We start from the raw sequence: 144,179 nt of genomic DNA, 5'->3' as shown, positions 1-144,179 counted from the left end.
GGATTACCGTCTTGCAGCTGGAATGGCAGCTGCGGCAGGGGGCTGTTTATGACATTAGTGGGAAGGAAGCAGCGTGGGCCCCCTGGCACGCACTATCCGTGTGTCTCTGCGTGTGAGGTCTCCGTGCCCTGAAGGGAAGGGGCAGTGCAAGAGGAAGATACATATGGGCATCTCAAAGTACTGCAGGAGGTCGTGGGCAATGGCAACCTAGCCCAGGGCACCCACAGGGTATGACTGACCATGTTAGTGAGGTGTCATGCCCATTCAGTCTTTGGTCACTCTGTGGGGCTCACTTGAAGAGACCAGAGAGAGAGGGGTGCATTACCAGGCCCTCTCTCTCCCGCCACCCTCTGCTTTGGAAGGGTGGGGTCTGGTGCCCTGGGGCTGTCCTCCAGACACCGAGGGACAGGGTGTTAGAATCCTCTTTCTCTGGACCTTCGTGTGCCGTAGACGTATTCAATCCTCAGGGAAACACTGAAATGTATCCCCTCTGTTGGAGGCTCATTGAGGACGTCTTCTCTACCTTTAGATTTCTTGGATGGCGTCTTCACGTTTCAGTTGTCCTTTTCTTCTTCTTGGGGGTTGCTGGGAACCCCCTCTTAAAGCCAAGAATACTAAGGGTGGTGGACTGCTGTATAAAACAAGCATTAACAATGCAATAGGTCTCGCATTTACGCGAGTTTGAGCTATTGATATTGCAAATAACAACGCCTTTTATTTTTGTTTTCAAAACATAAATAAGAGGCATTGTCATTTACAATGCCAATAGCTTAAACTTGCGTAAATGCGAGACCTATTGCATTGCAAATGCTTGTTTTGAATTTGGTGTTGGGCATAAACGCTAAGGACGTACATTTTGCAAGTGCATTTAAAAAGTAGGCTACATTTGCTGTATTACAATGACAGACAGGAAAGCATAATGGCAATGTGTACTTGAGAAGTGTCTTATACTTCTTTGAGTTAGTATTATCTGCAAAGGGAGGGTCCAGTGCCAAAGATGACACACCCAAAAAAAACGTGCCTTGAAACTTCCACTGTGCCTTTGCTTTATGGCTGCATGTGGCCACATATTTTGTGTTACTGTATGTAATTAACAAATTAGCCAAAAGAGTACTTTCAATGAGTTCTGTTGCTGAACGTTTTATTTTTTTCACAAGTAAGCAGTAAAGTTTGTACATATGGGCACATTTTCTCCTGGTTTTTAGGACTTTTCTCCTTTCAGAACACGAACATAGTGAAAAGGTGACAAAGTACAAAGATGGAACATTTGTTACTCTGTCTCATTGCTTAGAAACCTGACTATCCTAATAGGTGCTGTGTTTTATTATTATTATTATTATTATGCGTTCTTATATGGCGCTCGATTACCCGTAGGCATCTCGGCGCTTGCCTTGGGAACCCGTCCTGGCTTCCCCAAGGTGAAAGCCAGGCATCCCGCCGCGGGGGGGCCATAGTGGAGATTAAGCAGGCTAATGCCCAGAGCTGCAGAGTGTGAACCCGTGATTCAAGTAGGCACCGAAACGAGAATTATCGAGTCTGTGGATATTTGGGCTCAAGACCCTGCCGCGTCAGGAATTGAACCCTGGTCCCAGGTCTGACCTCTGCTTCAGGGTCTGCCTCCTCTAACCAGTGAGCCACACTTCTCCACTAGCTAGCAAATGCTAGCATATCTTTGGATTGTATCTTTGGCAGTGCAAACACCAATGTCTATGGACCGGCATCACATTTTTAGGTCGAGCCAAGATGCAGCGCGCATGCGCTGCTCTGCGAGGAATGCTGCCTTCCCTCTGTGGAGATTGAACATGCTCACCACACACCCACCCCTTTTCATTGGTTGCTTAGCCTGGCTTTACAAATTCCATAGTTTTAGTTGGTGAATAGTGTACATTTGTCCTGCCTTGTGGTGGTTTTGTTCTCACCCTGCTACGCAGATCCTTTCACTATGGGCCATATGCTTTGTTTGAGTGCACTACTTTTTCTTTCATCCCTCTCCTGCCGCGAACTGGCACAAGGCGCTGCTTGCAGTACAGTTAGTCTCCCTGAGCCTTCCCCCAACAAAACCTCCCACACCTCAGAGCTTATTTCCAGTGTCATTGTTCTAATCAGATCACTTCTCTCCCGTCGCTGTTTCCATGGTGTTAGAAAGGCGATCTCAGGGGAGACAGAAGCTGTCTGACTGACCACCCCGAGACCCACCTCTCCGTATGGAATATGGTCGAGCGCCGTCGAGAGGCCTCCTTGGTGAGGCTCCTCTCCTACAATCGTAACAGCCGAGCAATCACACCACTACAAAGGGACACCACACGAGAGTAGATTCTTAAGAGTCTTTATAGAAAGAATAAAGGCAAGTTCTCGCAGCAATATGTACAGGGGGATTGAGGGATCCTTAAAGTCTCGGTATCAGGGGGGAGGGGGTAGCGGGACAGTCTTGGTACCAACTGGTACTAGGATACCCTGCGCACAGCTCTCAATCCTCGAGCTGGGGGGTGCAAGGAGCCGCGACGTTGTCAGCAGGGCTCTGAGAATGGTTCAGCGTGGTCGGGCCGCGACAGCGTCAGCAGGGCTCCGAGGATGGTTCAGCGTGGTCGGGCCGCGACAGCGTCAGCAGGGCTCCGAGGATGGTTCAGCGTGGTCGGGCTGCGACAGCGTCAGCAGGGCTCCGAGGATGGTTCAGCGCGGTCGGGCCGCGACAGCGTCAGCAGGGCTGAGAGGATGGTTCAGCGTGGTCGGGCCGCGACAGTGTCAGCAGGGCTCCGAGGATGGTTCAGCATGGTTGGGCCGCGACAGCGTCAGCAGGGCTCCGAGGTTCCAGGTTCCAAGTACAAGAGTTCTTATCAGGATCAGCCGCGACGAGGTCAGCAGGGCTTCGACTCCAAGATACAACTGGAGTCCCAATCCAGGGCTGGCCCAGATATAGGTCTGGAGTTCTTTGATGTCCGGACCCTCGCGCCTGGGGGTCAGAGGGGCCGGGATGAGAGTGTCCAGACACCCCGCAGGGGGGTGGAGCCAGCACCCAGGGAGGCCGGAGGGCAATCGATACCAGGCGTCCGGGGACGGCTGGAGGGCCATCGAAACTCCCCTCCTCCTGGATTCGTCAAGTGGCCACTCTACCACCTGGGCGGATCTTGGTGCCGAGATGTCGGGGCTTCGCTGGGGCCGCGGCCGGGGTCGGGCCGAGGCCACGTGCTCGGGACGTGATGGGCCCAAGATGGAGTCGGGCCTGAAATGGCGGCCCGGGGTGGTGGCCGGACCTGCAGGGTTGGGGCGAGCATGGTACGCCGGGTTCCAGGGGGGAGAGCGGTGGGTTGCCAGGGGGGCTGCTCTCGTCGAGAGTTCGTGGAGGGTAGTTTCAGGGGGGGCGACAGCGGGTCGATGGAGGACCGATGTCGTCCAGGGCCCGCCATGTGGGAGGGATAGGACCACGCCACGAGGCCGGGTCCAACACACGTCCCCTCCAGCTGAAGACAGGGAGAGCCACCCATCTTCTTGGGGGTTCTCCTCGCCGAGGCGGAAGAAGCGGGACAGGCCATCAGCATTGGCGTGGTCGTTGCCAGGGCGATGTTCCACAGTGAAGTCCATCCCTTGCAGGGAGATGGACCATCGCAGCAGCTTCGGGTTCTCGCCACGCATCTGCATCAGCCACCGCAGGGGCCGGTGGTCGGTCTGGACCCGGAAGTCGGTGCCGAAGAGGTAGGGCCGGAGTTTCTTTAGGGCCCACACGACGGCGAAGGCTTCTCTCTCGATGGTGCTCCACCGTTGTTCTCGAGCCAGCAGTCGCCGGCTGATGAAGGCCACAGGATGGTCAACACCCTCGGGGTCAACTTGCGATAGGACCGCCCCGATGCCGTGCTCCGAGGCGTCGGTTTGGACTACAAACTCTCGGCTGTAGTCGGGGGCTTGGAGCACAGGGGCGGTGCACATGGCAGTCTTCAGAGTCTCGAAGGCCGTCTGACACTCGGGGGTCCAGTGCACCTTCTGTGGCTGCTTTTTGGCGGTCAGTTCAGTGAGGGGCCCCACAATGCTCCCATAGTTTTTTACGAAGCGCCAGTAATACCCAGTGAGCCCCAGGAAGACTCTGACTGCTGTCTGGGTGACCGGAGGCTCCCAGGCCACGATGGCGTCAATCTTTGGTTGGAGGGGAGCCACATGGCCGCTCCCCACTTGGTGCCCCAGATAGGTCACAGACCCTTGGCCTATCTGGCACTTGCTTGCTTTCACAGTTAGTCCGGCCCATCGGAGGGCCGTCAGGACCTCCCAGAGGTGCTTCAGGTGCTCGGCCCAGTGGAGGCTGTACACCGCAATATCGTCCAGATATGCGGCACTGAACTCTTCTAGCCCCGCCAGCACCTTATTCACCAGTCTCTGGAAGGTGGCCGGGGCGTTTTTCATGCCGAAGGGCATCACCTTGAAATGGAAGTGGCCATCGGGGGTTGAGAAGGCAGATCGCTCTTGGGCACCAGGGGTGAGGCCGATCTGCCAATACCCGGCTGTGAGGTCGAAGGTGCTGAGGTACCTGGCGGCCCCCAGGCGATCGATCAGTTCATCGGCCCGGGGGATGGGATGGGCGTCGGTCCTGGTGACGGCATTCAGTCCCCGGTAGTCGACACAAAACCTGAGTTCCGGAGTGGCACCGGGGGCGGCGGCTTTAGGGACCAGGACAACTGGACTGGCCCAGGGACTATCTGAGGGCTCGACCACCCCCAGGGCTAGCATCTTGGCAACTTCGGACTGGATGCAGGCCCGAACTCGGTCGGGAACTCGGTAGGCCTGGTGTCGCACGGGCGGGCTGTCCCCGGTGTCGACATCGTGGACACACCACTGTTTGACCCCGGGAGTGAGCGAGAACAGGTCCTCAAACTGCCCCAACAGCTCTTGGCAGTGCTGGCGCTGTTCGGGGGTCAGGGCGGGGGAGAGGGTGACTCCCTCGACGGAGCCGTCTTTTTCAGAGCACTTCAGGAGGTCGGGCAGGGGCTCGGAGTCGTCTTCGGCTCCGTCATCCGTAGCTAGCAGCAGGCTCAGCTCCGTGCGGGCAAAGTGAGGCTTGAGCCGGTTGGCATGCAGAACCCGGAGGGGGTTCCTGGGGGACTCCATGTCTACCAGATAGGTGACGGGGCTCTTGCGCTCCACCACTTTGAAGGGCCCCGTCCATTTGTCCTGGAGGGCACAAGGTTCGACCGGGGACATGACCCAGACCTGCTGGCCTGGCTCGAACTCGATGGACGAGGCGTTCTGGTCATACCAGCACTTCATCTCCTCCTGACTGGCCTCGGCAAGTTCCCGGAACTTCCGATTCTGGTTTCGGAGGGTCAGGAGGTACCGGTAGACATCCGGCGGAGCATCTCGGACTGTAGTCTCCCAGCCTTCTTTGACCAGGCTGAGGGGACCTCGGACAGGGTGTCCGTACAATAGTTCAAAGGGGCTGAACCCCAGGGACTTCTGTGGCACCTCCCGATAGGCAAACAGGAGGCAGGGCAGCAGGACGTCCCATTTGCGGCGGAGGGGCGCTTCCAGGCCCTTGATCATCCCCTTGAGTGTTCGGTTAAACCGCTCCACAAGTCCATTCCCTTGGGGGTGATACGGCGTGGTGAACTTATATGTGACCCCGCACTGTTGCACAGGGACCGCATATATTTTGATATAAAGTTTGTGCCCCGATCACTCACGACCTCTCGGGGGAACCCCACTCTGGAGAAGATCCCCATTAGCGCTCGGCCCACCACGGGGGCCGTTATGGTCCGGAGGGGGATGGCTTCTGGGTAGCGGGTGGCATGGTCCACCAGGACGAGGATGAAGCGGTGCCCCTGAGAGGTTCGGGGGTCCAGGGGCCCCACGATGTCGATCCCCACTCGCTCGAAGGGGGTGTTTACCACGGTAAGGGTTGGAGCGGGGCCTTGGCTTTTCCCCCGCTCTTTCCGCTGGCTTGACAGGTCGACAGGTTCTGCAGTGATTGTTCACTTTGTTGCGCATTTTCGGCCAGAATAAATGGGTCACCAGGCGGCTGTAGGTTTTGTCCTGCCCCAGGTGCCCGGTGAGGGGCACGTCGTGTGCCAGGTTTAGGAGGAAGTCTCTGAATCGTAGGGGGACCACCAACACTCGGCTGGCCCCCAGTTCGGCAATTTTCTGTTAGCTGTATAGGAGGTCGTGGTCCCAGTAGACCCAGTGGGACCCCAACGTGTCCCCGGCGGCTTGAGCTGCGGCTTGCCCGGACTCAGGGTCGGTTTCTTCATCGACGGCGGGCGGCGGTGGCACAGGCCACTCCGGTTCTTCGGTCGGGGCGGCCTCGGTCGGCGCCGGGGCCCGGGCTGCCATGGATCGGGTGGTCGCGCAAACCCACTCGGGTAGTCCCAGCATCCCCAGATGCTCTCTCCGCTCGACTTGGGCCCAGGGGGAACTCTCGAGGTCGTTTCCGAGGAGGCAGTCCACGGGGGCGTCGTCCCGGACGGTCACCTTTAGCAGGCCCGACACCCCCCCCCCACTTGAAGGGGATTCGGGCCATCTGGCACAGGGTCTCGGAATTGTCGGCGGCCAGCACGGGGCACAGCACATTTGGTAGTATCTGTTCGGGAGTCACCAAGTGGCAGCGGACGGCCGTCACACTGGCCCCAGTGTCACGGAGTGCTTCGGCCCGGCGCCCATTAATGTTGACTCACTGGCGGTATTTTTGGGTGTTGCTCGGGAGTGGAGCCCGGGGGATCATGTCTCTTTCGCCCAGACAGACTAGGGCCATGGCGGCAGGCTCCCACTCGGTCTGGTCCTCGTTGTAGACCTCTTCTTCTTCTTCTCCTTCTCCCAGGGCTGCGGCAGTGATCTGGCGGGTCGGAGGCCCGGTGGCGCCGGGTCGTTGGTTCATCGGGCAGAGGGGATCATTGGCATAGTGACCTGGCCGCTGGCATCTGTGGCAGGTAACGTTTGGGCGGGGCCCCGGCCGTGCTGGGGGGCCCCTTTTCTGGTCGGGGATGGCGAAGTGTTGTTCTGGGGCGACCCCCGGGGCGGACTCCGGGGCGGCGCAGCCGGGAAGTCTCTGTTCCGGTTCTGGCCTCCTCTGCCGCCTCGCTGGCGGAGGTGCCCCTGGGGGTTCCGTCATGATTCTCCTGTCGGGGCCCGGGGGACCCGGGTGCTCACCCATCGATCAGCCTCGACGGCGAGTTTCCGTGGCTCGGTCAGTTTGCTGTCGAGTAGATGCTGTCTGAGCTTGACAAAGCAGTTGTTGGAGAGGTGCTCCCATACAATGAGGTTGAACAGCTGCTCGTAGGTGGTCACTTTTCTGCCCTTGATCCACCCTTCAGCGCCCTGCTATAAAAGTTCACGTACTCTACCCATGTAGTACCGGGGATCTTTTTACAGTCTCTGAATCTCTGCCGGTACATCTCAGGGGTGAGGCCATAACGAGTGAGCAGGGCGTCCTTCATGTGATCATAGGCGGACATCACATCGTCGGCCAGTTCCAGCAGGGTGTCTCTTCCTTCGCTGACGAATTTCCCCCATAAGCCGGCACCCCAATCTTTTCGGGGTATGCGGTGCGCGGTCATGGCGACTTCGTAGGCCTTAAACCACTGCTGGGTGTCGTCATTTTTATAGTATTCTTTGACGACGTCCTTGGGAATGTGGACCTTTGTGTCGGCAGGAGGCGGGGGGCTTCGGTTCACAGCGGCGCCAGCTTCTTCGCTCTTGGCCTTGATCTCCAGTTCTTTGAGGCCACGCTCGTGCTCGAACGTGATTTTGTTTTCTTCCAATTCTCTCTGCCTCCGTCTCTCCTCCAGGTCTCCTTGCAGCCATAGTTGCTCAAGGGCCATTTTCTTTTCCGCTAGCTGGAGTTCTCCGTCCAGCCGGAGTCGGGCGAGCTCTAACTCATGGAGCCGGCTTCTCTCTCGCTCTCGGGCGTCTTCGTGGGAGAGGCCCGTGTCTATGTTGCCGGTTTTTTTCTTCCGCTGGGGCTGTTATGGTTTCCTGGTTCAGTAAAGGGGGTGGTGATGAACAGATGTGAGTCCCTTGCTCACTGCACCATCAGGATTCAAGCAAGCCGGGCCGAAGACGGCTGTAATGCCAGAAACCGGTCCCCGGAAGCTTGTTTCCTTTCCAGTAAAGAATTGGCTTGGTAGTTTGGTCTGCCCTGTTCCCATGATGCACTGGGCCAGGGTCAGACTAATTTGCATGTAGCCAGGTTCTGAGCTGGGATGGTGCAGTGAGCTAAAAAACGGTGATGGATCAAGCCCTGATCTTTTGACTGGGTAGGAGTGTTCTGCTTAATTCAGATACTCTGTCCATCACCACCCCCTTTATGAATCGCTTTGGCCACCACAAGTGTGGAAGGGTATGCTCAGATGTGAGTCCCTTGCTCACTGCACCATCAGGATTCAAGGAAGCCGGGCCGAAGACGGCTGTAATGCCAGAAACCGGTCCCCGGAAGCTTGTTTCCTTTCCAGTAAAGAATTGGCTTTGTAGTTTTGTCTGCCCTGTTCCCATGATGCACTGGGCCAGGGTCAGACTAATTTGCATGTAGCCAGGTTCTGATCTGGGATGGTGCAGTGAGCTAAAAAACGGTGATGGATCAAGCCCTGATCTTTTGACTGGGTAGGAGTGTTCTGCTTAATTCAGATACTCTGTCCATCACCACCCCCTTTATGAATCGCTTTGGCCACCACAAGTGTGGAAGGGTTAGCTCAGATGTGAGTCCCTTGCTCACTGCACCATCAGGATTCAAGCAAGCCGGGCCGAAGACGGCTGTAATGCCAGAAACCGGTCCCCGGAAGCTTGTTTCCTTTCCAGTAAAGAATTGGCTTGGTAGTTTGGTCTGCCCTGTTCCCATGATGCACTGGGCCAGGGTCAGACTAATTTGCATGTAGCCAGGTTCTGAGCTGGGATGGTGCAGTGAGCTAAAAAAACGGTGATGGATCAAGCCCTGATCTTTTGACTGGGTAGGAGTGTTCTGCTTAATTCAGATACTCTGTCCATCACCACCCCCTTTATGAATCGCTTTGGCCACCACAAGTGTGGAAGGGTATGCTCAGATGTGAGTCCCTTGCTCACTGCACCATCAGGATTCAAGCAAGCCGGGCCGAAGACGGCTGTAATGCCAGAAACTGGTCCCCGGAAGCTTGTTTCCTTTCCAGTAAAGAATTGGCTTGGTAGTTTGGTCTGCCCTGTTCCCATGATGCACTGGGCCAGGGTCAGACTAATTTGCATGTAGCCAGGTTCTGAGCTGGGATGGTGCAGTGAGCTAAAAAACGGTGATGGATCAAGCCCTGATCTTTTGACTGGGTAGGAGTGTTCTGCTTAATTCAGATACTCTGTCCAACACCACCCCCTTTATGAATCGCTTTGGCCACCACAAGTGTGGAAGGGTATGCTTGGATTCAAGCAAGCCGGGCCGAAGACGGCTGTAATGCCAGAAACCGGTCCCCGGAAGCTTGTTTCCTTTCCAGTAAAGAATTGGCTTTGTAGTTTGGTCTGCCCTGTTCCCATGATGCACTGGGCCAGGGTCACATTTATTTGCATGTAGCCAGGTTCTGAGCTGGGATGGTGCAGTGAGCTAAAAAACGGTGATGGATCAAGCCCTGATCTTTTGACTGGGTAGGAGTGTTCTGCTTAATTCAGATACTCTGTCCATCACCACCCCCTTTATGAATCGTTATGATTTCCTGGGGCACGTCTGGGACCGTGTCACCTTCGGTTTGGGGTGGTGTCGCTTCGGCCTCCACCCATGTTTGCAGCGCTTCTATAAAATCCTCATTGGTGCTTAGTCCGGTGGTAGCGATACCTAAGTCTTTGTAAAATTGTTTGAGTTCTTTATGGGTGTACTCCTCCAACAGTTCCTTCTGGAAATCTGCGGTAGTTCCGGCTTCTTTAGTACTCATGGTTGCCGTGTGTCTCTGTTAGTAGTGGGCGAGTTACTCGCTGTACGATTTGCGTCTGCTCGGATCCCGTCGCCTGCCACCAATGTTAGAAAGGCGATCTCAGGGGAGACAGAAGCTGTCTGACTGACCACCCTGAGACCCACCTCTCCGTTTGGAATTTGGCCGAGCGCTGTCGAGAGGCCTCCTTGGTGAGGCTCCTCTCCTACAATCGTAACAGCTGAGCAATCACACCACTACAAAGGGACACCACACGAGAGTAGATTCTTAAGAGTCTTTATAGAAAGAATAAAGGCAAGTTCTCGCAGCAATATGTACAGGGGGATCGAAGGATCCTTAAAGTCTCGGTATCAGGGGGAAGGGGTAGCGGGACAGTCTTGGTACCAACTGGTACTAGGATACCCTGCGCACAGCTCTCAATCCTCGAGCTGGGGGGTGCAAGGAGCCGCGACGTCGTCAGCAGGGCTCTGAGAATGGTTCAGCGTGGTCAGGCCGCGACAGCGTCAGCAGGGCTCCGAGGATGGTTCAGCGTGGTCGGGCTGCGACAGCGTCAGCAGGGCTCCGAGGATGGTTCAGCGAGGATGGTTCAGCGTGGTCGGGCCGCGACAGCGTCAGCAGGGCTCCGAAGATGGTTCAGCGTGGTCGGGCCGCGACAGTGTCAGCAGGGCTCCGAGGTTCCAGGTTCCAAGTACAAGAGTTCTTATCAGGATCAGCCGCGACGAGGTCAGCAGGGCTTCGACTCCAAGATACAACTGGAGTCCCAATCCAGGGCTGGCCCAGATATAGGTCTGGAGTTCTTTGATGTCCGGACCCTCGCGCCTGGGGGTCAGAGGGGCCGGGATGAGAGTGTCCGGACACCCCGCAGGGGGGTGGAGCCAGCGCCCAGGGAGGCCGGAGGGCGATTGATACCAGGCGTCCGGGGAGGGCCATCGAAACTCCCCTCCTCCTGGATTCGTCAAGTGGCCACTCTACCACCTGGGCGGATCTTGGTGCCGAGATGTCGGTGCTTCGCTGGGGCCGCGGCCGGGGTCGGGCCGAGGCCACGTGCTCGGGACGTGATGGGCCCAAGATGGAGTCGGGCCTGAAATGGCGGCCTGGGGTGGTGGCCGGACCTGCAGGGTTGGGGCGAGCAGGGTTCGCCGGGTTCCAAGGGGGAGAGCCGTGGGTTGCCAGGGGGGCTGCTCTCGTCGAGAGTACGTGGAGGGTAGTTTCAGGGGGGGCGACAGCGGGTCGATGGAGGGCCGATGTCGTCCAGGGCCCGCCATGTGGGAGGGGTAGGACCACGCCACGAGGCCGGGTCCAACACATGGTCACACTCTCTTAGTCCTGTGTTTATGGTGTAAACAAAGGAGCCTCCGCCTATTTTGTGTGGTTGATGCTCTCTGTGCTGGCTCCGTAGCATAATCTGTAACAGACTGCCTCAGCTCGCAAACATTGGGTGCTGCTGCTGCCATCCAGGCACAGGGAGCATCATCATCGCAGAGAAAAGGCACCATGCACCAGTGAGCCTCGGCAGTCCAAGTGCGCCCACCCTGGTGTGCACCTTAATAAGCTGATACCTCTTGGTGTCTGGTACCCATCCAATAAAGTTGTTTCAGATCTACTTCACAAAACCACCTACAATAGTACCTTTAAAGAAATAGCCTTTTAAATGTTGTCTTTTCCTCGGTGGCTTGAACCTTTCATAGTGCCAATATCGGCAACATTCCCCATCCCTCCCACAGCAATACTTTAGAGAAATAGTCAGACACAACACATTTTTAGTGGAGAAAATTGCTACAGGTTTATTTGCATAACAAATATGCCAACATGGTGGGATCGCCCTGTAACTCCGCCTGCAACACAAAATAATACGTTAGTGAAACACCCCCCCGCCTGCCTGTATGCTGGGTACGCGGTGGGGAGGGAAACAGTGTCAGGGCAGCAGAGAAAGACCGGCAACCAAACGCCCCTATCAGTTCTGCCGCTCTACAGGCCTGTGAACTTGTATTGCCTGTCTGGCTTCTGGCTCCCTAACTCTTACTTGGCCATACCTGAGCTATAACCCCACATATAAAATGCCTGCCATCCGGCTGACCACTACAATGCCGATCCTAATGTTAGCTGACCAGCTCCCCAGGACACTTCGCCTAACTGAAGCGACTAGTAACATGCAATCCTTTCTGATCAGGGGACATTAAGAAAACATATGAGTAATGTCCCTGATCCTCTCAACTATGACTGCAAACTGTGCTCTGGAGTTGTCCGTATTAGCGCTCCATCCCCTCCATTTCAGCACTATTAACGCAAATCGCACCCTCCTGGGAATGGCTCCCTCACGCCCCCTGCTCACAGAAAGGCTTATTTATGTGGAGCCCATACCTTGCCTTTATTCCGGACAGTATACCCGGGTTCTGCTGAAACTTAGCTTGCTTGACTGTTGAATGCGCAGTGCAGCTTCACAGATATGATCTTTCCTATTCCGTTTCCGGCCGCTAAGCTGATGACATTGCCCGCCCCAACCCTGAGCGAACTAAAATAAGCTTTACTGCTAACCCATGAGGACAGCTGCTGTTTGCCAAAGATAGTCCCATGTCGAACCGGTAAACTAGATGCTGTACTATATCATTAGCGGGCCCATGCATCGCTTTATTTATGTTTGAGCTTCCCTGATCACTGATAGAAAAACGAGATGCTGTAAATTTGAAGTCAACTGAGATGATTGTTAGATAGACCAGACAGGGAGTGACCTGTGAAATGAAGAAGGGACCACCCCACCAGGCCCCGCATGTGAATCAATCCGGGTTCACTCCATAATGAACAATCCTCAGCACTTTGAGCTCACCATAAACCCCTGCATTGGCCACGCGGCAGGCACCCAGCGGTAACTTTCAGTCCTAATTTACACAAACTCCTCTGCGCCTGGCGGCACTCCCTGCTGCGGGAGTCTTGTGGCAACCCCTTCTCGCCCCTCTTGACCTGTAATGATGGACACCGCTGGCGAGGTATGGTTACCTCTCATCGGGGTCGGTGTGACGAATAACATGTTCCTGAATGTACCATAAATGTGGTGTTGAGCCGAAGTAGGGGAATCAGAACCTAATAGTAAATGTGCATAGGGCACGTGTTAATATCAAAACCTGTTAATCTTGATTATGCCCGACATGCACTAGGATTCAACTGTGACATCTGGTGTACGCATGGTGCAGCACCAGTTGGCCCCCACAACAACTTATACAAACCCAGGAGCAAGCCTGTGCTGGTTACCCCAGGACCGTGCCGCGCATGCCTTAACCTAAGGAGCTCTTACTAACGGAGCATTCGTCCAAACCTAACTGACCCACCTGTATACCCCTTCCAGATACCGCTATATGTGCTTCATCAATGCCTGATTTACTGCAGTGTCCCATGTCTTGCACTGCTATATTCAACCAATTATCTACTTTCCCTGGCCGCAAGTGGTAGGCTACTGCCCCTCTGCACTCTAAAGCGTACCTAGTCGAGCCGCCCGGTGGCCCCACAGACCCTGGCCTGGACAAAATATTAACCTGGCATTGGATAAACACATGTACGCTGCAATCATATCCTGGCCTCGTGAGCCCCAGCGTTCTGGCTTTACATCAGGTATCCCTGATTAAATGTTACTGCAGCCCTGGGCGCCGCCCATGAGAGTTCCTCCACATAGGGGACAAAAGCTCATGTGAAAAGGCCCGGATAAGTGACTTTCAAACTAGCTAGAAACCGACTAAAATGGCACCCAATCATCCCCCAGGAAGCTCACGTATTGCGAAAATTGGAATGCCTTCCACTCAACAGGGGACCAACCTCCAAAGCACAGACTAAAAGCCATAGCTGCGCTCATTTGTGCCGAAAACTAACTCACTGCACTCGCAAGTTACAATGGTAAAACTGTACAGTCCTGTCCTGTAAGGTTCTACTGTGGCGCCGCGGCCAGGGCGACTGACGCTGGAATCTGGGGACCACGGTTCGATCCCCGGCTCCGGCGGCAGGTTAGCCCAGCACCATGTGACTCTGGGCAATAGCTCGCTTAATCTTCCCGACGGCCCCCCAGCGCCTAGAGACCCTTACGGGTGATTGTGCGCTTTACAAATGTGGACTTTACTTTACTTACTTGACACTTAGAGACCTGTCTGCTAATTAGATCCAGCCCTGCACGTGACCGCATGGCGGCTACTGTCCCTTCGCCTGCATATCCTCCGCTCAAAATTGTGTGTACCTGCTCATAAACATGTGGGTTTGGGACAGGCCTAATCATAAACCCATAAGTAACTAAGGCACCACTTCGCTGCTAAAGTGATGTGACTCACAACAGCAAACAGACAATTCTACCCCACCCTGGTACCCCGAACAGGCAAGGATGGTTGGAACCTGCACAAGATACACTTTCACGCAAATGGCCAGATATGGAGCCATAAACATAGTAAGGCAAAAGCAGGCTGCTGCAGTGTCCAGCTTGCTCCCCGCTTCCTCTAACCCCCCCTGCCCTCCCATCCGGCATCCCAAACCAGGATGAAAGGGTACTCAGGGGAGTGAGCAGATGGCCATATGAGGAAGTATATTGCCAAAAGAAAGATGTGTTAATAATACTGGCGAGCCCCGACATGGCGAGCGCCCTTTGTTTCTTCCCTTGTGACCACCAGGTGTGTCACCCAAGGCCCAATAACTCTACCTGTCACCCTAAACATCCAAACAAAATGCATTTGTGCTGTGTCCCAATACATATAAACACTATATTCTGCCAGCCGGAGCTGTGTTGTGACTCCCCGAGGCGACAGTCACTCAAGAATATCGTAATGACAAACTGATGCACATTTATCATAAAATGCCCTGAATAGACATGATGGGTGATAGCTACATATGTCAATTTTCCTAACTATGCCTCCTCAGTTGAAAATTGGAGCTTTGCTCAGTGTGCCGCTGACTGGGAAATTGCGGCCTCTGTCATTGAGGTAAACCTGACACAAAAGTAGCAAAGTCACCTTAAGACTCATATTAGATCGTCAACAGCGTCACAAGGAACACAAGAGGCGCAGGCAAACGTTCCAAACTTGACATCTGAATTACAACCTAGTCAACCTGAAGAAATCGGCGTTCAGAATATCCCAGCTGTTGCAACTCCAGACAATCATGACAAGAGGGTGTTATTTTGGAATGTTGCAGGACTAGCGACCAAACACTCCGAAAAAAGTTTCCTCGAATTGGTCAATACGAATGACGTAATCTGTCTCCAGGAGACGTGGCTCAACAACCCAATTCATCTATTGGGCTATAAAACATTCTTCTCCCAAGCAATAAGATCGAAATCAGGGAGAAGCAAAGGAGGCCTAACAGTGTATATTTCCAACCGCTGGCCGTGTCGCGAAATAATTCCTATAAAACTACATCAGAACTATCAGATCATTAACCTCCAAGGAACCAATCAAGAGGATTACACTATCATAAATTTCTACAATAACATGAGCCCTATGGAGCTGACCAATGCCTTAAATGAAATACTCAAGCTGACCAATGATCTTAAAGCAAAGCACGCCAAGGACTCACACACAATAATTTGGGGAGGAGATTTCAACCTCCACATATGTAACAAAAGTGACACCTCCATTTGTGGGATCACAGACGAACAAGGAAACTGTCTAACTCATTTTTCCCACACTACAGAAGGCAATAACTTACAGGCGATTATCTCCGAACTAGACATAGGATTTGCCAACATGATAAAACGCCAATAACCCATTTCACTCCAACTTTTCATGGCAGAGGATTCGAAACTCTAATAGATTATATACTAATGTCTACCAACAAAGCTGCGCGTATTAAGTCCTTCGACGTGCACAACAATGCACTCAGTGATCATTTCCCAATAAGATTGACATATCAAGAACCAGATTACAGAAAGAAATCAGACAAGGACTATCATGGAATGCTCAACCAGGAAGTACTAACACTGGATAGATTAAATGGCTACACCCTTAAATGGAGTAATATAGACCAGGATTCCATCAATACAAGAATAATTAAAATATGTAGAAACGAAATAGACAAGTGCTTAGATCCCCTCGCCTCTTCTACAGAAATCATGACCAACTACAACGAAATTGTGAAAAACATAAGAAATGAACTAACCAAGCCCAACAAACAAAATCAGAAAATAAGAACGGGATGGTTCAACACGGGATGTACAAAAGCTTATTCCGATTTAAAGAGAGCCCTAGCCAAAAAAGAAAGAAACAGAGGAGAAGTAATCAAATTAAGGAAGGCTTATATGTCAGCAATAAGACAAAGAAAAAAGGACTTAAAAGCAAATCTTTGGACCCAACTACTAAAAAGTAGTACTCTAAAAGACAGCGCAGCATTCTGGAAGATAGTCAAAACTCCTTTTTTAACAGGAAATAATGACGCTCCTTCCTTGGATGTTGCCATCAGTGTGCAGGACTGGGTACAACATTTCTCAGGGGTTTTCTGTGACGCCGAATCTACAGATCTAACTTCTCCGGATCCTCTCCCGCTGGTGAAATATCCAATAGCTATTCATTTTACAATCAATGAAACATCAAAGGCTATAAAGACTGCCAAAACAGGCAAAGCACCAGGTCCAGATTCGGTCCCAATGGATCTTTATAAACTCCTACCTGATCTCTGGTCCCCCCTTCTTACTAAGGTATTAAACGCGGCAAAGGACACAGACCTCCCCGATTCATGGTCTACTTCGATACTTGCCCCCATTTTCAAGAAGGGCAACAGAGATAGTCCCGGCTGTTATCGTCCCATCTCCCTCCTGGACTCGATCGGTAAAATGGCAGGGCGCATATTGCTTGATCGATTCCAGGAGTGGTCGAAAGAATCTGGCGTACTCTCAGACCTACAGTATGGGTTCAGGGCAGGACTGAGCACAGTGGATCAAGTCCTAAATTTAACACTACTGGCCGGCAAATACGTCAATGCAAAAAGATCTTGCTTACATTTGGTTTACGTTGACCTTACAGCAGCGTTTGACTGTGTGGAACATTCAAAACTCTGGTCAATAATGCTGCAAATGGGGATTGAATCACCAATAGTCGATTTTCTTCGCGAACTATACACCGGAGCCACGGGAAAGGTCAGATTCGGGACAGGCGGTCAAATGACAGACAGCTTTTCAATACAGAAGGGAGTCAGACAAGGGTGTGTGCTGGCCCCTTTCTTATTCACGCTTTATACTAAAGGCCTTGAGACTGCAATGTTAAAGGATGCAAAAGATCTCCCAGAAGCCGGTCGTCGGCAGATCCCTGTACTACTATATGCCGACGATGCGGTAATTCTTGCCCGAACACCAGTCCAGCTCCAACGGACTTTAAATAATTATTGCTCTTTCATGACCAGTTTAAACCTAAAAATCAACATAAAGAAATCATATGTGATGCATGCCGGTACCACGGGGAAAAAGGTAAAGAAAATTTACGTGGACAAACTACCCCTTGAAAGAACAAACACGTACCCCTACTTAGGTATCACAATTGACGAGGCATTCAACTGGAAGGAAGCAGTCAACTCTCGAAAATTGTCCTTTATAAGAGCAGTTGGTGCTTTAAAGGCCTTTTCTCTTCGCCTCGGTAAAAGACCTCCGACCGAGATGATTAAGATATATATAGCTAAATGCATAAGTACAGCCACATTCGGAGCAGGGGTCTGGGGAACGACAAACGTAGAACAATTACAAAAAGTCGAAAACTCTTTTTTTAGATTTTTACTGGCCGTCCCAAGAAGCACAACTACGTATGGATGCCACCTTGAACTCGGGGAGGAATACATATCCGACATTATCAAAATTCAACCGATCATGCTATGGCGCAGAATATGGGCAACGGACGAATGCCAGCTTACAAAAATAATAATTCAGGATTGCTTGAAATTAGACAATATGATAAAGATAAAATGGCTGGCATACGTGAAATCTTTTTTTACAGACATTGGTTTTTCGAGATTTTTGGACGACCCCATGTCAGTAATAGACATATCCAAAAAAGAACTAAAAACAATCTGTATGTCGCATCTATCTCAACTACGGATGTTGAGTGAAATAGGGAAACCATCAGTCCAGCATTGCCTACTAATTCAGTTGGTTCCGACTATTCAACCGTACTTGCAGTATGATGTAACACAATATGAAAAATTCCTTCTAACCCGTTTCAGGTTCAATTTATACCACTACCTGGTTTTATTTCCTAGACAGAACGATTGGACCCATACCGTTTCAGCGTGTCCCTGTGACTTAACATCTCCACAGTCCACAATGCATGTTCTCTTTTTTTGCAAATTTTATACGCCACTACGCAGGCGATGGATAGCACCAATATTAAAAGTGTTAAAAATTCGCAGGTGTCGTCCTGCCCACTTGGCATTACAATTTTTGGAAAATAACCTGATGACAAAATCTGTGGCACAGTATCTTAAACTGTGTATTAGGCACCGAACTAACCTATGAACTGTGACCGAGTACTTTTTTTCTGATATGAGAAGGACTTCTAATATTACGCTGTCAAAGTACTGTTTGGTAAAGAAAGTTCTGTGTTTTTTAATATTTATTCTGTTTTTATGTACTTTTATGGCTTTCAAAAAATGGAAACCGAATAAAGTTGATTTGATTTGATTTGCCTCAAGCTACCTACTACAAAGGTGACGCTATACGTCCCCCAAGCCAGACCATTGAATTATAGTTGCATTGGTAAATAAGCGAACCACCGTTGACACTAATAGATGACAGCCACATGCTAGAAAATTAGTTGATAGTTGTATGCAAAAACTGGGCCAAACTTACAATGTAAACAGCGAATAAAATGTCCACCAATTTCCCGTTACCAAGCAATACAAAAGACGGGGCTTAATATAGAGCCCACACGGTGATTCCCCCGGAACCCTTATGGTGCACGGTTCACACATTAGATGCTGCTAGAGTGTCATCCTCCCAGCGCTGCAGGGCGTAATAATTCATCTGATTAAATCGTCAGTGCACCACTATGAGAGATCCGTGGCCCCCCAGGAGTAAGGAACATGCATCGCGTAGCCTCGGGGCACTGCCCGCCCTGCGATGACGCGCCCACCAACCTGTTCCATGTGAGGAGACCGTTCCCAACAAGGCTGCTCTCACTCCAAACCCGCACGCAGACAGGCTCGGGGACAGGAGACAACAAACACTCTCCGGGTTACCCGGGGTCACGAAAACCCGACGCGAGACCAGGACGAGCCAAACAGTGTCAGAAATAGCCTTTTAAATGTTGTCTTTTCCTCGGTGGCTTGCACCTTTCATTTTACTGGGTCTGCATAGGCAGGGCTTTAAGTGGGATGAAAAAACTGGGGGGTCTCTCAAATGGGCGTGGCCAGTGTAATTAGGGGCGTGGCTTTAAAACACTCACACTAAAAATCTGTGCTTAGCACAGTGTGCCGCCCGACTTGTTTTTTGCTGTTTCGGTCCTGGCATCCAGACATGTGATACAACAAGTAACATCATACCTACAACAAGTAAGGACTATTGGCTTTGTCAATGGTTATTAGTTGCAGAAGATAAATAAGCTGCAACTATGGCTTGTATATAATATTGATAAAGCTTCCAATTAAAGCCCTGGTGACTCCACCACAATGCTCTTGCGTTTCAGAAAGAGAAGGGAAATCCAGAAAGAAAATGATTCTTTAAAGGATTTCCCTTCCTCCACAACGCTCACCTAGCATGACGTCATGCCCTAACCTGCTAATGAGAAGTGAGCAGTGTGGGCAGCGCACATCGATGTGCAGGCTGTCTCGAAACGGGTCTCTATCGGGCTTTGGTTTGCATCCTGCCACTTTTTTTCCGGACTGCAGTGACTGTCACTGCAATCTGGGAAAAAAACGGACCGCCTGTGTCAGTGCTCATCACAGAGCCCGATAGAGACCCGTTTCGAGGCCCCCTGAAAAAAACTGCTGGTGCTCAGACCCCTTGAGACCCGGCCCACTTAAAGCCTGCATAGGCCACTTTCAATTGTTTGTCTCCGGCTACTCTCCCTCCCATCCCGCCCCCTTTGTGGCACCCCACAGACCTTTCCAGGTATCGCATCCAGAAGTTCTCCCGCTCCATCTGCTGATGCTGGAGGTGCAGGGCCCCCAGCAGCTCTCCAGTACGCTCATAAAGTCTGGGAGCGAGTGCAGATACATTCATGGAGCAGGACAGCCAGGGAACTGCTCCTGCCACCAGCTGCTTTTTCTTATATCACGTGGCCCAAGTATGAACAGTGAACACAACCAGCACATCACTGCCATCCCCTGGGAGCAGCATGCTACTGTGACCACACAGCTTTGTCCACCGCAGCGATGGCACACTGGGAACTGCTCTTACTGCATTAACAATGGACACTGACGGCACTACACATTCACTGACAGCTGCCATTAAACAGTGATATCACACCAGAACTGCGTTTACTGCAGTGCTAGCAATGGTAGCTGCCGTGCTGCTGTGACACTGGACACTGCCAACCCAACACTGACGTTCACTCTGGGCAGTCCATGCCGAAGCAGCACATTGGAGGTGGCCATTGTGCAGTGACGATGCTGCAATGAAATCCCCCCGGGACTGCTGCTAATGCAGTTGCAAAGCATTAGGTTCGGTTTACTGCAGTGGCATTGCTCTAGAAGCTTCCCATGCACTGGTACCTGTCCTAATTTCAGGGCATCAAAGTGAGACCTGCCCTGGCTGCAGTGTCCTCACACTGAGCTCCTTGCACTGAATGACCTCACAGTGGACACCGTCCTCATTGCAGTGAGAACCACCACTTCTCCTAATTCATATGCTGTCTTTTCTATCACTTTAATTGTTCCTTCTCTTTCTCTTGTTGTATTTCTCCTCCTGTCTTTCACCCCCTCCTCTCTCCTATGATATATCCGTCCACCAGAGCACATGCTTTAGTGCAGGACCTCTCCCCTAAATTCGCTCTAATAATGTATGTCGTTTTCTTCCTGTGTGCACCTCAAGCACTGCAGGTCTCACTAAAGCAAACTTCTCTCCAGGACCATCTCCTGTCTTTGCTGAAGACTAAAGTGCACATGTCCTGTTCCATCTGCTTTCCTCGGTTTCTGCCACATCTGCACTTCCCTCAGCACTCCACTGTCCAATCTCAACACTGTTCTTAACCCATGATTCAGAGCCGGTGTTCTAACTAGCTGATCTTCCCCATCGGTTTGATCTTCCCCTACGTCAGAGGGGAGATTAGAAATACAGCACGGAGCTACCTAGCTGATCTTCCCCATCGGTTTGATCTCCCCCTACGTCAGAGGGGAGATTAGAAATACAGCACGGAGCTAACTAGCTGAAGCTTCCCCGTCGGTTTGATCTTCCCTTGCTATAATGTGCTTTGCTGTATTTGCGCTCCTCCTACGGGGCTTATTAATTCAGTTAAAACCTGGTTTATTTGTTGCCAGGCTTTTGTCTATGCCTCCCGTAAAGCGCTGCTGCTATTTGTACGGGTGCCTTATTTATTTATTTATTTTATTTTATTTATGGTATTTTATATAGCGCGAACTTTACCCGAGGGTGTCAGAGCGCTTTACATAAGAACCAGTTGAAAAACATAAGGACTTAGTATTACATGCGTTACATAAAGGATACAAACATAAAAAAATTGCAAATATACAAGATGTAAAGACACACAAGGAGGAGATACAAATGGATATACTCTAAGAGTCACATAGGAATGTTAAATAGCACAAATGTCTACTGCATATACTAGTGATTAGAGTTATCTCTATATACATAGGGAAGGGATACGAATGGATATACTCTAAGAGTCACATAGGAATGGTAGAGAGTACAAAGGTTTATTGCATATACTAGTGATTAGAGTTATCTCTATATACATAGGGAAGGGATACACATGGATATACTCTAAGAGTCACATAGGAATGGTAGAGAGCACAGTGGACTACTGCATATACTAGTGATTAGAATTATCTCTAAATACATAGGGAAGGGATACGAATGGATATACTCTAAGAGTCACGTAGGAATGGTAGAGAGTACAAAGGTCTACTGCATATACTAGTGATTAGAGTTATCTCTATATATATAGGGAAGGGATATGACTGGATATACTCTAAGAGTCACATAGGAAAGGTAGAGAGCACAACGGTCTACTGCATATACTAGTGATTAGAGTTATCTCTATATACAGAAAAGCAGAGTTTCATTAAGTGTGGTTGGAGGGGGAATGCAGTCGGAGGGGGGATGCAGTCACAGCACCAGGGGAGGGACAGAGAAGTGCAGGAAAGTGAGACAAACGAGAGAGGGAAGCAGTTAGTAACGATTAAGACAGCGAGGAGTGTGTCAGAGGCAACAGGATAGACAATAGAAAGGTCTCTAGGGCAGAGAGGGGAGAAGTCAGAGAACGCTAAAATGGCGGAGGAGAGAGGTAGCAGAAGAAGCGAGTCATGAAAAGAAAGGAAAATGGCGGGGAGTGCAAAGGTCCAAGTCCGAAAGTCCAGGAAGAGGGCTGCCATAGCCAGGAAGTCCGGAGGTAGAAAGGCAGTCCGCAGCAAAGTCACAGCCTCATCGTCCATGAGGAGCTGGGGCTGAGGATTTCGATTTGGAGACCAGGGATCAGGGAAGGAAGACCTCAGGCGCCAAGGCAGCTGATCGCAGAACGGGAGGCAACAAAGTCAGAAAAAGAAAGTTAAACAAGGGGGACGACCCCGTGCTCACTCTTGTTTTTCGGCACCTTTCTTCCCTTGTTTTGTAACATCAGACGGGCCTGGTGATCACCGGGGTAGAATGGCATTTTTCTACAGCGCTCTCTACAGCGCAGCCAGGGCTCACCTTTCTCGGCAGGGGCTGCATGGTGACCCCCTTTAATGTTGCCTCCATACTGAGCACGGTAGGAGCCGTCACCTCTGCACCCGTCTCTGATGTGCTCACTGTCCACGAGCGCATCCGTGGGGGGGGGGGCACTGCCTCTCCTGCCGCTGGCTGTTCATGGTGCTCTGTCTCCGAAGCGCTTGCCGCGCGGGATCGCAGTGCAGCCCGCACCAGCACCCGCTCTGCCCCTCCGGTGTGATTGCTGGGGGGGGGTTCTCTGGGCTTATTTCAGGGCTTGCGGTTGGCAAAGGAAGCGGGGACACCCACCGCTTTGATCTGTCCCGGCTCCGTCCCGGCCATCATCCCAGCCGTGTTGCTCCACCCTGGGTGCCGCCATCTTTGCTCACCTCGCGGCTGTGATCGGCTCCCCGAACTTTGCCGATTTCAGCCTCTCATCCGGGATTTCTAAGTCTGCGTGGTACAGCACTACCTTGTGCAGTTGCGAGGGTGCACTGTAGAATCCCCGGATTTGCTCAGGGCGTCCGGATGACCTCGGGTGGCGGCCGACCGACCGGAGCTCGTGAGCTTGCTGCTGTAATTCATGCGAGTAGGGCGAGCCGGGGCCGCGTCCATCATCCCCCACTCCTCCCCGAGTCTTCCTAATTCTGCGTTAAACCAGCAGCCGTGCTCGGCGTCTCTGTCCCGAGTGGATCCCGCCGGATCGATGCGCTCCGCCATGGAGGGCACGTCAAGGTTTGACCGAGCGAGGAGCTCGGCCTCGACTGACAGAAACTCTTATGGCCTGTGTAAACTTTGCAAATATTTACAGTTTTAATCATTAATTGTTAATCTATTTTCGTATATAAGCATATGGATACAGTAAAGGGAAAAAAAATGTCACCAAGTTTTTTGTTTCTAAATCATTTTTTTATTTTTACAAAAGAAGTATTTTTTGTTGTAATAATGCCACAATATTTTATATAAACGATTAATATATTTATACCTGCAAATATATTTCTAAATATTGATCCATATTACTTTACTTATAACAATGCGAAAGATGAATCCAGCAAATTATAATCAATATGGTTTTTGTTCTTTAATCGAGTACTTCTAGGTTTGTGCCGACTGCCTTAAACCTATGCGCTCCAACAACTAAGGAGGCGCTTTAAAAATGTGCAACTGGATGTCTTAATCATGGTAGCATCTTCTGTTTTTTTTACTTTAACGCTCCCTTACATTTTCTCCAGAAGCCATTATATTTAAAAAGGTGCTTCAGTCCATCTTGTGAGGCATATGGTCTCTGTTTTAATTTTTTACTTCCCCATGTATTCAAGTGCTTGCTTGTTCTTTTAAATATGTGAGATTCCTTGACAGTCTGCTTTTAACCTCTCTTGTCCGCACCCTATCAGCCCACCACCCAAATGAACTCATCACCAACTTTATTTGCACTTTTCCATAGCGTCTCTGTATTAAATTATTTTATTTTGGGTTTGTTTACCAGTCTCAAGATTACAAAAGTAACTACAATACTGCCTTGTTACTAATATGTTTATGAATTAAAATATTGTTTTTTTCCTCTGTATATGCTTTTTAACAGTGTAACGGCGCTATGATTGCATGTTATTGCACTAGTTTTAATTAACTGCGCTAATGTAATAAATTGGAGTGCCATTAATTTGATTAATTGATTTTTTTTAAAGCACTTTATAAGTCTATTGGGAAGCACTATGTAAATATTGTAGCAGTTGTATTTAACCCCTTTTTCTGCTAGGGCTATCCCCCTCCCACCCCACTATTTCCACCCCCTTTTCTCATCCTTATTTTGTTTATTTGTGGTAGTTTGTATTTTGGCCATTGTAAGTTTTTGTCCACCTATGTTTTAATGTAAACTTTCTGCCCTTATTCCCAACACACGGATGATTTTAAAGGTACCCAGTGGTATTGTTTTCCCCTTCAAAATACCCATAAATATTTAAAAATACTTTTATAAAAATTCCTTTTTCTACAAATATTTGCTCTAAATTGCTTCAGTGGAGTCTTGTTTATTCTTGTAAACTGCATCAGTATTTGTGGTGATTAAATTACCATCATCTCACAGTTCTTGTGCAACTTGACTTTTGACAGTAAAACAAATATTTCTTTAAAATTTTTATTTTTCACTGTGACATAGTATTATGTTTCTGGTTTTTTTATTTCAACCTCCTTCCATGTTTTGGTAGTAATTGGTTTGATAACAAAATTCGATTCCAGTAAACTATACATTTCTGAAAACTAGACAAACATTTTAAGTCATTAATGTGTGCAAATTTCTAAATCCGCGAATGTATATTTGACAATAGTAAATATTTCACTAAATTATTTAAAAAATAGCCATTTGTGTTAATGTTTCAACTGGAATTTTTGTAATTTTTCCAAATAATGTAACATTGAATCGTCATTATCCTTCTCTTTTTGGGATATATAGGACTTATAGGTTCTCCAATAACCCAAGCAATCCAGATTGAAAAACTGTCCAGCGTCTTGCACTTGTTTATCATTGTTTACTGTGTTTCTTGCAATTCATTTGGTAAATATAAACAGAGTAAAAGAGGAGGATATAGAAATGTATCAATTGAAATCGTGCATTTCTCGTGCTCTTCCTTGCTCGCTTTAGTAGTTGCGCCCAAGTAGTGTCAGGAATCTAAAAAAAAAAAATAATATCCACATTTGTAAAGCGCACAATCAACCGTTAGGGTCTCTAGGCGCTGGGGGCCGTCGGGAAGATTAAGCAAGCTATTGCCCAGAGTCACATGGTGCTGGGCTAATCTGCCGCCGGTGCCGGGGATCGAACCGCGATCCCCAGATTCCGGAGTCAGTCGCCCTGGCCGCGGCACCACACCTCTTCCCCACTTGGCCTTCAGTGTTATTAGTGGTTTTAACGTTTCTCGTAGCATTCGAGAGTAAAGGCAGGTCACTGCCTTATAGGTGCCAGCTGCCATCATCGTGTACTGGCAGGCCATGGATGTAGCGGGTTCCTGCAACCCATCCCCCCAGTGCGCCTGCATGGCTCTAGTCACAGCAGCATGCATCAGATAGTCTCCTCTCGGCACATCGAAGCGTTCCTGCAGGGTCTGGTATGGGAGTAATACCCCGTCCTCGTATAGATCACCTAGCATTTGTAGCCCCGCATCTTCCCACCCCTGCAGTCGCGACCAGTCGCCACCGTGGGGGAGTGCTGTCACCATTCCCAACGGTATCTCCGGTGCGTACATCCGGCGTACCCCTGCTCTCCGCCGCGCTCGATTCCAACATAGTCGAAATGTCTGCTCCTCCAGGGAGAGGTCTCCGATGAGGAGCCTCTGCTGCAGGGTGATGTAAGCAAGCACATGCCGGGGAGTGCCCCCGTCTCTTTCTAGTTACGGGCCTCGATACACCCTCGCTACCTCCTGTGTGAAGATCTGCAACTGAGCCGCCAGGTAGTAGTACTCAAAATCTGGCACTGCCATGCCCCCCTCATCTTTGGGTCAAAGCAACGTGTCGAACGCTATTCTGCGTCTGCCTGTTCCCCATAGAAAGGATATCAGCATTGATCTCAGCTGTCGAAAAATAGAGCTCGGTATCCACACCGGCAATGTGCGGAAGTAGTAAAGGAGACGCGGTAGTGCTATCATTTTAAGTAAGGAGATACGGCCTGTCACCGAGAGCGGAAGAGTGGCCCAGAAGGTCATGCTTCCCTTCAATGCACTGATACAACGGCCCACATTGCCCTCTAACATATCTGCCGCCGAATGGTATACATGTACTCCCAGGTATTATAAACAACTAGGCTCCCATTTGAGTATCTGGAGATTAGCAGGTCGCTCCTCCCCCCGTCGTAGCGGAAATAAACAGGATTTGGCCCAGTTAACCTTTAAGCCTGATAGCTTTCCAAAAAGTTCGAGAAGTCTTTTTGCTCCCTCCAGTTCCTCATCCGCGTTTTCCAAAAATAGCAAAAGGTCATCCGCATACAGTGAGAAAGCCTGCGGTATCCCCCTGTAAACTAAGCCCTTGTAATAACGCCCCGTCCGTGCTTCCGCCGCAAAAGGCTCCATCGCCAATGCAAACAGCAGAGGAGACAGCGAGCCCCCCTGCCTAGTTCCACGGCCCACGTGATATTGGCTCGAAATCAGGGAGCCTATCCGGACCCGTGCCTTCGCCGCCGTGTACAACACTTTGGTCCAACCGATATAATTATCTCCCAGGCCGAAACGCTCCATTACCCTATAAAGATATTCCCACTCCAAGCAATCAAACGCCTTCTCGATGTCAATTGATAATACCAAAGGCATGCTCGTCTCTGACATCGGGTCTCCAAGTAGCCGTATCAGTCGGCGTATATTGTTGGTGGTGTTCCGCGCGGGAATGAATCCTGATTGGTCCCTGTGGATCAGCTCCGTCATATGGCCCAACAGTCTATTGGCCAGTATTTTGCTCAGGATTTTATAGTCTGTCGTCAACATGGTCAGCGGACGATGGGAGGAGAGTTTACTACTCTCCCTCCCCGGCTTCAGCAACGGGATCATTAGAGCTTCGCACATGGACTGAGGCAGCCTCCCTCTCGACTTAGCTTCGTTGTATACCGCTTGTTGTTGCGGAGCCAGGAACACCAGGTATCTACTGTAAAACTCTACGGGCAAGCCATCCAGTCCCGGTGTTTTGTTTCGAGCCATCTGCTTCACTGCACTCCCTATTTCCCCCAGTGTAATGGCCCTACCCAGATCGTCTGACTGTTCTTGTTCTAGCCGCGGCAATTGCAGTCCCTCCAAAAAGGTGTCAATCTCAGACTCTTGGCCATCTGTATCCGCTCTCGTATAGCCTTGCATAATATGCTCGGAACCTGTCCAAAATCTCTGCTTGGGTATTGTAGGTGTTTCCTCCGTCTTCCTCAATGGCCAGGATCGGATGGCTGCGCCTAGTTGGGTAAGTCAGCCAGGCAAGCATCGTTCCCGCCTTGTCTCCCTCAGCGTGTGCCCTCGTCAGGTAGACCTTATGATCAAAGCTTCGTAACCGTTCCATTTCCACCGCCACTGCCTCCTTGGCCTTGCTAACTGCTTCCTGGAGCTCAGGGTGATTAGGGCGCTCCAACTCGACTTTCCGCAGCTCTCTCTCAGCCCTATCAAAATCGTCCAAGAGTGTCTTACGGGCTCCCGCATATGCCCCTATACAATTACCTCGGATGATAACCTTGAAGGCATCCCACTCCATCGCCCTGGAGGTCGTGGTGCCACTATTTTCCTCAAAATATCGAGTGAGTCTCTCGCCTAGTGCTTCCCTGAACAGCAAGTCGTCTAGAGTATCTGGTCGCAGTTGCCAGGTCGGGACTCGCGAGATCTCGGTCATCCAGTTTAGTGTCAGCAATAGGGGATTGTGGTCAGATAACGTGCGGGTCAAGTACTCCGCGTTTGCCACAGTAGAAATTACGAGCGAGGAGCACAGAAACACATCCAGCCGGACGTGAAGATCGTGTAGACTAGAGTGATATGAATAATCTCTCACGGTAGGGTGCAGTGGCCTCCAAGCGTCTATCAGTTCCCATCTCTCCTGCCATTCTAGCCTGTGCTTCGCTAGCCTATGCACTGGTGATGCTCTTAATGGTGGGTGAGATCTGTCTAATGTAGTGTCTGCCACAGAATTAAAATCCCCTCCCATGACTATAGGACCTGCTAAGTAGCTCGCCAGCGTGCCTGATAGCTTCGTCAAAAAGGCAGACTGATCAATATTGGGCGCGTACACACTGCATAGTATTATGTCCCGACCTCTAAGTTTCCCCTCTACAACCACAAATCTGCCCTCTGGGTCAATCATTTGCTTAGTCACTTGCAAGGGAACTCCCGCCCGAATCCATATCAGTGCCCCCCTTGCGAATGCAGAGTATGTAGTGTTGAACAGCTGCCCTCTCCATCGTCGCTGTAGCGCTATGCCCTCTTGTTTTGTCAGGTGTGTCTCCTGTAATAGTGCAATCTGAACTCCTCTACGGACTAGATAAGCATGCACCTTGTGCCTTCTCGCCATAGTATGCAGACCCCGCACGTTCCAGGTCACACATTTCAGTGCTCCAGAGCTAGCCATTGTCCCTTGCAAACCAGTTCACAGTATCAACAGTCAGCTCCCAGGCGCATATGGCGGCTTCCCCCGATCCCTCCTCCCCCACTGTGCAACGGTTCCCCAGATCCCACATCCCTCGCCTCGAGCCCCCCCCAACTACTCTTGGCACCCTCTCCCCCCAGAACAGGACCCACCTTTACTAAAGCAGCTCCCATCCAAACTTTAACAAAAGGGTCAACTACCCCAATCGCTATCCCTGTATTCTGCAGTCTCCACTACGGTGACCTTAGGGGCCAGCAGGGCGTGACGCGGCTCCGAGGGTGGCTATCACACTCCCGTCCCCCCACCCCAGAATACCCCCATAATCACTCACGAGTTTCCGTTCTTCTACACCACAGTCTTTTGCATCGAAGGGTCTCGGTCCCCCCAGGTTCATTGTATAAAACAGCACTTTATACTTTCCCTCTCAAGCTTCTATGATTTCTTCCGACGTTTGTGGCGTCACAACTGGCCCCTTGGCACCACCAAGATCGTAGAGTTCCGTTTCCGAGCCTGTGGCCTGGCCTTCAGAGTCCGAACCCATGCATGATTGTATGTGCACCGTTCCCGACAAGTCCACCACCGCTTGAAGTGCCGCCTTCCTCTCCTCTTCCGTTTGCGATGCCGTTGGCTTCTTAGTCCTTTGTCGGTGCTTCCGAAGTCGCTGTGATTTTCTGGTCGGTTGTCTCAGCTCTTCCTCCTCAGCTCTAACTCGAGCTCCGTCCTTTCCAGCCTTATAAGTATCCCACCACGCCCAGGCATCCGCTGATGTGGGGAAGAAGAGTGTTTTGTCATCCACCACGACTCTGAGCTTTGCCTGGAAGAAGAGAGAATACTTTATGCCCTCTACACGCAGCTCCCGTTTGATCGACAAGAAGGAGGCCCGCAGTTTCTGTGTTTCAAATGTGAAGTCTGGGAACATTGTCACATTGTTATTGTCCACCTGAAAGGGGCCCGCTTCTCTGGCCCTTTACAACAGCCAGTCCCTGTCCTTATAATGCAGCAGTTTGATCACCACCGGACGGGCGGCTGGCCCGAGGCAGGCGGCCTGGCTGTGACCCTGTGCGCCCGCTCCAGCGTGAAGAAAGGTGAAAGCCCTTCTGGCGCCACTTCAGTCCGCAACCAGTTATCAAGAAATACCACCATGTCGTCCCCCTCATTTTTCTCTGGAAGTCCGACCAAGCGTACGTTATTGCACCTACTGCGATTTTCCGCGTCCTCCGCTTGCCGTTTCAATGCTAGTATTCGGTCTAGGGCATCCCTCAACCGTCCTTCCATAGATTTATGCTCCGGGACCATCTCTTGCAGGGTGACCTCTGTGCTCTTGACCCTGTCCTTTAATTTATCGTGGTCTGCGTGTAGGAGCCCCAATCCTGTTGCTACTTGAGCGATATCGTGTTGTAGAGCTTCTTTCATGGCCGTGATAGCTTCCAATATACGATCTTGCATTTGTTGTAGTTCCGTATGGCCCTGCTCCGTTCCTTCTGTCGTCTCAGAGCTAATAGCTCCGTCCCCTTTCTCTTTTGGTTTCCCCATCTCGATTTGTTCGCCCGACGGCGGTTTCTCTGCTTGGAATCCCAAAAATTAGGGGTGGGGGTCCTCTCACTGCTTCGGGGCGAAGGTTTGACCGCCCTTACGTGGACCTCCTGTGGCTCCACCGGCTCCAGGCAGCAAGTTTTCGGCCAGCTCTTGGTGTCTCCTCTTCCGGCCAGCTCCCTTTACGCCTGAGTAACGAGTTCAAGGGTGGTCTCTCGCTACAGCGCGCTGTCCGTCTCGCGCTAGTCAGCCAAGGTGTCTCAGGTCTCCCTTCAGCCGCTGCAAGGCCTATGCTCCACCAGGGAATAGGGGTCCCCCTATCTCTACCAGTGCGCTGCCCTGCTTCTCTCCAGCGCTCGTTGAAGCCTCGGATTAGATATGGCCGTTCCTGTCGTCGTCCGCTGCACAGCCCTCCTGGCCTGCCAACTCCACCGGCGCTGTCGCAGCCAAGCTCTAATGGTCGTCTCCAAGGAAGCTCCCCTTCTCAGGTCGGGGGTCCCCCACGTATCCCCAGCCACCACCAAGTTCTCTCTCAGGGTGCGTGGGTCTGCTCGTAGGCTTAGTTCCACTCGTGCCTCCCCCGGGTCAAGCCCCCGCCGTCTGTGTCTTCCACTGTGCCGCGGGAGTACCGGTCTTTCTCCGATCTTCGCCCAAGGCTCCGTATGCCCCCAGCCCTATTAGAGCGTTTACCTTATTCAGGTCTCTGCAGTTAGACGCGCGTGGTGCCGCTTCCCCTGGGTCTGGGCTTCTCGCGATCGTCGTCACCCTTCCGGATCTGGGCTGCGTTCTGGCTGTAAGGCTCTGGGCAGGTCGCTCCTCTTTGTAATCAGGGGGAACCCTTCCCTCGCCAGCGGGCTCCGTACAGCGTGATCCCCGTTCCCCGTCTCCTCAGCCCCTTCACTTTGCAGGGTCTTCAGCCCTCGTCTCCTGGGACCGCCGCCATCTTGAGTGTGCCACGGGGGGAGTCCGATAGTCGCCGACCGCCGTCTCTTCGTGGGTGGTAGGAGATGTTATTTACGATCCTCACTGTTGCGGTCGCACAGTATATTCTACGGCGGCGCCCCTTATTTATCCGGTGTCTCTGGAGAGGAGATCGCTGACCTCCTTCGGCTTGCAGTTACCCCGGCTCGATCCTCAATCCGCCATCTTGGGTCGAAGCGTCTCGCTCCCCGAGCGGTTCGCCGAGTCGGGTTTCTGTGCCAATTAGCGGCAATTAGCTTCAGCCTTGGGGCTCCGTCGCCCCACCGATGCCTTCTGCCAACAGGACGGTCTTTATCTGCCGGATTTCGTGCAGTTTAACAGGATTTTAGCCGGGATCGGGCGCGGAGCTCCGGGCTCACGCTGCCTAACTCCTCGGCATTCAAGCCACGCCATGATATGATATGATGATAAAGACATTTGTACAGCGCACGTTCACCAACGGCTTCATGGCGCTTTGGACAGGCAAAGAGAAAAGACTACAGGCAGGGAAAGTCAATCAAACGGAGATCAGTCAAAAGCTTGGGTAAACAACCAGGTCTTCAAGGCCCTTCTGAATGAGTGATAAGAAGGGATAAGACGAAGATCGGGAGGCAGGGAATTCCAAAGGTGGGGAGCTTGGAAGGCGAATCTTAGTCCTCCAAGCCTTTTCCGTTTGAACGAACAAACGGACAGCAAATTGGAGCTGGAAGAACGGAGAGCTCGGACGGGAGTATAGCGATGAAGGCGAGAGGAAATGAAGGACGGACCTTGATGAGTCAAGGCCTGGTAAGTCAAGCAGCCCACCTTGAGGAGGCTGTGCTGGACCACAGGGAGCCAATGCAGGCTCCTCAGAAGAGGTTTGGCAGAACTGGTCCTGGGCTGACGAAAGACCAGTCTAGCCGCTTGATTTTGAATGAACTGAAGTTGATGAGACTGGTAGAGGGGAATTCCGATGTACAGTGAGTTCCCATAGTCAATACGGGAGATAACCAAACCCAGCATAACTTGAACTAGGGCCTCATGCGTGAGGAATCTGCTAATCTTTCTAATGCGGCGAAGATGAAAAAAGCATGTCGACATCACAGATTTAATTTGGGATTTCATGGTCAGATCCTCACTGATGGTAATTCCAAGGCTCTTGACCGAGCTCACCGGGCAGGGGGCACTTCTGAGGGAATGTGGCCAGAAGCTGGAAATCCAGGGGTTACCAGGAGGTCCAGTGAGTACGAGCTCGGTCTTTCCAGGATTGAGTTTGAGCTGGTTTGTACTCATCCAGTTGCTAATGAATGACATAGTTGACTGGAAATTCTCAACTGAGGCAGGGGAGGAATCGATGTTAAAAATAAGTTGGAGGACATCCTACTCGACCCCCACGTTATAGTTGACTGGTTACTGGTGTGCAGCTGTATTTGATGTGGATTAAAATATTTCTTATTAAATAATTATTATTTGTTGTTTATTAATATTAATTGGAGAATTATGTTTATTGTGTAATACTTAAAGTTATTTCTGCTGAGTTAGCGATTTCGATTTTAAAAACATGTCAATTGCTGTCTTTTTAAAACTTAAATAGAATGTTAATCTATAATACATAATGAAATATTAAACATTAAAGCTTGATATGTACTGCAGATAATGTGTGTTTGATATCATTAGCGTGACTTTTGTTATATATAAATATGAACACATGAAAGTAAGATAATTTTCCACATTGTAAGTTATATACTTTATTAATTTTACATATTTTTCAACTTACATATTTTAAAATATCACAGATTATTATTTTAATCATATATATATATTAATATTTGGTATCATTTCTTATTCTATTTCTTTTTTATATGTATTTCAATAATTACAAATAGAATGTAAAATTAATATTTTGGTATTCACTTCTTATTTATATTCATTTATAAAACATGTACTAATTATCTTATGTTAATACTTTAGTAAAGGTATTTGTACTCGAATATCTGTTACTAAAGCGTATTCATTTTTTGATGTAATAATACATTTATTAATAGTCTTTTTAACTTTTCCAAGTTTCTTATGTTATGGTAAAGACTTTTTTCCTTTTTTTTTTTTTTTTATGTAACTAACATTAGCATGGATAACATTATTTAGGATAATGATTGCATTTGGAAGACTGTTTTAACGCCATTGCTGCAAGAATGTGATCGACTCACAATTAGTCAGTACTCCCACCCACCTATTTTGTGAACCGACTGCCTTTGAGTCATGTGTAAACCTCTCTATTTTATAAACACTTGTGCTGCAGCCTGGAAAAGGTCTGCATCACAAGCTTTAATCTGAACAGGTTTGTTTTAAAACATCCCTACAGCCCATGCTAGTCACAGCATGGAAGTATGTCCATGTGGTACACCAATTGAGGATTCCACCATTGAGTATGTATATGTTTGTTAGAAATTCTGATCGTGACCCGAACAAACAAAATTACTATCAGCTTTATAAATGTAGAAAAAGCTGTATCAAATGCATGGCTGAACGTTGCATCGTAATCCATTGTGGTTGAATGCAAAACGATCTGCAACCATGGTCCTTACGCATATTGAAATCTGTTGCTCGTTTGATGCTTTTTCCTATCCCATCTCACCAAATGCAGCCTGATGTGGATCTGTCTGACTGCTTCGACACATCTCTGTACTAAATACACCCACGGTACTATAGATATTTCTATTGGCCCCATTGTATTCAAAGTTAAAAAAAATGATGTCAATGCTGGTTTTTAAATTTTATTATTTCTTATATTATCACTTTCAATATTTTTTCTTCACATTATATTTTAATTATTTAGTCTCAATGTATGTATTTATAAACACATTTTTAGTGATATTTAGAATTTTTTAAGTGTTTTATTTTCTTTAAATTATAATCCAATGTTTGTAATGTTCCACTTAATGTAATATTAAGCAATAAACGTTAACCTTATGCAAAACAATTATTTCACTGTTCTTGCACTTATTACTGTTGCAACACTACATTTTACCTCTACATCAAATAACACTTTTTATAATGTTCACGCTGCTTGGAATTGGAAAACTTAATTTCACCCATCCACAATCCTACTTTCCCACTAACGTACTATTGTCTGTATGGTTTATCCTACAATTTACATGTTTCAGTTTTCAAATTTTGCTCTCAATAATATTGTATTTATCCCGATTATACCATGTAAAATTAAAAATGTTTATACTATATAATCGAAATCCTTTTAGGTATATGATTATGTTTCTTATTACAGACAACTTGCAAATATAGAAGTTTTTAAATATGTTTTTTTTTAATAAAAAAAATTCTTAGCATGTTTTGTAGGATTTAATAAAAAATTTTAATAACAAAAAACACATCTTTCATTTTTATAATTTTTTAGAATATTGGAGATGTATGTGGGACAGTCGGAGCATGTCAATGGATAACATTTTCCCCATTGTATTTACCTAAATAACTATATTTCTGCTTTGCTTTCTCTAACTAAATAACTAAATATAAGTATATAAATATATATATAGACATTCATGTATATCTCTCTCTCTCTATATATATATATATATATATATATATATATATATATATATATATATATATATATATATACATATATAGGTACATTTATATGAAGCCAAATTTGCTTTATTCGAGGTAAAAACTCATAAAAGCATAATACATTTAAAAACCATTTTGGTCCATAATAAAATGGATTTACAGAAAAAAGAAAGTCATTTACACAAAAAAGTTTAAAAAAAATAAAGCGTCATGGCTTCACAAATATTAAAATCAGTAATAAAAACATACAGTGTTATAATTATAAAACCAGTAAATACCCAGAGTAGGTGGTCAAAGCATTCCACTTGGCTAGGGGGGAAGATGCCTAGCTTGATCTCAGCAGACCTACATTTACAATAAGAATTTCTTTCTGATGGACCATGACCACCCCAAGAATTTGGCAACCGCCACAGAAATAACAGGCAAAGTGCTGGTGCAGATTATTCTTAAAGCCACCTTGCTCTCTCTCGTACCAAGCTGTTTGCACATCGCCCTTAGACAAATGCATCGAGGGATTGAATAGGCCCCACAAACAAAAAGAAGATGGGCAATAGACTCGATTTCACTAATACAAGCTGAGCAAACATTGGAATTAGCTTCTGCCCATCTTCCCGTCAGCTATCTAATTGGGAGCGACCCCACTCTAAGCTGGAAATAAAGTTTCCTGTCCTCAGGCTTAGTTATTATGCCCCAATAGGGCTCCAGGGACGGGGAAACTTTTACTTCCAAGAAACGGCCTTCCATGGAGGAGGGGTCTGCATCATTCCAATTCCGGTGGGCTACCATTTCCCAGTACTTTGCTTTTAGAATGTCTTTTGACGGGAACTGGGCTAGCTCTGGGTTCTCCCACAACCCCTTCATGTCCATTTTCTCCAGTGTTCTGGACAATTCCTTTAGCCAGCCTATCATATGGAATTTATCAGTTTTAACTACATCCAAAAAAAAACGCGCATAATGAGAAAGTTCAGGAGTGACCCAAATACGACGCCAATATAAAATGGGTCGTAGTCTAGGCATGTCTGATATGGCTTTCCTACCTAGTTCATAGCGCAATGGCTTCATGGGTGTGCTTTTAGGGAGGCCAGTAAGATTACGCAGGAATTTGTTTTCAGCAAGTGTTAACGGGGCTAAATTGTCATAATCCCAAAGCTCGGCACCGTAAAGTGCCGAGCTGAGTGCTTTAGCCTCGTACACTTGAAGTGCTGGCAGGATCGGTTTAGTCAAAGATTTTTTATGCTCAGCACTTATAGCACCTGCATTTTGACGGAGTTTGAGGGCCGCCATTTCTGTGTGCTTCCCCCACTTTACGCCCTTTGCTATGTGGATACCCAGGTAGACGAAGTCTGAGACCATTTCCACCTTTTGGCCATCCATATAAAAATTCCCTTTGAAGCTGGCATGTGGGTTAAATACCATAAGCTTTGTTTTGGTTACGTTGACTTCTAGCCCACGATCAACACAAAAGCCCTCAAAAATCCTCAGGGCATGCTGTAGTCCACTAGGGGTTTTGGACATAATGAGCGTGTCGTCTGCAAATAATAGAATTGGCGTTTTCACTCCATCCAAAGTGGGAGCATCTACGGCTCCAGACAACATAAGCTCCACTACACCGTTAATATATAATGAGAAGAGCGTGGGGGCCATGGCACAGCCTTGGCGTACCACCCGCTGTACCGGAAACTCAGCGGTGACTTGCCCATGCCTCCCCCACTGAATTTTTGCAGTTTGACTCATGCAGTCTCATCGCAAATGACAGAATTTCCAGCGGCATACCCATCTCGGCTAACACTTTCCACAGCTGTGACCGAGGAACTATGTCGTAGGCTGCTCGAAGGTCGATAAAAGCAGCATAGAGGCTACCCTTCCCTAGCTGCACTGTCTTCCAGTGGAGTAGCGTGAACCTGAATATTTGTTATATGGTGCTAGTAAGCTTACGAAAGCCTGCTTGGTAGGATGACAAAACATTGTTTTCTTCTGCCCAAATCATAATTTTTGCTAGGGTCATTTTACCTATCACCTTTTGTACCGTATCTATTAGGATAATAGGCCTGTAATTCACAGGGAGTGTTTTGTCTCCTTTCTTATACACAGGGATTATTACAGCCCCTTGCCAAGACTTTGGTACTGGTGCCCCAAGCACCTCCGCATTGGCCAGCTCCAATATGTACCTGCCCCATCGCGTTTTATCATACAGAAAAACATCAGCAGGAACCCCATCAGGTCCGGGAGCCTTCCCCCTTGGGACTGAATCCAGAGCTACTGCTACATCTGTGTTATTGAAAGGAGGGACTAAAAATATAGCAGAGTCTACAATTTCCCTAGTCTTATCCTCAGGGCGGCATGAATATTGGGGTCCCGAGTATTCTAACCAACTGCTCTGCTCAGTCGGTGGTTTGGGGAGACCTCCTTTCCCCCATTTAACGATACTCCAAAATAATCTGGAGTCCTTGGCAATGCTGGCAGCTTTGAGGTCTTGCCAGCGCTGGTCGTCCCATTGCTTCTTGGCCATATGTATGCTGGCCTTGTACTTCTGTCTTGCTTCCCTAATGACCATTGGGTCTCTATTTTTAATTGCTGTTCCCAGAGAAGATCTTGCCATCCTACAAGCCTCGTTATACCACCCCGTTATTTTTTGGGCGATTATTCTTGCCTTAAGAATGGGGGACTACCTTATAAAAATGTCCCTTTCTAGATTCAAAAAAAGTCACAGTGCAGATCAATATTTTTTCCAGTTCATTTCCACTCTCAGTTCCTATCCTCAATATGGTTTCCATAGCAGAAGTAGTTTTATCCAGGTCTTCACTAATGCTCTTTAGCACCTCGCTCTTCGTCATAATTTGGGGCCACTTAACCCGCCTCATGTCATTCGTTGGAACGATCTCTGCTAGAACCTCTTCGGCGATTCCTTGTCCCTCCAGGTACCCCCCCCCCCTTATGAGGTGAGTAATACACAAGGGGTTGTGATCACTCTCCTGTCTACTAACCACCTTCATGTCGCTCATCAGGTGCCAAATTGGCAGGTTGCAGATAGCATAATCAATCCTGCTTTGCGAGTGGCCGTTGTCGAAGGTGTTCTTACCCTGGCCGTCACTCGCTGTTCTTCCATTCAGTGCTCTGAGCCCCCTTTCGCTACATATAGCGTTCATCTGGATTATGCTTTATGTCCATCTGCCTACCGGTTTTAAGTCCAGTTTGGGGATCCCCCACTCGGAATCCACATCTTCCCCAGAGTACCTGTCACCTACTGAGAGGAGTTCAAAGGTCATATTCAAGTCCCCTGCAATTAGTATGTTGCTCTCACTTGGTTGAGCGCCAATCAGATGGTCTAGGGCTGCCAAAACCTGGGATTTCCCACCACCCGACCCTCTTACGTACAAATTGTAGATGTCTAATGTATACCCCAAAGCCATGTTTAGCCTGATCAACTGGATGTCATTATTCACAGTAGGGAGCTCTATTACTCTATCAAAGAGTGCCTGTCGAGCCCAGATGGTTAAACCCCCTTTCGGCCGGCCCTTGTGGCCCTTTAGCGCTGGCACGAATAAGGTAAAAAAAAACAAACAAAAGGAGCAAGGGCTCGCAGGCCCACGTGTCTTGAAAAATGCAAACATCGAAACCATTTATAAAGGAAACCCATTCGGGTGAATGCATTCTAGAGCCAAATACCGCTATATTCCAGGATACTATTTTGCCCCCAGCCCTACTAGATTCGCACCACAGCGCTGGGGGGGCTAGAGTCTGGACACTTGGGCCATGTACACTTAGGGAATTCTGACCTCCGGCTGCCCCTGGGCTAGAGACACCATGTCCCATCCCTCCAACATCACTGGGTACTTCAATCTTTGCTGCAGTAGATCCTGACAAACCCACATAATCAGTCTCTTTTACTATAATTCAATTTGCTTGGTGCTCCCTATCTCTGTGCCCCTGGTGTTCTTTGGTCATTTCGTCCGTCCCCCTTTTGGGTAGTCAATAATGGAATTGAGCCTAGATCTATTAGACCCATGCCTATTATCCTTGACTAAGGGAGGCAAGAATGGAAAAGGGAGCATCTTTCTCAGCTGTATACTCGAATGTATAGGGGGGGGCTTGATCTGAATTCTAGCATGAACAGATTCTCAGCTAGGTTATCGGAAGACAAAGTTAGTTCAACAACATCATGAGTGGCCCCAAGATGGCTGAATCTCCTAGCTTTGACTAGGTCGTCCCTAATAACCGATCGACACCCTCTGACATTCCGCAGCCAGTGAATGGCCTTGTTAGTCAGGGAGTCTACCCCTTCCCTTGGGCAATCAGGTCTCTCTTTGCCTTGCCCCCCATTGGAGCCCCTCTGTGTCCTCTGGACGCTGGCGCTAGGCTTATTTACTGCCTTGGTTTGGATCGTGGAGTGGTCTGCCCTATTGTTGGTAGGAATAGGGGTATTACATATACTTGTCACTTCCCCCTCTGCATAATCAGCCCTATGCATTTTGCTACTTGTGGGAACACTTTTCCCTACTAATGGGAGGGAACCTTGAGAAAGTTTAGTTGGATAGGCAGTAGCTGTCTTATGAGAAACCCCGGGTTGAAACCTAGGGTCACCTAGATTGTTTTTTGTAGTTACAGCTAAATTAATTATTAATTTTTTCATGCCCTCAATCTCGTCCCTAAGTAGTGAGACTAGATTAACTAAATCACTAATAGTTCCTAGGCTGTCTCTTGGGGTTATGTGGCCACAAGCATCATTTATGACTACTATAGGGGAGGTGTTCTTTCCACTACTAGGGGTATCTTTTTCTATCTCCTGTTGAATCTCTGCCAGTACCGTGAACCTGTTTGAGCATTGAGTTGGAATAATATCGATCACAGGTAAAACCTGGAAATTTTCCTCGCTTTCACCAGTAGGGATAACCTTTACCCTTTCCCCCTTTGTGTAACCTTTTTACCCTTGTTGTTTCAGAGCAGTCATACTCGATTTAGCACTGGCTCTGAACATTTCAGGGATAGTAATAGTAGGGCCTTCAACCTCTGATGGATTAGGCTTTGGACACCCTGAATCCTTAGCCGGCTCTACGACCTCTAGGAATCCTAAATCAGAAGATAGGATTTCCTGGCAATCATCAATAATATTGTCCATAATGCAGTTCATTGCAGCATGCTTAGGTGTTCCCTTTACTTTCTTCTTTTTGCTCCGTTTCTGACGTTTGGCTGCCTCAATAGCACCCCCCCTCCTTCCATGGATTTCCCCTTAGCCATCCTCAGTCACAGTGGAGTATAAATCCCACACCCCTGGACAGATATAGGTTACAGTACGCTCTATACCTTTTGCGTACCTATGACTTGCCCAGTTACCTTGAGGAAGAAGGCTCGTAGAGGGCGTTAGAGGTGTGGCCCGGCCCGTCCTCTGTCGTCCCCGGACAGCCCGCCCTTTGTCCGGGCTTCGTCCTGCGCTGCGGAAAACGGATACTGATGTAAATGACGGTGGGCGTGCCTCCGCACAGGTGGGATCACGCACGGGCTCCTGGACAATGGAGTCCCGTGCGGCGTGCAGGATGAGCCCTCCTCAGCGGTTTGGCAGGCACTGGGTACTGGATGCAGAGCCCCTCCGGGGGCAGAGGCAGTTTAAGTGCTGCTGATACTTTCCACACGAAGCTACTAGATATTTAGAAGGATTTGTGTGTGTTTTAATTTTTGGAAGAAATGATAATTTTTTGAAATCTAAAAAAACATTTTGCAATTGGCTGTGTTACTACAATTGTGTTATCATTTGACTTATTTAAATGTTACTGTTGCTAATTTTCATTTTACAACATTTTTGAATACTTTTGGTAAAAACATAAAATTTGACTTCAAACATTCCTTAATGTATATCACTAGTATATCATTATTAAGTTTAACATATTCTTTCATAATATTGCAAAATGACGATATTTTGCGGTTTAACATTTCTTATGTAAACTCTACCTTACAAAGCTGTCTCGCTGACACCCAAAAGTAGTCAATGTGGAAATGTGTGCCATGGATCCATAAGGTCAAAGTGTACTCATTGGTCCCATTTAGGATGCCGGGCGGGCTTTGCCCGCCCCACACCCTTACGGAAGACGGGACAGCCCGCCTTAAGGGTGGGTGTCCTGAAGTCTGCATTAGGATGCGCCCACCACAGTGGCGGGCGCATCCCCCATTTTTAACATTGTGGTGAGCGGTGCTCACTTCACCGCCCGCCACAATGTTAAAACTGAGTGCACGCATTTGCATAAACAAAGTGGCATGCACCGCGCGGTGCCTGTTGCTTTGTTTAGGCAAATGCTGGGGGGTACCCCGTGTGCACACCCCACCCCTCACTCACTCACTCACTCTGGTGGCCTGCAGGGGGCCCCCCCGAGTGAACACCACATGCCTTTCCGTGCCAGAAAGGCATCAATTTTTGCACATTGCAATAAGGCAAGGCGACCGGGGCAGAAAAGCGGCGGACGGTTTTTCCGTCCGCCGCAGTCCCCCCCAACCCCGCCATACTAATATGGCGGGGGTGGATTTGGGAATGGCTGTTGAAAGGATTACCTCCACCAGACCAGCGGCGGCTACCGCCAGCTTGGCGGAGGCAATACGCCCGACATCGTAATGGGCCCCAAAGTTTTTCGTATGCGATCCATACAGATCTGCAGATACATTTTACAACTCATCCATTCAGATTTTGTATTCTGACATCCTTACTTACTTGGTATGTCCCCCACCTAAAAATGTTTTTTGACACTTCATGGGCTCTGTTAAGTCCACTCTACATGTTGTCATTTTGTCAAAAGTGAGATTTACCCACTATAGGCATTTGTGGTGGTGTTGTTGCAAACACAGGCTCCCATCATACTGAATGACATTCCTCCTGAACATTTTTTGGAAGCATAGTATTCAGGCAGATTCAACTGTCGAACTCTAGTTTGTAAAATACCAAATAAAATATGTTTTGGGCCGCAATATTGCTGACTGATATTTTAATGATCTCATTGTTGTTTTGGCTAATAGGTCTTTAGAGAAAAAAAAAATTTAAAATACATTTTGATTTAAAGATGTCAAAATACTTAGGGTGGCGGGCGGACAAAGTCTGCCCGCCATTCTAATGAGGCCCTATCGGTATGCTGGACCGCCCGCCCTAAGGGCGGGGGGTTCCGTTGGGGGAATCAGGATATGCCCGCACATCCTTCATTGTTAGAATTGTGGCGGGCGGTGCACTCTGCACCGCCCGCCACAATGCTAAAAATGCTTTCTCACATTTGCATATACAAGCGGCAGGCACCGCGCGGTGCCTGCTGCTTTGTACATGCAAATAAAGGGGGGTACCTTAGGTACCCCCCTGTGCACCCCCACTTCTGCCTTCACCAGGGAGGCCCGCAGGGGCCCCCCAAAGCAAAGACCGCCTGCCTTTCCGTGGTGGCATCGCCGCCGCGGAAAGGCACCTATTCACACAAATCCAAATATGGCTGGCGGTGTCTGATAGACACCGCCACCATATGAACCCTTTTCCACCCCGGACGCAAGGCGACCGGGGCGGAAAAGTGGCGGGCGGTGTTTGCCTCCGCTGCGGTCCCCCCCACCATCGTAACATGTCGGGGGGAAAAGGGGTGTCGGGCGGGCATTTCTGTCGGGCGGATCGCCACCATGGCGTTGGCGATCCGCCCGACATCGTAATGGACCCCTTAGTGTCCATTTTTTTAAATTTCTTTTATTATTTATGGAACATAGATATAAATAATAAATTTTTGATATTCTAATTTAGACATTGCAAACAACTTAAATTGAACAATTAGTGTTTTTTTCAAATGTTTAACAAAACATGTTTAAAAAAACTCGCTTTCCATCAGGCTTACCATGTCAGAAAGACTATGGGAAACCAAGCATCCTAATCCTAAAGGTGGAAACACCTTCCTATGGGACTACAGGCCGGTCTCTGAATGGCTTATGGGCTCCTGGAGCCAGTCGCAATCCAGCTGTAATGACAGGCCAGTTCAATTCTGACCGGCTGTATGGTAATCAGCTGGTCAGAAATGAAATGGGCTACCTCAGTTGTAAAGCCTCTGACCTAAGGTCGGAGGGTTTACAATAGAGATTGTCATAGGCCCCTTGGTCTCTAAATACATTTTATTTTAGCATTAAATTTCAATAATGTTTAATAGCACTTCTAGATTCACCTTTAGTGACAGGATATAGGGGTAATGGGCGGGGTATTATATTAATACCCAGTTAATACTTAATTTTTACCTACTAACTGAAATGTATTTTAGAGGGAAAAATGAATACAACAGTGAAATTTCAAGACATTTAATTTTTAAAACCACAATAATTATGAATAAATATTAATTACAGCGATACACTTTATTTTAGAGTCAGTAACAGGAAACAAAAAAAACCACTTTAATTTTTTTATTTGCAATTACTTGACAAATTGGCAGTTTGCGAAAATAGATATTTGTACAAGCCTTTATTACAATAAATAATATATATATGGTTTTAAATGGTAGTAGTTTCCCATGCGTTTAAATGGTGATAATGGTCCTTTTTTCCGTTGGTACGCAAAGTCAGACTCTCGCTCAGTGACGACTGGGAAACTGACCTTGTTGTTGCATATACAGATTGATACACCCAAGACAGTATAACGGAAAACCACAAATCACTTTTCATATGTTTACTGTAAACTTTCCACTTATGGAAACAAAGGGGGCTACAATTGGTAGATAAATATGAAATAAAACTTTTACTTATGAAACCAGAACAACGAGCAACGCAGATATTTATATTATTGTAAACACATTAAGATTCTACCTCCTACATATCACGATTTCGTATTCGGTACTCTGAGAGCATAATGGGGTTATACCTCTGCATTTAATACTCAAAAGATTATCAATAACTACATTGGAACCCTTACAGCTTTAGTAAGGTTGCCTCTTCTGTTTGACAGCATTGTAAAGGTATCCATCTGAAGAATTAAACACATAGTACCTATTGGAAAAGGAAACGCATCAAACAAAAATTAATAAGTCAGTCAGTTTGCATATTATTCAGACCAAAACTTTTAACTTTGCTAACTTAAGGGCATAATTACGAGTATGGAGGTGGGAGGGGTGAGGGGGTTCCGCTGTACTGCAGATTACAACTAACAAAGTTTTATCTGTGCCAGTGGAACACCAGCTGCACAAGGGAACAGTGGTACCCTGTCAGTGGTGCAGGAGCCCCACAACACAATATACTGAGCAGGGACTGGCAAAGTCCCGAGCAGCATACTTGGAGTTCTTCCACCACCAGCAATTTCATGGCAGAGACCCACCATGAATAAGCTGGCGCTGCAAGAACTACAGGGCCCCCATGCCCTGGGAATACATTCAGGGGGCACAACATGCCCCCCCCCCCCATGAATATATTTCCCCCAGTTAAAGCACAGCATGGAAGTCACAGTCCATGCCATGCTGGAACTTTTTGCCAGTTCCCACTGCAGTGCACCACCATGGGAATGGCCAAAGAACTGCCAACCATATTACAAGCTGCACATTTCCAACTCGTAATACAGTCGGCGGTGCTTGCGCAGCAAAGGCTGCATTGTGCCGTTGTTGCAGCGCTAAAGTCGTGATCAGGCCCTTAGTCATGTTTAGGAGGTTTTTATAAAATGCCTGTATGAAAGTGCCCCTTTTGTACATAGTTAGCCCCATGATTTGCCTGATAGCTGATGCAACTTTGAAGAGCACTGGGTTCCTGCTAACCAGGTTGCCAGTATTATTTCACAAAAATTATGTAAATGCCTAATTGTTCCACAATTGGCAAGGCCCTTTGCACCGCTGTAAGTCCCTAGTAAGGGGTACCTTTTGGTATGTAGGGCATGGGTCCTGAGGAGGGCCCCTTAGAGATGCAGCATGTATTGTCCTGCTATAAGGTTACTAGGTCTCTGAATGTACGCATTAAATTACTTGCTAAACTCACGCATGTGCACAGCACAGCAGTCAGCATTCCAGTCCACTGTACAGAACGGCTCTCCATAGCGGCTGCTGGTACTGCATACTGAATTACATGCCTAGATGCGCTTGTGTACCGGATAGTAGTTAGCATTCTAGTCACTGGCTGCTTTCCAGGGTTTCTGGACTAGACTGTCAATACAAACCACTTCCAGGTTACTTGACCAGCACGTCACACTCGAACTAAAGAGACACTCTGGCGGGAACTTATGCCCGACTGAGTTTCTCATCAAGTACGCTTTTCCTCCCTTCTCCGCCCCTGTCCCCGCAAAGCCCAGATATGTATTGCATGGATACCTTTTTTCAACATTTTTTTTTGCCATTTATTTTAATATACATCCATAATAATATAGTTCAGCAATTAGAGATAGATCACAATACAGCACTTCTTTGGCATATATAAAATTGTCCTGTACTAACTTTAGTTACAATTCGAAGAATACCATAGAGAAGGTTATCCATAAAAGTACTTACACATAAAATCAGTCTCATACGTTCAAGTCTTATTTCACCTGTAAGTTTTAGGAAAAGGTTATTTTGGTAAATGTATACAGTCACATATTATTTGTCAGTCTGTAAATATCAGACAGTTAATAAAAGAAAGCAATACAACTGGTGAATCATACTATGTAATTATCTAACAGCAGTGGAGCTAAGGGTTTTGAATTTGCTAATACGTTAAGCAGGCTGTGTGGGGCGTGTGCATGAGATACGTGGGGCCGGGTGGGCGCTAGACAACCAGTGGGTCATTATACACACATCTGGCCGTAGGTTCGCAGTGTCCCCAAGTTTTATGTTTGAGCTGGGCAGTTTGTGCATTCCCTATCTGGCCATTGTCGTGTGGTACATCAGGGTCTGTTTGCAGTAGCGTTTTTATTTAGGCATCATATCTTTTGTCATCTTCGCCGCTTGTGTTTGTTCCCCCTTCACTCGCCCCCTCGGTCGCTCCTGTCTCGGTCTGTGTTTTCACATGCCTCCAGTATATGTTACTGGAGGTCAGCAAGGGTGCATTGCCTCAATCCAAGCGCCAAGGAGGGGATTTGAGGTGTAGGGTTCAAAAGTGGGGAAAGGTGGAGGTTGATAGCGGGAGTTGGTGAGTCAGAGGCGAAGGGAGAGTTGTCTTTGTTGGAGTTGCAAGAAGGAAGGGAATTAAGGACAAATTTAGGGGGAGCTCGGTACAGATCAGGGCGGTATGGTAGAAGGAGAGGGGAGGATTGTGTGGAGTCCTGGGAATGTAGGAGGTTAGAGAGGAAAAGAGGGGTGGTGGTTGAGGAGGTCCGGTCGTCGAGAGGAGGTGGCTGTAGGGGAACGGGCATCTGGCAGAGTGAGGGGGGTTGGGAGAAAGAGAAATTGAAGAAAGGAAGTGGTTCTGCTGTGCCCGAGGGAGGGAAATGGAAGGGGTACCAAGGGGGTAGCACAGCATAGTTGGAGGAGAGGGTGGAAGGAGAGAGATGCAATGGGTTGGAGGACAAATCAGGGAGAAAAACGAGGGGAGGAGGGGGTAGAGGAGAGGGGTGATGGAGGAATAAGGGGGAGCGTAGTGAGGGTTAACCTCGGGAGAGGGTTGGAGGAGAGGTGGACTCAAAAGGGGGGTGGCATGTAGGAATATGGGTGAGGAAGATATGGGGGAACCGTGATGTTGCAGATTGGACGAGGAGCGTATTAGTTAGAGGTAAGGCTGAAGTGATGAATGGGAGGGCAAACTGTGAAGGGTGAGGAGGGCACAGGGGAGGGAAGAGGGCCTGCCTGTGCTTCTCGAGGGTGCACCCTAATGGTATGTAGGGGAGTCAGGGGAGGAGAAAGTGAGTAGTGGGTGGAGCTAGGTGAGGAGTTAGGGGATAACCCAGTCGCAGAGGAGTGGAGTAGGGAGGGGAAGAGGTGGTCAAACAGCGAGAGACAGGAGTCTTTGCCTTGGATCATGACAGTACCGTTATTATAGAGTGAGATAGTGAGGTAGCCATTGAAACGCGCAGAGTGGGACATTTTTAGTTGTCTGCCATGAGGGATAGAGGAGGAGGAGGAGGTGACGTTAAGGAAATTATATAAGCTGGTGGACCAAGAGGGGGTGTCGTGAGTGAAGAAGAAGAAATCTTTTGAGCCTCCCAAGACGACCATTGTAAAATTGATTAACAAAAAGGGAATCAGGGAAACGTTCAATAGTATTATATTTCAATCGTTTTACTGAAGCTTTCTTCTGGTTGGGAGGATAAATGATTTTGTAGCAATTAATTCCAGTCTTAACTCGAGTGGTAGCCATGTTGGGAAAATTAGCCGGAGGGAGGTGGGGGGGGGGGGGATATGAGAAAGCTGTTACTAGGAAGGCTGTGGTGATGAGAGGTAAGAGGCCAAAAAGGAGGCACATATTCCAGATGTTGGGTGAAGAAATCAGAACTAATGTGTCGTCCGGGAAGTGGGGTGGGTATTTGTGGGGCCCTTCATCTAAGTATGCATGGTGTCACTTGGCACTAGATAAACAAAGGAATAGTTTACATATGAAAGGACCAACTTGACCATTTTCAAAACCATCACAAAGCAAATTTGGTCAAAGTAGAACAGATTATCATGAACACCCAGTGACCACTGGTGATCACTGACTTTAGCATCAGCCTGTAACAGAGGCACATTCGGCACCAAACGTGTTGCATGCCGATAATCTCAACAGACTACTATTGAACCCTAATCTCCTGATTAACATTAACATTAGGGGGAAAGAGCATGGGGTGGAACAAGATCTGACTAACAAGGTTTAAGAATGCACAACAACATCGTCATCATAAAACCACCTCTAGAGGTACTCAGAACAGGGTGCGTAACTCGTACTAAATGGAAAACATTTCCTAGCACCACATGTCCGTATAAGGGCCTGGCGCCCTAAATACCTTGGAGACTCCCAGGCCAACTCGGCAGGGGGCACAGATGCCCTGAATCCATAATGTCAAGGCTGCTGCCAAGGCAGTGGGAGTCCTAACTCAAACAAAACTGTCTTCACTGATAAAGTTGTTTAAAAGATGCAGCTGGCACTACTTGCTGCACAGCTGTAGAAGCCCTAAACGGTGCAACTATCACTACTTGCTGCGCAGCTGTAAAAGGCCTAAACTGTGCAGCTGGCACTACTTGTTGCACAGCTGTAGAAGAGGCAACAGCATCCTCATGATGGTCATGTGGCCTCCTTCACGGCCAGCCTGACGAACAAGTTACTTACCTTCGGTAACGCTTTTTCTGGTAGATACTATATCTGCCTGTGGATTCCTCACCTTGTGAATATCCCCCTTGCGCCAGCAACGCTCGGAAATTTTCTTCGTAGTACGGCGACGTCACAGGAGCACGGCATCGCGCGTGACTCCGTCTGACGTCACCGACCCCATATCAGGCCCACGCCGGCGTGATAACGTCAGTTCCGCCCTTTTTTCCGTGCCTTCGAGGCACACGGACGGACCAACGACAGCAAATATGCAAATATACAATGTACACAGTACACATAGAACTAAATCAATAGTATAAACATATATACAGAAAGACCAAGTATAGCAGAGTGGACAACGGGGAGGCGGGTGGGTCAGTGATGAATCCACAGGCAGATATAGTATCTACCAGAAAAAGCGTTACCGAAGGTAAGTAACTTGTTCTTCTGATAGATACATCTGCCGTGTGGATTCCTCACCTTGTGAATAGATTCCCACAGCAGTCCCCACTCCCGGAGGAGGGTGCCCACTCTGCTACACCAGGAAGTCTTGGAGGACAGAGCGCGCGAAGTGGCCATCCCTCCTCACCTCGGTATCCAAGCAGTAATGCTTCGCGAAAGTGTGGAGGGAGGCCCAAGTCGCGGCCTTGCAAATATCCTCAACAGGTACACCCCTAGACAAAGCAGATGTTGCAGACTTTGCTCTAGTAGAATGTGCTCTAATACCCTCAGGAGGGTCCTTACCAGCAAGAGAGTAGCAGATCTTGATGCACAGGATTATCCACCTGGAAAGTGTGCGCTTGTGCACCGCTCTGCCCTTCTTGCAGCCAGCAAAAACAACAAACAGCTGGTCATCCATCCGGAAGTCTTTAGTCCTGTCCAGATAGAACGACACCGCCCTCTTAGGGTCCAGACGGTGCAGTCTTTCTTCCTCCTTAGACGGGTGAGGGGGAGGATAGAAGGTAGGAAGGGTAATGGACTGCCCAAGATGGAAAGGAGTCACCACCTTAGGCAGAAAAGCAGCCCTGGTCCTGAGAACCATCCTTTCAGCATGAATGGTCAGGAATGGGGGTTTGGAACTTAGAGCTTGAAGCTCACTTACCCTCCTTGCCGAGGTGATTGCAACGAGGAAGATCGTTTTAAAAGAGAGAAGCCTCAATGGACACTTATGCAAGGGCTCGAAGGGAGAACCCATTAAGAAGGTCAGCACAAGATTCAAATCCCAATGAGGAACAACAAAAGGAGTAGGAGGGAACATATTTATGAGACCCCTCAAGAATCTCAAAACCACCGGAGATTTAAAGAGAGATGGCTTATCCGGCAAACATAGAAATGCCGATAAGGCAGAAAGATACCCCTTGACCGTGGCCACAGCCAAACCTTGCTGCGCCAGATAAAGGGCAAATTGTAAAATATTAGACAAATGAGCCTTCAAAGGGTCAACATCTCTCTCCCTGCACCAAGAAACAAATCTTGACCATCTATAGGAATAAATGGACTTAGTGGTGTCACGCCTGGCAGAGAGAATGACATCCACTACCTCGTGAGGAAGAGAAAAAGAACTCAAGTTGCCCCGTTCAATCTCCAGGCATGAAGGTGTAATGTCTGGAGGTGGGGGTGTAAAACCTGCCCCTCCATCTGAGAGAGGAGGTCTGCCCTGTGAGGGAGACGGAGCGGCGGGTGAGAGGAGAGGTGGAGTAGGTCCGAATACCACACCCTTCTTGGCCAATCCGGAGCGACCAATATGACTTGGGCCCGGTCTTGACGAATCTTCCTCAGAACCCGAGGAATCAAAGGTATGGGAGGAAACGCGTAAAGGAGTTGATCTTCCCAACTCAACTGAAACGCGTCCCCCAATGCTCCTTGCATCGGATACTGGAGACTGCAGAATGACAGGCAGTGCGCATTCTCGCGAGTTGCGAATAGATCCACCCGAGGAGTCCCCCACATCTGAAAGATGTCGTGAACAACCTCCGGGTGAAGCCTCCACTCGTGGTCGGCAGAGAACTGCCGACTGAGACTGTCTGCACGAACGTTCAGAACTCCGGCCAGATGATTTGCCACCAGACAAATCTGATGGTCCTGAACCCAGGACCAGAGACGCAGAGCCTCTCTGCAGAGACACTGCGACCCTACTCCTCCCTGCTTGTTGATGTACCACATCGCAGTCGTGTTGTCCGTCAGGACTTGGACTGACCGACCGCGAAGGGAAGGGAGGAAGGCCTTGAGCGCCAAACGTATCGCCCTCAATTCCAGAAGGTTGATGTGAAACAACCTTTCCTCCGGAGACCAAAGACCTTTGACCTCCAGGTCTCCCAGATGAGCACCCCACCCGAGAGTGGATGCATCCGTTATCACTGTGGCCACTGATGTAGGCAGTTGAAAAGGCTTTCCTTGCGACAGATTGCCTTCCACGCCCCACCAAGACAGATCCGCTGCAGCTTCTCTGGAGATCTTCACTGACTCCCCGAGATCTCCGTTGTGCTGATACCACTGCCTGCGGAGGCACCACTGGAGTGCCCTCATGTGCCAGCGTGCATGACTGACCAACAGAATGCAAGAAGCCATCAGACCGAGCAGACGAAGGACCTTCAGGACCGGAACAACCGCTCCATTGAAGAATAAAGGAATCATCTCCTGAATGTCGTGAATCCTCTGAGGTGGAGGGAATGCACGACATACAGTAGTGTCCAGTACCGCACCTATGAACAGGTTGCGCTGGGAGGGCACCAGGTGAGATTTGGGTACATTTATCGAAAAACCCAACCTGTGTAACAACTGAGTTGTCTCTTGTAGATGATGGAGCACCTTCTCCGGGGACTCTGCTTTGATCAGCCAGTCGTCTAGATAAGGGAATACAGGAATACCTGACCTTCTGAGATGTGCTGCCACCACTGCCATCACCTTGGTGAAGACTCGAGGCGCAGTAGTAAGTCCAAAGGGAAGGACCGCAAACTGGTAGTGCTGCGATCCCACCGTAAAACGGAGATACTTCCTGTGCGACTTCAGGATTGGGATGTGAAAATACGCATCCTGCAAGTCGATCGACACCATCCAGTCTTCTTCTATCAGCGCCAGAAGAACCTGAGCAAGGGTGAGCATTTTGAACTTCTCCTGTTTGAGATAGAAGTTCAAAATCCTGAGATCCAGGATCGGCCGAAGCCTGCCATCCTTCTTGGGAATCAAGAAATACCGGGAGTAGCACCCTTGACCCCTCTCCTGCTCTGGAACCACCTCTATCGCACCCTTTCGAAACAGAGCCAGGACATCCTCCTGCAGGAGAAGCAGGTTGTCCTCCGAACAATAACCTTGGCAAGGAGGGTAATTGGGAGGGAATTCCTGAAAAGGAAGTGCATACCCATTCTCTACGAGATTGAGAACCCAAAGATCTGATGTAACCGATTCCCAATCTCGTAAAAAATGAGTAAGCCGACCCCCTACTGGCCCTACATGATCCAGAATGGTGGATCTAGGGCTGCTTTGCTGATGCGGGTGGGGGTTGGGCATTATTGGAGGAAGAGGAGACTTGACGTCCACGACCCCTCTGTTTACCTCTATAGGATCTATATAGAGGGTTTTGCTGCTGTTGCTGTTGGCCTTGCTTGAAGGGACGAAAAGAAGATCTGCCAAATCCTTTGAACTTTTTAGTCGTCGACCCTCTCATCTGCAGACCCAAAGATCTAGCGGTGGCACGGCTGTCCTTAAATCTTTCCAAGGCTACATCAGCCTTCTTACCGAAAAGGCCAGTTCCATCAAAGCGTAAGTCCAGCAATGTAGATTGCACATCCGCAGAGAAATCTGAAGACTTTAGCCATGCGGCTCTCCTGGTCGCAATGGATGAACCCATAATTCTAGCAACAGAATCCACAGTGTCCATACCGCTTTGAATGACCATGCGGGCAGCAGCCTGAGTGTCAGAGACAACCTCATTAAAGTTCTTCTTATCATCCTCAGGAAGTTTTGATGATAATTGCTTCACTGAGTCCATTAGCGCATGCACGTATCTACCTAAAAGGCAAGTAGCATTTGATGATTTAAGAGCCATGCTCCCAGAAGAGAAAGTCTTCTTCGCAGACAGATCTAATTTTTTAGACTCTTTGTCAGCTTGCACTTGAGGGAAGGAGCCAGCAGCCCTATTAGAGCAAGCCGCCTGAACCACAAGACTTTCCGGAGATGGATGCGTAGAAAGAAATGCAGGGTCATCAGGAGTCACCCTATAGCGTCTTGCAATAACTCTTGAAACTGCAGGAGCAGATAAGGGCTTCTTCCAAATCTCCTTTATTGGATCCGTCAAGGCATCAGTAAAAGGCAGTGTAGGTTCCACAATTGAAGAAGGAGAATGTAAGACTTCAGTGAGGATGTTGGGTTTGTACTCCACTGTGGGCAGCTTTAAACTAAGAAGGTCAGCAGCCTTCCTAATGACCACGTGATAGGGTGCCACGTCCCTAGATGGAGCATCAGAAGCTGAAGGCAGAACCCACTCAGGAGAGAGTTCTAGACCACTAGCATCCCGAAGTTCATCGAAATCATCGTCATGATCAGGAAGCTCGCCTTCTTCCACATCAGAACTCTCATCATCTTTTTGTTCTAGAAGGCGCTGAGCTCTTCGCCTCGACCACTCCAATCGAATCGACGTAGACGGATCCGGTAACGACTCCGACGGAGCCGGTTCCGACGTCGATCGAGGAGCCGGAGCAGGACGAGAGTCATGAACAGGTGTGGTACCTCGATCTCGACTGCGAGGTCGATCCGGAGTCGGCGAAGCCGCATGCGGAGTCGAAGACCTCGGTGGAGCCGTACCGAGCCATGGTGGAAGAGGCGCCGGCATGAATGGCATAAATGGAGTTGGGGCATACGACTGAGGAATACCCAGATTGTATGATAATGGACCCATGGGACCAACAGGTGCTCCAGTGGGGTACATTGCCCTGGAATATACTCCGAACATTGCATTTAAAAAATGCGAGGGATCCTGTCCAGGACCAGGAAAGGGAGGGTACAGACCTACCGGATCCAATGGAGGTCGCCCCGACACACCCTCACTCTGACCTTCCGGATCCGCAGGAGTCTCCGCTGGAGTCGGTTCTTGAGGAATCACTTCTTCTTCCTCTTCATGTTCCGAGGACATCGGATCCGGATCCGGCTCCGGTTCTGGCTCCGGGGCCGGAGAACCTTCTTTCGATAAAGCAGGAGAAGGAGAGACAAAGTCTTTACGATGTTTATGAGACCTTCTCTTCGAGTCAGAGGATTCCTTCTCTGAATGATGTTTCGAACTGTGCTTCCTCCTCTTATGCTTTCTCCTCGAGGAGCTCGAAGCGTGACCGGAAGCCGATTTAGATCTAGACCTCGATCTTTCCCTGGATTTCGATTTCTCTTTAGATCTCGTATCCTCACCAGATCTCGAACCCGCTCTGGATCTCGACGCCGATACCGACTTCGATCGAGACCTTTGCTTCGACTTCGACCTCCGTGACGTCGATCTTGAATAACGTCCAGAATCCTGTTTTACCTTCGCTAAAAGTAATTTAGCTTCACGTTCTCGAAGTGCCTTCGGATTCATCTTAAAACAGGAATTGCAGTTCTTGACGTCGTTACTCGAACCAAGACACCACAAACAGTCCTTATGTGGGTCAGTGATGGACATCGTGCGGGCACAAGACCTACACGGCTTAAAGCCTGTTTTCCTCGACGACATCTTCGGAGAAGAATCAAGTCGTAAGAGAGAAACAGTGTCGATTAATTAACAGAAAGATACTAAGTATCGCAGTAAGATCCCGAAAACAGTTAGCGTCGAAGACGCGGAAAAAAGGGAACTGACGTCATCACGCCGGCGTGGGCCTGATATGGGGTCGGTGACGTCAGACGGAGTCGCGCGCGATGCCGTGCTCCTGTGACGTCGCCCACGTCGGCGTACTACGAAGAAAATTTCCGAACGTTGCTGGCGCAAGGGGGATATTCACAAGGTGAGGAATCCACACGGCAGATGTATCTATCAGAAGGTCCGCGCTGTGCGGCAAGGTTGGAAAGTTGGACCCAGTTATACAGGGTTGCTTGAGCCACAGATTAAGAAAAGCGGCCACACGCTTGCCTCTGCCACCGGCCCAGCGGATTGCAATTATTTAATCCAGCGTTCAGGCCCCAGCTGTATTCAGCCCAGAAAACTATTTTCCCCGGACCGTCTGTGCAAATTCAACCCCCATCGGGCCAATAGTCCTCCTGCTACAGTGGTCCTCAACTCCTTCATACACACTTAAAATCTCTTTCACCCACAGGACCTCAGGGCAATACAGTCCGGCAATGATAGTAAGTTTGTCCATTATTCCTACCCATCGCCGCGTCTTCAGCACACTCTCTGTCTCAGGGAATCGGATAGCACAGCTCCGGACTGGCGGGGGGGAGGGGGGGGGGGGGGGTTAGGCCTCACCACTCACGAGCTATTCACTTTATTCAGTGCCCTGGCTATCTGAGCATTGCTGGTACTGGGCATTGGCACTGATTAGTACTGGCACTGAGCCTCACTGGCACTGGTCTCCAATGTTGATCACTGTGGGGCCTGGGTTACAGTCACAGAGCATGGCCGAGCATGGTGGTGTGTATTACAATGTCCCAAATCCGCCATCTTAAGGTCAGGCGGCATGGGCTGGTCGTGTTCGCTCAGGCAGGCTGCAGGCAGCGTTTTAGCAGAACGCATATGAGAGTCCAGTTGAGAATGTGCTTAGAGAGTGGTAAACTCGCTGCAATGGAGCGCAGAGGGCAAAATCGGAACAAATAAGGCAGCGCTTCTTCGCCGCCACGCCATTTTGCGGTCAGGTGCCTCAAGATCGCAATCGGGACACCCCTCTCATCGCGCAAAAGTCAGGGAATCTAAGGTAGGCGCCGCTTCTCCTTGGATTGCAATGCGCTCACTTCGCTGGCTTCATGGGGTGTATCCGGATCAGAAGGGAGGGTTGTGGACCGTCTTGAGGTGGATCGGAGTATGGACATAAAACGGCGGTCGGCATTGCGTCTCCTGGTCCAGCAAAAAGACAGCGGGCAGCCCGTTCCCTCGGGTGAAAAGTGGCGCCGAGCGGCTCATTTGCTGTACCAAGTGTTGCGGTCACCGAATTCACAGGTTTGGCATGATTTCGCGCTCTGCCCCACACTATATTCAGCGCGATTCGGACTCGGGCCCCTTGCAGAGAGCCAGTCCCAAACTGGTCCGCTTGTCTGGGGGGGCTCTGCCCACCTGCTCGGAACCCCCCGACCCCCCCCCGCAGAAACTGCACGGGAGGCAGAGACCGCAGCGAGAAGTGTTGGAGGGGCCGGGCCCAAGCCCCAGAGCCACCCCCTCCACCCAGGGCAGTTTGTCTTTTCAGAGCAGGGGCAAGAAGGCGAGGGGTGACAGGATCACATAAAGCACTCTATGGCACGATCCCCAGCTTCCGGGTGGATAAATTCAGAGCCTACTGTCCAAATCGCCATATTAGATCGGAAGGGTAAAGGCTGTTAGTAATTAGCCGGTTTAAGAAACTTAGAACAGGCGGCAAAACTGTTGTCCATCTGGCCTCAAAATTATGGAACACCCTACAGGTGGACTTGCGTAATTGCTCCAATCTTATCTTTAGGAAACTCTTGAAAACTGCACTAGGAGTATAATTTCTATCTGCACGTGTTCGCCTGACTTTCCTGTTAAGATAGCACAGAGATACCCCTTCGGGGTTGATTTCTGCGCTTTATAAAACCTATACATACTGGGGGTACTTGGTCTTCCGGGATCTGCGCTTGCTGGCGCAGTACAAGAAAGAACTGAAGTCAGCGCACATGGGTGCGTCTAAGCAGCTCCTGCGCAGTCATCTCAGTGACAAAGACGCCAACGACGCCTACCGACACGCAGGGGTACTGCTGATGAAAACTTTCCGGATCCAGTCAGATGCCTGGGGTTAATTCTAAGGTAAGGAATCTATCAGTATGTGTTTCTTTCAGATTCTAATATTTAGGTGGCTCACCCAGACCCTGAAACTAGTTTCTGTAATCTAATGACAAGAAGGACAAAGAAGATGCTGTGCAGATAAGACTCAACGCCCACCAACTTGGCTCCAGCCCTACTGGCCTGTTTCCAGCCCTTGAAGAAATGACAACTGGCCTGCCGTCAGCGACCTCCACCAGCCAGGGAAAGACTGCCTGCCTTTGAAGGAGGCCAGAACTCCAGAGGACAGCCACTCAGTACATAAGAAAGAACTGCAAAGGACTCTGGTGCAGTCCGGATCCGCAATTAATGACCACTTTGCACCTGATGCCTGTGTCCAGGTGGCCAACCGATCCAGAAAAGGTCACCCAGCAATCCTGATTTCAAGTCCAGTGATGGCTCACCCCTCCTGGACTCCACGACGAGGCCTGCAGTGTGAATCCAAATGCTCACCTCGACGGCGACCAACTCTGGTAAGAGAAACCTGACGTCAATGGAAAAACCTATACCCAAAGCCCCTTGGCCTTGAGGAGCTCGTCCAACGGTTTATCTATGACCTACAACATCCCAACTTACCTATCCTGTCACTGGTTTTATCTGTGCAGACTCCAGTCGTCAACTGCAGCCTGTTTTCCAGTGTTTCCATTAAATTGCATTGTGCACACGACTGGGTGTTTTCTCCCTTCACCCGGCCAAGTCCGGGCCGCTGGTGGTGTAATATTTGTGCTGCCTTGGGTCCCCCATGCTTGCATAAAAACTCCAAAGCTTGAGCCCTGCTGACGCTTTACTTACCTGCAAGCAGTGTGTCTTCAAATACCCCACAGTCTCCATTGGTTAACATTGGGCCTGATCTTCAAATTTGACCCCTGCACCCGGCTGCCGCTGTGCAGCTGGTGGTGCAGTGTTTGTCCTTAGATGAACCTTGCCCTCTGCTCACCCAGCATCCCAAAGACTGGATTTGGTAACTGTTAGATTTGGGGGTCTCTGGTTGGCACAGGTAAGAACTTGTGACAAGCAGGAACCCTCTCCTCTAGTCAGGGCATGGGACTTACTCATTCAAATAACCCCTGCTCACCCTCTAGGTTGCGTGGCGCGAGCAGACAAGGCTAATCTCGGAGTGTTATTGGTTAAGCATTTGTAATCACACACAGTAGCTCCGTGACAACACCACACCAGGGTTTGTATGAAAAATAGTTGTTATATCAGCAAGACTTAGTACAAGACCCAGATAACGTTTCTAAATCAGCCCACAAGATTATTTAGGCAAAAAGAGTTTTTAGTAAGGCGTAATTTCAGAGTCTGTGCGCAGCGTACTTCTAAACTCGGCCCGACGGTGAAGCCAACAGAGTCTGGGGCGCACGGAGGACGTTTCGGTCCTGTGCGCTTTGAATACAGCGTACGATGCGGGCACAGTACCTTTTGCTTGGGGGGAGTTAGTCACGGACGATGCGTTGCTGCGCCAAGCGGCTCACGCAGCGGTGCCCTCCTTGTCGTGTTGAGTCACGGCTCGTAGGCTCTAGGTCGCGTTACTAGGAGGGGGGGATGCTTTGTGGATTCGGGGCACTTCGTTGAGGCGTCCGCGCCATACCTGGAGTGGGGGCGCTGGAGGCTCGGTGTGGAACGGCAGTACGCTTCGTAGGTACGGGTCGTACCCAGCCGCTCTACGCGCAGTAGCCTATGGAAAGCAGCAGGAGGTGCATCGATCAGACCGATGCAAAGGGGGGAGAACAAAGCCCAAAAAGCGGAGTCCGGGCCGTACGTTGTGAGCTACGGCTGAAAGTGCGACAGTCTCGTTGCTCGGAGTGCGGCAGTCGCGTTGCTTGGGCCCAGCCGGTCCAGACGGTGAGAGCTACAGCTCAAAGTGATGCAGAAGTCTCGTTAGTCGGGCCGGGCAGGTCCATTCGTTGCGAGCTATGGCTCGAAAAGGGTGCAGAAGTCGCATTGCTCGGGCCGGACATGTGGGCACAGGGTTCTCAGAGTGTGCAGTAGTTTGGCATGAGGCGCACACACAGTTCTCTCCTTTAGCGCTGCGGGATAAGGCAGCGCCCTCAGCAGTTCTTCTCCAGGTCGTTAGAGTCCACTGGTCCTGGGACTCTGTTCAGGGGGCAAGCTCACACACAAGCCCTTGGAGAGCTTTGAAACACAAGTCTTTAAAAGTAAATAGTCTTTGCAGGTTCTTCCTTTCCTTCAGCAGCAAGGCAACCACTGCAGGCCAATCTCCCAGAACAGAGACAGTAGTCCTCCTTCAACTTTCTTGGTTCCTTCTACTTAGGCAGAGGTTTCGTCTTGGTTCAAGCAGGATCGGATTTCTTAGGAGCAGGGCTCCTATCTTTATACCCAAAATCCTTTGTTCTTTCAGGCCAGGGGGGCCTTTGCCTAATCCAGTCCGTACCTTGAGCACTTTGTTTTGCAGACTCTGGCTTCTTCTTTCAGTGTGCAGGGCAGGGAGATCAGACACTCCCCAGGAGGGGGAGCCAGCATTGTGGATGACAAGTACAGTCCAGGAGTACTCTGTTGACAGTCTCCCCTCTCTCCTTACAAGGTGCAGGGCAGAGACATCAGACGCTACACAGGAGGTGGAGCCAGCATTGTGGTGGCAGAGCACAGCCCTATTCAGAGCCCAGGGGCACTCCTCCCACCTATCCTGGTGTAATCTCTCTATTCACCACCTGGCAGCCCCAGCCGGTCTCTTGGAATCCCCCAGCCCTGTCACACACAGAAACCAGACAGCAGATACATATCAGAGCAGAGGCAGGCTGAAATGGTTAGGCAAGCAAATACCAGCTTTCTAAAAGTGATATTTGCAAACACAGGATATTAAAATAAACTTTACTAAAAGATGTATTTTATTATTCTGAGTTCAGTCATACTAAACTTTACTTTCTACCATGTTCCCTGAGTCGGTTAGGAATGTAGGATGTAACAATTCCAACAGCCCATTCTGGCCTATGAGAACAGGTAGCCTTGCAATAGTGAAAAACGAAAATGGCTGTAATTCACCATTAGGACATGCCACACACATCAGGGCTTGTTATACCTTATGCTTACAATGCACCGTGCCCTTGGGCCTACCATAGAGGTGACTAATATGAAGTTCAGGGAAGGTTTAGGGACTGGCAAGTGGGTGCACTTGTGCAGTCACCATGACAGTACCAGACTGCACACAGGTTCTGCAATGGCAGACCCTAGACACATTTTACAAGGCTGCTTCTGTGGGTGGCACAACCAGGAATGCAAGCCCACTAGCAGCATTTGGATTCACAAGCCCTGGCACTCCTGGTGCACTTTACTAGGGCCTGACAGTAAATCAAATAAGCCAATCATGGAAACCAATCAACATAGATACTTTCTATAGGGAGCACTTGCACTGTGATACTGATTGGCAGTGGCATAGTGCTCCGAGCAGCTAACACCAACAAAACACATGAGGCACAGTAACAAAAATGGAAGGGAGACACATGCCAATGGTGCCAGGTCTAACATTTACTTACCTGCGAAACCCAATTAATTTTCTTCCATAAGTTAACATAGCAAATACTGAAAATTGCAAGAGTGTCCATTTGAAACTGTACATAATTCCTATTTAAAAACACTTAACTTTTCGCAAAGATCTTTGTTTTACAATAAATCTTGAAAGAAGCTTATACAAAATTGGATTTGGATTCCCTTTGAGTCGTGTTTTAATTTATTGGTCATTGTATGCACAACAAATATCTTATACTCTATGTTAGGCCTATGGCTGCTCGCCCACACTACCGCAAGAAAACAAGTTACTTACCTGTAACTTTAGTTATCCAGTTTTGGAAGCTTTCATAGATTCACATGCCTGAATCATTCCCAGTCGTCAACACGGGAGTCTCCGGTACAAAAAAATAGCAATGCTTAGTAGTATAGCAAACTGAAAAGAGACCTAGGCCCATTTCCCTTTTGCAACCCATAACCTTCGTTATGTAAAAGAGACCAAACTTGTCCCTGAACCAAACACTCCTGAGAACCTTTTGCCCCTCAGATTTTCATGCACTTGTGCCATTAACACCTTTTGTGCTTAATCCGAGGTGAGCCTCTCAAGGGGAGGAGGGTGGGTTGCATGTGAATCTATGAAAGCTTCCAATACTGGAGAACTACAGTTGCAGGTAAGCAACTTGTGTTCTTACTCCTCTATTGGAGCTTTCATAGATTCACATGCCTGGATCAGAATAGCGAGCAGTAGAAAAAGGGACTTTTCTTTTATTTTTAGACTCCATGCAGACCTGGTATAGCTATGCAAGACATCATTTATCTATACAAATTGATTATGGAATTCTGCATATTAGAAATGTAACCACTCACTAAACATAATAAAAACTGTGCATTTGTATCCAAGAAACCAGGACGGAGGGATGAAAAGAGGGCTCACCGTTACTGGATAAGGTTTCTCAGCACCGCTTCTCCCACCACCACATCTCTTCCTGTGGCTGCATCCAAGCAGTAATGCCTGGTGAAGGTGTGTGTACTCTTCAAGGTCGCTGACCTGCAGATATCCTGGATCGGTACTCCCGCAAACAAAGCAGTGGAGGTGGACACTGCTCTTGTCGAATGGGCACGAACTTGTGCATTTAAAGGCTTTCCAGCTGTCTGATGACAATACTCTATCGCACTGGAAACCCATCTGACAATTCCTTTTTTTGATAAGGGAAGCCCTTCCTGGGTGTGCTGAAGGCAACAAACAGTTGTGAAGATTTGCGGAAGGGTTTTGTCTTTAGTAAATAGAATTTGAGACAGCGTTGGACATCCAGCAAGTGGAGAGCTCTTTCCGCTGCGGTTGTTGGTTGAGGAAAGAACCGTTTGAGCATTAGTGGCTCATTTAAATGAAAGTCAATTGGAACTTTTGGAATACATTTTGGATTAGTCCCGAGTATCATTCTATCCTCTTGAAATTGTAAGAAAGGGTCTTGAATCGTGAGAGCCTGTAATTCCCCTACTCTCCTGGCTATAGTGAGCGCTATGAGAAGCAGAACTTTCCATGATAGAAATTTAGGATCTGCCCTGTGTATTGGCTTGAAGGGCTGTTTCATTACTTGAGAAAGAATAATGTTCAACTGCCAGAGAGGTGGTGGAGGCTTTACTGGAGGAAAAACCCGGAATAATCCTTTCATGAATTGTTGGATGACTCTTGCAGACCACATAGTTGGTCCTGAGGAAGTCCTCCTGTAGAGTGATAATGCAGCTAAATGTACCTTTATCGATGCATGAGCCAAAAGTAAAATGTATGGAATAATCTCATGCGCTGCCAAATTCAGAGGATGAATGTTACATCTTTGGCACCACAGACGGAATCTTTCCCATTTCATTCTGTGGGTCTTGTTCGTACTCTCCGCTCTGGCTTTTGATAGGATGTCTTTGCATTCCTCTGAGATCTTTAGATGGTGAAACTTACAGTGCTCAGGAGCCAGGCCGCTAAGTGCAATAATTTCGGATCTGGATGTAGCACTTGTCCCTGGGACAAAGTCAGAAGCCCCTGTATTGGCCAGAGGCGAATCGGATGGACCTCCGACAGTAGAGGAAGCTCTGTGAACCAGTGCTGCCTGGGCCACCATGGGGATATCAGGATCACCCGGCACGGCTCCTTCTTGATCTTCATAAGAACTCGTGGCAGGAGGGGAATTGTAAGAAAGGCGTAAGCAAAGACGCCTGACCATGCCATCAAAAACGCATTCCCGCAGGATCCCCGTTGGGGAAGCCAGCTTGCGAAGAACCAGCATTTCCCGTTCTCTGCTGTTGCGAAGAGGTCTACTGTTGGTTCTCCCCCATCTTTGGACGATGTTGTCTAGAACCCCTTGGTCAATCTCACATTCGTGGCAGGTAGATTTGAGCCTGCGGAGTGTATCTGCTTGGAAGTTCTGGTCCCCTGGGAGATGTTCCGCTGTTCTGGATATCTTGTGTTGCAGTGCCCATTCCCATATTCTATGGGCCTTTTGCGACAGGGAGAGTGATCTTGTTCCTCCTTGTTTGTTAAAGTAATGCATAGCTGTTGTGTCGTCCGTTCTTACTAACACAGTTGATATTATTTTTGGTAGGAACGCCAGCAATGCCAAGCGGACGGCTCTGAGTTCCAATAAGTTTATATGCATCTTCTGCTCGTGCAACTTCCAGCGGCTGCTGACTTTAAGGTCCTGAAGGAAGGCTCCCCATCCTTCTAGGGCCGCATGTGTAGTAATTATCAGTGGGGCTGGCTCTGTGAGGAATGAAAGGCCCCGCGAGATGTTCCGCTCTTGGGGCCACCATTTCACCGCTTGAACCATGTTCGGCGTTACCTTGACTATGTCTTCGAAGGATCCCTATGCTCGAAGCCATTGTATATCTAGCTGCTCTCGCAACGGACGCATCCTTAACCTGCAGCAAGGTACGAGGGGAATGCAAGATGACATCGTTCCCAGCAATGACTTGTACTTGCATACTGAAAGGCACTTTCTTTTTGTGAAGTCTTTGAAAAGAGATGTAATTCTCATTTGCCTTCCTTTGGAGGGGAAATGCCTTGTGTCCAGTATCGCTCCCAAGAAGGTGATGTTTCTTGTCGGTTGAAGGGATGATTTTTCCTCGTTTAAAGTCAGACCTAACCTGGCAAACAAATCCACGCAAGCCGCTGTTGGCGATCGGGCGGATGCTGCTGATGGTGCCTTAACCAACAAGTCAGCGTGGTAAGGAAATACTTAGTGTCGGTTTCCTTAGAACAACCGCCATTGGAGCCAGGCATTTCATGAATATTCTTGGGGCTGATTTCAGTCCGAACTGCAGTACCTTGAATTGGTAATGTTCTCCGGCAACCATGAACCAAAGGTACTGCCTGTGGGAAGGATGGATGGGGATGTGAAAGTACGCATCCTGTAGGTCTGTGGTTATATGATCTCCTGGGTCTAAAAGTAGAAAGATGTCCTGAAGAGAAACCATTGGGAAAGATTGCTTTTAGAGATAGGTGTTTAGGGATCGGAGGTCTCGAATAGGACGCCATTGGAGAGTGTTTTTCTTGACTAGGAAAAATCGTGAGTAAACCCCTTCCCCTCTGGGAGTTCGGCACCGGTTCTATTGCTCCCTTTCGGAGCATTGTCCGAATCTCCCGATGCATCTTAAGTAAGTGCCTGACCACCTTGGTGGTGTACAAGGGGGCGTTTGTGGAAGTTCTAGAGTGTGTCTTAATTGAATTATGTTGAGGACCCACTGGTCCGTAGTTATTTGCTGCCAATTTTGGAGATAATAAGCAATCTTTCCACCCAAGGGAACATGTGACGTACGAGTGATAGGTGTAGCCGGATCCTGAAGGCTGTCTTTATATATAAAAATCTTTATTTGGATAAAAGAAAAATATCCTTAAAAGCGTAACAAATTGAATCCACAAATCGGTACATTGTAATTAAAAAAGCTTCAAAACATTTTCACAGTTAAACAGTAAAAATCTATCGACACCTGTTACTCGATTTATATTACACCTTAAAAATTAAAACAATTAAGTATTAGACAGTGATAACACTTAGCAAAAGAGCAGGGGGATTTGATATACTGGCATATAGCAGCTAAGACTCTTTTTTTTTTTTTTTTTTGCTTAAAGCTAAAGGCTAAGATGCAGCTTGGATTGGGTCACTGGACGGGACAGCGCGGGGGAATGCTGCTCCTTCCGCCTTAGCTGTAAAGATGCGATAAGCTTCCCATATATATGTTGTAAAGGCGATATTCAGAGCTATGTTTTCTGGGCACAGAGAGGTGATAATTGCCTGTCTACAGGTCCGAACACCCAACCTGTTCCACTCTGCTCCGAGTTTACGTCTACGTTGGGACGTAAGTGCGGGGCATAAGCAAACCACGTGCTCTAGCGTTTCAGTTGTCATGCCGCACCCTTTGCAAGTTAGATCTTCCGTGGTACGCTGCCATATGGGCAGATCTTTTTAAAAATGCCAAACCCCCAATCTGATGGCCAGAAAACTCCGCTTTAAGTGCAATGAATAAGAACAGGAGAGGTAAGCAGCCGGGGATATGCGCCCATAAGAGTTCATGACTGACCATGCATGACTGCGTCTGCGGAGTAGCGCTTTGTCCATAATGAGCGAGCACATTCTGACGCTCTTTTTGATACATGTTTTAAATGCTGTCATGCTGGGATTGAGGGCCCATAGATCACCCGCAGCCATTTCGCGGATAGAGTCTGTAAACAGGCGGCCATACGAGCCCCCAGGGTTCTTCTGACTAATCTCCAACCAAACTAGAGACTCTAAAGTACCTATAGCTGCTTTTCTAAGTTTGTGACAAAGGTTTAGATATGTGCCGGTGTTGAAAGCCTCATGATTTAAAAAGCCCAGTTCTCGCCTGATCTGGGCAGCAGAGGCAGATTTGGGCGAATGTAGCACTTTTTTGTAAATCTTGGTCACAAGTTGGTTCAGAGTTGTGTTTAGCTTACCCCTAAATATTTCATTACCATACGTACGGATGGGTGCGATTTTTGCTCTCAAAATTTCCAGTAGGAATGAGAGGGTTGGACCGGACAGCTCTTTAGCAAGCTTAGATGGAATCAAAGTGGACCCCTAGGTATTTATATGAGCGTCCTGTTAGATTATTATTGTTATATGACCACACACCGCCACCTTTGCGTTTCCTTCCAAAGGACACAACTTGGGTTTTCTTTAAGTTTACCTCAAGTTGATTCTTAATTGTGTAACTGTGTAGCCTGTCCAAAAGCCTTTGAAGCCCGACCCGAGTAAGGCTAAAAAGAACCAGATCGTCGGCATAAAGAAGATTGCTTATTGCTACGCCTCCAACCTTAGGGGGGTGACTGTTTATTTCATCAAGTGTGACCGGCAGGTCTGCAATGAACAGGTTAAAAAGGAGGGGGGCCAGCACGCACCCCCGTTTGACTCCTCTGGTTGTCATGATTTTCCGTGAGAGGTGCGTGCCGGACCCCAGCTTCACCTGAACCCAGGTGTGTGAGTGAAGTTGGATTATCACATCCAGAGGTTTTTCAGGGATCCCCATTTTTTCAGTTTACCCCATAGAGCTGCCCTTGGGACCCCATCAAACGCGGCTATGAAAATCATCAAAACAACAGTGCACATATCTTGATGATGAAAGCGTTTTGTCGATGATTATAGACAATGTAAGCAAGTTAGTCTCGGTCCCTGAATTGGCAGTAAAGCCTGTTTGGTTCATTGGTAACAAATCACGCTGTTCTGCCCATCCCTTCAGCTCCTTCAGAAGAATGCCTGCGTAATGCTTTGCCTCGATGTCAAGGACTGCAGTTAATCTATAGTTGCTTGGAGTGGCACGGGAGCCTGATTTATGGATTGGGTGAATTATAGCCCCGCGCCAGGAATCTGGAACAGTTGAAGTCCTAAGCACAAAGTTAAACAAGGTGGTTAAGTGCCCCGACCAAAGAGCTTTGTTGGATTTGAACAGTCTCCGAGGCAAAGCGTTTGGGCCCGGAGCCCCGTCTGATCTTGCTTTTGACACAGCATTGGCGACCATTTCTTCGTTGATCTTAATGTCATCTGTACAATAGCCTGCACAGTTTGTGTTCTTGCGCCTGCAGATGCTTTAGGGTGCTTCTACCGCTTTAGGGGAGCTGCTTCCTGTTGTCACTGTGCTTTACGGGGACCTGAAGTGGTCGGTCAGGTAGGCAGCCCAGTCTGATTCCTGCATGTTTGCCGACCCATCTTTTGATGACCCCGAGTTGGAGCGGTTGATCAAGGCCCAAAATGTTCTCACATTGCGGTTTTTGCTTTCCCAAAGGAGCTTGGCCCATAGCTGGTTTTGATATAGACGTTTGTCTTTGTGTGCCCATCCTGAATAATTTTTGCGCTAATTTGTACACATGACTGAGATCATTATTTCCTGCGGATTTTGTAAGTGCCCGCAAGGCGTTGTTCCGGGCTTTCTTCAGCGTCCTCGACTGGGTTGTGAGTGAGAACTGCCGGATTGTGCTGGCATTGTGTTGGTGCGGTTTAACAGGAAAAAGCGTGACCAGTTGTACGCAGAGAGTCGTCCATACGGCAATCGGGGAAGCTGTCTGATCTGTGACCCCATTGATGAGAGCCAAACAGGTCTTCATGATGTTAGGGCTTATATCATCGCTCCATTTTAAGCACCTCAGATTCTCGGTGTAGATCCCAGTACAAGTACTTTAGGCAGACGAATGGTACTCCGGCTTTATTAAGAATGATGACCTGTGGACGGTGATCACTTTCCCGTCGTGGTTGGATACTAAAGCTGGCCAGATGATGGAACAGGTCTGAGTTGCAAATAGAGAAGTCCAGGAAGGTTTTCTTGTGCCCGTTTGTCCAGGTCCAGTTTGGGGGGGGGATGCGGAAGGGGGGGTCCAGTGTCCTTCCGTTCATTACCAGGTATCCAGCGCTGTAGAGTTGTAACACGAGGAGCTCCCCCAGGGCACAATGGGCTTGATTTGGAGCATTAGAATGGTCTGGCACCTCCAGTTGAGTAAATGGAGAAGGTCCGTCAAGATCTGTAGGTTTGCCCTGGAAGAGATTTGTGTTGGAAGTCCCCCGTCGCTATGCAGTCCGAATCGGGGTGGTCAGTGGCCAAATCGCTCATGATTGTGGATAAGCGTGCCAGATGTCCTTTTTTTGTCCGCGTGCTTGGGTTGATATACACATTGAGGAGAAGGAGTGAGCGTTGCTTGGACCATGATTTAATTTTAACCCCAATTAGCCAGTCTTCCTCAAAGTTTAGCGGAACAATCAGGCCTTTTAGGGTATTTGAAACATAGATGGACAGACCCCCTTTTGGGTGGCCATAGCGGCAGACTGATTCCTGGCTTCCATACTTCAATAAACCCTGTGACTGGTGAGCTTTGGGTGGCCCATGTTTCTTGCAGGGCAATTAGTGCATGCCCGTATATGAAGGAGTGTGTCTCTAGATTGGTTAATTTGTGCTGGAGGCCACTGATGTTCCATGAACACAATGTGAAAACGGAGTCTGTCTTTGTCACAGATTTTTGGAGGTATGGTAGTACCGGTGCTTTGTGTTTTTGATCCACTGAAAGCACATCCGGTCAGACTGTTTTCCCGCATGACAGGACAGCCGGAAGCCATCCCCATCCCTGGATGTTGTCGGCGTCGTGTTCCCCAGTAGAGGGGGGGGTGTCTGTGTCTGATCCCCAGCGCGTTTTTTAGGATTGAGTAAGGCTTAGTTTTGTTGCCAGCTGGGAGACTTTCTGCTTTTGTTCCTGCTCCTGGCCGATTTAAAAACACTGAGGGGTAGCCAGGGGTGGAGTAAGGGTAAATTCTGATGCCCCAATCCCGGAAAGTGGCTTTATGGTCTATGAACACTCCTGCCCAGTAAGGTGATCTAAAGAACACCAGGGTTGCCTCAGAAGGTTGGTAGCCCCTTGGGGGCAGGAATTCAATTGAGTCTATATCATCCGATAATAGTGCTTCAAACCCTGGGATGTCGTTTACTAGTTTTAATATATTTGACCTGTTAAGGGTATCATACCACCCCCTTGATTTATATTCGGGGACTAATAGGATCGAAGTATGTTTTAGGTCACTTTTGATCCCTGTGTGGCCTTGGAATTTGGTTGAGCCGGGGACTTTTTCAGGGGGGACCCCTACATCTACTCTTTGATGGGTGTTAGAAGCGGCTGTCTCTAGTTGGCAGAGGTATACACTTCTGACAAATAGGGACACACCTTTTCTAGTCAGGGCAAGGGGATCACACACTTAGATAACCCCTGCTCACCCCCTTGGTAGCTTGGCAAAGCAGACAGGCTTATCTCAGAGGCAGTGCGTTAAGCATTTATGACCACATACAGTAATAAAGTGAATACACTACAAATGGACACAACACAGTTGTATTATAAAAAATAAGGATTTTTATATAAGGCTTAGCACAAGACCAAATAACGACAAAAATATACCACAGTCTTAATAAATACTCTTGGAAGGAAAAATAATAGTTCAAGCACAGTTTCTTCTTAGCACAAAGTCTTTAGTATCAAAAGCAACTCTTCTTCTTTAAAACACAGTTCTTGGCAACAATGTAACCCACACGGGAGTCACACGACGTCGAGGCAAAGTTAATCCAAAGGTTCGGCGTCGACAGCGAGGAGCGCTACGTCGAGCCCGGAGTCGCACAGACCCCAACAACACAGTACCTTGGAAAAGTGAAGCACTCGATCAGCGGCGTAGAGATGTCCGGTGTCGCGTCTTCGACGTCGATCGGGCCTCGGAGTCGGGGCGATCTGCAGCGGCGTCGACCGAAGTCAGGCAGGAGCAGCGCTCACGAGGTGAAGCAGGATACGGCGTCGTCGATGTTGCAAGAGTGAGCAGCGCTCACGGCGTCGAGAGGGCTCGATGTTGATGCGATCAGCGGCGGTGTTGACACAGGGTCACTTGGAGCTGGAGCCGAACTCGCCACTCACTGGCGTCGCTACTGGCGTCGATCGGGCCCGGCGTCGAAGGTGCGGGACACTGGAGCCGTTACTCACGATGTCGAGCTGAATTCGGCGTCGTCGAGATTGCTGGATTCTTCAGAGGTGTTGGGTGTTCAGTTCCAGCAACAAGCACTTTCAGCAAATAAATGAAGTCCTTGGCCCAGGAGACTGGCACTTCTTCCAGCCCTTGGAGATTTTCTTTAGCAAAGCTTGAGAGTACACACTCAGTTCCTCTCTCCTGGTTCCTTGGCAAAAATAAAGCAGCAACTGCAGGATTCCCCCTACAAACAGCACTCTGGCAGAAGGGGTAGGCAGTCCTTGGCTCAGCAGGCTTCTTGTCCTTGGTTCAGGTTTCCTTGTCAGAAGTGATCTGAATTCTTGGTTCAGGGGTCCTTCTCTTATACCCCTTTTTGGCTTTGATCCCTTTGTCCATGCAGGGGAATTTCCCCCCCATCTTGGGTTTGTTGTGGGTGTTGCCAGGCCGAGGCACCTGGCCTATTCACTGTGCAGGGCAGAGTCTTCAGCCGCCCAGCAGGAGTGGAGCCAGCATTGTCACTGGCAGGGGCAGGGCCATCAGTTGCCCGGCAGGAGGTGGGGCCAGGAAAGTCCCTGGCAGGCACAGAGTCATCAGTCGCCTGGCAGGGGGCGGAGCCAGCATTGTATCAGGCAGGGCAGGCTATCAGGAGCTACTCTTCCCCTAGTCTCAATGCAAATGCCCCACCCATCCCACACTGACTCATTCAGACCTCTGGAGCCACCCAGCTCCTGTCACACGCACACCAGAACCAGCAGAGACCGGTAGACAGTTAGACAAGAAAATAGCTACTTCCTAAAAGTGCTATTTTCAAACAGAGTCCAAAAACCATCCACCCAAACGGATGCGTTATCAAACCCTGAGTTCAGGGATACCAAACTCGACATTGCACCATGCTCCCCGAGCCCGCTAGGATTATAGCATTAATAATCCCGGCAGCCCATTCTAACTGATGGAGAGCAGGTAACCTTACAATAGTGAAAAACGAATATGGCTGAAATTCAATATTAGGACATGCCAACCTTGTCAGGCTTGTCCTACCTTATGCTTACAATGCACCCTGCCCTTGGGCCTACCATAGGGGTGACTAACATGAAGTTACGGGAAGGTTTAGGGACTGGCAAGTAGGTGTACTTGCGCAGTCCTCGTGACAGTCAGACTGCACGTGGTCTAGGAATGGTAGACCTTCAGACATACTTTTACTAGGCCGCTCTTGTGGGTGGCACAACACGTGCTGCAAGCCCACGAGCAGCATTTGTATTTACAAGCCCTGGCACTCTTGGTGCACTCTACTAGGGACTAATAGTAAACCAAATAAGCCAAACATGGAATTCAATCAATACAGAAATTTCAAATAGGGAGCACTTGCACTGTGGCACTGATCAGCAGTGGCACAGTGCCCAAAGCAGTATACCAGCAAAAACATCGTAAACAGAGGAGGCAAACAGAAAAAACTGGAGGAGAGACTCAGGCCAATGATGCCAGTTCTAACAATGGGGAAGAGGCTGATGTTGAGATACTGGCCACGTTACCTGCCTGGTTTGCAGATTTGTTGATTTGTGAATGAAGATTGTTTTTAAAGGAGTGGTATCAGTATTGAATTTTTCTTGCTCTGCCAAAGGAGGTTGAAGGGCTGGTTGGGGAGGTAAAATCGATGCCTATGTGCCTCAAGGTGGGAGAATCCTTGAGTGGTGCCCTTGGCTTTCCTGTATCGAGCTGTGGATCAGGTCCCTCTGTTTGTGCAGGAGCCCCCGTGGGACCCAATGGGGTACTTGGGGCACGACCGCATGAGGAGGGATTTTGACCGGGACTTGGGGATAGGCCCCCTAGTGGATCATTGTGCGCTGTATTTATAGGGGTTGGAGGTGTTGATGAAATGTTTACACCTGCCTTCTTAAAAGTCGTTGTGAAGACGGGAAATAATTTCTGGGGGGCAGATGTTTCTTTGACTTTAAGTTTATTTCTATGTTTGCGTTGGTGTTTGCGCTCTCTCTTGGAAAGAGGAGGCATAGGAGCGGACTGTATTTCTAAGTTGAGGGATTCAGAGGTCCAGGCTACCTTGGTGCTCTCCCCCGTTAGGGCAGGTGTAGTTTACTAGCCCGATTGGGACCGGAGCTGGGGTCCTTAAGGGCAATTGGTGTAGAGGTGGTGTTGTTTGGTTATTGTATTAAACAAGTGGGAGGTTCCCCTGTAATTTTTAGCAGGGAGGGGGATCTTGACCGCAGAAAAAGTAAGGTGTCCCTGACTCTTTTAGATTGGCGGATTTGAGATAGTCAACTAAATATTTATGGACATGGTCTAGCTTTACAGAAATAAATCTCTATATCTTCATATGGATTGCGGCAATATAACACTAGGCGGAGTTGAATTGCTGGGCTACAATCGATTCAATTAAACACACAACTGAATATAGCACTCAAACAATTTAGTCATGTTAAAAAAACATAGAATTTATTATTACCCTCCCAATTGGGTTACAATCTAAAAACATCCATAACATCCATATAGTTAAAAACACCACCTGACGTGGTCATACAATGCAAGTATTAAAAAACAGTCAAAGTTACAACAACAGTCGACGCAGCGTTTCGGTGCTTTGTTTTCTTTTTGACACCTTCTTCAGGACCTTAAAAACATTTGACTCCAGTATCTGTGTACTTTACAGTAGATTCGTTTCAGATGATTGCTACACGTACTATGAGTTGCTCAGGTCTTTCATATATCCTCGAGCTCTCATTAACGAGATATAGTCTTCTAGTTGCACGAAGGAGCCACCGTTGGTGGGGAAGGAACTTCTTATAGTCTTATTTTCTGTTTCTGAATCTGGCCAATTCGTGAATGGACACTGTTCATGTTAGTCTGGTTGCTTCTTACCATTTGTCCAGAAGCCGTTCTCCTTATTAGGATTTATCACTCTCGCATTTAGAATTCGGCCTCCCTGCTCCTCCGTGCTGTCGTCTTCCTGGAAATTCGAATGTTATATTGCCGCAATCCATATGAAGATATAGAGATTTATTTCTGTAAAGCTAGACCATGTCCAAAAATATTTAGTTGACTATCTCAAATCCGCCAATCTAAAAGAGTCAGGGACACCTTACTTTTTCTGTTGTTTGGTTATTGCCATTGCCTATTTGAGGATCTTGATCCCCACTTGTCTGGGGAGCAGATACAAGGGATGACTGGATGTTATCAGTTTCTAAACACGAGTTTGTAGTGGTTTGCGGTTTCTTGTGTAGGTTTTTTTGCGAGCCGCCTTCTTTCAGCTGCTTAACCTAGTCTATAACGATGGAGAGGATGGCTGGCAAAGAGGAGAGTGAGTCAATAATTGGTGAGCAGCAGCAAACCGACTGTACTAGTTTTGAGGATGATTGTGCGTCGATGATTAAATTATTCAGTTTGTCTAGTTTATTGACGATCCCTGCTGTAAATACTGCTAGCGTGTTCAATAAGTCAACCTGCGTGTCCAGTTTATCTGAATGGTAGTTTAATGCAATAACTGTCGATTGGAATGTTTGAAGTAGTTGGGGCCAAAGACTGTGTAGTAAGTACTTCTTGCTGTTTGATTATTTTTGGGCTTGGAGTAGAAGGGGTTTGCGAATTTCAGAAAAAGGGACAAGTCCGCTAGGTTGTGATCGTTTATATCAGGTTTAAAGGGAGATTTAGGTGTAGTTATTTTTGCTGTTAGTGGTGAAAGCAGGCATTGTTGTTGATTGGGCAGGACCGGACTTTCCTTTGGAGGACTATTGGTGTCCAGCTGGGGGGGGGGTTATCAATAACATTGTTAGATGCCTGGTTGGAGAACGTGTGAATTTGTGGAAAAAGTAATTGGCGGTGAGAAGCTGAAATAACCTCCTCTGGGATGTTAAAATGGTGAGATAACTGAGATGGTGAGGTCACTAGCTGGCTTGCTTGGGGGAGTGCGTTGGTGGTTGGTGGCCCAGCGGGCGGTGAGGTGCAACCTGCCTCTTGCTTGTTGGAGGCAAGTGGTGGATGGGGCTGTATCAATGGAGGCTGGTTGCCTGATGGCAAATCTTCCACCGTCCTCCCACCACCCTCTAGGGCTAGTCTCAGGTCGTTAAATACAGACCCGAAGATGAATACTTCTTGGTCGGGGCCGACGTTTTAGTAGTTGTTGAAAACAGCATTTGCGGTGAGAGCGTGTTTAACTTTACCGATTTTGCCAAATATCCTGTATGTCCGATGCTGCCGGAGTTCGTAGCCTCCCCCAGTTGAGGGGGAGAAGTAGCCATTGGTGAACCCGGCACTTTTTTTAAAGTAGTCCAGTAGCGACCGGGGTTTTGGCCCGCTCAAGGCTTGTGCCTGGCCAAGGATCTTGTTGTTCTTGCTGAGGTGTTGCTTCCCAGATGCGGGCAAAGTTTGGAGCTTCGGTGAATTACGAGGGATCGTAAGAGTGGTTTCGAGGACCGCCTCCGGTTTAGCCTTCTTTTTTGGCGCTGTAGTGGTTGTTTTTCTAACTCTCCCCGATCTCATTGCTTCTGTTAGGAGGCCAGATCGCAAGGGAAGGGACCGCTGGTGGTGGAACCAATAAAATGGTGACTTCTTCTAGAGTTTCCGGTCTTCCCTTGGGAGGTTCTACTAGCTGCTGGCTCCTAAATTGAACGTAAAGACGTGGGGAGCAATGGGAGGCAGGATCACCTTTTGCCTCTCTGGCAGGATTTCCAAGTTTTACTTGTCTATCTTGTGTCGGAGGGGTCAAACTGCCAAGGAGTCTGCTGTTACTGCTGTTGTTGCTGTTTGTTACAGGGGACGTTATAGGGGACGCACGCGAGGCTGCCCCCCGACTACCCCTGCTCGCACCTCTCCCCCTCCCCGACTACCTCCCCTACCCTCTAGGTGTAGATTTTGTGTAGCCTCTTGACTGACGGTGCGTATACTACATACGGTAAGGCTGCGATGATGTAGAGTAGGATGAATACCTTCCTTGCTGGTATCCTCCTCTGAAAGAGGATTGGCCTCTACCTTTAGAGCCTTGAAAAGGAACTTCCTATATTGTAGTGTTCCTAATGATTGCGCTGTATCAGTATCTTTTTTGATACCTTGCAGTACCTAGCCTATGTGATTTCCGAAAAAATCCTCTCCATTGAAAGGAAGGTCCAAGATCTTATTTTGGACTTCCGGCCTGAACGCTGTCACTCTCAGCCATCCTTGTCTGCACAGGACCGCCGCTCCTCCCAACGATCTGAAGGCTGTGGTTGCGATGTCCATGTCCATAGCACAATCTATGACTTCAGCCGAAGTCCTTTCTCCCTCTTGCAGAATCTTGGTCTGTCAGCCTCTGGAATGCAGGAGGCGAGAGGTCACACCACATCTGCCTATCGTACCTGCCTAGAATGGCCAGGGCATTCAAAGCTTTAACTAACAGGGCAGACAGAGGAAAACCTCTTTCCCGCATTGTCCAATCTCCTACGCTCTCTGTCCGGAGGTGTCGTAATAGGAGCGGACTGATTCCTGGTCTTCTGCTGAGCCGCCTGGGTTATGACGGAGTCCAGCTTGGGGTGGCCTAGAAGACAAGCTGGAGCATCCGAAGGTGCCTTATATTTTTTGTCCAGTCTGGGAAGTACTGGAGTCACCATTGCCGGTGTCTCCAGGACTTTCAGGCCCTCTTTCCATAGATGATCGACAATCGGTAGGGACCGAAATGTACTACGATAAGGTTCCTTGAAGTCGTAAAAGAAACATTCTGCTTTGTCTGTGGACATGGTGAGTGTGAATCTGTTTGTGGCTCTCTCCATTAAATTATGAAAACCACTGATGTACTCACGTGGTGAATCAACAGGTTTCGGTGAAGGGGAAGAAAGCGACTAAATGAGATAATCATCCCACTCCCTGCTAGGGTCCATTATCTCTCCCTCCTCCTCATCATCTGTGGTCACTGGCTCTAGTTGAGATCTTGCTGGTGGAGATCTAGGCAAGGGCTCTGGTAAAATGTATCACCTACGCACTGGCGTACCTGGTAGAGCGTGGTTGAGGCGTAGTCACCTGAAATTCTATAGAGGTATGAGGAACAGGATGTCTTATAATCCTCCAGCATGAACTGCAAATCCTTTAGCAATGAAGATAGAACACTCACCATCTCCTCCTGGCGGTATTATTGCTGGGGACGACATTAAAACCCCTCATATTCGTCCTCTGAGTCACCCTCTTGGTACTTTATTTGCAACTGCGACGGGCTACTAGCATAGCCAAAAGGACCGCCATCATCCTCCACTTCTTCTGACTCCCCCCAACAGGTGAGATGTTACCAAAGGGGTCACCTTACTTGGTGATGGGTTCTTCCTGGCAAGAACCCATTTTCTGGGTTTTTTCCCTCTCATCGACAAATTCGGCATCGCAACCACCGACGTTATCAACGCTACCATCGACTATGCCGTTACTGTTGTCATTGCAGTCAACGGCGCAATTGTTACCTGTAGTCATTGTAGTCGATGCAGTCGTCACCACAGATCTCGGCATCGACACTGCCGCCGACGGTGATAAAGTCCTAGACATAAGTTTTACCTCCGATTACATAGACGCCGCCATCTTCTTCGTCGACGCTCCCGTCGACAGTGTAGATTTCTCCAATATCCCCTCAGAAGGTGTGGAGGCCGGCTTCTTGACTGAATGTTTGACTTTAGTGGGTGATTGTGGACTGAGCTTTTCCTCTTGTTATGTTAAGTTATATTAAATTTATACAGCACACAGCTACTGAAAGTGTCCCGGCGCTAACTCCAGAAAGAATTAAAAATTATCCATACTCCGATGTCAATCTAAAACAGCAGCGTTTTTAGTTTTTTTTTAAAAAAAGCAATGGGTCATGGATACTCCTTAGAGCCATCGGTAGTAGGTTCCAAGCCAGGGCGGCTTTGCGAACAAATGAGTTGCCGCCAAGCCTCTGGCGGATGAACCGAGGATTTTTCATTAGTAGCTGATCCGATGATCGCAGGTGCCATGAAGGTTTATAAAATCGCTTCTGCAAATAGCTAGGGCCAAGACCATGCAGAGCATGGTGAGCCATGGAAAGCATTTTAAATTAAATGCGAGACTCCACCGGGAGCCAATGCAGAGTATGTAAATTAATGCGGCCTCTCTGTCTACGAGGCAATCCCAGTAGCAGTCTGGCGGGCGCATTTTAGACTACTTGAAGTTTCCTGGTCAAGTAAGACAGACTGCCAGCCAGCAAGGAGTTAGTGTAATCTAGGTGAGACAGAATCATTGCTCTGACCACCGTCTCCTTAGCGCTCACTGGCAGCAAAGGAAGGAATATCATCATGATTTTAAGGGTCCCCAAACATGTCCCTGTCAGCTTTTTTATCTGAGAAGAAAAGTTCAAGTCTTCATCGAACCAAACCCCTAGGTTTTTGGCCAGGCCCTTGCTCACAGTAGGGCATGGAAAGTCAGGGGGCCAGAGCCTAGCCCTGAAGTCCTTGGTATGTTTTACCCCTGAAGCATGACCCATGCTCTCCTTTTCTTTGCTTGGGGGAGGTTTAGAGGGACTGCAGCCAGAAGACCCTAGACAGAACTTCCTTCCTGGCTTTAAGCTTTTGAAGACAAAGTAATAGCCTTCCTTCACGAGCCCTCAAAGTTTTATTTGAAAAGGTACGACATACCTTACAATCCTTTGCTTGATGATCTGGATAAAGGTAGTAGATGCAATCCTTTAAGGGTCGTCTGCATAGTGCCTTTTCTTTGAACAGGTGGCACAGGCTCTAAATAAAACCTTTTTTCTCCTTGTCAGCCATTGTAACAGTTGGAGAAATAGTAGGTAGTAAATAAATCTGAAGAAGAAAACTCAAATCCAATCGAGATGGAGTAGAAATTGAAGAGTTTGAACAGAGCTCAAAGGAGACGCCCTAGCAAAACGTGCGTTTGAAAATCTGAGGGGCAAAAGGTTCTCTCAGAAATGTGTTCTAGAGGGTGAGGAGTTGCTTATTGGTTCAGGGACAAGTTCGGTCTATTTTACATAACGAAGGTTATAGGTTGCAAAAGGGAAATGGGCCTGGGCCTCTTTTCAGTTTGCTATACTATTGGGCATTGTTTTTTTATGTAACGGAGACTCCAGTCTCGACGACGGAGAATGAATCAGGCATGTGAAACTATGAAAGCTCCAATAGTGGAGTAAATAGAGCACTTTGGGTTTCATTGAGCCCTGAACACTTCTGGGGGAATCTCTGGACTCTGTGCATGGTATAAACTCCAAGTGGTATACCATATACAGAGCCAGCTTCCTACAACATCCAACTATTTAAACAGGGCCACACTCTGCTCTGGATCCTTTCGAAATATACACTATCGAAAAGCGAAAAAGCTGCTGTTCAGTTTTATATTGTTATGGAAACCCTAGGTCGTTTGAACAGGTCGTATTCTTCCTCCTTAAACCTCTTTAGCTTCCAGCTCACTATGCAACAGTGAAAACATTCCGACATATAATTCCTGCCATTTTTTTTTTCTGTGGTGTGCACCCAGTGGCTTTGTCACATGTATGACAACTTTTTTCAACTCCTTTCTTTGAAATGCCCTATTTTGACCGTGCATTTCTACCTCTCATCACAATCTGTTCCACAGCATCAGTTCTCATGTTCTAAGCCATGTCCCCTTGTTGTTCTCGTGCTTACTTACCGGTTTGTGTACAAGATGCTCCGTCCCTTTGTGCAGACACTTTTTGTGTACCCTTTTGTAGCGGACCCGTTTTCCTCCGTGCCCAACAGTGTCCTTAACTTAACAGTACATCTGCAGACATGTAGTTTACTCCTTTCCATTCCCAGCCTCCACCACAATTGACAACATAACCGGGGCAGACAAAGTCACCCTTACATCCTTACCTGGCATTAAAGTCAGTGCCCGCTCCGTAGTCTGCTGGCTTGCTTCTGCTGCCTTAACAGTAGAAATCACCTGCCCGTCGACCTGGTGTCAGTGGATTTGTGTCTTAAGCCTGTAAAACACTAAGTGGACACTGATTAACAAACCCACCCACCACCACCCATGGACCCTCCGGCCCCTTTTTGCCACCTCCCCTGCTACGCCTTATCAATCACCTCACTGCCCAAAACCTAGTCCTTCCCTCTACTGGGAGCATGTGGAACATTCTAAGAACAAAAAAACAAAAAAAAAGACACGTCTGAAGTACCACAAAAACCTGTCCTGGAGGGTGGGTACTAGGGTAAGAAGTGGGATTTCAAAAATACTTTATGTTTCAATTGTAAGGCAAATGGACACCTAATTGGGGGCTTTCCTGGTTCCAAAAAGGCTTCTACTAGTACACCCGCAGTTACAACTGAAGTGGTGAGTTTACAGATGGGATTCTACCATAATCTAAAAAGTGTGGGGTTGAAGCAACTGCTCTGGCTGTCTGGCTCCGTAACCTGGACAGCCACACATCAATGGGGTTAGAGTAGAAGCACAGAGATATAGGTGCAAGTGTAACCATGGCGACTAAAAAAACTGGTATCCCTAGAGCAGTATTGCGCTGGACAAACTTAACTAGTCACCAATGGTGAGAACTATACTAAAGTTCATCTCATGGCTACCGTGCCCTTAAAGTGGGGAGGGGTTACTGGACAAAATTAAAAAGGTGGTTGGGTGCTTTGCCATCCCATTACAGTGTCATCTAGGGAATGATCTGGAGCCCTTAGCACGGGCCGAGGTAGAGATAATTCCACGCAACCATGCTGGGAATACCCGATTAGGCTGGTGTAAAAACAAGGAACACAAAGCAAAGCCCAGGGCAGAAAAGAAAAGGGGTATTGGGGCTGGAATAATGCTCCAACACTGCAAGAGAAAAGGTAAGAAGTCTGGGAAAAAAACTTCAGAGCAGCCACAAGTTTAGGTCTCCTCTCCTCTGGGAGAACACTGGTCAGACCTGGAGGAAACTGAGCCCTGGGTATCTGGGCACTCCTCTGTGGAAGACCTGTGCAACAGACAAAGATCCCGAGACCGCAAGCTGCCTCACATGAAAATGGATATTTTATTTTATAGTTTCATAGAGTGCAAACCAGACCCGTGAGGGTATTCCAGAGCTTTACAGGATTACGGGTGGTATACAAAGCGTACAGTAGGGAGGGACCGCTTGGGTAAAATAGGTGGATACATTATAAAAGAAAAAGGAAAAAAAAAGAGAAAAAACACGCAGTCTGAGGCCACGGGTACTTCTGGGATAAAAATTAAAACAAGTAGATACATTATAAAAGAAGGAATGCAGTCTCAACTCTTGGGTGGGATGCCCAGGAGTGCAGGAATTGGTATCATCCGTAGGAGCAGTGGATAATGCAGAGCTGGAGGGTGGAACATGTCGCTGAGGTAATAGAAATGTTATCGTTAGATGATGTATTTGCCCATTAAGAAGGATTTGGTCTCCTTTTTAAAGTGCGCCAAGGACGGAAGTTCTTGGGTAGCCCTGTGAGAGTAGAGCATCCATATTCAAGTCTGGAAATGACTAGTGCCTGGATTGCAGTTTGAAAGTAGAAACATCGAGGAAGGGTTTTAGGTTTCTGAGGTAACTCAGGTGGAATCTGGCAGTTTTGGCCAAAGAGTTCATATGGCCACGCATGTTCAGGGTGCCGTCCAGGGTTATTCCAAGGGATTTCACAGAGTCAACAATGGTAGAAGGGCAGTTTAGTGCTGTGTTGGTCTGGATTCATTCCTGGATATCTGAATTGGTTGTGGGTGGGGAGATTAGAATAAATGCAGTTTTATTCGCGTTTAAGCTGGTTGGCGGTGAGCCAATGGACTGTCGGCTTCAGGGCCTCATTCTGGGAGAAAATGTCCCCAAGGGAAGAGATTTTGATGTAGATCTGTGTATCGTCGGCGTACATAAGGTAGGCGATATTGGCAGCACCTCAGTGAGTGGTTCAAGGTAAAGGTTGACGAGGGTAGGGTAGAGGGTTGATCCTTGGGGGACTCTAACCGGAGAGGGAGCGAATAGATTACCGTTGATGAGGACTCTGAGCGATTTTGGAGGAAGGATCTAAACCATTCAAGGACTGTGCCATCCAAACCCATCCTGAGTTGGAGGCGTTCAAGGAGAAATTCGTGGTTAACCGTAACAAAGGCAGAAGATAGGTCTAGGAGGATTAGCAAACCGGTTTTGGCTTGGGGGGAGGGGGAAGTCATCCACAATGTGGGTAGGATGGTTTCCATGCTGTGTCCAGGGCTGAACCCGGATTAGAAGTAATCTAGAAGGTGGGAGTGCTTGATGTGCAGGCTCAGCTGCTGTTACACACATTTTTCCAGAACTTTGGCGGCAGCTAGGCAGTTAGAAGGGGGAGGATCATTTAAGTGATTGTTCAGGTTTAAAGAGGCAAGATTTCGAGAGGAGTGTTAGTCATCAAATAATCAATACAATTGTAAAGCGCACTAATTACCCATGAGGGTCTCAAGGCGCTGAAGTGTGTGTGTGTGGGGGGGGGGGGAATATACTGCTACTACTCAAAAAGACAGGTCTTGAGGAGTCTTCCGAAGGTTAGGAGGTCCTGGATCTGCCAAAAGAGGGGGGGGGGGGATGGGGAGGGTGTTCCATGGTCTTGGTCTTGAAGGCGAGGTGGGAGAAAGATCTGCCGCTGGAGGTTGCTCTTCGGATGTGGGGGACTGTGGCAAGGGCAAGGTCTGCAGAGCGGAGCTGGCAATTGGGGGTGTAGAAGCCAAGTCATCTGTTGAGGTATGCTGGTCCAATGTGTAGTGCTTTGTGTGCATGGGTGAGGAGCTTGAAGGTGATCCTCTTGTTGATGGGGAGCCAGAGCAGGTCTCTCAGGTGGTCTGTGATGTGGCTGCGGCGAGGGATGTCTAGGATCAGGTGTGCGGAGGAGTTTTGAATGCGTTGGAGTCCTTTCTGGAGTTTGGCCGAGGCTCCTGCGTAGAGGGCGTTTCCGTAGTCCAACCTGCTGCTGACGAGGGCCTGTGTGACCGTTCTTCTAGTTTCTGTGGGGATCCACCTGTAGACCTTGGAGCATGCAGAGGGTGTTGAAGCAGGAGGATGAGACGGCGTTGACCTGTTTTGTCATGGGGAGACTAGAGTATGAACCATAGGTTGAGTGCATGGTCGGTGGGTGTTGGAGCTGTTCCCAGTGCGGTCAGCCACCAGGAGTCGTCCCAGGCCTAGGGGGTGGAGCAGAGGATGAGGATTTCCGTCTTGTCCGAGTTTAGCTTCAGTCTGCTGTTCTTCATCCACTTGGCAACGGCTTTCATTCCTTCGTAGAGGTTGATTTTGGCAGTGAGGGGGTCCTTGGTGAGGGAGAGGATCAGCAGGGTGTCGTCGGCATTGGAGATGATGTTGAGGTAGTGCAGTCTGGTGATGTGGGCAAGCGGCGCCATGTAGATGTTGAACAATGTTGGGCTGAGGGATGAGCCCTGGGGTACGCCACAGATATCGGTGGCTCTCGGTTCTGCCGGAAAGGAAAGATGTAGTCCAGTCCAGAGCCTTGCCTTGGATTCCAGCGTCATGAGGCGTGCGTAGGGTGCGGTGGCAGACTGTCGAAGGCGGCTGACAGGTCCAGGAGGATGAGGGCCGCGGTTTCTCCGTAATCCAGCAGGGATCTGATGTCATTGGTGGCTGCGATGAGGGCAGTTTCGGTGCAGTGGTTGCTGCGGAACCCGGACTGGGACGGGTCCAGGATGCTGTTCTCCTCGAGGTAGCGGGTCAGTTGTCTGTTGACAGTCTTAATTGATGACCTTTGCTGGGAGCAGGGCGATGGGGCGGAAGTTCTTGGGGTCAGCCTTAGATTTTTGAGCAAGGCATTGATCTTGGCGTGCTTCCAGCTCTTCGGGAAGGTTGCCGTCTCGAAGGAGATGTTGATAGCCTTCCGGAGATGGGGTGCGATGGTGGTGCTGGCTTTGTGGAAGATGTGGTGTGGGCATGGGTCTGACGGAGATCCGGAGGGGATGGTGTTCATGATTTTGATGGTGTCATTGTAGTTTATGTTGGTCCAGGAGCGCAGGGGGTCGGTGCGGATGGTGGACGTGCGGACGGAGGTCTCAGTGGTTGTCGTGGCGGTTAGACCTTGAAGCGGTCGTGGATGTCTGCGTTCTTGCGATGGAAGGTGGCAAGGGAGTTGCACAGGTTTATTTTTTTTATTGAGTTTTCTATAACGCTGGCCAGACCCGATGGCATTGGAACGCTTCACAACCAGATTGGTTGGTCAATATAGCGAATACAATACACAGAAGGCTAAGCGATCAACAAGTCCAACACGTACAAGTCATATAATGATTCGAAAGCGCACAGAGTGAGCATACAGCAGGACCACAAATAGAATACGCATACCAATAAGAGATTCAACTGGCCCTGAGGCAGTGAGGACAAAGTCATATCCGTAGCGAGGCCGACCCCAGGAAAAGGGGAGGGAGAGGTCAGTTGCAGGAACGTGCGATCTGAAGGCAACAAAAGTTCGGATTAGAGGGTTATGTAATTTGATTCGGGAAGGCACGTTTGTGGTAGCGGTCTTTTTGTTGGGGTTTAAACTTTAGAAAGGAGGAAACAGTTCAGATGTCGACCAGGATGGCGCTCCAGATTTTCGGAGCATTCCCAGCAAAGGAGCGGTTTGCAATTTTCTGTTTCCGAATTCCTAGGGGGATGAGCAGGAGGAAGTTTGAGCTTCTGAGTGTTCTTGCTTGACAGCCTTTCTAGGCAAGGTATTCTGGTTTCCCTGTGTGCAAGGCTTTGTGAGTCAGGCAGGCTGTTCTAAAGCTGGCCCGCATTGCTACTGGGAGCCATTTTAGATCTCTGAGTGCGGGAGAAATGTGGTCAAATTTTTTCACTCCCGAGACCATTCTGGCCGATGCATTGAAGGTGGTTTTTAGAGGAGCTAGGTGGGAGGGGGGTACCAGAGAGGGTTGCGTTCCCGTAGTCCAGTCTGGATAACTCAAGAGATTGGGTGGCTTGTTTGAGATCCGCAGGTGGAATGTAGGGTTGGACTTCGTTGAGCAGTTTCAAATTGAAGAAGGAGCTCTTGGCAGTTTTTAATGTGGTTCGCCATAGATAATTTGTGGTCTAGGATGATTCCTAGTGATTTTACAGAATTATTCAGAGCATCACGTTGAGAGTGTCAATAGCTTTTAGCCACTCTGAAACTTGCGGGTTTTCTTCCTTGTTGGAGATCAGTAGGATTCCTGTTTTAACTTGATTGAGTTTCAGGTGGTTTGAGGATAGCCATTCTTGGACTTCTTTGAGAGTATTATTGAGCCTTAGGATGTCATTGATGGAGGAGGATTCCAGGTAAATCTGGGTGTCATCTGCATAAAAGTGGAAGGGGATGTTGGCTTTATTCAGAATGGAAGCGAGGGGTAACGAATAGTTTCTTACCTGCCGGTGTAGTTTTGCAGCTTGAAGATCTTTCTGAATTCACTATGCTGTGCATATTCCGCAATCTGGTGGTTGGGTCCGGAATCGTAGTCTTTTTTCCGTAGCCCAGGTGGGCGTAGACGTCCCATCATTTGGTGTACCTTCGGTGACGTCGGCGTGCTTCCGGCGGAAGCTCCCACCCTTGGGCGCCATCTTCGGATTCTTTTTTCTTTTCTGTGCTTGCAGTGAATCCATGGCTATGTTTGTTAATCCTTTTTTAAACGGAATTCTTTTCACGTATCTTGTAAGCTTCAACTTGCTTTCTTTTCTATGTGTTTCCCCCTTCTTCTCCAGCCTCATCTTTCTGGCGGAGGCGGGTGGGTTCGCTAGTGAATCCAGAAAGATCTTCAAGCTGCAAAACTACACAGACAGGTAAGAAACTATTCGTTTTGCAGCGTGAATCTTTCTGGATTCACTATGCTGTGCATAGATTTTGTAGCGGTTTTGTTAATTTTGTGGCGGCTGGGTGGAAGATGAGCGTTGGTTGTTGAATATATGTTGAAGCACTCTTTGTCCTACTTGTTCATATGTACATCCACGCAATAGTGCTTAGTGAATGTGTGCACTGAAGCCCATGTTGCTGCCAGGCATATGTCCTGAATTGGTGTGTTGGCCAGAAAGGCAATTGTTGCTCCTTTCTTCCTGGTCCAGTGGGCCTGTGCCCCTCCTATTAGCTCCTGCCTGCTTGCTTGTGGCAGAATTGTATCGTTTGTGCGATCCATCGAGCTATAGTGTTCTTAGTCACTGGTCTACCCATGTAACTGTTTGCGAAGGACACGAAGAACTGTTTTGTCTTCCTGTGATCCTTCGTCCTTTCAATGTAGTGCATCACTGCCTTTCTTGCGTCTAGAGTGTGGAGCGCCCTCTCAGCGCTTGTCGTGGGGTTCTGGAAGAAGCTAGGAATCTGAATACTCCGATTCATGTGGAACCTTGACACCACCTTTGGCATGAAGTGCGGGTCTGTTCTCGTCACGACCCTGTCACTGTGTATCTGGATGTAGGGTTCCTGCAGTGTTCGTGCCTGTAGTTCGCTCACCCTATGTAGCGAATGATTGCTACCTGAAAGGCCGCTTTCATTGTCAGCATTTGCAGTGATGCCTTGGGGATGGGTTCCAAAGGTGCTTTCATGAGCTCGGTCAGTACCACATTCAGGTTCCAAGCCAGCGGCGGCATCCTTTTTGGTGGCGCTATTCTCTTAGCCCCTACCAGGAATCTTTTTACTACTTGAGATGTAAAGAAGCGAGGATGAGCTTAGCTTGGCTCTTATTAGGTGCGAGAGGTATCTTAGCACAGTGGATTCCTTGGTTAGCTTTCTCTGGAGTTTTTTCTTGCAGCACCATTGAGTGAATCCTTTCTATTTTTCCCCATAGCACTTGCGTGTGCTGGGCCTCCTTGCCTCTCGCAGCACCCGTAGGGTGCTCTCTGGTAGTTTCAGATGTGCAAACTCCAAGTCCTCAGGAGCCAAGCTGATAGGCTGAGGCCCTTCGGCTCTGGGTGTAGAACTTCTCCCTTTTCCATGGAGAGTAGGTCTTTTCTTTTTGGGAACTTGTGGGGTGGACCCTGTGCCAGGTCTGCCTGGCCCATTGTGGTGCCACCAGGATGAGCGTCATGTTGCTAGTCATGCATTTTTTGAGAACCCTGGGAATCAATGGTATCGGGGGAAAGCGTAGGCAAATGTTTTTGACCAGCTTATCCATAGGGCATTCCCTTGGGATAGTGCCTCTGGTTGTCTGGATACAAAGTACTGGAATTTTGCATTCTGGCGTGTTGCAAACAGGTCTATTGTCGGAGTGCCCCACCTCCTGAATAGTGTCTCTGTTTCCTGTATGGGGAGTTGCCACTCGTCGGATGCTGAAGTTTACCTGCTGAGCTAATCTGCTTCTACATTGTCCTTCCCTGGCAGGTGTATGGCTAGCAGGTCTATTTTGAGTGGTGTTGCCCATCTCCAGATCTCCTGTGCCGAGCTTGACAGCTTGTGTTCCCCCCTGCTAGTTGATGTAAAACATTGTTGTGGTGTTGTCTGTCTGTATCAGCACCTTCTGGTTGTACAGTTGTTTCTAAAAGGCCTTGAGGGCAAGCACTGTTTTCAGCTCCAGGAAATTGATGTGTTTGACCGCATCCCATCGGCTCCATAGACCCCTCACTCTGAGCTTGTTCATGTGTGAGCCTCATCCCTTCTGGGATGCGTCTGTGGTGATGGTCACTGTTGGGTCCGGTGGCGTTAGAGGCTTTCCTATGGTTATCCTTTCCTTGGTCCACCACTTTATTTCTTCCTGCACTTTGTGCATTACAACCACTAGATCCTCCCAACTTCCTGTAGCTTGTGAGAGTTGCTGTTGCAGCCACTCTTGGAGTGGTCTCATCTGCAGGCATACATTGGGGACCAGGTGTATGCATGACGCCACCATTGCCAAGATCTTGCTCACTGTCCTCGCTGTCAGAGCTCGCCCCTTCTGGTAGTGACATTTCTCCCTCAGTAGGCTGAGTGTCTCTTCTCGCTGGTTAACACCCTGCATTGGACGGTGTTGATTTGAGCTCCCAGGAAGATCTTCACTTGCTCCGGTTCCATCGAGCATTTTCCCCAGTGTATGGAGAATCCCAGGCTTGCTAGCGTTCTTGTGACCTGTTCTGCATGATCTTTGCATGTCTTGTAAGAGCTTGCCTTTACGAGCCAGCCGTCGAGGTAGGGGTACACGTGTATCCCCTCTCTTCGCAGATGTGCGGCCACTGCTACGAGGCATTTGGTGAATACCCTTGGTGCGGACTTTAGACCGAATGCCAGGGTTCTGAATTGGTAGTGATCCTAATTTACTGTGAATCAAAGCATGTGCTTGTGCTTCCTGTTCATGGGGATGTGAAGGTACGCATCTTTGAGGTCTATGGTGGATAAGAAGTCCCCGACCTTTATCTGTGGGATGACCTCTTGTAGGGACGTCATCTTGAATTTTTTAGTCTTTACATATTTGTTTAGAAACCGTAGATCCAGGATGGGTCTTAGGCTTTCGTCCACTTTTGGCACCAGGAAGTAGTTTGAGTACACTCCCCTGTTCCGTTCTTTGAATGGGACCGGTTCAAAGGCCTCTTTGAGGAGGAGTTCTTGAGCTTCCTCTTGGAGCAAATGCAGCTCCCTTCCTGAGTGCTCTCTTTTCTTTGGCTTTCTGTTTGGTGGTCTCTTTTCCAACTCTATGCCATATCCGAACTGTATGATGTGGAGTATACACTTGTCTGTGGTTATTTTCCTCCACTCGGAGGTACAATCTCAGCCTGCCTCCTACTGGTGTTACATGTTCTTTTGTGTCTTGTCCGTGTAGCCCTCTCCTCTTTGCTTTTCCGTGCTCTTCCCTCGGAGGGTTTGAGTGGGTGGGCACCTTTTCCTGTGTGAAGTCACTTAGAGGGTGGTTGTTCACAGCCTCTCCTTCTCTGGCCCGCCCGTTTCCTCTGCCGCGAAAGGACTGGCCCCTGTTCTGGTAGTTCCAGTTTTGCTTCTGCTGGCCCTGGTTGTCACTTTGTTGACCCTGGTGGAACGCCTGGTGTGGTTGTCCTTGCTGGTTTCCACCCCTTTCGTTCGGCCTCCGCGTAGGAGTGCCTCTTCTCATCCCCCTGAGTTGCAGGACCCCCATGGACCTTGCCGTCTTGTGGTCTTTCTTCAGTTGTGTGAGTTCCTCATCAAATGGGGCTCCGAACAGTATTTCTCTATTGAAAGGGGTGTTCAGGATGTTGTTTTGAACCTCAGTCTTGAAGCCTGAGATCCTGAGCCAGGCTTGCCTTCTCTCTGATTCCTATAGCCATCAGCCTGCTGGATATTTCTGCCCCGTCCAAGGCGGTCTTCAGGCACGAGTTTGCGTTGCTTTTCCCCTCTTCCACGAGGTGAGCGGCTCTCTGCTGGTGTTCCTCTAGGATGTGTTTGAGCAATTGGTTCATCTCGTCCCAATGCTGGTACTGGTGCCTGTTGAGAAGGGCGTTGGAGTTTGCCATCCTTCAGTGCATTGCTGCGTTTCTCTCAATTTTTCTGCCTGTTAGGTCCATTCGCCTGCTTTCCTTGTCAGATGGTGGCCCAGATGTTGTTGGGACGTTGGCCCTTCTTCTGGCCGTTGCGGCTATAATTGAGTCTGCTGAAACTGACCCCTGGATGTAAGGGGGATCCTGGGAGGAGAACTTGTACTTCTTCTCCGTCCTTGGCGAGACGGACCTGCAGGTAGCTGGTTCTCTGAACGCCTCTTTGCCCTGCGCCAGAATACTCTTGAGCATGGGCAGGAAGTGGCTTTTTGTCTGTGCGGGGAGCAGGAAATCTGCCTTAGCCTTCTCCTCCTCCAATTTGGCTTCATAAGCTGCTGCAGCATTCTTGACGACCTCATAGTAGGCCCCAATGTCATCTGGCGGCGATGGCCTCGAGGGGTATGTCTCCACAGCCTCCTCCGGGTTTTCGGCCTCAATGTCCTGCCAATCCTGGTCCTAAGCCGTCAAGGATCCAGAGTCGTAGCTCGAACGCGGGTCCCCATAATCACCCTCTGTGTAATAGAGGTCCTCCTCTTCTCCCTGCTCCGAGGGCTCCGGAGTTTTCTGCAGCTCTTCGGCGTCGAACTCCTCGTGTTCTTCTATCTCTTTGAGGACAGTCGTGGGCTTCGAGGGGAACCTGAAGCTTTTAATTTTGTCTTCGAAGTCCTTCTTCCTCTGGATGATGTTGTGAATCTCTGCCTTGAGCCTTCTTTTCTTTCTCTCCATCTGTGCGGCCTGCTCGGCGTCGAGCGTTTCGGTCGCCCTCTTAGGCGGCCCCGTCGACGTCGGAGCGGCTCTTTCGAGGTCGAGGATCCCTTTTTCGGGAGCTTGCTTTGACAACCCTTGTTTTTCGCTGGTCTTTGCCGCCTGGGAGTCCTTCTCGAAGTATCCGCTGGGCTGTTTTTCGGGGACCGCAGCTTCGGTCGAAGATTGACGCCGGTGCTCCCTTCGAGGCTCTAGACTCTGATTTTCAAGTGTCAACCTCAGGTTTTCGAGGCCCTGTCGAGGGTTTCGGAGTCGTAGACTCTCCTACCTTGTCTGACGATTTCTTATCGGTCTCTGCGACCGTGGAGACATCTGGACCTTCGGCGATGTTGTCCTAGTCGTCAGAGAGGCCCAGGTCGTACAGCGATGGGGCCTTGCCCTTGCCCTGCATCGTGTGGTGAGCGGTTTTTCCCGAATCCTCAGCTTCTTCGGCGTGAAGACTGAGCAGGCGTTGCAGTCCTTGCTCCCGTGGTCGATAGGCAGACAGAGGTTGCAGACCGGGTGCTGGTCTCTCTGCACGTACTTGTGGTGGCAATTACGGCAGGTTTTAAATGGTGTGTTGTCCATTACTGCGCTCAGGGGGTCCCCTGTGTGTGCATTCTCTGTCCCGGCTCTGATGATCTCCTCCTGGTCTTCGAGTTTTTTCCTGAAGAAATTCACTTATTTTTCTCCTCCAAAACTTCTGGAGCTTCACGCGACGATCCAGACCTAACGGCGGAAAAAAGAATCTGAAGATGGGGCCCAAGGGTGGGAGCTTCCACCGGAAGCATTCCGACGTCACCGAACGTACACCAAATGGTGGGACGTCGACGCCCACCTGGGCTACGAAAAAAAAGAAGAAAAAAAAGACTACGATTCCGGACCCAACCACCAGATTGCAGAATATGCACAGCATAGTGAATCCAGAAAGATTCACGCTGCAAAACATGTAGATATTGAACAGTTGCAGAGAGAACAGAGCTTTGGGGGACGCCTCTGTTCACAGGGAGAAGGTCGGAGGTGTATGACTTGATTTTGACTCTCTGGGAACGATTCTGGAAGAAGGATGAGAACCATTGTAGAACCTGGTCTTCAGCCCCAACTCTCTCCTTGAGGGCCTTGATGAGAAGATTATGATCCACTGTGTCGAATGCTGCTGACAGACCGAGGAGGATGAGTAGACAGCGGTGGTCTGAGTCAAGAGAGTGACTGATGTTGTCGACAATGTTAAGGATTGCAGTTTTGGTGCTATAGTCTTTTCTGAAACATGATGGATGTTGATCTAGCAGGTTGATGATGTCATTCTGTTTATTCAGTTGGTGGAGCACGCATTTTTCCAGAAATTTTGGCCAATAAGGGGAGATTGGAGACCGGTCTAAAGTTGTTCAAGTCTTTTTAGTCAAGGCCTGTTTTTTTTAGGAGAGGGGTAACTTGTCCGATCTTGAGGCATTCTGGTATGGTACCGTTTTTCAAGGAACTGTTTATGTTTTCGCACCAGATAGGAGCGAGGGCGAATTTCAGATCTTTGACCAATTGGGAGGGTAGAGGGTCCATATTGTGGGATGAGGCCTTCGATGAGGCGATTAAGTTGAGAATCTCAGTTTCCGAGACGGGATCGAAGGCGGAACAGGTGCGTGCAGGAAGCCTACTGGAGGAGGATTAGATAGTTATAAGGCTGTTGCCTGGAGGAGGTAGGTTAATGTCAAGGGAAAGTTCGATCTTGTCGATTGTCGTTGAAAAAGTTGATGAAGTTGTCGCATAAGGCTTTAGAGGGATGGACGAGGGAATTAGACGGTTTGGAGGTTTGCTTTTTAACTATGTCAAATAGTTCTCTTGGTCTGTTTTTTAAACTTGTCGAGCGCATTGAAAAAGAAGTTGTTTTTTCCTTTAGTGATGTGGTTTTTGTACTCTTCTTGCTAATTTGAGCTTTTCACAGTGGGTGGAGGAGGCGTTCTTTCTCCAGAGCCGTTTCTTAGGCTCAGAGTTTCCTTCTTTCATCTTTAATGTCCTTGTTAAACCATGTTCTTGAAGGGATGTTCCTGTTTTTTTTATTTCACGGGGCGAGTTGATCTAAGATGGAGGGCACTGTTGTGTTGTAATGTGCTGTGAGTTCAGCGGTAGAGAGGTCTGGGGAGATGGAAAGGAGGGAGACTTTCTTCTAGATAAGTAGTGCAGATCTGCAACAGATTCCTGGACCACTTGTAGTGGGGGGGGGGGTCTCTAATGGGGAGCTGGTGAGCGAGCGAAGGTGGGATGTCGTTATTGTTGGAGCTGGGGTTGGAGAGTTCCTTCACGATGCTGAAGAGCTCTTTGCTGTTGTGTGCGTTGTTGTCTAGGCGGTCTTTGAAGGAGGCTCTTTTGGCGGATCTGATGAGGTGATGGGTGTCTGCAGGTGGCGTTCTTGTGGGCTGTGTGGCTGTCCGGGGTCTGTTCAGGGAGCAATTTCTTCTCTTAGTTTCGGAAGGTTTGCTTGGAGGCCTTGAGGGAACCAGCTGGCTTTATTGTTGGTGTGTTTGTTGGAGGGTTTCTTGATCGGGGAGAGGGTGTTGACGCAGTCGATCCACTGTCTAAGGTTGCGGGCGGTGGTGTCAGGGCGGGTCGGTGGGCTCCGGGCGAGGGTGGTGGTTAGCTAGTCTTTGGTGACTTTTATCCAGCAGCAGCGGGGGATCTGTGGGTGCGGTGGGTTTCCGGAAGGTGAAGTGGATGCTGCGATGGTCGGTCCAGTGGAGTTCGGTCGTGTGGTTGAAGGAGAAGTGGGCACTTGCGGAGAAGATGGGGTCAAGCGTGTGGCCAGCGGACCGGGTAGGTGTTGTGACGAGTTGTTAGAGTCCGAGGTTGTCGATCACGGTGGTGGAATTGCAGTCGTCGTTGTTCGAGGTGGAAGTTCAGGTACCCGAGAAGGATTTAGTCTGGAGGCGAGAGTGTGTGTACTGACTAGGTTAGCAATGGAGTCGCTGAACTGTGGTCGAGGTCCGAGGGCTCTGTAGACTAGGGTTCCTCTGAGGGTGTTGGGAATCGGTGTGGATCTGGAAGTACAGGTGTTCGGCAGTGCTGAGGGTGTCTGTGTTGATCAAGAGAGTGTTCCTGTGGACGATGGCGATTCCTCCTCCTGCTCCGTTGGTGCAGTCCCTGCGGGTTATCTTGTAGCCGTCCGGGATGGCTATGGCGATGTTGGGTGCCGAGGCGGGGTTCAGCCAGGTCTCCGTCAGGAAGGCGACATATGGGGAGGTTGAGTCAAGTACCCCCAGAGTTCAACAGAGTGTTTGCTGGTGTTGAGGAGATTGCATCTGAGGTAGTGGAGTTCTTTCCTGGTGGGTGGATTAGCGGATCGAATGCTATTGAAGCTGCAGTTCTGGCAGGAGAAGGGTATTTGGTGCGCTTCGGGCGTCTAGGAAGCAGGTGTGTGATCGTCTGATGTTGAGTGCGTGGAGGGGTACTGCTATCGTAGCAGCATCTGGTGTCGTGGCGTTCGTGGGGGCCAGGGATTCTGTAGCTGGGTGCGGTCCAGGCGCAGACGGGCTTGCCTTAGGCACGCCCGCCATAAGAGGGGGGAGGTGGGTGGGACGAGCAGCTGGGAGCAGACAAATGAGAGCGGGCGGGAAACTGGAGTGAGGAACAAGGAGGGGTACAGAAAGCAAAAGAGGTCACATGGCACAGAATAGCGCAAGAGGGGAAAAAGGAGGAATGAAACGAAGACAAAATAAACAATGACAACAAAAAGCAATAAAGTAACAGTGAGCAACCAAGGGCCTACCACTGGCCACTAGGGATGAGGCGCAGGTTGTAGCCTGCAGGTGGAGGAGGGCCTCCAACTTCCTCCAGCGGCAGCTGGGCTAAGGCAACAGGCACACAGGTGGTTAGATTTTAAAGTTGGACCAGTGCGCTTGGTTTTTGTGTGAGGTATGGGAAGACATCGCGGAGATAAGAGGTAGAGCCGGCAGATTTTGATGGTTAGCTAGGGATTTAAGTTCATTTCACAGGGCAGAGATTTTGTTGCCGAAGAAGGATGAAAATTCCTCGCTTGATATTAGGGGTTTAGGTGTTTGTTTGGAGGTTTTCGCTAGTTTGTTGGATTGGTGTTTGACCAAGTTAAACAGCTTGCGAGGTCGATTTTTGGCGGCAAGCTCTGTTCAGAAGAATTCTTATTTTGTAGTTGAGGATTTTGTTTATTGTCGGAATTCCTGGTCTGGCGGAGAAGTTTTAGATGGGTTGCTGATGGGTGTTTCCAGTTTTGTTCAGTCTGGCGAAGGTATCTCCTCTCCTTGTTGAGGGATCCGTTGAACCAGGTCATCAGGAATATCAGATATAGTGGAGGAAGTCTCACAATGTGCTGCCACTTTCCCGTGATCAAGGTTCTTGGTGTCTCTAACCCATCGTTTGGTAATCACAGGTTGTGCTGTTCATGTCTCGTGGGTGCTAGGCAGGGGGATGGTGATGGCGTGGTGGTCAAACCAATCACAAGGGTCAATAGAGATAAGTTTGACCTAAGCAATGATATGTCAGAGGCTCCAACAAAACATTGGGAGGAGGGATGGCGCCTCAGCAATACAGAGTTCTCACTCTCATTGGCCCATTACATCCCCTTAGCTGGGCATCTTGGCCAGGCAAAGACTTGGAGTAGGAAAGTTGTCCACTTCTACTGTCCAAACATGTACCAGAAAGTGAAGGAGTTTTGCAACAACTGTGTTACCTGTCAAGCCAATGGCAAAACGGGTACCAACCCTAAGCCCTATTTTGTTACATCCAAGTTAAGATTTTGGCATTTCACAAACATAATTCTAAAAGAATACATAAAAACGCATTAGAGATATAGACATAGTAGATACATTATCATCCATATAGTTACACATTCAGCTCATGATGCATCTGCCACCAGCTGCACATCTTATACTTTCGGTGGCCTAACTGGACCTCATCGATCGGTTTCTCATGGCTGGCTCACCAGTCCACCCCCCTCCACCCTTACAATAAGGCGTGATTCCGGCAACTTCCAGTTACGGACGATATCTTGTTTGCCCAACAATGTGGCCATCCCAATAACGTTTCTCTCCAGTCTCAGTCATCTAACTTCCTCCAAGAGGCACAACAGGGCTGTCCTCAGGCAGCCCCGTTCTGTCTCTTGGAGGAAGATCACAATGACATACAAAAAGCGTGAGATGCACATCCTCTTAAATAAGGCTACCCGTCCTATAGCGATTAGAGGCAGGAGGCCCCATTTCCACAGGACCTAGTCAGGGTGATCATAAGGGGCTGAAAACTAAGAGTCCAGGCCAGGGCTTGGCAGTGAAGAATATCTAGAGATCTAAATATTTGAAGGAGACAACATATCGAGATCGCAGGGTGCCAAGAATGTCCTCTTGTGTCTTCAACTGGTACCAACAGCGACCTGTTCATGTTTTTCTGCAGACCACATGCTTCACAATATGGGTTGAGGCGTCTGTTGCTGAAAGACTGCAGGTCAGCCAGAAATAATAGGATGTTATCCGCTTACAGAGCTTTGCGCTTTTCAGGATCCTCCTCTTAAAGCCAACCCAAATGTGGGTGTTGCATCTGATAATACGTGCAAAGAGTTAGATTACTAGGGTAAGTAATGGAGACAGATGACAGCCCTGGTTGGAGCCCCAGACTACTGAAAAGGGCGGGGGATAGGGCTCAGTTTACCTGAACTTGGGATGCAAGGGAATTGTATGGTAGGCTGATGAGTCTGAGGAAGTAGGTTCCAAAACATGCATGCTTCAGCACAGCTTCCAAGGTCCACGCCCCAGTGTAAAGGGCCTTTTCAAAGTCAATTTGGACGAAGACCAGGGAGCTGCTCAAACGGGACAGCTGGGACAGGGAGAGTTGTACCCTCCGTGCACAACAGCAGGGGATCCTGCCAAGCATGAGCCAACATTTGTTCTGGGTGGACTAGGTAACTCAGTTTCTGACTTAATGTAATCACTCGGACTTCCGCAAACACTTTGATGTTTCTTTTTTTGAGAGGGATGGGCATATACGAGGTGCAATATTCTGCCGGTTGGTTGGCCTTGAAAAATAATGGCAGTGCCCAGGTTTGGGGGTGAAAGATCCATGCTCTGCCACCTCAGTTTAGAGGGCCAGTAGGTGAGGGAACAAACGGGCCAGGTTGCTTTAAAGGAATTTCACGGAGAACCAGTCTGTGCCAGGGGTCTCGCCCGAATTGAGATCTGAAATAGCTATGTTTATGTCCACAGTTGTGAGCGGATGGTCAAGTTCTCGGGCCAGAGACAGCAGGGAATCAAGTGTAGGGGGAATGTCCTTTAGCAGTGGAAATGCAGCTCCTGTGGGGGAAGAGGGGTTGCCACTTAGAAGTCTTGATACACCGCGAGTACCTGAGCTACCTCAGGCATACTTTCATGAAGCGTTCCATGAGAATTTCGAATGGCCGGTACGGTTCTAGTCAAGGCCGCATAAGCTGCCGGACAATATAAGAGCTTGCTAGATTGGTCTCTATATTCGGAGACCAGCTGGGTCAATGCTCTCCCGCACTGCCTAGCATCCTCTATGAAGATCTACTTCAGGGTGGCCAGAACAGATTATCTCTATGGACTGGTGGTCCTGCAACTGTCGCTCAATGTCACAGAGGCCCAGCCACAAGTCCACCACTCCAGATAGGATCTGGGCTTCAAAATCCCTTACCTGTAGCAGTTGGCGTATCTCCTTTCCACTTACATGTCCCTTGGTCAGACCCCCTTGAGGTGGGTTTGCTGGACACCCATAGGGGTTCCAGCAGAGGGCTCAGTATTACAGTTTAGCTTAAATGAGATCTGGAGTTCCTCCGCTATAAAGTCAATACAGTCGTGGTCTACTAGATGCCAGGCGTTGAAGCGCCACATAGCTCGTAAGTAGACTGAAGAGTTTCCATTACAGAGATGAAGGGTGTGTGATGTGAGATGCCTCAGGGCAGGAAGTCAATGGATGGGAGCAAAATCTGACTGATTCAATCAGGATTTGTAGAACACAGCAGCTTCACCAGTGAGGGTCTCTAGGTCTGGAACCCATTTTATGCTCTGCTGACACGTAAGTGTACAAGCGTGAGGGGTTCCATAATCTTCAAGCATCGCTTAGGACATTTGAGTAGGTCTACAATGGGATGAGAGTGTAATTAGGCACAGCCAAAGGGCCTCAGAAATATCCAGAAAGGGGTCGGAGAAAGCGTTAAAAAAACACCACATCTACCAATCAGATAGTCCAAGTAGCGGGGGCACCACAAGGTCATGGGGTGCCTGCAGTGTCCAGTGCAACATATGTTGGGGAACGTAGGCAGATAAGAAGTTCTGGTGTCTAGTCTCTAGAGTGCCCTCCGTTTCTATGTACCTCCCCTGCAGGTCAATGTAGGAGGAGGACAATGCCATTGGGAAGGCCTTGTGCAGCAAGATCGCAACCCCTCATGAACCTCTGAAGAAACAAGCATGAAAAACTCAAGTCACAGCCAAACCGGATGAGCAAGGGACAGTGGGACCCTAAAAGATGTGTTTCGTGGAGCATGACCACATCCTAGCGAAACCGCTTTATATAACAAAGTACAGGCAATCCCTTATCGATAAAGAACATAGTTTACATTCCAGGAAATTACCATTACCATGTGTGGCAGGGCTGCAAAGTGGTGTACTGGCCACTCTCCTCATGAGAGGCCTCCCGGTCCAAATAGGGATAGACTCAGTGGAGCCATAGAGCATGTTGTATGTGAGTGGACCCAGTGGAGGAAATTTGTTGTTGGTGCCTGCAAAAGAAAGTCAGAACAATAAAGGAAAACAGAACATTAACCCATCCCACCACACCGCCCCCCTCAACACATACTCCTAACTATGAAGCATCTGTCGCCAAACATTCAAATATAAAGAAACTAGTAGGGTGTCAGGATTAAATCTTAGGCTCCCTGTTGCCCAATAGAAGGATCATGGTAGCTGACAGCAATTTCTGATTATCACAATAAAACAACAAAAGAACGTAAGAACACAGGATAACACTCCCTCCAACCCATAACCAAAAAGACGACATGTAATACAGCAATAGAGTAGTTCACAGCTTATGTAGCAATGGTTGGCCATCCATGAAAGGGTTATTCTGCACCTCTCCATCTGCGGGGGTCAAGTGAGTGGCTCATGTTCGCCATCTCGAGTCTGAAAGATTGTGGGGGTGCCAGAGAGCGACACCTTTGGGTCAAGAGCTTCTGATTCACTCCCAGTAGGAGATGAGCTCACAGGGCTCGAAAAATCTGAATAAGTGTATTAGTCCTGTAGGTCTAATACCTTGAAAAATCACCTTGACCTAACTGCAACCTACTTGACCTCAGTCTCTGAAAGCGGAGCAAATGTGACAAGATTTAAAGGCATCTTTATTGCTCATTAGCTTGGTGAGCAATAAAAATGCCTTCAAATCTCATCTTGTCACATTTGCTACGTTTTCAAAGACAGAGGACAAAAGTTTGTTAGTTTTCCTATTCGCCAGAAAGGGTGAGTAGGACCTAAAATTAGCTCTTCCTTAATTCTACCTCGCAAATGCGAGCGGGCGAGTGGATTGGTCGAGCCCTAGCCAGTAACCCTTGTCTCCTGTGCTGGTTCGGTCGGCCCCTGCTTGAGTGGGTTGTCTTTCCCCCATGGTACTCGAGAGAGCTCTAGGAGACCCAGCTGTCCTAGAGTTTGTGCATCTTCAATTCTGGTGGATCGGAGTAACCGTTGCCCCATTGCCCACTTCCATGCTTGTTGGGGAATGTCAAGAAATAGGTGGAAGAGTTGAAAATTACTTTCAGACGGACCAAGAATAGGAGCATATATTGGATATGATGGGCCAGGAGTTTGTTGAACACCCTCAAACAAGCATCTGTGCGGCAGGACCGCCCGGGTGTAGTCTGAAGACCATGAGCTTCGTGTTGAAGCGCAGATCTTGATCCTCCTTGAAGATGACATTCCGATAGTGGTGGTTGAAGATGCAGCCTATCATGGGGCGAGAAACCATTACAGGCGGCCTGTTAGCCATGACCCGATACTCCCTCTCATCCAAAAAACAAAGAGACAGCTTATCCAATGGGACACAAGAACAGAACCATTGCTCCAGAAAGCAGTCTGTCCCGGAGGTCTCAACCCCCTCTGGGAACCCAATGAGGCACAGGTTGTTTCTCAGGAATTGCTTTCGGCACCCTCTTTTCGTTCTTCCAGTGTATCCATTGTGGAGAGCAACTAGAGACCTGCAGTTTAAGGGTTGTCACTTCATCTTCAACCACGGAGACCCAGGCTTTAGCCACCCTACCTACTATTTTGTGAGTATCTTAGTGCAGGAAGATACATCCACCCAGAACTTATCCACTTTTGTCTGTACTGCTTCCCTGGAGCCTTGAATTGCTTTGAGGATGATGGGCATGGCAGTTTATTGTTATTGATGGGAGAGTTGGTTTGCGGTCTACCCGGTATGTGCAGTAGGTGCAATATAGTAGTATTTTTGTGGCCAGTCTCCAACTGCAGAGACACATTCGCCATGGGAGGGTATAGGCACAACCCAAGTGGCCCACTTACTACAGGGCAGCGCGAGCAGCCAGAAAAGGCAGACACGAGGTGGATCTTTGAGAATCATCGTTGCAGTGCAATACCCCAATTAGATACAGTGCAGGATTCAGACTTCGGCAGTTCCCCACACTTATCCAAGCACCACAGAGCCATTGAGGCAGTCTATGACCTCTTAATCAAGAAAGGATATATAAAGCATGGCATATCACCTGTGAGTGTCTCAAGGCACTGGAGCTGCTCAACTGCTTTGTGGTGATTTGTTGATTCGAACAGCCAGGACTTGAGCAATTTCCTGAATTGCCGGGGTGATTGGGGTAGTCAGGGGGTGCAGTGGAAGGCCGTTCCAAGCTTTGGGCACCAGGTGTGAGGAGCGCCATCGGCCATTAACTTGGCAGATCCGAGAAGTTGTGTGCGAGAAAGAGGGAAGAAGATGGCAGGTGTCCGGTCGGTTAGTGGAAAGTTATGCTTTTGTTGATTTATGTTGGTCCTTCAATGTGCAGGACTTTGTATGAGTAGATCAGCATCTTTAACTGGAATCTCTTCTGTATCTGGAGCCAGTGGAGCTTCTGGAGGTGGGGTGTGATGCTGGTCTGTCTGGGGCGATCGAGGAAGAGTTTTGCAGCTGAGTTTTGTATTGACTGTAGTCTCTTCAGGAGATGTGCGGTGAGTCCTATGTAGAGAGTGTTCACACCGTCCAGCCAGCTGGTGACAAGGGCCTGCATAACAGTCCTTCCAGTGTTGAGTGGGAGCCAACTGAAGACCTTGCCAAGCATGTGTAGGGTGTGGAAGCAGGCAGATGAGAATGAGTTTACCTGCTTATTCAGAGATAGCTTGCTGTTCCAGATGACGCAGAGGTTGCATACGGGGTCTGTCAGGAGGGGGAATCGGCCAAGTTAAGCAGGCCATCGTGCATTGCTCCATGATGAGATGTTGTTCCCAAAGATCAAGACTTCCGTCTTGTCAGGGCCGAGCTTGGGATAGTTGTCCTTCCAGTCAGCAGCATATATCATACATCTGTGGAAGTTGCCTCTGGTGGTGGAGGGGTCTTCGGACAGCGAGAGGATGATGTGGGTGTCAAGTGAATAGGAGATGATGTTGAGTCTGTGCGATCTGACGGTGTTGGCCACGGGATCATATGCATGTCAAAGATTGAGGGGCTGATGGATGATCCATGTGGGATGATCCATGTGGGATGTAGATCTGCTCAGGTTCTTAAGTGAATGGTGGGAGAAGGATTCTCAGAGTTCTTCCGTGTGAGGTGATCCATTTGAGAGGGTCTCACTGGATTCTCATGTGGTGAAGTCTGTTGATGAAGAGGTGAAGGGAGACTGTTGAAGAAAGCTGATAGGTCCAGGAGGGCCCGGATGTCGTTGGTGGCTTTGATGAAGGCTGTCTTGGTGCTGTGATTGGTTCAGCATCCAGATTCAAAGTAGTCCAGGAGACTGTTGTGCTCTAGTTGTTTGGCGAGTTGCTGGTTGAATGTCTGAGACCATCTGGTGGGAATGGGCCGTTAGATCTTCAGTTCCGCTGGGTCAGCAGATTTCTTCAGGAAGGGCTGCAATTCAGCGTGTTTCAAGTCTTCAGGGAAGGATGCAGAGGTAATGAAGGTGTTCAAGACTTTGAGCTCATCGTCAATAGTCCTGCTCCTGAGGTTGAAGGTGGGGTGGTGACAGTGGTCTGTGTGTGAACCTGAGTACACAAAGTTCATAATGGTGATTGTGGCTTAACTTGTGAGGGTCCCAATTGGTGATCAGGTGTTGAGGGTGCAGTTTACGAATGTGAGCAGGCTGATGCGGTCGGCGATATGGGGTTACGGTTTTGAAGTGTTCATAGTTGACAGATCTGGTCATGGAAGAAGTTAGTCAGGGTGTCACATTTCTAGGGAGGAGATGGTGTGGTTCTTAGTGGCTGCGGGGTTGGAGATCTCATTCATGATGATGAACAGCTCCTTGCTGCGGTTTGTGCTGGCTTCTATGCGGTCTGCTTAAGCGTACGTTTTTTCTTTCAGGGTGGGGTGGAAATGATTTAGAGATGTCTTGAAGCTGCTATGGTTGCCTGTCTCTTTGCTAGTGTGCCACTTCCTTTCAACTTGCCTGCAGTTGCATTAGGTGGATTTCAACTCAGCAATGAACCAGCTGGCTCTTCTGAAAAGTCATGTGGATCTGGCTGGCTTGGCAGTGGTAATTAGGTCAACTCATTCTATGATCCACTGGGAGTAGTTCTTAGCAGCCGTTTCTGGGTCTGGGAGGTGAGCGTTTAATATTGTCCCACTGTTTTCCGGATATATTTTTACAGTTTCTGCGCATGGAGTTGGGGGCATGGTGCCAGTGTTGGTAAGTCTTGAGATGGTGAAGTGGATGCGGTAGTGGTTGGCCCAGGTGAGCTGTTAGACCAGGTTGAGCTTGACTAGGTCTTTTAGATGTGAAAATGGGGTCTAGCGTTGTAGGTAGGGTAAGTGACAAGTTGTTTGAGGCTAATTCGGGAGTGGATGAGGGTGTGGACGGGGGGGGGGGGGAAAGAAAGCACAATGAGGGAACACAATGTAGCAGATTTTTAACAATCATAGTCTAACAATACGGAGTGGAGAGACCACATCATAATGAAAAGTCGACAACAGTATCATCGTCGGGTCAGTAGGGAGAACACAGCACACTAGGAGGAGATCTAATAAATCAGGCAAGAAAGAAAACAGCACACTTGAGAGATAGTAGTATAGCAAACAGGCAGAGGAGAGAGTGAGGCACCCAAACAAGTCATGCCAGGTATAGGCATATGACTTCTTGGCTGTCAATAGTGGCCATCCACCAGTAGAACCAGAATGCGAGCCTTGCCAAAGTGCAAAAGGCTACTTGGGCTCCATGCCCAGTGCTCAACTGAGAGGCTGCATACACCTGGTGATATTGCTATATGGCAATTAATGAGGGATTCTTTAAGTGCATTATTCACCCATGAGGGTTTCAAGGCGCGGGGGCAGCTCCAGTCAGTCAAAGAGCCAGGTCTTGAGGTTCTTCCTGAAGATGTGCAGGGTGGGGCATGTCTGATGTCAATCAGGAGCTAGTTCCAGGTCTTGGCTGTGATATAGAAGGCTCTCCTACCCATTCTTGCTCTGCAGATGCACATGTGGTTCGGCGAGGGCAAGGACGGCGGTTCCTCTTGGGTACATGGAAGGAGATTCTGTCGTTGAGATATTGGGGTCCGGTGTTGGAGACATTCGTGGCCATGGGTGACTATCTTGAAAGTTAGTCTCTTCTCAACGCGGAGCCAGTGGAGCTCAAGCAGGTGTTATGTGATGTGTCCATGTTGAGGGACGGCGAGGACAAGTCTGGTTTCCGGTGTTCTGTGTGGTCAGAGACTTGTTGATAGTGGTGTGGAGGGCGTTTCTTTAGGACAGTCTGATGGTTATGAGAGCTTGGGTGACAGGGGGTGGGGTCAGGGGAAAGAGTCCATTTGAAGGTCTTTCGTAGGATGCAGAGGCTGTTGAAACAGGTGGAGGCGACAGCGTGGACTTGTTGGGTCTTGGAGAAGGAGGAGTAGAGTACGATGCAGAGATTCCGGACGTGGTCAGTGGGGGATTGGGAGCAGCCGAAGGCAGTCAGCCACTAGATGTTGTACCAAGCCAAGGGGGGTGGGAAGAGTCAGAGGACCTATGTCTTCTCTGAGTTGAGCTTCAGGCAGCTGCTGCTCATCCGGGATGCAACGTCCTTCATGCCTTCCTTCCTGAAAGTGGAGTCTGCTGGTGAAGGGAGAGGATGAGCTGGGCGTCAGTGGCGTAGGATACTATGCGGAGTCCGTGCTGTCCAATGATGGCAGCAAGGGGGGCCATGTAGATGTTGAAGAGCGAGGGGCTTAGTGACGATCCTTGGGGTACTCTGCAGTTGATTTCTGTGGATTCGGAGAGGAAGGGTTGTAGTCTGATTGTTTGGGTTCTGCCAGTGAGGAAGGAGCGGAGCTGGTTGAGGGCCATTCCCTGTATGCCGTTGTTGTGGAGTCTGGCGGTGAGTGTGTGGTGGGAAACAGTGTCGAAGGCTGCTGAGAGGTCGAGTAGGATCAAGGCTTCAGTGGGTCCTTGGTCGAGGAGAGTGCGGATGTAGTCTGTGGATGCGAGGAGAGCGGTCTTGATGCTGTTGTTGCTGTGGAATCCGGATTGAAGGGGGGGGGGGGGCGGAAGAATTGAGTTCTCTGCAATTAATTTTGTTAGTTGGACATTACCGGTCTTCTCAGTGACCTTAGCCATAAAAGGGAGGAGTGAGAGGTGTCTTAGTTCTTGAGGTCCGTGGGGTCTGCTGAGTGTTTCTTTAATAGGGGTCTGACTTCTGAGCTTTTCCAGTCCTCAGGGAAGATGCTGGTTTTGAAGGTGGCTTGGATGGTGCATCGTAGTTCGGGAGCGATGGTGACTGTGGAAGATGCTGGGGGTCCGGGGTGGCTCCGGAGTGAATGCTTTTCAGGTTTGATGCGGTGTCTTTGGTGGTGACAGGGGTCCAGAAGGAGATGGTGGGCTGGCTGGCGCTGCTGGAGGAGGGGGTTGTTTCGGAGTCAGGCATCCGGTCGTTGAAGTTTTCGTAGAGTCCCTTGATTTTCAGATGAAAGTAGGAGCCAAGCATGTTGCAGAGGTCCTGGGAGGTGCTGATGTCCGTGGTTTCGCTGATGAATTCCTGGAGGACGCTGAAGAGTTCCTTGGGAGTTGCTGTAGTTGGCGAGGATCTCGTTCTGGATGAAGGTCCTCTTGGCGGATGTGATGTGTTGATGGTATTCCGTCATGGCGTTCTTGAAGGTGGTAGTCTTCCGCAGATTTGCTGTTTCTCCAGTTCTTCTCAAGACGTCTGCAGGCGAGTCTGGCATCTTGGAGGTTGATGGTGATCCATGTGGCCTTACTGGGGCGCGGTCTATCGGGAATACATAGGGGTGCAAGCTCGTCTGCACAGTTGGTGGTCAATTTGAGGAATTATTTTGCTCAGAGGTTGGGTTGGTCCTGGTGGTGGGGGCATCGCGGGTGAGGCTGCAGTTGAGCTGCTCCTCTGTGACCATGCTCCAGTTTCTTGGGTTTATTGATAAGGAAGTGTACACAGTGGTGGTCCATCCATGGCGGTTGTGTGGTGTGGCCGAAACAGATGTTCCCACCTGTCAAGATGAGGGTTGAGGCTGTGTCATGCCTTGTGGGTAGGTGTGGTGACAAGCTGTTTCAGTTCGATGTTGGCGAGGTTTTCCAGGAGAATAGTGGATTGGGAGGGGTGAGGGGGCGCTTGTGTTGTCGAAGTGGAAGATCAGGTCTGTGATGAGTATGTAGTCCGTGGAGGAGATGCCGTGGGGTGCAATGAGGTCAGTGATGGTGGCGAATGAAGTCTGGAGTCCAGGAGGGTGCCAGGAGACGTGGTTCTAGTGCTGGTCTGGATGGCACTTTACTCATGCATGCCCAAGCGGGGGGGGGGGGGGGGGGCAAAAACATCCCAGAAGGAGAGTGCTATTAGTGATGGGTGAATAGAGGCAGAATGCTAGGTTTCTGCCGCCAGACAGCCTCCCTTCAATAGAGGCATGAAAGAGGGTTCATCACACCACTATGAAAGTGCCACCGTAAGCAACTAAAAAGGACACCGCATTGGGAGGCAGTCGCAGGTAGATCGCCGCAAGCGTCATACATGTGGCAACCATTCAAAACAGCCATCAGCGCGAACCCGGATAGAAGTTTTGCAGTCTTGGTGCCGGAAATGCCAGCCGACAGAGGGTTAACAAGGTGCTCAAATCAGTGTCTCGCCTCAATCTCGGTCTCAAGGTCTATCCTCATGCAGCGCCAGGGGGGGAAAATCAAAGGGTGCAGCAGCCATTGTGCAGCTGCTTCGTTCACTGGTGTGAAGGCGGCAGCCATATTGTATTCGGTCCTTCCCTGTCAATGATTGGGTTAGCAGGAAATTATATTGCCGTGTCTACAACAATTATGCAGTTTAAAAAGCTATAGATGCCCTGACCTAAAGGGAAATCATACGGTATACTGGCAGGACGCAAATCTGGGGAAAAGTCGGTCACACAATAACAAATAACATCAAATGTAAATGTAATAGCACAAGACCCTTCTAGGAAACCCATTTGACTGCAGGCTACCAGGCATTTAAAACTTACTCCATCAACAATTCTGTTGTTGCTTCCACATGAATAAAAGATCACCTGTCTCTCGCCTAGTTGTCCTTGGATCCTAAAACTAATAATCAAACTTAAGCAGATGTGACACAGAAAAGTAAAAAATGGTGAGAATGCCAACAATGTGTGATAGTGATTGAATAGTGAACATTATTTGGCATACATGGAATTCAGAGAAATCGAATGAGGAGGGGGGAGCGGGGGGGTTGGGGGTTATGGAGAAGTAACCTAGGCCTTAAGGCAAACAATAGAAGTAGGTCACCATGCACTGGGTGGATAGCAATAGACTTTATTTGGTACAATGGGCTACATAGTACTCATGGTCCACAGTGCCATTCCAACAGCTGCCCTCTGCATGCCACGCTCGGACCTCACACTATAAGAAACAAAGCAGCAACACAATATAAAACAGGCAAGAGACTAATCATCAACTCAATGTATAATGGACAAGAGAAAATGTGCCGTAAGAAGTTGAACAACCATGTTTAAGAAATCAAGGTGGATGATTTTTAAAGATACATCATCTGTCATGTGGATTCTGCCCATCACGCTCAACTCTAAAAAAGGTACAACCGTTAATATATAACGGGTGGGGGACGGGGGATCAAAGGAGAGCAAAATCTGTCACATGTTAAAGAAATGCGGAGAGAAATACCAAAACACGAAATTTGCCAGACTCGCTGTGGACACAAAGCAGCAAGAAATGTGGTTATGTAAATTTTGAAAATACTTCACCTGCTTAGCGTGGCTTCTGCCTGCCACACTCAAACTTCACAAAGCAGAACACTAAGTGTTTACCTGGAGGAGGGTAAACCTGATGTCCAACGGTAAATATAATAGACATTTCAACCGCATGTTTTAGTAAACATTAACGCTTAAATACATGTTTAAAGCTCAAAGCCGCATCCTTCAATGTGAAACCTGGGTACTGGACTGAGACCAACTCTAAGGCTGCTAGAAAGGATGGCCTCCAAAACATCAAGTGGCAAATGGGGCTATGGAAAAAGATCTGAAGTCTTTGTGGGCCCAACATCAAGGGGACATCTCATACTAAATTGATATTTTGGAAGACACTGCAAGAGCCTTCTTCTCATCCCTCTAAAGACCTGACAGTGAGGAATGTGTTGCTTATGGGTTAGGGGTGTCCGTCTGTGAGAGGTGGAGAAAAGTGGCCTCTGGCCGAGTTCGAGCCCCACATCAACCTAAAAAAGTGAAGGGCCAATAAATCAATCAGAGCTGGTAAAGCGCAACTACTCACTGGAAGGGTATCAAGGCGATTTTGGGTGGGGGCCTAATTTGAAGAGCCAGGTCATGAACTAGTTCATGAACCATGGAGAGTGTTTGCGTCTGTTGGAGGATGTTCCATGCCCTGGCAGCGAGGAAGAAGGAAATGTCTTCTGTTCTTCTTCATGCGTGACACTATCAAGGGGAAGCTGAGCAATCTTTGGGGTACGTGGAACAAGAGTCGGTGGTTCAGGTAGGTAGGCCTGGAGTTGGAGGCTTATGTGGGTGAGAAGCATGAAGGAGATTCTCTTCTCAACGGGGAGACAATGTAGTGTCCGCAGGTGTTGGGTGACGTGGCAGTCTCGAGGTAGGTGTTGGACTAGTCTGGTGGAGGTGTTGTGGACGTTCAAGTTTGTGGGTGAGGTTTTTGTTGATCAAGTCGTAGAGTGTGTTGCTATAGTCGTGTCTGCTGTTGGTGAGGGCATGGGTGACTGTTTCCTGTGCTAGAGAGGAATCCAGTTGAGAGACTTTAATTGAGTTTGGGGGGTCCCAAGAGCAGGAGGCCACCATGTGTCATTCCAGGTGTATGGGTCCATGATGAGTACTTCAGTTTTGTCCATTGAGTTGTAGGCAGCGGTTCATCAACCTGGCGACAGCTGCCATTCATTCTTGGAAGTTGTTTGGAGATATTGGGTTCGTTGGATAGTGAGAGGATGAGTTAGGTGTCGTCTGCATAGGATACAATGTTGAGTTTGTGGGATCTGAAAATGGGTGCAAGCAGGCCATGCAGACGTTAAACAGGGCAGGGTTGATGGAGGATCCTTGGGGGAACTCCGCAGGCAGTCAGTGTGAGATCCAAGAGGAATAGTGGGAGTGTGAACTGCTTCGTTCTGCAGGATAGGAATAAGCAGATCCAGTGAAGGACCTTGTTCCGAATTCCTGCGTCTTGTAGTCTGTGGGCCAGGGTGCGGTGAGATACAGTGTCAAAGGCTGCGGAGAGGTCCAGGAGGATGAGGGCCACAGTCTCTCCTCTGTCGAGGAGGGAGCGGATGTCATCTGTCACGGCAAGAAGGGTGGTTTCAGTGCTGTCGTTTTTCCTGAAACCAAATTGGGAGGAGTTGAAGATGTTTTCTTCTATGAAGGAGGCAAGCAACCTGTTTACACTATTTGATGGCTTTCGCCGGGTAAGGGAGTAAAGAGAACGGTCTGCCGTTTTTGAGGTTGGCGGGGCTCTGCTGAGGGTTGTTTCAGGAGAGGGTTGATCTTGGCGTGTTTCCAGTCATTGGGGAAGAAGGCGGTCTTGAAGGATACGTTGATTCATTGAAGCTCTGGGCGATGATGTTGGAAGCTCTGTGATAGATGTGGTACGGTCAAGGGTCTGTGGGAGCCCCGGAGTTGGCTGACTTCATAGCCTTCAGGGTGTCATTGATGGAGAGGGCAGTACAGCTGTTGAGTGATGGCTGCGTAGAGTAGGGAGTGGTGATTATAGGTTCCGTGTGTAGATGGTCTTGATCTTGTGGTGGAAAAAGGTGCTGAGTCTGCTGCAGAGGTACAGGTGAGGTGAGGGGGGGGGGGGGCCGGTATTGGTCGTCTCTCTGTTGGGTTGGGCAAACTGTTGATGCCGGAGAGTTCCTTGCTGTTGTGTGCGTGGGTGCAGAGTGTGTCCTGGAGTGCTTTCTTCCTTGTGTATCTGCTGAGCTTGTGGCGAACAGCAGTGGCTGCTTTGAAGTTGTCAAATTTTGCTGTGGTTTTGGAGTTCATCTCTTTTTGAGGCGTCTGCAAGTTACTCTCAATTCTAGGAGTTAGGCGGAGAACAAGCGAGCTCTCTTGGCTTGTGGGTTGATAGTTTTCTTGAAGGGGTGGGTGATGTTGGCGCAGTCGGTGAGCTAACTGTGCAGGGTTCAGGCAGCGTTGGCTGGGTCGTCATCCGTGTAGGTGGGAGTGGAACTTCTGAGGGAGGCAGTGAGCTGGTCACTGGTGTTCCAACTCCTGCGTTGGAGCTGGTGTGGACGTTTGCGGTTGATGTTGGTTTTGAGTGTGTGGGTTCTGGTAGGATCTGTTGGAGTCCAATGTTAAGGGGGTAGGAGGAGTTGGGGTCTTGGAGGTTGTTGAGGTGGGAGTGGAGTTCTCCCAGCAAGGTGTAATACGTGGAGGTGATGGCTTGCGGGATGATGTTGGTGATTGAGTTGGAAAAAGGTGCGTGGGGTCTATAGATGAGGGCGCCTCGAAGGGTGATAGTCTGGTTGGTCTGCATGTTGAAGTGAAGGTGTTCCATCAGGTCTGTGGGCCTGTCTGTGTGGGTGCTCTGTCGTATGTTGGATTTGTGAGCAATGGTGATGCCTCCTCTGGGAAGGTCCTTCTGAGTGATGTTGCAGCCTTTGGGGATGGCGATTGCAACACCAGTTCCAGGAGTCGTTTATCAAGGTTTCTGTGAGGATGGCGACATCGTAGGAGGTGCGGTCGAGGAGGTCCCAGATTTCCTCCATGTGTATGTGGAGGGAACGGACACTGAGGAGGATACATTGCAGGGTTTGGGGTGCAGTGAAATTGTGGCAGTGAGTTGAGGTGGGTCCTGGGTCTAGGCGAAGGCGTGGCGACAGTGGCAGCAGATAAAAAGTCCGGGGGTGTGAATAGATTAAGAACCCTTGCAGTTGTCCTGGCCTGTGTTGAGTGCCTATAGGGCAGAGTAGATGCTGCACTGGCGGCCGGAGGTCCAGGGTCCCTGGTGATGGCCGCGGTTGGGACGCGCATATATGCCACAAATTATTATTATTAAATAGAGGGTTAGCAGGGAGAGGGCGGGACCATGCTGGAGGAGGGCGGGACCATGCTGGAGGAGCCGCAGCGGAGAAAAACATGGGGAAGAGGCGAGAAATATGAAAGGAACAGAAAAAAAATATATAAATAAAAAACAAAAAAAAAAAACGGTAAAGGCAAGGAAATGGGAAGCACAAAATGAAAACTTAAAGGGCAGAATTAGGAAAGAATAAGGCACAGAAGGGGAGACTAGCGGGAGGCACAGAAGCCTCAAACACATTTCTTGCAGCGTTGGGGGTAGGCAGTTAACGGTGGAGCTGCCTGAGGGGAATAGCAGTATTCTGACCAGAAGGTCAGAGGTCTAGGCGGATTAATTCAGCAGTCAGAGCCTAGGAGGATCAAGAGTGGCAATAACACATGGAGCAAGGTCAGGCTCTCTTCCACAAATGGGGATAACCTTCGCTCTGTTTGCCACCGTCAAGTACAAGCAACGTCAGCACTTCTGCAGAATGGTGTTTCAAAGGCATCTGTCACTCAGACATGCGTTCCGCCTTAGGTGGATTGTGGGACTCCTGTATGCCTTCTTGTGGATACCACTCCTGTCTCACGTTCAAGAATATTAGGACCAACTGGTTCAAATTTTCCAAGAGAACCCAAATTGAACACAGAAGGTAATGCTGGAGTATCTGTCCTCTGATGAGGCTACGTCAACGGGAGGACCTGCTATTGCAGTAGCAGAGCTGGGTTCTCAGGCCAGGCATTCGCAAAATCCATGTCCATGCATAGAGAATGAGCGGCGACAGCTGAACATGTTTGATCTTACTCCAGAGGTGATGGACATTCTCTTGGCTGCGAGGCATCCCTCAACAATAACTAAACTATATATGTATGTTGCTGTGAACAAAGTGTTGACTGGTGCAGTACTTGGAACCCAAAAGTGTGGATCCTCGATACAGATTTGCCCCAAAGACCTCCAGGTGGGTGATCAGCTCTTTGTGGAGTTCACTGTAGTGAACAAGCATCAGCATAGCCAATAGGTCTCGCTTTTGGGACTTTACATGTTTTTTGCCATGAAGCACATTATCCTGGAAGCTGTGCCACCGGGGATTGAAGAGCTATACAATTATTACACACTGGATCATGCAGCCTGATTCAGGAATACATGCTTGCCTCAGGAAACAATAATGGACATATTCCAACGCTTTATAACGCACAGACAGAAAGACAAGTGCATTGATGCAATTCAACCGCTCAAAATATTCGGTGTGCAACTGAAATACTAGAGCAGTGAACAGCCTATGAAAAAAAAAAAATGAAAAACATTCCAATGGCGGAAAAGTCATAGCCCTCCTCCCCCAGGTCTCTATTCACCAGGCGCCCTTCTCCAGAGTTTTCCACAATGCATGCACCATCTGTTTACCAGCAGGGCATGGTCCCGAACTGTGTCCCAACCCCCTGGGTACAGGAGCACTAAACATGGCAACAGCATCCAAATATCCCATTTGTCAGGCACGGAACAAATAATAAATAAACAAGGGTGGCAATGGCTGGGAGTCCTAAACTATCTAAAGGAAAAGTGGAGAATTTAGAGCAATGACAAAGGTGGCTTAAAATGACGGACAATCTACAAACATTGCAAGTACCAAGAAATTAGTGAAGCAATTAATCATATCAGAACACCACATAACTACAAGGGGGAGGTCTATGTGATCAGTCCCACAGTAGTAGGACCAGTATCTGCAGTTTTACTGCAGCCAGTACACACCAGACTGTTGCAGGTGAGTGTTGCCTATAAAATCTGATTTCCTGGCCTACTTTTTCCAATTTCATAACAAGTAGCAAAGCCAACTACCTCTTTGGCAGTATCCACATTCCCGCTGAGTGCAAGTAATGTGAGATTAAACTAAAAAGTGTGCAGGCCAATAAGGCTTGGCCCAGATGCCTAGCTCTGGTGCCGCATGGGGGCCCCTTGAGAAAAAAAAGAATCCAAGCTTTCATGTGGCTCCTGGTTGTCGCCCACACTAAACTAAAGCACCACAAATTAAACACATTATTAACATTAACCTTTGATGTAAACTATGAGAGGGCACACGATGCTCATCCAGTGGCTGAATGAGCAATGTAAAATCAGAAAACCTAAAATTTCTTCCAAGCTTCTCCGCTTAACCAATTAGTTAAGAATGCCAGTGTCTGAAACGTGAAGCTTGAAAATTTAGTTTGGTGTGTGTGCAAATCCTGCATTGCCAATCCCTGGCGAGTTGCCCTCCTACTGCTGAAACAATGACAATGGCGGTACCAATGGGTGGGGCGGACTGGCCTCAATGGTCCTGTGACCGCAGTGACAGTCAATGTTGCTCTAGGGAGTGCTGCTTCGTGAGATTACCCACAAGGCTGGAGATGAACTTCAGTATGGAATGTAGTGGACAGGCCTTCAAGCTTAACCCACGCTTCCACTGCTAGGGTCCACCTGCTAGTGCTAGGAGAGCAGGGCTTCAAAGGTCCAGTGAAGCAATCTAAATTCTAGTATGGAAATGTGCTCCCTCCAGAGAATGGTCTGGTCATTAAGGCTTAACCATGGTTCCTCAGTTCCAAATTGAACAGCTCTGGCCGTAGTGCCACACCCTCTCTCTCTCTTACTGAACACCATAATGCCCCGCTGAGAGAAACATGCAGTTCTTTCAGCTACAACCCAATCGGGCCCCGCTATAAACACCTGGTTGCGACTCAATTCAAATTATGCACTAGAAAAAAGTAATATGCAGCCTGAAAAAAAGTAACATCCTAGAAAAAGCAAACACTCGTAGTGAAAGCAAGATTTTGTAAAGCGTGTCAAATATAAGCAGGAACAACATGGTAAACTTAACTTTTACATTTTTCAGAAATCAATAAGTATTTTTGCCTGAGGAGTTAAGTACATGACAGCAGTATGGTTTATAAAGACCACATTCCTGAAAACAGAGCAACGGTATACATATAAGCTAAAGTAAGCAAAAAAGTAGACATCATATTAAAAGTTTAACACTCCACGCATCACAGAGTATTGAGTACCTACATGAATAGTGTACATGACAGCAGTATGGTTTATAAAGACCACATTCCTGAAAACAGAGCAACGGTATACATATAAGCTAAAGTAAGCAAAAAAGTAGACATCATATTAAAAGTTTAACACTCCACGCATCACAGAGTATTGAGTACCTACATGAATAGTGCACTTACCCACCCGGGGAAAACAATACTTTTCAAACAAAAAGAGCAGAAAACAACAGTAGCGCGTAACTGGCAAACTCTGTAAAGTGGCCCTAATGTGTTGGGGTGTGAATAAAACCCAATCAGGCCACTTTGCGATCACTCTGGCTTGTTTCATTTAATTATTTATATTTCGAACCTTTTTTCCCCTCTCCATCTCGAGGCTGAACTTTGGAATTCAAAAACGTTAGAAAGACATTTCCAGCAAAAATGTTGCTTTGTTTATCCATTTCACAGGGGGGAAAAATGAAGGAATGGAAAAAATAGAGGGTAAGAGTCGGTGTTCTCACTAAGTGAGGAGCGAGACAAAGAGGGAATAAGGGGGGGGGGCTTGCAGCGGCAGCGCGTAAGTGGAGAATGTGCTTGTCTGATTTGGGTAAGAAGGAAAAGACAGTCAAGTCCTTGTCCTGCTCTGCCCACCCGTCCTCGAACGGCCAGGGAGGGCTGAGTCTTATCTACAGGCCTTAGTTATTACTGACTTTCTAGGGCGCATTTTTAAAATAAAAAGGAGGGGGTGAAAGAGTGATATATCCATTTGAAGGCCAAGGGAAGTTGAGGATTAGCATTGGCGCGTTGTGGGCGTGATGGCTGGCTGTACTAAGGAGCACTAGGGGAGACATCAGTTTGACCTGTTCGCACCAGGCCGCGTTATGGCCAGAGCTACGTAAGATTTGTGAATAAAAAGACCCCGCAGCTGAGCATAGCAGGGATTAAACAGCACACCTGGGTACTGCTATCATTTGGTTCACCCACATGATCCTTTCAAAACTACAAAGGCGACATGCAGGCCTCGACGAGCCCCTCTCTCCTGCGCACTTAGACCTCACATGCCTTCCCCACAGCGGCAACCACGGAGAGCCCCGTGGGGGCCACGGAGGCCCTCGGAGACGCCTTCCATGAGGCTGCCATGTGTGCTCTCCGGGCCGAGGGGAGTGCCATCACACACTCTGACACCTTCGGGTAAAGTCCGCGCTTTATAAGAATGCATGAAATGAGCAGGAGCCCCACTCGCCTAGAGGAGGGGCTCCCTTAGTTGCGCCATGTGACCAAGCATCACTCTGGGGGCTGGTTTTGAGGAGGGTCCAGACTGGCTTAAGTTGCGGTTTCTGGAGTGTCCAGGGGTAAACGAAACCGAATCTTATCTGGCAGGTATTTAAGGCTGTGCCTCCAGGGGGGACGTCCTCTTTGTCTCCCTGGACCACAGCCGCAGAGTGACGGAAAAAGACGGCCAAGAGTGCAGAGCTTCTGGTCGTAGGCCGAAGAACAACGCGGTGGGTTCAGGGGGGCCGGCGTAGTTTTATTTACTTCAGGTTATTAACGTGTATAATGACTATCTGTATTTTAGGTTTTGGTTTTCTCCTGGGAGTGTTTAATTTACTTTACTGTAGGCAGTCGGCTTCTTTAAGATAATGGTATCCGGTAGTTTCACTATAACTATCGGGGCAGTGACTGTGGCTCAATTGTTAGAGAGCGCGCCTTTGGCCTGGGAGTCCCGGGTTCGAGGTCAGGGTTGGCGGAAAAAGCGTGTTATGTTGAAGAAAAGAGGCTTAAATAGGATTTTGCAAATAATGAAGACCTTAGTCTGTAGGTTGATTTTATGGCTGTTTACATAATTGTACAAAGAAAGGGGGTGCATACGGTTTCTCCGCACTTTTTCTCCTGTTAAGGTTTTCACCTTTATTCATTTTACGTGCGAGCCTGTTTCTAACATGGTCCGCCCGGACATTGGTTTATTCAGCAATTGAAGTGTGGGGCGAGGTTAAGCAAAGTGAATCGGGATGTTTGGTTCTTTTCCGACTGCTTTTTGCCCTGGGTGACGTAATGCGCAGAGTGCTTAGCAGTACACAGTCTCACAGGAACACGAGCTGGATCATAGTATACAGTGCACGCCTCGGTTCTCTCTTCAGGTGGCACGGATCTAATCTTACAGCTACCAGAGACGGGTGTCCATGAGTGGCGGCGGTTGATCGCAGGGCTATGATACTGGCATGCTTGTATGCTGGCCCTTAGTTGGCGGGTGTGGGTTTAAAAGCGGTGTCGCTTTTGCTGCAGTTAGTCATGGCAATTAACACGGCGCTATTCAGCTCAGGCATGCGTTTTTGGTGTGGGAAAAAGGGTGTGTTTACCGACACTGCTTGCGATGGTAATGTAGGCTCGGAATATGTCAGACAGAGGATCGGAGGAGCAGACCACCCGTATCTCCTCCTTAAATAAACTTCCTGCTTAAATAAATATGTCGATGCAACGAGCCCTTTGGGACCAAGTGCCGCTTCAGCGCTTTTAGGTCACCGTGGTGTTATATGGAATGCACTCTGCTTTGATACGCTTTTCCGCTTTTATGCCTCGCGCTTTGATGCGCCTCAACCCTCAAGAGTGAGTGGGGGAGGGTGAGAGGCGGGGACTTGGAGAATGTATGCGAGGGTAAAGGGGGTGGTTTGCTGTCTGGCGTGGACGGCCTCCGTGGAGTGGATCGTGTGAGAGTGCATGGCTGTTTCACTTAAGGAGAGATGCATGTAGAGTGAGAGGAAGGCTGCGGGAAATGGGCAAGCGCTGCGTGGTAATGCAGTCTGCCGTGCAGTCTTCATTCAAAGGAACACATGGCCCAGCGAGGAAATGGGCGTATCACTTACTCTCCCGGTGCCTGCAGGGGGAATGTCTATAAAGGACAGCTAAAGCGCTCCTGCACCTTCGGGTCGAGTTCGCGCCATATAAATGCGCACGCATTACTTAAAAAAAAAAAAAAAATTAAAAAAAATTTAAATAAATGAATAAAAGCGCAACATGCTGGCGCAGTCTCACTGATGATATGAAGGTATCAGATGTAGGGCCAACGACAATGTAAGGAGGGGCATGGGTCCCTCTTAACCCCGAGAGCTGGCGCAGTTCCACTTTTAATATGTAGGTATCAGGAACAGGGCCCCAGAGAAGGAAGAGCGGGGCCAATTCAGGAAGCTGTGTTGGTTGATTTATGGTGCCTATTTTTAAACAAGGGTGCAATGGCTGCAGGAAATGTTCCACTCCCACACCCTCCTCCAATTATTTAAAGTGGTGTCCCGGTTAACAAAACATAGCTGGGTTTCAGTGGACATGTGATCTGGCGCGGTGATAGGTGGATTTTGGTGGAAAAATGGTGAAGGCGCCTAGGAGGTGGTGCTAGCATTTAGTGATCATTGGCACGCTTCACGTATTAGTTCTGGGTTATTGATGGGGCAGCTTGTAATACCCAGTATTTTGGGGGGGCAGTGGGGGTGGTACCCATTAGCCGGTAGGGGGTGCCTTTCATGGCGATATTATGAAGTTAACAGTTGTCTTTTGTTTCCGCTAGCAGGCTTACATGGCGCCTAAGCGTGCTCGCCCCATTTCCGGGAAGCCCGGGGCACAAGAGGACTTTCGCGCTCTCAATGAACTTTGGAAGGCGGCACAGCGGCATGGCATGGAAGCAGCGCTTCAAAAGTTGGCTGGAGAGCCAGAGCAGCGGCCGGATGGCAGGGCAACAAAGCGACAAAGGAAGGTCCCTGCCCGATATAGAGAGGGGCAGCAGGACAAGTCACACCCACAACCGGACACGTTGGCCACGGTGGGGGGTGAGTCAATCATTCAGGCCATGGCAGCGCGTGGGACAGACAAAGCAGCGCAGGGGCCCGTGCTCAATATGACGGTGGGGGCGGTGGGGCAGAGCATTATGGCAATATCCACAACAGCAGCTTCGGGGGAGCCACCACGGGGGGGGGCACCAGTGGTTTCACAAGCGGCAGGTAGCTCTACAGACTTGCAGCCCCCGGTAAGTACGGCAGGGTTAATGGTGCTGCCGACGCAGGGGCCAGGGGGGGCTTCTGGAACTTCCGGGGGCTTGCAAGCGACGGGGATCTCTGTTGCACAGCAGGCCCCGGGGGCGTTGGGAGGGGCGCCAGCCATACCACTATCCGGACCACTGCCAGTATCTGGATCACAAGGGTCGGTGGCGGCTCAAGTGTGGGCACAGTCCCCCTCGCTGACTGCAACTGGGGCGAGCGTAGTACAATCACCCCCAGTGGTGACTCCTTTAATATTTGGGTCTACGTCCTTGGTGCTGGCCCCCTCTTCTGCGATTTCGTGGCATGTTCCTTCGGAGATTAGGGACAAGATTCACAAGGGGGAATTTGTGAACGTTTTTGATTTGATCAATGCAGGGGTGGTTCCAAGTCGTCCCAAAGCAACTAAAGAGAGTGAGTTTAAACCAAAAACTGTGTGGGTGGAATGGTCCTTGCGGAACTGGGTGACAGGGTTTGCTATTTATGCTGCGATTTTAACAGAAAAAACGCCATCATTAGCACCGCAGTTGTTTGGGTACATGTCCCTCATACACGGGGCGGCCTCCGAGTTCCAGGGTTCGGCGTGGATGCAGTACGATACTAAATTTAGGCAGATGAAGGCTGTCCGTCCGGAGATAGCATGGGACCAAAGAGAGATAAATATTTGGCATGCAGAGTTTAATATGGCTCAAACACCTGGGAAATCAGCTCAGTCATTTCGTTTCAACAAAAGTTTGGGAGACAAAAAATTGGCCTGCTGGCAGTACAACAAAAAGGAATGTAGCAAGGGGGCGGCCTGTAAGTTCAAGCACATTTGTTCATTCTGTGGGGGGCAGGGACATCCGGAGTTCAAGTGCTTTAAAAAACAAGGCAAGCAGAGAGAACGAACACCTTTTAAGAGCATTCTGCCAAAGCATTAATCCCGAGCGTCCGTCACCAATACGGATGCATGTTCTCACGCACCTTCTCAGTAAATACAATAATGTCAAAGATGCATACATGCTGTATTATGGTTTCAGGGATGGGTTCCGCATTCCTTCCCGCGTACCCCCTTCAACAGTTCCGCCAAAAAATCAACAGTCAGTCCTGCAACAGCGGGAGGTGGTCCGGGACAAGATTATGAAGGAGGTGCTTGCGGGCAGGGTGGCGGGGCCTTTTAATTCTCCACCTTGTGAGTCTTTAGTCTGTTCACCACTGGGGTTGGTGCCAAAGAAGGAGCCGGGCAAATTTCGTTTGATTCATAATTTGTCGCACCCCATTGGGCTATCGGTAAATGATGGTTTGGATCAGGCCTTATGCACGGTACGGTACACCACCTTTGACGAGGCCATTGCAAAATTACAGAGACTAGGCAAAGGGGCGCTAATGGCCAAATCAGATATAGAATCGGCCTTCCGCCTCCTTCCCATCCACCCTGACGATACCTGCTTGCTGGGCTTCACGTTTGAGGGACAGTTCTTTATGGACTTGTGCATGCCCATGGGATGTTCCATCGCATGCTCTGTATTTGAGACATTCAGCCGTTTCCTGGAATGGGCTGTCAGGGACTTGGTGTCGTCAAATGATGTGGTACATTACCTGGACGACTTCTTGTTCATGGGTCCCCCTGATGATCTGGCATGCGGGAGGGCACTGCAAGGGTTCCGGCAGCTTGCCCAGGCGCTGGGGGTTCCGTTAGCTGCAGACAAGACAGAAGGGCCTACCACCTGCCTATGCTTCCTAGGTATTGAGATAGATTCAGTGGCAGGGGAATGTAGATTGCCTCAGGAAAAGGTGCAGTCATTCAGGGAGGCGGTTAACGCCTGCATCTCAGCCAGGAAGGTTACTTTGCATCAGCTGCAGGTTTTGATAGGTCAATTGAACTTTGCCCTGAGAGTGATTCCCATGGGGAGAGTTTTTTCAAAAAACATAGCTAGAGCAATGTCTGGCTTACGGGCTAAGCACCATCACACAAGGTTGTCAACAGAGGTTAGGGAGGACTTAGAGTCATGGAGGGAGTTCTTAGATAACTTCAATGGTACACTTCTATGGCAGCAGCCTGAGTGCAACAACACTGAGTTAGACCTTTATACGGATGCAGCGGGCAGCATCGGTTTTGGAGCAGTGTTGGGTTCTAAGTGGTGCATGAAACATTGGCCTGAGCAATGGGTTGAGTGTGGGCTTACACGCAACGTTACATTTTTAGAACTGTTCCCTATCATTGTTGCCTTACACATTTGGGGGCCTTGTTTAGCGAATACTAGAGTAAAGTTTTGGTCAGACAGCATGTCTGCGGTGTTGGCCATTAATAATCAGAGTGCAAGATGCCCCATGGTTCTGCGGTTGTTGAAGACGCTTGTTCGCTTGTGTCTCTTGCATAACATGCATTTTGCTGCCAAACATGTACCTGGTGTGGATAATACAGTGGCTGACGCTTTGTCTCGATTTAAGATGGCAGAGTTCAGGGCACGGTGGCCGCAGGCAGACGAAGTGATGGCAGAGTTCCCAGAGAAGTTATGGAGGCTTGGTGCCCCATTGCCGCAGACCTAATTACAGCAGCATTGGCACCCCAGACAAAACGTATGTACGAGAGGGCTTGGGGGGTGTACAACGCGACATTCAGAGCAGACACGGAGCAAAAACGTTTCACACCAGAAGCTGTGTTGGGTTTTCTGGTGGGCCAGAAGGAGCAGGGAAGGTCACTCTCATTAGTGCGGAGGCAGATGTCTGCCATTGCTTTCTTCGCAGGTTTGCATGGTGTTAGGGATCCTACTAAAGATTTTAGGGTGCAAAAGGCCATTAGGGGTTGGGAGCGTTTGGCACCGGGAGCACGAGACACTAGGCGACCTATAAATGTTGAAAGGTTGGGTAGGCTTGTCGGGGCCTTACAGTCGGTGTGCCGGTGTCAATATGAGGTAAAGCTATTCAGTCTGGCTTACTCGCTCGCCTTTTTTGGGGCGTTACGTGTCTCTGAGCTGGTGGCAGCATCCAAACAGGGGGGAGGTGGGTTAGGCCTGGCAGATGTCATTCTAGAAGAAGGGGCAGTCCACATAAGGATCCAGCGGTCAAAGACAGACTCTTGCGGGAGAGGCACTTGGGTGAAATTGTTTGCGGCTCCTCAAGTTGCATATTGTCCAGTAGCATTGACACGGGAATATCTTAAAGTACGCCCGGTGGTCCACTCAACAAGGCTTCTAGTGCACAAAGATGGCGTGCCAATGACAAAGTATCAGTTTACCCAGGTTTCTAGGAAAGCGTTGGCACATCTAGGTGAGGATTCCACGCAGTTTAGCTCCCATTCTTTTCGCATAGGGGCGGCCACCACAGCAGCAGCAATGGGATTGACAGCAGATGCAATCAAAAAAGTGGGTCGTTGGCAGTCAGATTGTTTTCATCGGTATGTCCGGCCAAGTCTTGTTTAAGGAAAGAAGTGGTGCTCAGGGTGCCTTCAATCTTGGTCTTAACACCAATTCTCTCTCTGTTGCAGTTGTTTCCCGCAAAACAGTGCATATTTGTTGGTGTGGGCATTCCTTGATTTGCAGTGCGGAGCAGCAATTTCATGGGTCCGGTATGGAGGCAGCACAAGGGGCGGCTGGGTTTACACATCACTGGCTTGGGGTACGGGAACTACGGTTACAGGATCTTTTGGTACACCTACAACAAGCGGTAGAATCCGGAGAGATGCCTCGCCCGGACATTTTGGTGATTCATGTGGGCGGGAATGACATGTTGCCTTTAGGCAGACTAGGAGTTCGAGAGGCCTTGTTTTCAGTCCTGGCTAGGATTCGAAATTATCTACCTACTACATTGATATTGTGGTCAGAGGTGATACCAAGGTCGTTCTGGCTGGGTAGGGCCTCGGTGAAGGCCATTAATGACTCTGTGCGGAAATTGAATTCTTCAATACATAAACTCTTACGTGGCCCTTCAATGGGGACAATACAGCATAGATTGCTTCATCCGGGGTCTACTGAACTGTTCCATCACAATGGTGAGCACCTTTCGACAAAAGGAATAGAGATATTCATCCATACAATCTTGGGGGCTATTCGGGAGCACAGTCAACGCCGGTGGGGGGGGAGGGCGTGTGCGCCGGGTAGCTTCTCGCCCTGTGGCGGAGCGCTGACAGTTAACAACGAAGGGGCATGCTCAACAAAGGAGGTTGAGTGACTGGATGGACCCCAAGACGGGGTAGGATTGATGTGTGCAATGGATTGGCGGTAAAAAAGGGGACCGGCCTGCCGGTGGTCCTCAACGCTACTGCTCGAACACGTCACTTAAGGACTGAGATGAATCTTGGGGAAACTGCCTGTGTTCAGGCACCTCGGAGGGCCGGTGCGCTATGCGGTGCCCTGGATTTCAAGTAAGGTAACTGTTTGTTGCAGCACGCTGTGGCCTGCCGGCACAAGGTGCGCAGCAGAGGTGTCAAGACTACGAACAACATAAGGCTATGCTCACCTGTGATGACAATTCTAATGTCTTGATGTATTTGATAGGTGTGTGCTGGAAAGTTTGACATTGTTCAGGTACCTCTGAGAGCCTGGGCGTTATGCCATGCTATGGTTCAGATAATGCAACTGTTTGCTGTAGCACATTGTGGCCTGCCGGCAGAATGTGCGCAGTAGTGTTTTCATGAGGATGGACAGCTTAATGCTTTGCTGAAATGTAATAATTATTTTAATATCTTAGTGCCTTTGACATGAAAATATCACTAGAGGGTGCAACATGTATATTCTGTGTATCCAAGTAGTTTACTTATATCCATGTAGTGGTTGTCTTGAATTATCCTGCTTGAAGTGAATAAAATCTACGCCCTAGACAATATAACCGCATTATGTGACTTTATGGGCGTGGCAAGAAGTGGGGTGTGATGGATGTTGGCAGTGATGGTGAGGAGTGTGTCACGTTGTGCGCACACTATGAGCAGGAGCCCCACTCGCCTAGAGGAGGGGCTCCCTTAGTTGCGCCATGTGACCAAGCATCACTCTGGGGGCTGGTTTTGAGGAGGGTCCAGACTGGCTTAAGTTGCGGTTTCTGGAGTGTCCAGGGGTAAACGAAACCGAATCTTATCTGGCAGGTATTTAAGGCTGTGCCTCCAGGGGGGACGTCCTCTTTGTCTGAGGCTGCCATGTGTGCTCTCCGGGCCGAGGGGAGTGCCATCACACACTCTGACACCTTCGGGTAAAGTCCGCGCTTTATAAGAATGCATGAAATAAATAATCTCAGAGGGGCTCGACCGCTTCTGGGTTGCCTGCCTAGCCCCAGGGGCCTTCAGCTACACGGCCCACTGACAAGAAAGTGGTGAGCACAGTTAGATGCGTTTATAACAAAGCCTCTTAATGACCGATAAATTACACAACGCGCAGTACCTGAAGCAGCCTCTCCTGTCCTCTAGCTGGGCTTCTCAAGGGATGAAAGTCCGGTCCTCGTCCAGCAACGCGCCGCGGTCACAAGCTGGTTAACTGCCACTATCACTGCCCCGGGAGTTTCAAATGGAATAACAAGGACTTACTGCGCATGCGTGAAATGACACGCATGCGCACTAAAAAAGACTGCAGCTGGGGAGCACAACTGGCAATGGTGGTAACGCTGCCGCGGGAGCTTCAAACGGAATGAAAAATTACTTCGTGCGCAAGCGTGAAATGACACGCATGCGCACTAAAAAAGGCAGAACGGGGGAGATCGAAAATACCTGTACTTACAAAAAGGGCTTCCTGCGCATGCGCCTACTGATACGCATGCGCACAAACGAGGGGGAAGATCAGCCCGATAGGAAGATTGAAACTACGGTACACCGGCTCTAGGGCGGTGTAATCAGTGCCACCGCACCAGGCATTGACCTTGGGGTGGGGCCGTCATTTTATAAAATGTATATTTTCCTTTTAGAAGCACCTGCTTCCGTGTTCCTGGCCTCCAGCAATTTTCAGACATCCATTTAAATGTCATGCTAACTCTGGTGATTAGTCTTCTGTAAAGAGACCATAGGTTTGTCTTCGGGAAGTCTGACTCATACTAAGGTAGTGCAGAGGGTTAAAATGCCTGCGGCTAAGAACGTGTATTATCCAGATAACAAAGTGCATATAATGTAAATAGATCTGTGTGTAAATGCTTCTGTAAGAGAGCTCCTTTTATAACTTGTTGTTTATAAGTCAAAATCCTAATATAGCTTCTCCGGCAAGATCTATGTAATGCGGTGGAGCGTATTACCGAGACCAGGATCTCTGAGGTGGAAGACTCAGTCACCACGCTGCAGAAAAAAAGTAGCCTCTATGGAAGCGGTTCAGTGGGCCCTGGCGACACGGGTGGAAGATACGGCAGGCAGAGCTAGGAGGAACAATCTACGCTTTGTGGGCTTTCCCGATGGCTGCGAAGAGGGGGAGGACATGGAAGTGTTTCTGACCCAATGGCTCACCACCTGGCTCTCACCGGAGTCCATGTCCCGCTTTTTTGTCATAGAATGGGCTCACAGAGTGTTAATGCTGAAGCCGCCCCCAGGCGCTAGACCGAGGCACGTCATTGCTAAATTATCAAATTACCACGACAGAGATGTGACCCTAAAACAGGCCAGAGCCAAAGAGCCCCTGACTTATGACAATGCCCACATCCTCGTGTTTCTGAAATACAGACGGATATCCAGCAGAAGCGGCAGTCTTTCTTAGCATCCAAAACCCGCCTACGGGAGCTAAAACTCTCATATGCTCTATTGTATCCTGCTAGTGTGGGGGTGGTGTACCAGTCGTGAACTATCTTTTTTGAATCACCGGAGGATGTCTTCAAATGGACAGATGAGACGGTAAAGGTCCGGCCCGCACGCCGCCCAGGGGGAAATCAGACTTATCCTCTAGCGATGTGGTTCGGACACCACTCAAGCCCAAAGCTAAAGGAAACAGAAGATCAAGGTCCAGACGTCGATCCAAATCCTGTAGTGATCCTAGCAGGTCTACATTGATGTCTCAGCAAAAGACTTCCACCTCGTACTCGCTCTGGGAATCCCACAGGCAGGGGGTTGCAGATACAAACTATTTAAGTTTGCAGCGCACAAGGAGGGGCTTGTACCTTTGGCAACACTCACTTGACAGAGGGAACATCCATTGACTATGGGTTGGGTATTTGGGATCCATTGGCGGGGTGGGTCAGGTACTCCCATTGTGGTCCGCAGGCTGCCTCAACCGTGACAGATACTTCAGTGGTTTTGAGGTATTGGGGCGGGGGGAATTTGGGGTGTTTACGTTTCCAGGTTGCACTACGACGCGGTTGGTTAGCGACACTACCCACACATTGGTCACTCCTTCTTCTACATACTAATGCTACAAGATTCATCGATGGCAGTCCCGACAGATAAGAGGCAGACCCACTTCGGGGAACTCTTGATAGTGAGCTGGAATGTTAGAGGGGCATTGGACAAAGTGAAAAGAGGGGCTATACTTCTGCAGGCCAAACGTGATCGCGCAGATATCCTAATGCTGCAAGAGACCCGCTTACAGGGAACAAAGGCATTTTGCCTCCATCGATATGGGTATATTCAGGTGTTTCACTCTGGGTTCACAAGGGGGTCCCTTGGGGTTGCAATTCTAATACAGCGGAGGGTTCCATACAAGCATTCCAAGACGTGGACGGATACCCAGGGGATATATGTCTTTGTCAGGGGTACCATATACGTGGAGCAGGTGGTATTGGGATGTGACTATGCCCCCCGCAGTTGTCATGGGGGCTGGTTGAGCAACTTATGACCCTGTGGGCGGACATACCAGAAGGACTGGCTATGATAGGGGGTGATTGGAATGATGACATGACATGACTAGAGATAGGTGGAGACCCGGGGGTTACTCTGGTGTTCGCCAAATTACCAAATTATGCTCCCTGGTAATAGGATTGGGTTGGGCAAACCCATGGGGTCGGTTTTGTGGTTGAGGAACAGGGCTATACATATCTATCGGCAGTGCATGACTCGTATTCCCGGCTGGATAATATCTTGTTGCCATTAGGTACTGTTAGTAGGGTGAGGGCAGTGGAGATCCTCCCGGGAGGGCTATCAGATCATTCCCCATTCATCCTAACATTTCAGATGGGCACTGCGAGGCCACCTTTTAGATGGTGTCTTTCCCCCTGGAACTTGCAGGATGAGAAATATATAAACCATATGGAGCAGACAATTGTACAATATTTGGACCATAATGTGGGATCGATAGACGAGGCTGAGACCCTGCGGGAGGCGATGAAACCCACTATACGGGGGGGGGGTTGATATCTTGTTTTGTTCCGCGTCAAGTAGAGCTCGGAGGGAATCGCTGTTGGAATCAGAGACAAATCTGATGAAACCCGTGCACAGCACTAGGGAAGAGGGAGCAAGTCAGGTGCGCCGTCAGTTGCTACTGGCGCTTCAGACACACGCCGACCTCCTGATAGATGAACCCGCTTGGTGTGGCTGGCCACTCACAGTAGGATATATCAGTGGAGGGATAAATCAAGCAAGCTCCTCCATAGATTGTGCCAGGGAGCCTTGAGCCCCCAGGTTCTCCCCAGTATACCAGTCCCAAATGGAGAGATTCTTGGGGACCCCTCTGCTAATCCAGAGAACTTTGCGATCTATTTCACAGAGCTCTACACCCTTAAAGAATTCCTACAGGAAGACATGATACATCCGTTCATAGGATATTTACCAGCCCAGGTTCTTTCCGATGCAGCCCGCATGGAGCTAGATCTCCCGTGATCGGTGGAGGAGCTGAGTGCAGCACTAGGAGATTTTAACTCTGGGAAAGCACCGGGTCCCAATGGCTTTCCCTGTGAATTAAAAAACTAATAATACTCGAAACTGGGTCCCCACTTTCTCAGGGGAGTGAATGAAGCAAGAGAGTGAGGCCATCTTCTGAGAGACTGGAGGCACGCAGAAGTGGTTGTGTTTCACAAGCCGGGCCGACCTTCAGACAAGTACGCCTCCAATCGCCCCATCTCCTTATTGAATGCGGAGTCAAAAGTATTGGCCAAAGCACTGGCCAACCGTCTCCAATCTCATTTCATAGCATTGGTCCATCCCGTCCAGGCCAGATTTATGCCCCAGAGAGTGACGCGTCACAATATACGTCGTGCACACTTCGCTATTGCCACTATCTGGGGGTTGGGAGAGCTTGCTGCACTATTATTGGCAGATATGGATAGGGCATTCGACTCCCTTAGTTAGGTTTATCTGTTTGCGCTGCTAAATCGCCTGAACATTGGTCCATGCTTCTTGTCGTATTTGAAATGTTTATATACAGATCTGTTGGCATCGGTGCGCATAGCTGACCCAACTTCCTTCACATTCCACATTGGAAGAGACACGTCAGGGATGCCCTCTGTCGCCATACCTTTTTGCGTTGGCAATGGAGCCCCTGGCGGCATGGGTGAGGATGGATGTACAAGTGGCGAGTTTTGAATGGGCAATGGGGATTTCGGACGGCATTGAGCTATGTGCCGATGACGTGCTATTCTTTTTAATGAACATCAACAAGACGGGACCGATGCTGCCTCGAATCATGAACGGGTCACAAGGAGTTAAAAACATGATCACATATGCCCCTTTCCCTGTATTGTATGTCGGCAATCTTTAAGATGGTATAGCTGCCACGCTTACTGTACCACTTGCAGAATTATCCATACCCAGTTTTGCCTCAATGTTTTCGGCAGGTCAGTTCGGCTCTGGGTCACTTTTTATGGGTGGAAGGGGCATCCAGGGTTGCGCTGCAAACATGCTTTCTGTCAAAGTACTGTGGGGGGGTTAGCTACCTCAGACGTTCAGTCATATTACATGGCTTCACACCTCCTGATATTGAATGAATAATGGTACGGTGACAGGAGGGATCCCGCATGTGAAGTTGAGCGAAAATGTATGGGGAATCATACATTGCACACTATATTATATTTATTTAAAACATTTATATAGCGCAGCTGTCACCTTACAGGTATCCTGGCGCTGAGAATAACTCCTAAGAAAGATGCACTGGGAGACAACAGTTGAATAATCAGCAGTTAACATTTTGTAAACAGCCAAGTTTTGACCCGTTTCCTAAAAGGGAGAAGTTCATTTGTTTGACGGACATCCAAAGGCAAGCTATTCCACAGTTTAGCTGCTGCAACCCTAAAAGATCTTCCTCCTGTCCTGGCTTTTTTAAATCTCTGCACTTTGACAAGACAGGCCGTTGTAGATCGGAGGGCTCTGGTTGGAATGTACCAGTCAAACATAGATTGCAAGGGGCCGGGCCCGACTCCATGCAAAGCTTTAAAAACAAGACAGAGAGATTTCAAAGCAACTCGCTGTTTCATGGGGAGCCAATGAAGCTCGGCCATTGCCGCAGTGGCCGAGGATCTCCTAGGCCAGCCCAGGGCCAGTTTGGCAGCGGCTGTTTGAACTCTTTGGAGTCTGTCTAGCAGCACAGACGGGGCCTCGAGCAACAGCGCATTGCAATAGTCAAGGCGACTAAGAATGGTGCACCTGGCTATTAAGGCCCGGGCCCGTGAGGGAAGGAGTGGCAAGATCTTACGAAGTGAGCGAATAAGGGCAGAGCAGGTGGACACTGTTTTCGCAACCTGGGCTTCCATGCTGAGTTTGTTGTCCATCATAACACCCAGATTGCGAACGGTGGTGACCGGCTGTGGCTTTTCCAGGGTATCAGGGGGCCAAAACTCCGCCGGGAACGGGCGAGGAATCCGACTTCCGGCACCTCGGTTTTGGAGGCGTTGAACTGTAGGGAGTTATTGTGTAGCCAGCCAGCCGTGTCTCGCAGACAGTCATGAAACGACTCCAAAGGAATCGATTCCTCACCCTCCCAAGAGAGGATGAGCTGAGTGTCGTCGGCATAGTTAATTGCTTTTAGCCTGTGGGATTTTATTAACGTAATCAGTGGTCTTAGGTAGACGTTAAATAAAATCGGGCTGATGGACGAGCCTTGGGGCACCCCATGGATCACCGAGGAGAAGGCCGATTGAAACGGGGGAGGGACACATCATGCTTCCTATCCCGCAGGAAGGAGTGAAACCAATGCAGGGCAGTGCGGCCCACCCCGGCCTCTCTTAGTCTCTCCAATAGAATCACGTGATTGACCGTATCGAATGCGGCAGACAGGTCCAACAGGATCAAGGCTACTGCCTGGCCCCTGTCTGCACGCATACGAAGGTCCTCCATGGCAGTAAGTAGAGCTGTTTCAGTGCCATGGGCTGGACGAAAGCCGAATTGTATTTCGTCCAGGAAATGATTCCGCTCCAGATGTTTGGAGAGACACGAGCTCACCCAGCGCTCGGCAATTTTTGCCGGGAATGGTAACAGGGAGATTGGTCGATAATTCTGTAGACACTCTGGATTCAGAGAGGGTTTCTTCAACAGTGGCCTAATGAGAGCCTGCTTCCAGGGGGCAGGAACTAGGCCACTGCTCAGAGATTGATTGCAAATCCTGCAGAGAGTAGGAAAAAGTTCCTCTCCGGATGCCTTCCAGTTTTTAGGGGGAATGGGGTCGAGAGGAGAGCCCGAGGAAATCCCTTGAGCCAGTCTGCCAAATTCCACCTCAGTAATGGAGGGAAACTCCCACAAGCAGTCCATAGGCTGGCACCCAGGGCTCGCTGCTCCATAATCAATGATGACGCCCTCAGGGCCGGTGGGGCCGACCAATGTGGGGGAGACGCTCAGGTTTCGAATGATAGTCTCGATTTTTTCTTTGAAGAACAGCGCAAGATTGTCGCACAGGGGTTGTGTGGGAGGGATTGATTTTTTAGCGCAGTCAGGGTGGGTAAGGCTGTTCAGAATCTGGAAAATTATTTTGGAACTGTTGGCGGCTGTACAAATTGTGGAACAAAAGTAAGCGGATTTGGATTTCATAATCGCAGTTTTGTATTCCAAAAGTTTGGTTTTCCAGAGTTGCTTGTTAGCATCAAGGTAACCCTGTCTCCATTTTCTCTCAGCCTGCTTACAGGCCAGTTTAAGGACTTTTAAAGAATCATCAAACCAAGGAGCTGATACTCTACCCTTGTGCTTACATTTTTTTAGTGGAGCTAGGGAGTCAATAGTTGTCGATATCCTAAGACAAAAGGCCTCATAGTTATCTTCAGCTGGACAATTTGGAGAGAAACTATCCTCCACTTGGAACACGGCACCAGTAGTTCTCCGCCTTTCCAGAGCTTTCCAGTCTCTGTAGATAAATTCAGAGGAGGTACTGCGTGCCGGAAATTTAACTCCCTTACAGTTAAGGAGAGAATGGTCAGTCCAGCCCATGGGCAGGATATCATTCAAATGTACTAGCTGAGGGGTGGAGAAAATAAGATCAAGTCGATGCCCTGCTCTATGAGTGGGTTCCTTGACTAGTTGTTGCAGCCCCACGCTCTCACAAGAGAGCAAACGATTGTGCAGTCCAGTATCTAAAGGGCCATTTGGCCATAGATTAAAATCCCCTAAGATAATTAGCTTATTGTGTGAAGTCGCCATATTGGAGAGAGAAGTAAGTAGCGATTGTTGATGCTGGGCATTGAAGGCCCCCGGTGGGCGATAACAGATGATTACCGTGAAGGTAACTCCTATGTGACTGTTAATTGAGAGGCCGAGGAGCTCAGTCCCAATGACCGGGTCCATCTCTAGGGTGTTAACGTGCCAGGAGGCTCTATAGATAATTCCTACCCCACCCCCCCGACCTTTGGGTCTGGGTAAATGCAGGATTTTATAACCCTGCGGACAGGCCCAGTCAAGTTCGATTTCACAGTCAGAGTGGGTCCACGTCTCGGTACAAAAAAGAGCATCTAACTGATAAGTTTCTATTAATAGTTGAATTTCAGCAGCATGCTTCGGCAATGATCTTACATTAAGAAGTCCGCCCGTTAACAGACCCCTGATCGCAAAGTCATTCAAAGGGAAAGCAGTGTCAGCAAATGAAAAGTGTCCCTCATACGCATACTCACTCAGGTTAAGCAGAGTCTCCCGGGAGTATAGTGAAGGGGAAGCCCCATGGCTTATGGTGAGTTGGGCAGAGAGGCCCCCGCTCGCCGCGGCCTGGTCGCGGACGGGCGCACACGGGCTTGCCTTTGGCGCGCCGCTCGTCCGCTGCGCTTCCGGGTAGTGGGCATTCTTATTGGAAAAGAAGAGGAAGGGGCGTGGCTTGTTGTGGGGGGCGTGGCCTATTGTCTCGAGGGTGATGGCGTCGCTGTAGTGACCCTCCCTGCAACAGCGCTGGGACCACTGTCAAGGTAACCCCAAGACCCAAGAGCAGCAATAAAACAACAGCAAGTAAGCACAAAAGTTTTAAAATCACAGTAGTGCAAATTGACAATTTTTAAAAATATATCCAAATGTGACTCCCGGCTTCCGCCTCAGGAGAGCTATCTAAACGCCGGCTCGTGGTTCAGCGCGACGCTTTGTAGTGCCAAGAAGGGGCGTGGCTTGTTGTGGGGGGGCGAGGCCTATTGTCTCGAGGGTGATGGCGTCGCTGTAGTGACCCTCCCTGCAACAGCGCTGGGACCGCTGTGCAAGGTAACCCCAAGACCCAAGAGCAGCAATAAAACAACAGCAAGTAAGCACAAAAGTTTTAAAATCACAGTAGTGCAAATTGGCAATTTTTAAAAATATATCCAAATGTGACTCCCGGCTTCCGCCTCAGGAGAGCTATCTAAACGCCGGCTCGTGGTTCAGCGTGACGCTTTGTAGTCCCAAGAAGGGGCGTGGCTTGCTGTGGGGGGGAGTGGCCTATCGTCTCGAGGGTGATGGCGTCACTGTAGTGACCCTCCCTGCAACAGCGCTGGGACCGCTGTGCAAGGTAACCCCAAGACCCAAGAGCAGCAATAAAACAACAGCAAGTAAGCACAAAAGTTTTAAAATCACAGTAGTGCAAATTGGCAATTTTTTAAAAATATATCCAAATGTGACTCCCGGCTTCCGCCTCAGGAGAGCTATCTAAACACCCCTCTGTAACTCCCTGCCGCCGGCTACAAAGATGGTGTTCCAGATGTTGAAGCAGGCTCTCCGCAATGTGGGGTGGTGGAACAAATTGCCAGGGGAGACACCACTGTAGCATAATGGGCACCTTCTGCACTTGGTAGCTCGGTCTGGATTTCGTGCCTGGGACAATATTGGTATCTCTACCTTAGGGGATGTTATGCAAGGCATGGTACTGAAGTCTTTCCAGGACCTCCAGGAGGAGTTTCAGATGCCAAAGACCCAATTTTATAGATACCTCCAATTCAAACATGTTATCTGCACAGCATTGCGGGGTTGGAAGCCCTCCCTGAGTTCAGCCCCATCGAAGCCAAAGTGTTTATAGTAGACCTACAAGACCACCAAATATCCAAAATCTACCAATCCCAGTGACAAATAGTTCAACCATGTTACAGAAACTTAGAGAGGCGTGGGAGGGAGATCTCGGCCCACTGGACGAGGACGATTAGACAGAGGCACCGGCCTCCCCACGAGAGGTGGCGATTGCGATGTGATTACGCCTCATCCAATTTAAATACTTACATCGGGTGTACTATAATACAGTTGGGCATTGGAGGGCAGGCCTAGTGTCATCTCCGACATGCCTAAGGTGCGAGTGGGAGGTGGGAACCCTGTTCCACACAGTCTGGCACTGCATAGCACTAACGAGATTTTGGAAAAGCGTCATGGCCTGCCTTGCAGAGGTCTTGGGGTGGCACATTCCCACCTTGCCAAAATTAGTACTTTGGCATGTAATGGAGGGTATAGGAGGCAATATCTACAAACGACATCTCCTGTTGTTAAAGTAAAGTAAAGTAAAGTCCACATTTGTAAAGCGCACAATCACCCGTAAGGGTCTCTAGGCGCTGGGGGCCGTCGGGAAGATTAAGCGAGCTATTGCCCAGAGTCACATGGTGCTGGGCAAACCTGCCGCCGGAGCCAGGGATCGAACCGTGGTCCCCAGATTCCAGCGTCAGTCGGCCTGGCCGCGGCGCCACACCTCTCCCTGTTGTTAGGACTCACATTGGCTAAAAGGGATATTGCAAGGATATGGAAGGCAGAGGCTCTACCCTCATTGTCTGTGTGGAAGAATGGTCTAAACTTCAGTATGGGGCTGGGGAATCCAATATTCAAAGCCAGGGGATGCACGCAAAAACACCCCAAGATTTGGAAGAGATGGGCGAATTACCGGGGACTCTATCTGGAGACAGTGCCTCCAGCAGAGGCCACGATTCTGAGTTAACCATTCAATTCTGTCAAATGAGGGATCACATATATGATGATGGACTTCACATATTGGAGTGGGTGTTGGAGTGGCGTTCAAAATGTGGAAAGGGAATAGTGCAACTGGGGGTTACAATGTTTCTTTTCTCTTGTTTTTTTTGTTTAGTATATGTAATCTAAATGTCAATGCCATGATCCTGCAATGTACACTGTGGCAGAAGTCTTCTGGGTTAAAGCGTTCTGCTTTTTATGTGGTACTTGACACAGTAAAATATGTCCATAAAAAAAAAAAAATCCTAATGTAGAAGTTTGAGTTATTACCTCATCAAAGAGCTGCCTGCAAACTGCAAGGTATATATTAGACCTACATGCTTTTTTTGCCCAGTCTTTAATCATCCTAATCTTGTGAAAAGGGTTCATTTGGGTTGAAAACAATTCTTATTGTTAAAGAGAACCCATAACAATGATGTTACATTTTAAATTCAGAATTTGTGGTTTTCCAGAATAAGGACGCAAACTATATTACCTACCATGATAGATGACATATTACTCCTACACTACACCTTGTAGTCCTGTATAATGTAACATTTCCTACACACTGATTTACACATGTATGGTCGTCTCTTTGCAATGTGTGTGTGTGATGTAAAGTCCTGCGACACCTTACACTGGTGTGAGTGGAGCTATAAAAAACTAAATGTATCTGAGAGACAGTGGTTATGGTGACTTGAGGGGCACTGTTAAAGGGTGCTAGTGAGGTAATCCTTGGCAGAGGTGGTCATTGGGGGGAGGGAAGGCGCCAACAGACATTGTTGCACAGGGCACCACCAGCGCTAAAGCCGGCCCTGCCATGATTCTCCGTGTCCGTCTAAAGTGGTGCACTTGTACCCCCGCCCCTCTCTCTTCAGAGCTTCATTGCCCCCTCCCTCATCCCTCGGATCTCACCACTACCATCGTTCCTTTACTTGTGATTCTCGTGTCCCTCTATAGTGGGTCACTTGTACCCATGCCCACCTCTCTAGCTACATCTGCACTGCCCCCCATTACCCCAACGTCATCATGGTTCCTTTACCCACGAGTCCCCTGTGTCCCTCTATAGTGATGCACTTGTGCCCATGCCTGCCTCTCTACAGAGCTGAAATACCCCCCCACCCCCTTTCACCTCCCGGAACTCACCATTGTTCCTTCACCCATGATTCCCCAGTGCACATCTACAAGCCGCTCTTTTTTCCACGCCCACCTCTTTCTAGCTAGGGCTGGGCTGCCCTCCTTTTCTCAGGTTCTCCTCTCTCTCTCTCCAGTGCCTTGCCTTTGTAGGGAATGCACTACAGGCTATTAATGGCCCTCTCTTTACTCCCCTCTTGTCTTCATTTCTTCCGTCTTGTTCTACCATGTCATTAGTGACTATGTGAGCATGAAATGGTCTTCGCTATACAAAGTTCACAACTATTGGCTTTAACCTTGCTCAGTAAACTTTCTTTCCCTTTCTTGAACAAATGTCACAAGTTAGTGCTTTGATATGTGACAGAAGTAAATCTGCCTTTCCTATTCTTTTACTTATCTCTTAGGCTCTGGGATGTTTACACAGGTCTCTGCTGCTTCTGTAATCTGCAAGCGTTGCAATGATTTAAGCCAATGTGGGATTAACCCTTGCTTTTTGCATTTCTTTTGTACAATGCAGGGCGGCGGTAACTCCTCCCCTCTTTCAAAGCCTCCAGGTTCATGATAGCACACGGAGCTCCACTTGTGTGCACGGCGGTCTGTTTTCATCTGTTCAGGCTTGAGGGGACAGGCACTAGTCTGGGGTTTGATTCTAGGTGGTCACCAGTGTTCGTCCCCTCAAGGTGCACGTCAATTCACAGTTGTATGAAGTTTTACCACTGCTGTTAGTCTGCGTTGAGCATTCCTAACTCCTCTGCAGGTGTCTGATGTACTGAGGTCCAATAGGACAGCCTGGGTCCTCATATTCCCGAGGAGTTCAGAGTGGGGTTCCAGGCCCCTTTGGAGTCCAGATTGTGCTTCCAGTGCCCTACTCACAGTCCGTGTGCCTGGAGCGAGACTATGTGTCACTTTGATCAGGGCACACGCCCTGTCCTATAACTGACAACAGGTGATAGCCCCATCCACGTGCTCTTTGCGCCTATGTCAACTACAGCAGCGTAAAACATCAAAAGCTGGCGAGAACATCAAATAATAACAAGGACATGCATTTTAATTTTCACACATGTACACAGACATCTTTGAAGGCTCCACTTTTTAACAAATGTAATTAAAATGTATCAATAATTTAATGTACTTTTCTTCAAACCACACCCAAGAGCTCAAACACCACGTCCACTTGTCTGCTGCCAAATCTACTGCCAGACACATAATCACTGCCACACAGTCTAGTGCAGTAATGTGCGATAATGTGCTGCGTGTTTAAACACTTAAAAGGTCCCAAAGGCGAGACCGATTGCTTTGAACTGGAGAGGCTCAGGTTCTGCATTCCTTTACATTTTCGTGGACTCTGAAATACACTGCTGTACTCCGAGTGATCCATTGCACTCCATAGCCCAGGTTTACCACGCGCTTGGGAGAGCACGATATGACGTAAAGCAGTGCAAAGGTCAAAGCTGAGCAACTTTCACGAGCAACATATTTTTTTTAACTGAAAAGCGAAATGGGCTGTCAAATGCCGTTGCATCAAGTGTGACTAACTTTCTTTGATATAAAAAAAGGCCATTCTCACACACTTCTTATCAAGATTTCCTCTTTGTTTCAGTGAACATGACCCTAGAAAATCCCACTTCACATTAAAGCTTTCAAATAGTTGTGTGTGTAATTTTGCACTCTTGTGCCCAACATTATGTGAGCTACCTGTTAGACCTTCCTGTGTTAAATTAGCTTTCGGACTGCTATATCCATAGACTGACTTCCAGCCACTTGTGCAATATTGGCAACATCCTTTAGATTCCAGATCTTGCAGGCCAAAAATGGGTAGAGTAATCAGCACAACGGTGGCTGTCAGGTGCTAGCTTAATCACACCTGTGGAATGTGATCACTGGTGAGCTATTTTCAAACCTCAGAATTCCAGTTATTATAGCAGTGTTCCTGTTTGGCTGACCCTTTCTTTCCAGAGTTAAGAATTCCTGAGCTTTTGCTAATATAAAATATGACCACTGGAAGGATACTCTAAACATTTTTGCTAACTTGATGGTGAAGTTCCTGGTGGCTGTGTGAATGGGAGGTGGGGGGTAGGGAGAACAAAGCATGGTTCACCGTCCCCAGGTCACAGAAGCAGTCATGCCCCACAACCAGACCCCCCTTCAACTCTCTTATTTTGTTCTGGGATGCAACAGCTTACATGTCCATTGTTTCGGGGGCACAGGTGTACTGTACTGTAAATACATTTATAAGGTGCTTTTCCCCCCTGACGAACATTACTGGGTGACGAGAATGCTCCATCGGGGGAAGTGCTTGATTTGCAGAGTTATGAATTATAGCGTGGCATAAATGGTAATTGTTTTGGTGTTTGAGAGCGACTAGACTGGTGCTTTTTAAAAAAATGTTTGCCTAAGGTAGGTGTTCCTGGGCGTGTTTTGGCTCACGAGAAAGAGGGTCAGGCATACATTTCTGTTAAGTGAACAAATTGCTTAAGAAATGAGCCACCAAAGTTTATAATAGTGCATGTTTCTATGCTGATCGTGCGTTAAAGGTGTTTACTAGCCTTTCTGAAGTCTGCCCTAGTCTTTGTGATGTGTGAGTTCTTATAGCATTCTTGTCGCAAGACTGGGAAGTTGCTCAGGAGGCTCGTTAGCATATTTTATGTTTTATATCTTTTCTGGGGCACAAATATGTTCGCAATAAAGGTTGCACAACATCTAAACATCACCATATGCTTATTGCTTTTTTACAGGAATTTACGATCGGAAACAACATTTTGCGCCTTAGGGCTCTTGTATAGTGCCATGACTTTCTTCATGAAGGGTTGCCCCAGGCTGTATGCTTGCATGCTTTTTTTTAGGAATTGCCATGACACCCTATCGAAGGCTTTTTCTGCGTCTAGCGTGATTGCCACTGTTGCGTTTTCAGTTGTAGAGGAGTGCTCTATGATCTGACAGAGGAGTCTTGTGTTGTCGTGGGACATGCGTGATTTCAGGTATCCCACTTGTGAATTACCAATTAGCTGTGGAAGCACTTTGTTTAATCTATTCGCTAGGATTTTGTCGTATATTTTACAGTCTAGGTTAATTAGTGATATGGGGCGGTAATTCTTGGCCCATTGGTGATCTTTGCCTTCCTTAGGTATGACAATTATGTTGGCGTTTGACATGGATTCTGTTACCTCTCCAATTCTTTTGCAGTGGGTGTAGATTTTGGTCAAGACGGGGAGTAGTTGTTAGTGGGAGGTTTTATAGAAGGGGGCTGTGTACCCGTCAGGTCCTGGGGCTTTGTTGTCTTTATAGAGATCTAATGGTACTGGTAATCTCGCTTGTTTTTATGTCTTGGCCTAGAGCCTCCGCTTCTTCTGCCGTTATCTTGATTAGGTTGAGCCTGTGTTGGTCTAGTTTGTCATCGCTCTTGAAAGAATTCCCTGAACGTATGTAGGATTTCTCTGTTTCTGGTGTGTGTTTTGTTGTTTGCGTCTGTGATTGCTGATATGCAGTGCTGTCTTTGTTTGTGCTTGAGATATAATGCCAGGATCTTCCTTGCTTTGTTTGCCTCACAGAGATGTATTTATTTGTATTTTTTTATCCATAGACCTGCCCTTTCACTAAGGATTCTGTTGAACTAGTATTTTTTGCTTGTAAGCTTGATGAGCGCGGTTGTGTTAGAGGTGTCTGCACTGTGCTTGGCTTCTAGTTCCTTGATGCGTTTTTCGAGTAGCTCTAGCTGTGCTTTACCTTCCCTGTCTCTTCTGGCTTTGATCTCTAAAAGCGTGCCTCTGATAGTCGCTTTAGGCCTGTCCCACAGGCTTTTTGGGTCTATGTCTGGTGTATCGATGTCTTTGATATAGTCATCGATGGCCTTCTCAATTCTAGTTTTGTCTTCTTGCCTTGCCATGACTATATTATTGAATCTTCATCTGCGAGTGAGGTGTTCATTGTGTCTGCCTGTTAGGTGTAGGCTGATGCACGAGTGGTCAGAGATTGTTTGTGCCACAATTTCTGTTGTGTGCTCTGTCAGGTGTGTGTGTGATCCTGAGATGAGGATGTAATCTATTCTGCTGTAGGAGTTGTGGGGGTTGGATTAGAAGGTATAGTCTCTGGTGTCGGGGTGTTGTAGGCGCCATGGGTCTTCCAGGTTGAACCTGTTGCATATGTTCTTTAGGATTTTGTGAGATGCTGGGGACCGGGTTAGCGACGTCGATTGCTTGTCTATTGTGGGATCTAGGACAAGGTGGAAGTCGGCCACTAGCACAGTCAAGTCGTTTGGCTGGTTTGTCTCCAATTCTATGGTCAGGTTGTCCCAGAATAGTGTGTCATCTGTGTTTGGTGCATATATGTTTGTTACTAGAATGTTTTCCTCTCCTCAGCTGTGTGGTCAGTAGTCTTCCATCCTTATCATGGTGTACCTTTTCTATGGTTAGTCTGCTCTTTGTGTTTATCAGGGTGATTACCCCTCTCTTTTTGCTCACTGTCGGTGAGCAGGCTACCTGGCCTATCCATCTTTCCTTAATCTTGTTCGCTTCCTCTTTTGAGAGTTTAGTCTCTTGTAGCAGGATGATATCACCTTTGGTCTTTGCTAGGTAGTCAAGTACTTTTTTCCTTTTGAGCGGGTGATTCAGGCCCTTCACGTTAAGGGAGACAACTTTGAGGTCGGTTTGCAGCATAGTGTAGCTATTCTGTGCCGTAGGCTTTGTGGTTTAATAGATTCAAGCCCTTCTCAGTTTTCGGACCTGTGCTTAGTGTGTGCGGTCTGTCTGCCTTTGAGGCTTTTGTTAGCCCGTTGTGATGTCATTTTGGGCCTGGTAGGTCTGTCTGTATACTTGTTTTGAGCTTTGACAGAGACATAAACTGTACGGACATGGCTTTCCAGCCGGACAGGACAAACGTGACAGACATGACAAACAAAACTGACTCCCCTTCCCTCCTCTCCCTCCCCTCCCACCCCCCTGACTTGACATGTCATACTGTAGGCGTGCGACAGCAAGGTCCCTCCCACTCCGCTACATTCCCTGGGATTTTTGTCGCGCTGTTACAGTGGGTTGGTTGCACATAGCATAAAGGATATAGACAGTTTTATGGTTCTTCAGTCTTAATCTCCTACTCGGTGCGAGACATCCCGTCATGGCGTGACCTTATCGGTTTGCTCTGTCCGTGTGGGCTCCCTGAGGTAGATTTGTTGTGAGTGTTCGTTTTGTGCGTTTGAGGTAGAGTCGTGTTACATCCAGGTGTTACAAAGCTTTTTCTTCTCCCAGATGTCTAGATGCTAGAGGTTTTCTTTAGTTTTTATGGCTTTCAATAGAGAGAGCCATTCTGAACAACATAGATCCCATATGTATCCTCACCACCAACAAGCAAATACAGAAGAACAACCCAACACTTAAGATCACTAAACAGGCCCTACTCAAAGTGGACAAGAAGCTCGAGCACAGCGTCAAAAACTCTTACTAGGAATCACTGTGGACAAACCCGCAAACACCTAGACATAGACTCATGGAGAAAGAGTGGAATCTCTTACCCAGCTCAGCTGGAGATCGAGGGGCAGCCACTCACCTTCAACAGACTGAAAACACAACACAACCTACCAGAAATAGAGCTGTACAACTTTCTAGCAATTAAAACAGCCCTTACGAAATCAGCCAGACACACACCGTCAATATTCCAATATATGGAAAACATTAAAAAAACAGGACACCAAGTCTCACACCTATACAAACTACTCCGCCCCATTACATCCAAACTCAATGCCAAAAACACTGACTTCTGGGAATCCCAACTCGGCTTCAGACTTGGCAACCAGGACCTTCAAACGTTCTGGGCGGCCCCATCAAAAAACATGATATCCCCAGTACTGGCACAGACGAAATTCTGGCTACTACACCAAGCATATTGGACACCAGCTCGGCTAGCAGCGCTAGGCCTGGTAGACAACGGCCTCTGCTGGAACTGCAACACAGAGAAGGGGGACCTTGCACACCTCATCTTGCACTGTAGCAAGGTCAGCAAATTCTGGATGAAAGTGTTTGACTTCATTAACAAAACCCTAGAATGCACCCTAAAAAAGGAATTAGCCACCTTCACCACAGCGCACATCACAACAGACCTAGGAACACAACACGACAGAAGCCTCCTCAACCTCCTCCTAATGACAGCTGTTAAATCAGTACTAAACAAATGGAAAGACACCACCAAAGTCACATTGAAGGGATGGCTCAACTGGATGACGTACCTCAGAGGAGCTGACAGCACACCCTGGAGAAACCCCAACAGAGAATTGTGGTCAACACTAGAAAAATCCTAACCCCACACAAACCCCCATAGACTATATCAGGGGTCTCCAACCTTTTGTATAGTGAGAGCTACTTCTGGTCAGTGAAAACCATTGTGAGCTACTAAACCCCAAGCAACTCACGCATTTTTCCAAGAGACCCCCCACACCCTGTTTCATTAACTTTCAGCCTAATTTCTTCAGAGAACGTGCTGTGGTTTGAACAAAATACTTAATAACCACTCTCTCGCTGATGCATTTAATTAGTTTTATAGCGCCACACCTATAAGGTGTCGAACACTTTACATCACACAGATTACACAGAGAAAATCAATCAAATGTTACATAAAAAAGACAACAAGAAGGTATAGGAGTCACAGGTCATCCATACGGTTAGGCAGGATAGTTTAAAAGTGCTTGGTCAGGAGAGGCAGAAACATAGAATTTAAAACCTAACACTATGGTTGGGGCATTATCTTTAATAATGAGAATTGATTTCTACCCAAATTAACCTATTTTTGCAATATTAGGGTAATGAAAAACTGGGGGAAATCAAAACGGTCCAGCCAGCCAATACTTTGCAGTTTTCATGCAGCTCTTTGGTAAGTTACTTGCTCACTGCTCTACATTAGGATTTTAACTTATAAAGTGCTAGCAAAAATATGTTCTCTCTGACAAAAGTAGTAACCCACTGACCTGTTTACATTACAGTATATATGCACTTTGTGATCTGCAAGTTCTTTACAGCAGACATATTAACCCTCTGTGCTACCTTAATGAGTAAAATCTTCCTTTGAACATTATTACACAACCCCCCAATCTCTCTCTCTCTCTTTCCAGGAAGTACATTCATCATCCAGTTAATTTGATATTTTTATTGTTGTCTGAAATTTGCTGGAGGCTAGGAATGCAGCAGAAAGTGCTTTTCCATAATATTGTCCCCCCCCCCCACATGAAGTCAGCACCCGGTGGCACCGGTCACGCTGCCCTAAAGATGGGCCCTGGCGATAGCACCACAATACAAAGATACAAACCCACAACACTCCTCTGCGGAAAGCTCCTCACTGGTTACCAGTCACAAAAAGTTTTCATCCAAGCCATTATGCATCACTCACATAGTGATAAGATAAAGTAGTAAAGGTCCAAAAAATCAATGCTGACAACACTCATCAAATACTTCCAACCTAGAAACTTATGTTGCGGTCTAGCACAGGGTATAATAATTCCAGCATACAATAAAATGTGGTGGCAATACGTTCTCCATATAGGCCTTCAAATTAGGAAATGCATTCCAGGCAAAGGTACGAACCATTCAGACTCATCTAGAAATCAGAAGACCGGATAAGAGCTGGTTATTTCAAGAGTGATTTCCAGGAAACATACGATTGTTTAGTCTGCAAAGACGAGAGTCAGACTCAATACAAATACCGGTTCAACTCTATTGCTGTATCAGGCCTGCACTGGAAAACCATCTTGCTTGAACTCTTCTTTGAACAGAACATAATAGAAAGGCCAACACACCTGCAAAGATAGCAGACTCCATAATCTCCACCTGCACAAACCCTATGCAAGTACTTTTAATTTGAACGTCGGGTGCTTTATTACTGTTAAGGCAAATGTAAAGCATGGTGGCAGCCGATGTTAAAATCAAAGGTCCTTGCATGCTCTGAACAGCTTTCACAGTCATGTAAAGGCACATATACAACGTGGTGTAGTAATCAGTGAAAGGCTTTCACTGATTACTACACTGCGGTATATGTTTGCCTTTGCATGAATATGAAAGCTGTTCAGAGCATGCAAGGACCTGTGATTTTTTGTGTTGCCTGCCACCCTGCTTTAAAGGCAGGAAGGAAGATTTAGAGTTCGGTAGCAGCACAGTGCATTCAAGGACTTTTGATTTGAAAGTCGGGTGCCACTTTGCTTTATTCTTACGTAAGGCAAATGTATGGCACTGTGTCAGCCGATGTTAAAATCAAAGGTCCTTGCCTGCTCTGAACAGCTTTCACAGTCATGCAAAGGCAAATATATAGCGTGGTGTAGTAAACAGTGAAAGGCTTTCACTGATTACTACTCTGCGCTAAATATTTGTCTTTGCATGACTGTGAAAGCTGTTCATTACAGACAAGCACTTTGAATTCAACACTGGCTGGCACCGTGGTAACTGAGCTGTATTCCTGCTTAATGCAGATGTAAAGCACGGCGGCAGCCTACGGTAAAATCAAAGATACTTGCATGCACTGAGCCGCTTTCATTGACTACTACGTGAAGGTTAATTGAAGTGTGGTAAAGTCAGAAAGAGTGGATTAGTGCAGGCAAGAACCTTGAATTGTAACATAGGCTGCCGCCGCGGTACCGGCCCAGTCCCTGAAAGAACTTCTGCCTGCCACTGCGCTTTACTATCGAAGGAAGATCTAAAGTGCAGTGGCCGCAGATGTTAAAATGAAAGGGCCTTGCATGCAGTGAGTCAATTTTACTGACTCTGCTACAACTCGATCAGGGGCCCTCTTACCTCCAGGCAGCAGCTGGTCCGTGAGGCCCAAATGAAAAAGAAATGCGAAGCGCGGTCGAAGCCAGGGAAAGACAGTTGGCGCCTGACTAAGAGGAAAAACGTCACGTTTTCCAGCCCGCCCTGCCACAACTACTCTCCCTTCAGCCAATCAGAACAGCTGGTTCATGTGAGGGCGGGCAAGGGCTGATAGCTGTAAAAGAGAATGAAGGGATTCAAAATGAAAAGCCTAAGTCACGTCTCTATAATTGGACAGCAGTGCGAGCTACTCCCAGAGGGTCGGCGAGCTACCGGTAGCTCGCGATTGACCGGTTGGAGACCCCTGGACTATATACATCCAAAACAAAGACAGTCAAACAAACCCTAGTTGGGCCTCAGCCGGGCCACAGGTATGTCACTGCAAACATCCGCCAGGCACATATATTTGTTTAATGTTATGTTATATGTACCAACAAACACACGCAACCAGATGCAAATATGTATGCTGTTCAATGTTATGTGTCATGGAAGCGCGAATCAAAGGGATATCACTTGTAAACGAAAGATCAGAGCCGCCAACACCAGAACAGCAGATAATTGCCAGAACCGCTTAACCTTTGCCCGCACACTGTTATGTGTTATATGTCATTTTGTTTTGTACTCTGTAATCTCTAAATACCAAATAAAACATTTATTAAAAAACAAAAAAACAACAACAACATTTTGGTTAGTCGATAGAGACCTGTAATCTCGTTTCCAGCGCCTCCAGAGTGTGAAAGGCAGATCTCCAGACCCTCTTGGGTAGCATCTTTTGCTTCTGGAACTGGAAGGCCATTTTGAAAAGCAAAACAGCGCACTTCACTGCATGAAGCTTTGCCAGTAACCATTACTGTGTAATAATGGAGATCCTGTAATAGGGAATCACAATGCTAAGACATAGCAGCATGCAATTAACAAGACTCCAATAAGCCCAATCCCCCATAAAAGGAAGCCCAAAACAAAATAAATATCCTACCAAAAGAAGCCCAATTGACAGTGGGCAGCGAAAAGTGCAAAAATGGCAAGCAACAGAGCGGAGGCACTGTGTGCAAGGCAGAACCTACACAACTGTTGCATTAGGAGGAGATGGGAGGACGCAATGCTATATTTAAATGTAAGCAGGAATTGTTCCGAAGCTGAGCAAAGGCAAACAGTAGCAGAACAGGAAACCATGAAAACAAGCATTTGCAATGCAATAGGTCTCGCATTTGCGAAAGGTTTAAGCTATTGGCATTGTTAATGACAATGTCTTTTTTATCTGTTTTGAAAACCAACATATAAATAAATGGCATTATCATTTACAATGCCAATATCTCAAACTCTCGCAAATGCGAGACCTATTGCATTACAAATGCTTGTTTTTAATCTTGTACTAAACTACAATATCAAGTAATTTAGGAGTTATTCAGCAGACTTGATTTTTTTTAAAAGGCACTGAAATATGACCCATCTAGTTGTGGCTTAAAGTTGTTACTGAGAGCTCCAGATGAGCCTCCGAAGCAACTGTTTAATGTGTCTAGGAGTTGAGCTTCGGTCTGCATTTGAAAGAATTCCATTCAGTTTCCGAAACGCGCCTCTCCTAACCTGCATGGAGGGTTCCCTTTTTTGAGCAGTGTGTGATAGTGCTATTGATTGGCTTGTGGTAGGGAAAGAAGAGGAAGTATTTTGTTGGGCCCAGTATGGTGACCTGGTTGTGTAATGAGAAAGGGGGAGATGGTGATGGAGCAAGGATTCGCACGTAAAGCGACTTGCTTGGATCAAGAACCTAAAATAACATTAATGAAATGTAATCAACCTGTTCGTGTTACTAATATTGCACATTTTACATTACACGGGGTGTCCCAGTAACGCTTGCCTATGTGTTTACTTATCCTAAAATGCTTGCCACTAAAATGGCTGCTGCTTAGCGGGAATTTCGTCTGCGCATGCGGTGGTCACACTCACGTGACGTGACGTACTCGCAGTTCTGGTGGGACACCTTTGCGCTTGCGCACTAGCTTCCGAATGGCCGCTTTGTGTTCTCACATGCCGAAGCTTGCCCTGCAGCTTTTTGCACTGCTGTTCGTTTTGCACTAACATTAATGCTATAGTTAATATAAAGTAAGGGGAGTCATATAGGGATTCCTGGTATACAGTGTATTCATTTATTTCTATGTTCTAAATTGTTTTCCCTTTCTTTTCATGTGGCGAGTCTTTTGGGCCGGGGAAGTACATGACACTCCATCTTAGAAGTCCCTACTGCGCATGTCACCCTGGCAGAGGGAAGAAAACCTTGTACCAGTGGAACTCAGCCAGCTGGCAGCCACAGTCAAGATGTTCATGAGAAACGACCTGTGACCCAGCCGGAAGAAGCTGAACTGTACTGCATTTGTAACAATTGTATATTAAATTGTATTCTCTATTGTTAGGAGAAGAGCACATATCCTGGGAACTCCAAATTCAATAGGCGGTCCCAAAAGATGCAAATTGGGGCTTGTAGGAGTATAGTCCTGGTTGGTGTGTTGACCTGTCCTACTTGAGGACCAATCGAAATTGGGGATTCTTACACTTGCATCATTTGGGGGGTGGTACACTGACCTGAAAACAGTATAACTAGCCTAGGTTTAGCTAGAGAAATTGTCCGACTTGTCCGAATAGCTGACCTGTCACTGACCCAACGCACTCAATAGCTGATCCTGTAATAGAGGTGCTGCGGAGTACTCTGTCCGACTGTCTCACAGACCCATTGGGGGTTTTGAGAACCTTTAAGTGCTGGCGGAGCACTTTACTGGGGAATTTGATAACCCAATCGGGGTTTTGACTGATAGCTGCAGAGAGGGTGTAGCGCAGGCGTTGCTACCGAACTGCGGATGCTGGTCTTTCCTTGATGGTCCTGTCCTGATCCTAATCTGGTTTTCCTGTCCTGTTCTGGGGTGTCCATTCTGCACCTGCTGGCCTACTGGCGACTGTCCTTCCTTGGGGTTTCTCCTGTCCTTAACTGACCCGTGGCCAGGGTTGGTCTTCACACCGTTCTAGGTAAATATAGTGCTAGGGAATCTATTCTGCATCCTTCATTCTTTCTTGCTTTGATAAAGACCGTTTTCTTGCATATTGATTTTCCATGCTTTCCTTTTACACTGACAAATGAAAAAGTCATACATTATAGTTGTTATACTAGCATGTTCCAATTTTTCCCTATCCTCTAAGTACGTACCTGCATGCAGTTCATGAAATATAGATGTTCCTTTTCTCTACCTTCCTTTAGCTAAATGAAATGATTTGCTCTGGAATATTAGCGTGTTCCACTTTTTACCTTCCCCATAGTTACATGTTACTTTTCAAGTTTCTATAGACTGACTAACTTCTCGTGCTTTGCCCACTATTGAAGTGTATACCAACTGTGACATTTTAGCATGTTCCTTATTTTCCCCATCCTTTAGTCGCACCACATCTAGTCTAAATCCTGAAATTCGTATTAGCATGTTCCCTGTTCTTACCTTCCTTTAGAGTCCTAAATGGTTGCTCTGATTTACTTCTTATATGGATATGTGCTCATTATAATCTTAGTTATTGACAGTTTACTTGCTGTGAACCTTATGCTTTCGGATCTGGATGAGAACTAGATAAAGGTTTTAAAACTTCCTGAGTTTGTGGTTATTATATGAGTGCAAACATAGAAAAGGTATTTTGGTGTCTGCCTTTCTTTAACAGCTAGCTCCCTGATCCATTGTGGTCATAGGTACCCGTAGCGGTGGATTGGTAAGTTGGGTACACTGGAAAATACAATAGGAAGGAAACAGGGTTACTGGTAGTAGAGTGCAAGGTTACCCGATTAATAAATATGGTGAATTGAAAATGTATGGGCCCAATACGTATATGGTAAAATTATAGTTGGGTGACCTGCGCGCTCTATCAGTAATTTTCTGGTAGCAGAGCTATGGTTAGGGACTAGTTTAAGATAGGTAGGACTAGTTAGGATAGGTAGGTAGGTTTTTTGCTGCGAATTGTGAAAATAATATTTTTGCTAATCGATCGATCTAATGTACAATTGTTTTATTGCTTTGAGAAATTATGAAATGTTTTAAATTGTTTTTCTTGCTGCTATATTGATATATGTTTTAACAAAACTCGTTAGTAATTGTTATATGTTTGTCTGGAATCCCCGGGGCAGAATAGTGGGTGGTGAGGAGAATCCACGTCGCAAGTGAGGTCACCTACTAGAGGAAAATTGGTGCAGGTTAGGCAGAACTGGAAGCACTAATTAGGGTTTTTGGAATAAATGTATGAATAAATGGTAGCAAAGAGTTCGCTGGCAAAACTTCTATTGTGATATAACCTAGTAAGGGTCACACGGAAGGAGTAGCAGGTTCGTCTAAGCTTGATTGGTAGCAAAGGAGTTCACTAGCGAAACTTTTTGGCTTAGTATATATATCCCAAAGTGGATGAGTCGAAGGAGTAGCAGGTTCACTAATGCTTGTGTGAAGAGTAGGCAGAAGGGATCTACTCGCAGTATTTGAAAAGTAAATAGAAGAAGTTTACTTGCAGTGAAACAAATCTTTTCTTTCTAGACACTCGAGTACAGTGGCGAATGTGTTTCCGTTGTAAATTTAACTGAGCACTTGCACTTTAAAAGGTAGAATTCGAAGTGTTTCTTACCTTGTGAAGGAGAGAGTCAGTTGCGGAGCTGCGCTGACGTCACTCAGTGCCGTGCTGGTATTGGTTGAGACAGCGGGTGTGTAGCTGAAACGGAATTGTAAAGGAGGGGTGAGCACAGGAGAGTGAGAACTCGGTTGCAAGAAACGCCGTGCACCCAGTGGTTGAATTTTTTTAAAATCGAGCATTTGATTGGTTGCAGAGAAAAAGAGACGCGTTTGGATTGGGAGTGATTTTGTAAACAAAGTCGCTTGTGGAAAATTATATGTGGTATCCGTCTAATCCAGAGACTAGACCTGATCCAAAATATATAGGTTTCGGAAAAGATAAGTGGAAAGGTCGTAAAAGCGTTATGTACGGAGAAAATAGGAAAATGACCTTAGT

At 48.4% G+C, this 144,179-nt stretch overlaps 1 long non-coding RNA gene across 2 annotated transcripts; it reads right to left on the bottom strand.

Moving 5' to 3' along the window:
• Positions 1 to 43,684: 43,684 nt before the first annotated feature.
• LOC144819391 (uncharacterized) lies at positions 43,685 to 119,645 on the bottom strand. Of its 2 annotated transcripts, XR_013607336.1 has the most exons (4): positions 119,444 to 119,645; positions 95,025 to 95,165; positions 45,255 to 45,292; positions 43,685 to 43,776 (listed from the first exon to the last, which is right to left on the bottom strand). It is a non-coding gene; the product is annotated as an uncharacterized LOC144819391 (long non-coding RNA). The 2 variants fall into 2 exon arrangements; XR_013607337.1 differs by lacking the exons at positions 95,025 to 95,165; positions 119,444 to 119,645 and adding an exon at positions 77,175 to 77,368.
• Positions 119,646 to 144,179: the final 24,534 nt, after the last annotated feature.

The sequence above is a fragment of the Lissotriton helveticus genome, chromosome 2_1, assembly GCF_964261635.1.
Source record: "Lissotriton helveticus chromosome 2_1, aLisHel1.1, whole genome shotgun sequence".
NCBI lineage: Eukaryota > Metazoa > Chordata > Amphibia > Caudata > Salamandridae > Lissotriton > Lissotriton helveticus.
The sequence above is the reverse complement of the archived record's forward strand: the minus strand, read 5'-3'. Positions and strand labels throughout refer to the sequence as shown.